This window comes from Myotis daubentonii, chromosome 9, assembly GCF_963259705.1.
Source record: "Myotis daubentonii chromosome 9, mMyoDau2.1, whole genome shotgun sequence".
NCBI classification, from domain to species: Eukaryota; Metazoa; Chordata; class Mammalia; order Chiroptera; family Vespertilionidae; genus Myotis; species Myotis daubentonii.
Window position 1 is genome coordinate 41,319,613 of NC_081848.1, and position 144,179 is coordinate 41,463,791.

At 42.8% G+C, this 144,179-nt stretch overlaps 3 protein-coding genes across 11 annotated transcripts; 2 read left to right on the forward strand and 1 right to left on the reverse strand.

The window, feature by feature from the left end:
* Positions 1-15,999: 15,999 nt before the first annotated feature.
* POLD3 (DNA polymerase delta 3, accessory subunit) lies at positions 16,000-75,062 on the reverse strand. 5 transcript variants are annotated; one of them, XM_059708444.1, is made up of 12 exons: positions 74,890-75,060; positions 73,258-73,313; positions 61,810-61,912; positions 56,318-56,357; positions 54,642-54,774; positions 49,517-49,772; positions 48,838-48,910; positions 43,992-44,157; positions 41,522-41,628; positions 23,787-23,899; positions 22,582-22,660; positions 16,000-17,282 (listed from the first exon to the last, which is right to left on the reverse strand). In XM_059708444.1, the coding sequence occupies exons 1-12, from the start codon at positions 74,947-74,949 to the stop codon at positions 17,080-17,082; spliced, it is 1,389 nt and encodes a 462-aa protein (XP_059564427.1). In that variant the 5' UTR covers positions 74,950-75,060; the 3' UTR covers positions 16,000-17,079. The 5 variants fall into 5 exon arrangements, with proteins under 5 accessions (XP_059564427.1, XP_059564425.1, XP_059564428.1 ...); XM_059708442.1 differs by having other exon boundaries at positions 49,508-49,772; positions 74,890-75,059; XM_059708447.1 differs by lacking the exon at positions 22,582-22,660 and having other exon boundaries at positions 17,155-17,282; positions 49,508-49,772; positions 74,890-75,062.
* Positions 75,063-102,473: 27,411 nt separating this feature from the next.
* On the forward strand, positions 102,474-104,125 carry LIPT2 (lipoyl(octanoyl) transferase 2). The gene is made up of 2 exons (XM_059708448.1): positions 102,474-102,962; positions 103,442-104,125. Exons 1-2 carry the CDS (start codon positions 102,497-102,499, stop codon positions 103,669-103,671), a joined length of 696 nt encoding a protein of 231 aa, XP_059564431.1. The 5' UTR covers positions 102,474-102,496; the 3' UTR covers positions 103,672-104,125.
* Positions 104,126-116,417: 12,292 nt separating this feature from the next.
* KCNE3 (potassium voltage-gated channel subfamily E regulatory subunit 3) lies at positions 116,418-127,042 on the forward strand. 5 transcript variants are annotated; one of them, XM_059708468.1, is made up of 4 exons: positions 116,418-116,557; positions 116,588-116,603; positions 122,751-122,900; positions 126,347-127,042. In XM_059708468.1, the coding sequence occupies exon 4, from the start codon at positions 126,386-126,388 to the stop codon at positions 126,683-126,685; it is 300 nt and encodes a 99-aa protein (XP_059564451.1). In that variant the 5' UTR covers positions 116,418-116,557; positions 116,588-116,603; positions 122,751-122,900; positions 126,347-126,385; the 3' UTR covers positions 126,686-127,042. The 5 variants fall into 5 exon arrangements, with proteins under 5 accessions (XP_059564451.1, XP_059564456.1, XP_059564453.1 ...); XM_059708470.1 differs by adding an exon at positions 117,978-118,138 and having other exon boundaries at positions 116,455-116,603; XM_059708469.1 differs by adding an exon at positions 117,999-118,138 and having other exon boundaries at positions 116,455-116,603.
* The last annotated feature ends 17,137 nt before the right edge of the window (positions 127,043-144,179 follow it).

The window sequence follows — 144,179 nt, forward strand, 5'->3', positions numbered from 1 at the left end:
TCCGTTTTGCTTAGGTTACATTACCTTGGCCTCTGTTCCCTGGAGCAGTAAGAACGTCATTCGCATGCACTGATGATAAGCGTCAAAATTGGTGCAACCTGAGGGAGGGCGATTTGGCAATATGTGTCAAGAGTGTCTGAAAATGTATTTCCTTTGACAAAGCAATTCTCTTCCTAGGACTCTATCCTAAGGATAAATTCAAAATACATCGACGATTTGGTGGTAGTTACCCAGAATGCAAGCATCCTGTTCCGGAGAAATGTGTCTTTCTCAGATTTGCCTAAAAGTTGCTCACAAGACATTCAGGTTTCAGATGGGCGTTATTACTACAAGGTGTTCAGCTCCCAAATGTAGGCATTTGGAGCTTTTGAGGGGGAAACTCTCTCAGCTCTGCAGCGAGGTGTTGAGAGGCGTGGACCAACCTTTCAAAGACCAAGCTCCACCCTGTGCGGCGGTGGTAAGTCCTCTGACCTCGCTGGGCCTGTCTTCTCACCTGAAAAGGAGGTAAAATCTGGGCGACTTGCCTCGAACAGGCCCGTGAGGAGGGGCTCCCGCTTCCCCTCCTGTCTGAGCTGGTGAGCTCTCTGTAACAATAGGAGCTGCCTTGGTTGGCTTCCCGTTGCCTTTAGAATGACAGAATCCTAAGGTTCCCGACATGGTTAGGTCCCCTTACTACACCCTCTCTCAGTGCCGTCTGCAGATCCCTGGTGAGGCCCATCGCAGTGGTCCTTACATACCTATTCACGCCATCATTTATTTGGTTGCCTCTCCCTTTCAAAGCCCCATAAGGGCAGGTTCTGTTTCTGACTTGTCCCTGACTGTATTTTTAGGGCTTGGCAGAGTGCCCAATACTCTGTTACATGAATGAAGGAGTATCAGAGATAAAGATAGAAAGCCTTCATTTCACAACTGACAAAACTAAGGCTCAGAGTAGAGAAATGACTTTTCCATGACCACATGGCCAGTTAGTAGAAGAAACTGTTTTAGAATTCATTCATTCATTCATTCACTCATTAAATATTTTCTAAGCATCTACTGTGCTCCAGGCACTGCCTGGAGATAGCTGCTGGAGCTCAAATGATGGCCAAGACAGCCCCTGACCTCCTAGAACTTACTCTGTGGTGGAGATGGCCAATGAGCACTTATCACCACCTCAGGTACTGTATATCTGTGAAGAAAGAGGTGCTCTGAAGACAAGATCACACAACCAGCGAGGACTCATACCCATGTTTTCTGCTTCAAAGTGCAAGGCTCTTTCCACTACACCACGCTCCTGCCCTGAGTAAACAAACAAAACCATAATTTATGAGGTTCCCTCAGCGGCCTGTGTGTGTGCCCGGTGGGGTGAAACCCTCATGCTGTTCATGAAAAGGGGCCAACATCAGCAGAAGCAGCAGCTGACTGGCTTCCCCGCGAAAGCAGGTGTCACAGTGTGCGCCAGCCTGGCCTCGGCTCTCTTGAAACTTCACATCTGGCGCCCAAAGAGAGAGGGAGTGTGTTTAAATAAGACGGCTATTGACCAAGCAAACCGAGGAGCGTTGGAGTTGGCCGGCCTCTGGGAATGATGCAAACCGCACGGGGACGGTACTCAGGAGGTGACCAGAGAAAACAGACGGGCTCCAACTGCAGGCGTGACTAGCGCCCGAGCACCCAGACATCACTGGGGGAGCGAGAGGAGGCCCTCCACCGCTGGAGATCTGTTTGTTTGTTTTTGCATTTATAAAGGCGCCCTCTGATGCCTGTGCTTGGGGAAACAGAATGTCCACTCAGACCACTGGCTTGCCTCTAAACTGTTTGAAGTAGGAACGTGGTTGAAACAAGAGTGCAGAACGTGTGCAAAATGACACAGCAGCCCGCCCCAAAGGGATGGTGCTGGTGGATCAAAGGGGGCAGCAGGAATTGGACAGGTGAGCAGAAGCACAGCGATGCCCACCGAGACGCTGGGTCGATCAGCACTCCCGCCTCACGTGGTCATGGCATCCGTTTGAATAGCCTCGTGTGTTGTCTGTAACATTAAGTGGACACTCTAATAAAGAATACTTGGAAAAAAATAAATGAAGGCTGACAACTCGTTCTTCTCACATGGGTAAGATTAAAGCCCAAGGAACTGCTTTGAAAATGATAATATTATTTACTGACCAATCACTCTGCACCGGGCACTTTGTATTTATTATCTCTAATCCTCACAGAAATCTTCAGGTAGATACTGCCTTCATCTTCCAGATGAGCAAACTGAGGCTGTTTCAAGTTAAGTGGCTTTTTACAAGTCACACAGGCTGTCCAACTCTAAAGTCCAAGTACTGTCTACAAAACCGAGAAGCGGCAACCCCTCGCCTAATAGCAAAAAGTGACTGCCGCTGGCTGCTCTCTGCTTCTAATGTTTTACAGGCCGGGAGGCCAGCCAACCCCCACTGAGAGCTACGCGCAGTTTTATGTAAGGGTTGGGGGCTTCATGCAGGAGGTTCGGGACAGCGGTTCCCTTATTTTAGGGGCGAGCTTTTTGCAGCAGAAAACTTACTGCTTGAGAAGCGTGTCATTATACAGTCCCAGGTATAATGGCTGTTTAGCGAGTGCACCCTGATGTGCACCCTGATGATGGCATGCAAGACTGTTTACTGCACTCCACACCAGTGGAAAAGAACCCACGTCAAGAACAGATGACGACAGGACACTCGCCATCTGCCCCTTGAATCTGAGCTCTACCATGTGCTCCTTAGCTGGGCAGCCTCTCTGCCAGCCAGCCTCCTAGTTCACAAAATTGGGCTGACAGCTACATCTCACGAAATTGTTAAGATTAAGTGACATAAAGCACATGAGAGTACCTGGCATGGACGAGGTGGACAATAAATATGACTTGGGGTGAATTCAGTTGGCCAGTCTGGGACTCTGGGTCATTTTAGCCCAGAGAATTCCAGGGAGATGCAGTCAGCTCCAGGTCTAAATCAGAGTGTGTTTGTGCGTCAGAGAGTGGCCTGTACGTATCCTTAGTGGAGCTGTGGAACCAATCCCATCTCCATGGTTTAACCAGGACCATGGCTCAGGCAAGAGCCAGAGGATTTCCAAGCATGAGATGACCCAGCAGACATCCTGAGTTTCCGGGGGGAATCAAAGGAATCGTTTGCCTCAAACTGAACTAAATCCAACTCCATATTATTTTCTTCTGCTTATTCTAGCTCAAGATGCAGGTACAATTGGACTCTTGGGGACTTATATCCTACGTCATATCCATCTCTCTTCAGGCTACAAAGGGTGATTATTCAAATGAACAAATCTGACATTACAGTTCTTCAGTGGCTTCCTAGCAAGCATGTCAAACTCGCGGCCAGTGGGCCACATGCCTTGTTTATTTAAATGAGGCATATGGCCCGCCGGCCGGCTGCGAGTTTGACATGCTTGCTAAGCTGCTTAGCTAAGACCTCTGTGATCTGGGCCCTTCCTACTTATTTGGCTCCATAACCCACTATGCTACCTCTCACCAAACGGCTTATAACTCTAAACACCCCATGATTTTTCTTGTGCCTCTTACGTTGTATGTCCCATTCCTTCCGCCTGGGATGACCTTCAGTTTGCCATTTGGCAGGCTCCTGTGCTCAAGGCCTGCATTTAAGCATGTCCTCCTCTGTGAATCCTCATCCCCAAGCAGTCGCAGACAACTCTTCCCTGGGCCCACACTGACTTGTGGGTCCATACCTCCTCTAACAGAGAAGGAAGGACATGGTACAATAGAGAAACACCAATATAGGCTTTAAGTCAGAAAGCCTAGCATTCAAATTCTGGCTCTTCCTCCCAGCCAGCAGGAACACCAGCCAGAGGAAAGTCTTATTCTCCAGCCTAATGTATAGCCACTGGCGTGGCTTCCTTTATGTCAGCGTTTCTCAACCTGTGGGTCGCGACCCCTTTGGGGGTCGAACGACCCTTTCACAGGGGTCGCCTAAGACCATCCTGCAGATCAGATAGTTACATTACGATTCATAACAATAGCAACATTACAGTTATGAAGTACCAACGAAAATAATTTTATGGTTGGGTCACAACATGAGGAACTGTATTTAAAGGGCCAGAAGGTTGAGAACCACTGCTTTATGTGAAGGTAGATGCGGGGGGGTCACAGCCAAAAGATTCAGGATCTGAACCACTGGCAAGATCATCCCGATCTGGGATTGGCAATTTTAAATGTGTAATTCATTTTACTCCTTTTGTTCCAACTTCCATGCTTGATTACAAACCCATCAGACAGGGAGTCAGCTTCCTATACAGGCTTGCTAATCCTAATCATTCCAGTATTCTAGTTCCTCCAATTTTTCATTATAAATGTATTATTAAAAATAAATACATCTCACCTCTGGAAAATCATTTAAACTCTCTGACCCTCCCTGTTTTCATTTGTAAATGAAAAATGTGATGTTTAGAGAAGATGCATTTAGATATCTAGCACACACTTTGGCCCATGGTAAGCACTCATCAATATTATATTACTACTATAGCACATTATAATGATTTGTCTATGTCTTCCCTCCACCAGACAGGAAATTCCTCAAGGACAAGAACTTCATCTCTGTATCCCCAGCATCTAACACAACAGTGCTGAGTACATCGTAAACTTATCCAAAAATATCTTTCGTACATGAACATGCACATGACCGTCAGTCCCTAGAAGGCGAGGACTTGTCATGTGCTTCTCTTATACCTTTCACAGCAGCCGCTGTGGTTCTTGGGCAAATCGGTAAGCATTCATTCAAAGCAGCTTATGAGTGGACCAACATCTCTCTTCCTTGGGAGTTGCTAATCGGTGGAAAAGTCACATGGTGTCAATGAAATCTGAAGACCTAGGAGCTAGGCCCTGGCTCACATCCTGACTGTGAGATGTTGGGTTAAACAACCTAGACTAGTGTTGTGCAAAATGGGTGACGGAAATTCTTATGGGATGAAATAAGATGAAGTAAAGCACCATGTAAGTAAAGGTAGGGCAGCCCTGGCCAGTGTGGCTCAGTTGGTTGGAGTGTCATCCCATACACCAAAAGGGAGTGGGTTCAATTCCTGATCAGGGTACATACCCAGGTTGCAGATTTGATCCCTGGTCAGGGTGCATGTGGGAGGCAACTGATCGACGTTTCTCTCCCATGTTGATGTTTTTCTCTCCCCCACCCCCCTTCCTCTCTCTAAAGTCAATTCAAAAGTAAAGTCAAAGCAAGGCATAACTACCTTGTGAATTATTCCTTACCTTGTGAGCCTGCAGCATGGCTTAAATAGGAAAAAGAAATGCCAAATTTCCTCTTGCTTTTCTTACAAAGGTTAAGTCAAAGACAAGAACAAGAGCTCGAGAAGTTTTTCCAAGGAAAAACATTGTTCTTGATTTAAATTAAAACCAATTAAATGGATTACGTAGGAAACTATGCTCTATTTAGAAGCGTTTCCTGGTGATATAAAATTAATCAGAAAACTTCATTTTATTCTAGCCTCTCTTTAAATTCTTCTTAACATTTATTAGTCTACTTACCTAACTTTGTGATTTACTAAGTATGGTATACTGAACATAATTGAATCTTTGTTTATAGATTTCAAGACCACTTGGCAGGGATACTGTAGAGAAGACAAGCAGATGAGTGGTTGAGTTAGATAAATATTAAGATTGCTTTAAAATCTGACAATCTGAGATCTGCACAGCTAGCTGTACTTGTGCTTATAAACACAGACATGAATCACCATTGAGCAATATGGAAGTGTGAAATAATACATGGCCAAGAGCACTAGGGCAGGCACTGAAGCCAAATTGTCAAGATTTATATCTTCCTGGCTCTGCTGCTTGCTAACCCTATGACCTTGAACAAGTTACTTCTTGGCCTCAGTTTCCTCATGTGTAAAATGGGAATAAAAGAACCTATCTTATAGGATTGTTTTGAGGATTAAGAGTTAATACATCTAACAGACTTGGAACAGTGCCGGGTACATAGTTGGTGAGCAAAAAATGTGAGCTATTCTGCTCTGTTTTAGCTTAACATATGTCAAAATACTAGGGGCTGCCCATGCCGTGTTTCATTAAAGCCTTAAAACAACCCTTTAAGGTGATGCTAGCTCGTTACAAAGGTGAAGAAACTGAGGTTCTCAGAGTACTTACAGGTTTGCATCCAGAGCTCCCTGAACCCCAAACCCTGTGTTGTTTCCATCCCCGCACCCTGCTTGCCCAGTATGCTATAGTTGTGGAGGGTGTACACATAGGAGTTGAATTTATGCTAATAAATCGTATAAGGTACCCTTTAGGATTTTCCTTGGTACCTGCTCGTTGTTTTGTTTTGTTTCTTGGTGTTTGGTCAATATTCTCATTCTTAAGGAAGGATGGACATTATTAAGGGTTCACTTAATCACGGTTTACTTACACCACAATTGTGTAAATGGTGAGTGACATTCAAACAGCTAATAAAACACACTCAAATGCTGGACCTTCCTCAGCCTGTGTCTTGCTTTAAATCCCTCGTTGCTCTTTGCACAGGACTATCAAGTGTTGCCCATTATTATTATCCCAGTTCTTCCCTGAAAAATTAAGTCCCTCGTCTACCCCTTACCTAAGCATCTTCTCAACTGCTCTTCAGTGTGTACGTCTTGTCGCTCCAAAACGGTAACCTCTGAGCTCTTGCAATCCCTCAAGTATCTTATCCGGGACTACGCATAGCTAGCTTTCAGCAACTGCTTGACACTTTGGATTTGGATGATCCAAAACAGATACTAAACGACGTGGTTTTTCCATTCTTCAAGAGCATTCCAGTGAAAGATATAAAATAAGAATCTTGAGAAAGAAAGCCTAAAAGGCCAAGAAGGAAGTTAAAGAAGGACTAGCCATGAAAAACTTTAGTAAAAAAAATAAATAAAAATAAAGGAGAAGGAGACTGAAGCAGAAGAAGAGAAGCGAAGGTGAGGCCTCAAGAAACAAGGAGTCTGGCAAGAGCAAACGAGAAAAGAGAGGGGAGAGGGGAGGGGAGCGAGGCAGTATTTAGCATTTGAAATGGAAGCGAAGTAGAGAGTTAATTTAAGGTGGGTTGGGGTCAGAAGCCTGACCAAGCTTCTCTGGCTGAAGTGCCTGGGTGGCCATCTGTGGGTGGCCCACACTTAGGAAAAACAACAACAAAAAACACCGACTGGACACCGACACAAGTGGCGAGAAGTGTCGTGCCGCAGGGAGTGGCAAGCGTCCATCCGCAGTGCAGTCATTTGGGGTACAATGTGCTCTTCAGAGAGGGCATGGTGACAGCGGGGGTAATTTACAGAGCTGCCAGGGCAATAACTCAGCGAGCAGCACTGCCTCCTCACAACAAAACGAGGCAGCCCCAGAGGTCTCCTGGTGGTAAACGCTGCGTTGCAGCACAGCGAGATCCCGGAACCCATGAAAGGAGACAAGTTTACCAAAACGAGTCGTGACACAGAGTACGTTTCTGGCAAATGCATTATGCACTCATTCTACTCAGGTCCTGGGGAAAGTATTTCGTTTCCTTATATGGCCCTTCTCTTCAGCTCTCTCCTGTATAATAACTAACGTCTTCTTAGAGAAACGAAGATAGAAAAGGAGTGGAGCTGTTCCACTCGCTCCCTCTCCCCCCGCCCCCACCGTTTATGCCAGGGAGGTGGGTAGGGGCTCCTATCACAGAGTGCAGAGAACGACTAGCTTTTAAAATCACTTTTTTAAAACAAATTATTTCTGCTGGAGAAATCTATGTTGATGGGGGGAAACAAAGCAAATACTGCAATTGTCTAAACTGGCTGCCAAGCAGCCTTATTTTAACCATGACATTTTGCTTTAATCCCATTTGAACTTTCATTTTAATACTACCAGAACTAAGATCCAGTGTGCATGTGTGGGTAAAACATTCACAATATAGCACACAAAGTCAAAACGCCAGCTGTCACTCTGTTAAAATATTTTTTTCCTGTTTACCCATTCTCCCACCCCCTCCCATTGGGCAACCATCAGCTTGTCCTCTGTATCTATGGGTTTCTTTCTGTTTTGTATGTTCATTTGTTTTGTGTTTTGCTTTAGATTCCACCTATAAGTGGTATGTGGTATTTGTCTTTCTTTGTCTGACTTATTTCACTTAGCATAATATCCTTTAGGGCCACCATGTTGCAAATGGCAAAATCTCATTCTTTTGTATTGTTGAGTAGTATTCCGTTGTAGATATGTACCACATCTATTTATTCATTCATCTATCAATAGACACTTAGGTTGCTTCCAGATCTCAGCTATTGTGAATGATGCTGCAATGACCATAGGGGTGCATATATCTTTTCGAATTAATGTTTTTGCTTTCTTCCAGCGAATACCCAGAAGTGGAATTGGTGGATCACATGACAGCTCTATTTTTAATTTTTTGAGGAATCTTTATATTGTTTCCCAAAGTGGCTGTACTAATTTACAATCCTTTTTCTCTATATCTTCACCAGTATTTGTTGATTTTTTTATTATAGCCATTCTGAATAGCCATCTTGATGTTGAACATTTTTTCATATGTCGGCCATCTGTATGTCCTGTTTGGAGAAATGTCTACTCAGGACCTCTACCCATTTTATAATTGGATTTTTTTGGTGTTAAATTGCACGAGTTCCTTATATACTTTGGATATTAACCCCTTATCGAATTTTCATTGGAAAATATCTTCCTCCATTCAGTAGGTTGTCTTTTGTTTTGTTGATGGTTTCCTTTGTTGTGCAAAATTTTTTAGTTTGATGTAATCCCATTTGCTTATTTGTGCTTTTGTTTCCTTTGGAGGGAAGGAGACATATCCAAAAAGATACTGCTAAGACCAACGTAAAAGAGTTACTGCCTATGTTTTCTTCTAGGAGTTTTATGGTTTCAGGTCTTATATTTAAGCCTTTAACCCATTTTGAGTTTATTTTTGTATATGGTGCAAGAAAATGGTCCACTTTTTTTTTTTTTACATGGATCTGTCCAGTTTCTCAACACCACTTATTGAAGAGCCTGTCTTTACCCCATTGTATATCTTTACCTCTTTTGCCTTAGATTAACTGACCATATGGATTTTTTTCTGAGCTCTTGTTCCATGAAAAGGTTGTATATACAACGTGGCCCCCAAATGCCAAAGGAGCCAAGAGACCAAAGAATGAGGCAGAGAAGTCCAGCTTGTTGGTTAATGAGTTTAATAGGAAATTTACTTATAGAAATGCAGTCCTGGGTAGCAGCAAGTCTTCCATATCTCCATGTCTTTTACCCCCTAGACCACCCATTTTTATTCCCACTCAGATATGAACCCATGAGCTAGGAAAGGAATATGTAGGTGATCAAGGGAAACAGAGAGTGGATAGCGGGAGGCTCCGGCACCAAGGTGAGCTAAGAGTTAGATAACTTCAGGGGCGTCTTGGCCCAGCGGAAGCATCAATGGAAATTCCATGATTAACCCAAAGCCTCTGTACACAATCCAGAGTCCACCCAGGGGATGTGGAGGGGTTCAAAGAAACTGGTTCATTCACTCAGAAATTAAGCTGGTGGATTAGCTTCAAGATGGCGTCAGTTCTGTCAGCATAGCTCTGTAGCCTATTCCATTGATCTATATGTCTGTTTTTATTCCAGTACCATACTGGATATGTTTTGATTATTGTAGCTTTATAATACAGTTTGGAATTGGGGAGCATGATACCTCCCAAGTTCTTTCTCAAGTTTTCTTTGCCTATACAGGGTCTTTTGTGGTTCTATGTACATTTTAATATTAGTTGTTCTAGCTATAAGAATGCCATTGGTATTTTAATAGGTATTGCATTGCATCTATACTTTGCTTTAGGTAATAAAAATATTTTAATATTAATCCTTCCTATCCATGAGCATGGTATATCCTTCCATTTATATGTATCCTCTTCCATTTCTTTTTCAATATCTTACGTCTTTCATCTCTTTGGTTAAATTTATTCCTAGGTATTTTATAATTTTTGATGATGCAGTTGTAAATGGGATTTTTAAAAATTTCTTCTGATCATTGGTATTGATGTATAAAAATGTAACTGATTTCTTTTTTTTTTTAATATATATTTTATTGATATTTTACAGAGAGGAAGGGGGAGAGATAGAGAGTCAGAAACATCGATGAGAGAGAAACATCGATCAGCTGCCTCCTGCACATCTCCTACTGGGGATGTGCCCGCAACCCAGGTACATGCCCTTGACCGGAATCGAACCTGGGACCCTTCAGTCCGCAAGCCGACGCTCTATCCACTGAGCCAAACCGGTTTCGGCGTAACTGATTTCTGAATATTAATTTTGTATCCTGCTGCTTTACTGAATTATTAGTCCTAATAGTTTATTGGTGAAGTCTATATAGAATCATCTTATCTGCAAATTATGAGTTTTACTTCTTCCTTTCCAATTTGGATACTATTTACTTACTTCCTTATTTATTGTCTGATTGCTGTGGTTAGTAACATCCAAAACTATGTTAAATAGAAGTGGTGGTAGTGGGTATGCCTGGTTTGTTCCTGGCCTTAGAGAAGCTTTCAATTTTTCACCATTGAATATATTAGCTGTGTTTGTCATTTATAGCCTTTATTCTGTTATGTTCCTTCTATAACTACCTTGTTAAGAGTTTTTATCATAAAAGGATTTTGAATTATGTCACAAGTTTTTTCTGCATCTGTTAAGATTATATAATTTCTATCCTTGATTTTGTTGATTTGATGTATCATGTTAATTGATTTATATCAGATGTTGAGCCATCCTGTGTCCCTGGAATAAATTCCACTTGGGCATGGTATATAACGCTTTTAATGTATTGTTAAATCCAGTTTGCTAATATTTAGTTGAGAATTATGCATCTATGTTCATTAAGAATTTTGGCCTGTAATTTTTTTTTTTATCATAATGCCTTCATCTGGTTTTGGAATCAGGGTAATAACTGGCCTCATAAAATGAGTTTGGTAGCCTTAGCACCCTTCAAGTTTTTGGAATAGTTTAGGAAGAATAGAAATTAAGTCTTCTTTGAATATCTGGTAAAATTTACCTGTGAAGCCATCTGGTCCAAGACACTTGTTTGTTGAGAGTTTTGTGTGTGCGTTTTATTTTCACTAATTCAATTCCATTAGTAGCTATTGGTCTTTTCAGATTCTGTTTCTTCATGAATCAGTCTTGGAAGATTGTATGTTTAGGAATTCATTCATGTCCATTTCTTGTTGTCCTATTTGTTGGCATAATATTGTTCAAAGTATTTTCTTATCCTTTGTATTTCTGTGGTGTCAGTTGTCATTTCTTCTCTTTCATTTCTGAGTTTATTTGGACCCTCCCTTTTTTTTCTTGTTGAGTGTGGCTAAAGGTTTATCAATTTTGTTTCTCTTTTCAAAGAAGCAGCTCTTGGTTTTATTGATCCTTTCTATTGTTGTTGTTTTTTAAGACTATTTATTTCCACTTTTATATTTATTATTTCCTTCCTTATACTCACTTTGGGCTTTGTTCTTCTACTTTTAGTTCCTTTAAGGTTAGATTGTTTGAGGTTTTTGTTGTTATTGTTATTTCTTGAGGTAGGCCTGCTATGACTTATCCTCTTAAACTGCTTTGGCCATGTCCCATAAATTTTGAGTCATTGTGTTTTTATTTTCATTTGTTTCAAGGTGTCTTTTGATTTCTTCCTTGATCTCATTGTTAACACATTCATTGTTTAGTAGCATGTTTTTTAGCTTCCACATTGTTTGTTTTCTAATTTTTCTAAAAAAATGATTTCTAGTTTTATACGATTATAATCCGAGAACATGCTTGATATCATTTCAATCTTCTTTACCAAGATTTGTTTTCTGTCCTAATATGTGGTCTACCCTGGAAAATGTTCCATGTGCACTTGAAAAGAATATATACTCTGCTGCTTTGTGTGAAATGCTCTAAAAATATCAATTAAATTCATCTGGTCTAGTGTGTCATTTAAGGCTGCTCTTTCCTTGTTGATTTTCTGTCTGGAAGATCTATCCGTTGATGTCAATGGGGTTTTGAAGTCCCCTACTATTGTTGTCAATCCCTTCCTTTATGTCTATCAATATATGCTTTATATATTTAGGTGCTCATACATTGTGTGCATAAATGTTTACAAGAGTTATAACCTCTTGTTGATGTCTTTATCATTATGAAATGCTCTTCGTTGTCTCTTGTTACAGCTTGGTCTCCAGCAGCTCTCTATCTCACTCAGCCACAATCCCTGCTGGTTTCCACAGCCATTTCTGTGGGGACTTCTCTTCCTGGCATAGAGTTGTGGTCTAGGAAGACAGGTCTGGGACCGGGAAGCCTTGCTCCTCTCGAGGGATCTCCACAGCTGAGATATACCTCCTGCTTCTTAGCCACCACACCACAGGTATGGGACCTGCCTGTTTCATGTCTCTGCCCCTCCCACGTCTCTACATAGCCTTTTCCTTATATTCTTTGTTACAGAAATTCTGTTCAGCTAGTATTTAGGTAGTTCTCAATGGTGTTCTATAATTTAGTTGTAATTTTGATGTGGTCATTGGAGGAGACAACACAGCATTTACCTACTCCACCACTGTCACCAGAAATTATCTATTTATCTTTAACTTTTACTATAATATGTCTTGGTGTAATTTTGGATTCATCTATTTGGACCTCTCATGCTTCCTGGACCTGGATGACCGTTTCCTTCCCCAGGTTAGAAAAGTTTCCAGCCATTATTTCTTCAAATCAACTTCCTGCTCCTTTATCTTTCTTCTCCTTCTGGGAACCCCTATAAATGCAAGTGTTTGTGTGCTTGATGTTGTCCCAGAGCTTCCTTAAATTATCATTTTTTTGAAAAGAAAAAAAAAAAGTACTTATATTTTGCTGACTTAATTGGTTGATTTCCATTAGTCTGTCTTCCAGGTCACTGATTCTTTTATCTGTATTAGCTAATCTGTTGTTTATTCTTTCTAGAGTATTTTTCATTTCAGTTACTGCATTCTTTAGGTCTGCTTGGTTCTTTATTAACTCTGTTGTTTTTCCTAAATTCCTCTATTCCACTCTCAAGTTTGGTGAGCATTCTCATAATCATTTAAGTCTTTGTCAGGCAAATTATTTCCATTTCATTAGGGTTTCCCTGCCCCCACTCCTCCTGCCCTGGGGATTTTTCCTCCTTTTTTTTACTTGAGAACTATTCTTCTATCTTCTCATTTTGTTTGACTTCCTATGTTAATTTCTGTCATTCAAACAAAATAGTTATCTTTCCCAGTCTTGAAAAACTGGCCTTGTGTAGAAGTGATCTCTATGTCAGTAGTTTTGACAGGCAGGTTGGAGCCAAGAGGGGGCCTATGAAACTGGTGCACCAGCCTATTGGGCTGCAGTTCCTCCAGGTGGGGAGACCGGGTGCATGTAATAATGTATTGATCCTGTTTGTTCCCTTTGTTCAGAGACAAAATGTGTTTGGGCAATGTGGCTGGGAATGCACTGTGGCAGTCTTACAGGGCTACTGTACCTGGAGAGAGCTCCTGCTCACTCTGTAAAAGTAGAAAGGAAGTAAGCAATGATGCTCACCAGCACTTCGGATAATGGAGATTTTCCACAGATCCTGGAGAACTACATCTCCCCAGTCTTCTCTATAAGACATCTCTCATTTGTTGTGAAGTGATCTTGTGTAGAAGCAACATCTGTGTGGACTGTGTGCCAGGTAGTTATGGCAGGCTGGTTGCAGCCAGGCAGATGCTTACTGTGCATGGGTGTTGGCTTGCCCAGCTGGAGCAGCTCTGGGCAGAGAGACCAGGTGCATGTGGTGACACCTGGTTGATCCTGCTTGTTCCCTGTATGGGCCAAATGGATTCTGAGCAGTGTGGTTGGGTACGTGCTACAGCTATCTTGCAGGTATGCCAGAGCACCTGGATAGAGTTCCTGCTCACTCTACCAAGGTGGAGGAGGATGTCAACAATGGCGCTCACCAGCTCCTCCAATCCTGTAGAGCTCCAGTGTTTACCCTGCCTTCTCTACTTGGTTTCTTAATTCATTTTTATGTGCAGAAGGTGTTCAATCAGTCTTCAGTTGTCTCTCAGGAGGAATTGCTCTCTATATAGGTGTACATTTCAGGTACTCGTGAAGAGGGAGCAAGTTCAGTGTCCTCCTATGCCACCACCATCTTGTACCTGTCCCAGTTGTCACTCTTAAATGAGAATCAACTTGTTACTCCTCTTCTTAAAATTAAAATTCTTCACTTGGAATCATATTTTTCAAACAAAATCCAGACTCCTTAGCAGGAACCCCAACTTCATTTCTCAATAGGTTTTCTCCCTATTCCTAAATTCAACAGTCCATTTCCCCCCAAAAGCCATACTCCTCTGCCTGAGAAATCCTTTGAGCCTTTGCTTGGTAAAATCCTACTCATCTTTCAAAAAACTGCTTGGCTTCTCTCCCCTAGGAAGACTTCCTCCACACCTCCTCTCCTATGAGCTCTCAGAGGACCCTAACTTGTCGCTGCACTCACCACATTATTTTATATTACTGGCTTATCTTTTCCACTAGTGAGGACAGGGGAAAATCTAGGATTCTATTATATCCTCTAGTAGCCAGGTCAGAGGCCTGACACAGAGTAGACACCCAATAAATGTTTTAATGAATAGTAAATACAGCCATCTATAAATCTCACTTTCTTTCAATTGGAAAATATCCAATCTCTCTAAAACCTTTCCAAAATCAGACCATTGTGTTCCCCCTTTGACCACATTTATAGCCAGAATGATGCCTCTGAAAGACTGTAACATCTGGGTCATATCCTTGATAACATTTCAGAGTTCGGAGCTAAATGCATCATTTATGACATCAGGAAGGAAGCCACCATTAGTAGAGCACCCATGTGCTGCCATTGTACACTAAGTGTATGCTATACATTATTTCAGTCTTGACAATTCATGGTAAGTCTTTTTAGCTTTTTCAGTAAAGAACCTGAGGCTTAGGAATTTGCCCAAAGTCACACAGCTAGCAAGTAAGGAAGCCAAACTAATACAATGTGCAAGATCAGGACTAAATTTTCTTCTAAATGAACTAAAAAAATGAGTTTGGCTGGAACTAAGATTTCCCACAGGGCTGAAAAAATGACGAAGGCAGCAAATAACTTGTCCATCTCAGACTATGGGTATGCAATTTTTAACAATATAAACTAAAAAACAGCCTTGTTCCTGTTCAGTTTAAATAACTGCACACTGTTGCCATCCTGTCAAATAACAGACTCATCAGACATTCAGTTTGAACTATTTTAAAACAACTTCTCAAATTTATTGAACTCATGGGATAATATGGTAGAGTTTTGCGTAAAGAAAAAAAAAAGCCACCACTTACTAAATCTTGCAGACAGCTCAGAGGTTAGGCAGCATATTGGGCACAGTAATCACAGGATCACTATCACAGAATCTGCATTTTCCTTTTAACCAGCACCAGAGGTTTCCAATTCTAAGTTTAGTTTACTACAGATCTCAGCATAACAAACAAAAAAAAAGACTGAGTTGATTTTTTCTTTACTTCAATTTAGAAAAATGACCAAAGGCAATGACAAAAATATCCATTTAAACGGGATCCCTCTCTAGAAATTTTTTGTAAAGGTCCAGGCTTTCCCTCTTTTTCTCCATCCTTCTGGATTTAAAAAAGGAGAGGTTGGAATATGCCATCCTTTGCTTGCTACACAAAGCCTCTGCCTTTACAAGTCCTAGATGTAATGCCAGGACTCATCCCCCAAACCTCTGGGCTTAATCAAGTCCATGGGTGCCTGGCTAGAGAGCCCTCGGTGACTCCTGCTCAAACTGCTCTTAATCCAAGGTCCCTCACAATACTGACTTTAAACAGTAGATGGCTGACTGCTCACTTAGGACACACACCAGGCCAAGATGGAAAGAAGTCAGACATCCCTTGTCTCTTCGCAATGAATCACACCAGCAGCCAAGCCTGTGCTTCCTCCCCAGAGCCCACTGCGGCCACTGCCACACCACCTCCATCCACTGAGCTCACTGCGCAGCCAGAACGGAAGCTGTTAGAAGTTATCACTGCAACAGATGATTTTCTTGAAGTAACAAATGAAAATATTTTATTTAATAGCAGTTTAGTCCTACTAACAATTCAGTCTCTCCATCTCTTTTGGGGGAACCTGGACTTTTAGGCAAACGGGAGGGTTAAACATACAGAGGAGCAACATCTGTATAATGTGTGCTTTTCTCTCTTCCTCATGACCTTAGGAAATTCTTGTTTCTGAACATTGTTTCCTCAAGAAGAAATTTTCCTTAACTGTTACATACTGCATGTGGGAAGGGACAGCGGGGAGGAGACAAAAATCCTAAGAACAGTGTAAAGTGCGCGCTGTGTCAGCAACAGGACCCGTCCTCTAATGCTGTCAATGCTGACTCTAGGTAATTTCTGGTGGAGTTGAATACATCGTTACGTTTCTATTTGCGCTCCGCCTGAGCCTTTGCCCTAACCACTAATTGCGAATGAAGGTCTAGAGAGCTTTTGTTAAAGTGGTAAAACACTAGTGAGCTGGTATGCAGCCAGGTGTCAGTGTACTTTATAATGGAGGAAAAGAGGATTACAGGGAGATTTCTGTTTCAGCCTCAGTCCAACCACGATTTAAAAGACTTACAGAACACGGCTTCACACAGAACTGTGTTAGAGGGGAAGGGATGATAAGGGGAGTGGTAAACACATCCAGTAAAATTCAGGGATTAAAAGTATACCCACACAAGTCCATGGAATACAAAGGAGCACAGAGGAATACTCCCTGAGCCGTAAGTGCATCAGGGCACAAGGTAGGTCGGGTGCAGTGATTAGCCACTAAATGGCTTCAGTGATAATGATAATTCTGAAACCTGTCCCATTTTTTTTTTTTTTTGAGAAATTCTTCTCCTGGACAGGTCAAAGATTGTGCTTTAAAAATGTCATTAGAAGGTAACAGCTTTTTAAATAGTCTTTTGCCTCTTGCTTCCAGGTGATTTCTTTTTGGTTAAAAGCCAGTAGTATAAACCTTTCAAGATGGAAGAACAGTCTTCTGACATAGGTGAGGTGAGGCGCTGGATGAACTTACACAGTAAGTGAGAGTCTGTATGTCTTGGTCGTCTCCCTGACCATCCACATCTCTGACCCACAGAGACAGCAGTTCATTTCCTCTGGAAGAAGCCAGTAATGGACACTTGTCTATTGGCTTTGCCCAGAGCAGCAGTCCCTTTCTTGGGGCCCTTTCGTTCCTCTTTGGGCTCTTTTTTCACAGTCATTGCTGGGGGTCTGTGTATGGAAGATGTCTTCATCTTAAGTTCTTCTTCACTATCTGTGCAGGATTCACTTTCGAAGACTTTTTCAGTCACTGGTAAAATAAGGGGGAAAAAAATGAAACATGAGTGGGCTGAGTCATTTAGAATACTATTCTATCAAAAGAATGAGAAGTCTTGTTCACCCAGATCCCCCCGGACACTCTGATCAAGGAAGGTGTGCTCATCTACCACCAAAGTTTCCTCCCACTGGGAGATCAGATCCAGCCTCAGGTAGCAAGTATGTGGCATCTTGAGATCACAGTCTCTAGTTGGGGTTCAGAATCAATACTCACCCTTATTCCCTCACTGCTATGTCCCATATCTTAATTTATTTAAATATATTTTTATTGATTTTAGAGAGGAAGGGAGAGAGAGAGAAACATCAATGAGAGAGATCATTGATTGCCTGCCTCCTGCACATCCCCCACTGGGGATCAAGCCCACAACCCAGGCATGTGCCCTGACCAGGAATCAAATGGCAGCCTCCCGGTTCATAGGCCTACTTTCAACACTGCGCCAGGCGGGGCTGTCCGAGGCCTTCATCATTTGACTGCCCCAGTCCTGCTTTTGGGTCTTGCTTGATTTCCTGAGCTTTCAGTGGTGCTTGCCTCTTTCCACTGATCATTTTCCTGGTCTTAATCTCTGCTCTATTTGCCAGTTTTGATCCTGTCTAGTCTCTGACTAGCTCTATCCTGATGTCACTCATTCTCTGCACATCCTAAGTACAGAGAATTGGAGATTAGTTCAACTGTTCAGTTCTTGGTTTTGAATGACTACTAATTAACCCAAGATTTATGTGGTCTAAGTTTACATCATAAAGAGAACTGTCCCAAGCAAATTCTATCAGATGACAAACTTGATAGTTTATTTTTAATATATTTTTTATTGGTTTTTTTACAGAGAGGAAGGGAGAGGGATAGAGAGTTAGAAACATCGATGAGAGAGAAACATCGATCAGCTGCCTCCTGCACACCTCCTACTGGGGATGTGCCCGCAACCAAGGTACATGCCCTTGACCGGAATCGAACCTGGGACCTTTCAGTCCACAGGCCGATGCTCTAGCCACTGAGCCAAACCGGTTAGGGCAAAACTTGATAGTTTTACGGAAGGACCATGATACAATGAGAACCAAAGTTACCAATTCTCTTACTCCCTATCAACCAAAGGCATATTTTACTTTTCCCTCTGCCAATAAAACTCAATGAAACCTGCCTAATGAAAAGCATTATACTAGTGAACAGACATTATAAGAAAGCCCCAAAGGGCACAGACCATGTCGCAGAACTGATGAGGTGTCTCTCTAATATTATTGCAATGTATATACCAATACAAGAAACAGAACAATGCCACCTTCCTGTGACTTTAGAGAGCTGAAGCAGCTGTATAACCAATGTCATCTAAATTCTTCCTCAGCCTTCCTGGTTGCAGCAAATGATGGTAGCAAAACATCTTTTCTTAGCTGAACAGAATAACCCAATATACATAATAAAAGCTCAGGTGATTAAAGTGAAAGGTATTTTTTCCCATTTAAGAACAATGATAGTTTTAAGCTTGTAATTACTGATCATTTCTAATAAAATATATTAGTCACATTGTTCTACAGGCATAAGCATTGGAATCAACATATCTATGTTCTAATTCCTAGTCTGCCATTTATACAATTTCAAACTTCAACGTGCATCAGAATCACCGGGAGGGCTGTTAAAACACAAGCTGCTGGACTCTGTTTCCAGAGTTTCACATTCAGCAGGTCTGGGGACCTCGTCTTGAGAGTCACTTCCCTTTCCTTCCATTAAGTGGGACTAACACTGCCTCAGAACATACAGATGCAGGTAGTAATCTTTGGTAAGCATCCTTCAATGCTATTTTCTCCCTCGCAGTGGGCTATGCTGGTGGTCAACTGGCTACTCCTTCACTTTATTCCCTCTGATGTCATTAAGGTTGCATAATTAACAGTCCCTTCCCCCAGAGTTGCCAGGATTTGTCATTACTTTCAAAAGCCCAGAATTTACTTTGCTGACTCCTGCCAACTTAGAGGCTAAAAACACTGATAAGCATTAAATATGTATTAAGTGTTCTCAAAGGCCTTCCTACTCAACTTTGTTCCACAGACAAGAGGGCATTAGAAACTCCCATGAGCTCATTAGAAATGCAGAATCTCAGGTTCTACTGAATCAGACTCTGAATTTTAGCAAGGTTTCAAGTCATGCATCTACTCAAAGTTTGAGAAATGTTGCTCTAAAATACTTATGGAATTTCCTTGATATACCTATTAGTTCAGCAATTACAATCCCATAACACCATCCCCATCTTGTACGCAACTTCAAAAGCATTATGTAACTAGGTTACTGGAACAAAATTAAAAGCTGTTATGTATTTACTCAGTGTCTCAAAGTCTGAAGAGCATCTATACAGAGAGAAGAAACAACTTACTAATTGCTCCTTCATAAGCTATATTCTGTATTCAAATGGCAGCATGTCTACAATATTAAGCTCCAGCATAATTAGCTCATTATTTCATTACTTATTAATGAAACCACTGGTTGTCTCATTGCCAATTTTGCACAAGAGATTGCTTGGGGGTGGGGGTTAAAAACCAGTCAGGGCAACACAGAGTATACCTTATGAGCTAAAAGGAACATTTTCTATACTCAAAGCTGTAGCTACTTCAAACTACAGGACAAAAGGGATTTTAAGTTAAAAATACAGGATCTTTATTTTAGCTGAATAACAGGCCATTTTTCTCAGATACCATTTAAAAAGCCCCGGTTTGAAAAAAATAAAAAGGCCCATTTTGCATGGGTTAAACATCAGAATTCTTTTCCATCAACTGTTTTGCTTTAGAAATTCACCTTGTCCAGAAGTCCACCACAAACTTATCAGCCCCTGCAGCAAACCCACAGACCAACCCTGATCAAGCACAGGACAGGGCAGGCCACTGTGCCGATACATCTGAAACAGTCTGAGCAGAGAGAGGAAAGCAGAACTCCTTTGTTGGTAACAGAAGCCAAGATTCATTAGGTTGAACTTGGACTAAAAACCTTAAAAAAAAAACACACCAAAAACAAACAAAAAACACCAAACTGCTATGTGAGCATAGTTTTCATTGTTGCATCCAAGGCTCTTAAAAGTCTTGTCTGGAGACAAGACTGCAAAAAGGTCCACATCCCATACCTGGCCAAAACTTGAGTACAGTTTTTGAACAAAACACAATAGGTAATTAGCCACAAATTCCCAATGAACACTCACAAAGATTTGACATTTTTATTTTGGAGTAGAAGGAGAAAGAAACTAGCATTGATGCTTTTGTCCTCTTATAGTTAAAAGAAATTTAAAAGAAAATACATATATTACCACCAACAGTCAAACTAAGAAGCTTGAAAATGCACTATTAGAAGACTCAAAACAAAAAAGACTACTACTCAAAGTCCAGAATTCATAGGCTCACAATAAATCTGGCATTGCAAAGACGGAATTTGCACATGTAAGGAATTTTATTCCCCAATCACATGCTACAATTAAAATGTCAGAGGTCTTTTCAAAGGAATGGGAGGTGGGACATAATGAAACCTGGTTCACAATTTATGTCCTCACTAGTTTTAACAACCACAATGCCTAGGAAAAACTGATTCTTCAGCCAATCAATATTTTTGAGACAAAAATTTGAACAAGAAAAAAAGTAAAAAAAAAAAAAAAAAAAAAGGAAAAAATACTTCTCTAGGAGAACCAACCTGTGGCAGGTGCCACAGGAGAGAAGAAACAACAATTATGGGCTAATCCAACTAACAACAGGTTTAAGAGGCTCACCCATAACTCTTCCAAGTATAGAAATATAGTATTAGGATCTGAGCATCCCATCAGGCCAAATCCTAAAAGCCCCACAGAAGTCTGGTTCAATTGTGGAAAAGGTACAACAAGCTGAAACATGGCCGAAGGATAAGCCAATGACTCAAAGCCTGAATTCTTTTCTTAAAATTGAAGTACACCACTGTATACTGTAAAATGATAACCACTGTAGGTTTAGTTAGTAGGTAGCATCCATTATCTCATATAGGTAAACAAAAAGAGAAAGCAAAAGTTTTTTCTTTGTGAAGAAAACTCTTCAGGTACATTCTTAACTTTCATACACATCGTACAACAGTGTTGACAGTATCATCACACTGTACATACATCCCTAGTACTTACTTATCCTGTAAGTAGAAGTCTGTGCCTTTGACCACCTTTTTCCTATTCCCCCTGCCTCTGGTAACCACAAATCTGATTGCTTTGTCTGAGCTGTTTCTTTAGGTTCCACATGTAAAAGAGATCATACAGTACTTGTCTTTCTCTGTCTGATTTATGGTTAGCACAATACCCTCAAGGTCCATCCATGTTGTCACACATGGCAGGATTTCTTCATGTTTTTTTTAATACACATATTTTTAATGATTTCAGAGAGGAAGGGAGAGACAGAAACATCAATGATGAATCATTGATCAGCTCCCTCCTACACATCCTGTGCTGGGGATCGAGCCCACAACCCTTGACTGTTCAGTCCACAGGCTGACGCTCTATCCACTGAGCCAAACAAGCTAGGGCTTCATGTTTTTCATATGGCTGAATAATATTCTGTACACACACACACACACACACACACACACACACACACACACACACACACCAACTTCTTTCTTCATTCATTCATTCATCTGTCAATGGATACTTAGGTTGTTTCAAAGCCTAAATTCTGTTCCCCTCTAGGCCTCCATAAAAAGCACATTCTTTTACCCAGCATGGCTTACAAATAGGAAATATTAAGGAAGTGAATTGGAAGAGTCAAACCTCTATGAAAAACAAATGTAACAAAATACCAAAGACTCATGACACTCTCTTTAGTCTAATCATCTGTACAAGCTTCTTTTCCACTGTTCAAATGTATAAAACGACCATTCTAAAAAAACCAATGTTTCTCAACATCAATGATAACATCTTAGGCTGGTATTGTAATTTCCATCTCGAAAGTGTTTTTAGATATATTACCTCACCTGAATCTTCACAATAACCCACATGTAGGCAAAATGGAAAATTTACCTCCATTCCATAGATCAAGAAATTCCCCACCAGAGGTGACAACTTTCATCCAAGATCTCAAAGCTTATTTTTATAGTGTATGGTCCAGACAAGACCAGGTGTTCTACCTTCACTTGTAGTGGTCTCATACCATGCTATTCCAAGTGTGGGCCACAGACAGGCAGCACCACCGGGGGTGAGTCACATGCACACTCAAGTTTGAGGCACGCTGCTCTATGAAGGATCATGGTGCCTATCCGTGGTAATAACTACCTGTGAATTTAAACCCAAAATGTTTCTTACCTATGCAGCCTTCCTCATCCACAAAGGTTTTAGATTTCATCACCCGCTTTCGTTTTCTTTTGTTTTCTCCACTTAAGCTCTGAAAGACCAGAGGTTATAATATTAAGGTGACCAATAAAACTACAAAGAAAAATAGAAGTTTAATTTATAACAAGCAACCTCCAATACTCCATGATGGTAAGCTGAACGAGGAATTCTACACATTTCCTGTTAGAGGACCAGCCCTACCACACAGACAAGTTACGGTAATTTTATGTGCAGGCTTGATGTTTCATTGTTCATGAGAAGTAAAGTAACATATTGAGCAAAAATCTGAGTTCATTCAGCAACATACTTTTGTTCAGCAGTGCAGGCACCATGGGTTAAAAAGACCAATAAGACAAGAACCTTAATGGAGAAGACAGACGGGAAAATAGACGATTTTTATAAAGGCATTACTGGAGGGCCGAGGCAGGTATTATGGGAGCACACAGGGAAGGCCCCTAAACAGACCAGAGATTTCCACGACATCTGCCCCTGCTGTAGATACTTGCTATTTCAGCCTTGACACTGTAACATAGGCCTGTCTAATTTAGTCTCAAACTGGTATTTTACTTTCCTTTATCTCCACTGGTCTTTAATCCCATATGCTCTTCAGCTAATGAAGAAATCAATGCAAAATTTAAATGACAGTCTTAATACAATGAATTCAGGAAAAATGATAGACATAAAGGAAAAAGAAACTTGTCAGCACCCATCTTCTCAACTCTTCATTATTTACACTAACAGATACAGACAAGATGCGGCTAGAGATCACTATAAACTACATTTCCCCATTTGTTGCCGGCTTTTCTCATCCAGCCCTTTTCCAGAAGAGTAACCAACATGCATAAGCTGTTTGTTCTATCTTTCACACACTTTGCTCTGATGCAGGCAAGACCTCATTTTGCACAATTCCAACGGGAGTTGGGTAGCACAGCAGCCCTGATGCTGGAGGTCATGGAAAACAAAGAGCTCCCTCTGAAACTTTGACCTACAGCTGAAATCTCATGTCAAGTGAGAAGACATATTACCCTGTCTTCTTACAACCTATAGGAGAGAATGAGACAAGAGCCATCTACTGGCACTTGTGAAGTATACAGCAGAGAACAGATTTAACACAGCAGTTTTAGGCCCTTGGGTGAAAAAGAACACATGGAAAGGTAGCCATCCCAGTAAAGCTGTACCTTGACAGGAGGAGGCTCTGGCTCAGTCTTCGTCGCTGGTTCAGGAGGTGGAGATGCAGGAGGTGGTGGGGATGGTGACTCAGCTTCATAAACCCCAGGAGAATCTGGTAGGACTGAAATTATGAAACAGGCTTAGGTAAGAGAACTACAGGCACTATCTGGTACATCGCCTTCTCCACTGGCTCAGTTTCCATATCCAGCAAAGGACATTTTGCAGGCAGCAATTCATGACAACCAAGGACTCTGCAGTTACATATCTCTACACAAATATATCCTTAAAAAATACATATTTTATACAAAGAAAATTAGAGAATCAAGAATCATTAGAGCTGGAATGTACCTTAGAGATGATCTTAGCTAAATCTTATTTTACAGATATGTCAGGTATGAAGTTGTTTTATAAATATCCGCTGATCACCTCCTATGAGTCATGTATATCACATTGTTTCACTTTATCCTCACAACAATCCTGAGACAAATATTATTATTCACACATTAGAACTGAGTAAACAGAGGTTCAGAGAGGTTAGTTAGACAAGGTCACGAGCTTATAACTGAGGCAGAAGGTTTTAAAGCAAGTCCATCTGATTTCTCAACCTTACTACTCCAACTATCCCATGCTGCCTCACCATTCAGGACCAGACATTTCCTCTTAAGATCAAGTAAGTGGAGATCATCTCAGATCATACCCAATGTCCCATGCCAGAGTCTTTGTGACTGTGGTCTGAGGATTCTTTGCAATCACTTGAGATGTTTGTTAGACTGAAACTTTCCAGCTGATGTTAAGAGCATAAACTTGGGGGGCGGGGGAGGGGGGTCATCTTTGAAATGATTACAATTAGAGCTCTAACAACTAAGACCTGCTTATTATGCTGTATGGCAAGTGTGGGGAACATCTGACCCATGGGCTATATAAGGCCTACGAAATTATTTGGTCTGGCCCCGCCAAGGTAATAGGGGTGAGTTAATTAAATGTTTGACCCAATATAGCAGGCTAATTTTTAAGTTGATAATTTTATATGGCCCACAAATTATGTTATAAATATCCAACTGGTCCTTGGCAAAAAAAAAAAAAAAAGTGCCCCACCCCTGCTGTATAGGAACTATTTCTAGTGATGGCCCCACTGATGAGGCCAGTTTTGCTATACTAAGAACACTTTTCTGAAAGAAACACTGCTAAAGAAGTGATATCACCGAGAGGAGAGCGCCACCAGGAGGATCCCATCATTTCCAAATAGTTCCAGAAATAGTGGTCTTAGAAGGCCCATGAGAGGGGAAGTGAAAATCCTCAGCTGACCTATTGCTTAATCACCACAAAGAAACTGCTGGTCAAGGGACTGGGTAGCTGCTTAGCCACACCTGCTCTCTGAATCTCCTGGCTGTATTCAAATTCTTAGCACAAGTCTTGGATCTGAAATCCTCCAAACTGATTAGCTCAGTGTTAAAAATTATGACTGGAGGGTTCAAGGCCAAATGACCTAAAGAGGTGAAGCAGAACGAGAGCCAAAACAAAACAATAAATATACACTTCAAGTATGAAATGGGCCCCCAAACTTTATAGGCTCTGGGACACAAGAGAGAGACATAAAAAGAAAGTGGTCCAGTTATCAACCCGGCTCTGGGAGGCTAGAACCTGATGGGTGCTCAAGCAAGCAAAAGGCAAGTTAAACCACAGAACCAAGCACTCATTTTTTCTGACCTATAACTATTAAGAAAGCTGTGTCCCAATGTGTTAGAGTGGTAGGAGAAAAGTTTATGCAGTAAGGAAGCCAAAGAAAAGGAATTCTGAGTACCCACAGTAATAAACTCAGGAGTACTTACTCAATTTACAATTCTGTTAAGTACCTGACTTAAGCAAGGAAAACACTTAATGCTAGTGGCACCTTCTAAGACCCCTTTTTCACTTCAATGTATGAAACTGTTAATCTAGATTCCCCCTCCAGACTCTAAGCTCCATAGAGGTATAGGTACCATGATTTCACTGGCACTGAACACACAGTAACAATAACTTCTTATTTTTAAATAAAAACAATTATTTTCTGAACTAAATCTGAGATGAGGGGCTTCTCTGTCAAGAAGATTCAGCATATACCTCCCTCTTCACTCACCCCAGAGAAAAACATCATCAACACTAATAAAAGAGAAAAATGGTAATTGGCATACAACAATACCCTTTTCATTGGCTAATCAGGGCTATATGCAAATTAACTGCCAACTATGATTGGCAGTTAACTGCCAACTAAGATTGGCAGTTAACTGCCAACTAAGATTGGCAGTTAACTGCCAACAAGATGGCGGTTAATTTGCCTATGTAGGCACAATGCAGGGAGGCAAAAGGGAAAGCAGGAAGAAGCCCCCAGCCACTGACAGTGATCGGAAACCCAGGGGGGAGCTAAGAGCTGGGGAGCAGGGCAAAGGCGGCCCTGGGGCCGCCTTTGCCCTGCCCCCCAGCCATGATCGGAGAATCAGGTGCCTTTGCCGCCCTGGCCAGTGATAGCAGGAAGTAGGGGTGGAGCCAGCGATGGGATCTGGACACGGTTGAAGTTGGCAGTCCCGGGAGCTAGGGGTCCCTTGCCTGGGCCTAAAGCGGAGCCCACGATCGCGGGGCCGCTGCAGCTGTGGGTCCCCGCTGCCCGGGCCGGATGCCTCAGCCAGAGGCGTTAGGCCTGGGCAGGGGTGGAGCCTGCAACCGCGGGGAGCTGGGGGTCCCCTGCCCAGGCCTGACACCTCTGCCGGAGGCCTCAGGCCTGGTCAAGGGGCCGATCCGGTGATTGGTGATTGGAGGGTGATGAGGGTCAACTCCTCTGGCCGAGGCATCAGGCCTGGGCGGGGGGCGGAGCCGGGGATTGGGGGGATATGATGGTCCCCTTGCCCAGGCCTGAAGCCTGGGTCAGAGGCCTCAGGCCTGGGCGGGGGCCAGAGCCAGTGATCAAAGGGAGATGGGGGTCCCCTGTCCAAGCCTGACACCTCTGGCGGAGGTGTCAGGCCTGGGCAAGGGGCCGATCAGGTGATCGGAGGGTGATGGGGGTCTACGCCTCTGGCTGAGGCATCAGGCCTGGGCAAGGGGCAGAGCCAGCAATCGGAGGGATCTGGGGGTCCCCTGCCCAGGCCTGATGCCTGGGCCAGAGGCATCAGGCCTGGGCTGGGGGCAGAACCAGTGATGGGGGGAAATGAGGGTCCCCTGCCCAGGCCTGACGCCTCTGTCAGAGGCGTCAGGCCTGGGCAAGGGGCTGATCCTGTGATTGGAGGGTGATGGGGGTCAGCGCCTGAGGGCTCCCAGTATGTGAGCGGGGGCAGGCTGGGCTGAGGGACACTCCCCCCCCCACACACCCAGTGCACGAATTTCGTGCACCGGGCCCCTAGTTATAATGATAAAGGGATGAAATGTAAATACCCCACCCCACGCTAGGGAAGAGAACAAAAGAGAAGTCAAGCACTCTTAATGAGTAAGAAATTTCAACAAATCCCTGGAAGACAGAAGGCAGATGGCTGACAGAAGGTTAATAGAAGCACCAACCAGTTAGATGAGGCAGATGGAAGATGTTTCTATCTATTATAAAACTTCCATTTTATCTGATTTTTGAAATTGTATTAAGGTATTTTAAAAAAAATTTTAATGAAAATATTTTAAAGAAGAAATTATAGGGAAAACAACTAAAATTTTCTGGACTTTACAATCATTCATTCTCATAATAACCCATTATTACTGGGTTAACTCAAAGTCATTATTATTTTAAACTGAGGTTTCATCCAAAGACATTAAATCAAAACAAAACAGAAACAACAAACAAACATGCCCTAGCTGGTTTGGCTCAGTAGATAGAGCGTCAATTGTGAATTTGGTTAACACTTCTATTATAGAGAAAGGGCGAATAGCAATATTAAAATATTTTTTCTAATTAATTTCCTTTCAGTGTGCACGAATTCGTGCACCAGGCCACTAGTCAATGATGAGAGAGAATCACGGATCGGTAACCTCCTGCACACCCCACACTGAGTATCAAGCCCGCAGCCCAGGCATATAGCCTGACTGGGAATCCAACCATGACCTCCTGGCTCCTAGGTCGACACTCAACCATTGAGCCACACAGGCCAGGCTGAGTTTATTCTTGTATTATTCATTAATTATTGTATTATTTTCTATACAAACAATTGTAAACCTACTTTTGTCCCACCCTGTATAACTGTAAAAAATATGCAGTTTTTCAGTAGCGAGACATCACTTACAGTGCTCTCAACAAAAGAAAGCATCCTTTACTGAAAGCAGAACAAGACTGTAGCAAAACAAATTTTAGGGATCCAGCAAGGTAACCACTGTTGATCAGAATTTTCTGGCAGAGAATGGTAATTAGAATTCCTGGAAATCATAGCTTCCTAGGAAATTTTTTTTACTACCGATCTTAGCCTTCCAAAGGGGGTCATTTGCTTAACATTCTCCATAATCAATCTGGAAGGACTGAAAATGTTTAGCAAAGACAACATATTGGTTAAAACTATTTCTTCCTAACAATGTAGTTCTTAATGTTACTTCTTTCTGGGTTCAGCCTTCTCTTACTTTATGAAGAGAGTAATTGTTAAAAGTGCTAACTGCCAGGGAGAGAAGAAAGGAATAGCCTCTTAAGTAGAAAGTTAAGGAAATGAAGGTGGGAACTTTCTGAGAGAAGGCAGGATGACTATATTACTTATTACTACTGTTAATTACTGAGCACCTCAACAGGAAAAGTGGAGGGAGAAGAAAACCTCGTCTGTGTCAAGCACTCTCCTGGCACTTTTTTTTTTTCTAAATATGTTTTTTGATTTTTTAGAGAGGAAGGGAGAGATTTAGAGATAAAAACATCAATGAGAAACATCATTGATCAGCTGCCTTCTGCATGCTCCCTACTGGGAATCTAGTCCCGCAACCCGGGCACGTGCCCTGACAGGGAATCGACCAGGGGATCTCTTGGTTCCTGAGTCAACGCTCAACTGCTGAGCCACACCTGTCAGGCTCTCCTGGCACTTTTGACACATTATCTTATTTGATGTTCATAAAAAGCCTACAGTTTCTAATAATATCTCCATTGTAGAGCTGAGAAAACAAGGAATTGAAGTTGATAATCTGTCTAAAGCAGTGGTTCTCAACCTTCCTAATGCTGTGACCCTTTAATATAGTTCCTCATGTTATGGTGACCCCCAACCATAAAATTATTTTCGTTGCTACTTCATAACTATAATTTTGCTACCGTAAACAATATGTAATTATATATGTGTTTTTCGATGGTCTTAGGCGACCCTTGTGAAAGTGTCATTGGACCCCCAAAGGGGTCGCGACCCACAGGTTGAGAAACCGCTGGTCTAAAGTGTCACACAGTTAGTGGTGGAGGTAAGATTTAAATGCAGACTGTCTGACTCCCAAGTCCCTGCCAGCAAGTCCACTCCTGCTGCTTATGTGCTAACTTTGAGCTCAAATCAGCATACTAAATGGCACATATTCAGTGTAACAGAAATAAAACAAGAATAGGTTAGAGACTGTGGAAAGGTTTAAAATAAAATCCCACTGGCTTTGAGACAAAGAAATTTAGAAGTAAATTGGCCATGGTTTATAAATTTAGTCAGATGCCAAAAATTATTTTTGCCAGAGTAAAAATCTGAGAGCCTCTGCTTTACATCATCTGTTACTATAGGTTGTCCATTTCTATCACATTTCTTCTCACTCATTTCCAAACTAAATAACCCCACTCGTATTTCAAATCACCCATGGGTATAATTGTTGTGGGCTAAGGGTCAGAATCACAGAGATTATTTCAAAAGTATGTAATGAGTGCTCAATCAACCACAGTAATTCTTTGACTTAGAAGCTGACTCCTTTACTAATACTAGAGTATCTAGTTTCCCTTCTAATATACATTAGGCTCATGGCTTCAAAGACTTTTCCAGAATCTTCCCCAAGTTCTTTTCCTGGTTGAAAATAGGGAAGACTTCCAATTAACATATATCCCTAAGTTACTTCCAAATTATTTTCCCATGTGTCTGCAGAGAGTTGCCTCTATTTTCTCAATTCTTAACTGGTCAGAATGTTCCTTGATGGTTGTTTCATCAACACACTTGGGAGTGTTCCTTTAAGTAGTCGTGGTCAAAGCATTTTGATAAATGTCACAGAATGAGTATCTAGCAACTGCCCCTCTGGGATGCCCATAGTGCATTCTCCCTACTCATTCCAAGGATTCATTAAAAACCATGGCTCTGTTGGGCACTGTACCTCTCACTTACATAAACTTGAACATGTAAGCATGACTTGGGAGGATCTAAATCCATGGAAGAGTCAAAAGATGTACCTCCTGTCATAGCCAGATTCAACCTTTTGTACAGTTTCTTAGATCTATTTCTTTCTTTTGCATTACTGTCATCTATATATACTTCTTTTTTCCCACTCAAGAACAGGAGTTATGCTTGAGCTCATACCCCCTTTTGGAGAACTTCTGTTATCATTTTCAGTTCTTATAGTAGTTTCTAAAAGTAGAATTAACAAGTTTAGTTTTGTCCTTCAACAGCATAGCAGGTTCTTTTTTTTATTTCCCCACTCATTTTTCTTCTTTAATATCGCTCAGCATCGATTTTTGTCTATGTACCTTTACATGATACTGAATTCCTTTGGACTAGCATTCCTCTCTCCCCTCCCATTACCTAAAATGTTTTATACCCATTATGGCAAGAACTCATGGAGAATCCTAGCTAATAAGAGGGAATATGCAAATTGACCATCACACTGTAACACGATGGCAGCACCCAAAGCAGAGGCGGGGGATCCCGTAACACAAGGTGGCGGCACCCACAGCGGAGGCTGGGGATCCTGTAACACAAGATGGCAGCGCCCAAATCACACCAAAGAGAAGGTGCCTGTGTAAACTGTGAAATGCATGTCCTTAACGAAATTCAAGAGGCATTCACGTTGCATGGAATGAAATGTTCACATTTCAAACTTCCAGACTATCCTTCATTAATGAATACAAATACATGTGATGAATTGTACGAGCGACAACAGGCACAGGTTTTGATAAATTCTCTGCATGATGAACAGTTGGCAGCCTTTCAGCCATCGAATATCAAACTCTACACCCCAAATGCTTTTTCTTGGATAGTCCAGGTGGTAGTGGAAAAACATATCTGTATAAAGTTTTAATACATTATATTAGAGGTCATGATGGTACTGTTTTACCCACAGCGTCTACAGGAATTGCTGCACATTTACTTCTCGATGGAAGAACCTTTCATTCCCAATATAAATTACCAATTCCATTAAATGAAACTTCAATTTCTAGACTCGATATAAACAGTGAAGTTGCTCAAACCACGAAAAAGGCCAAATTCTCGTTATTGATGAATGCACCATGGCATCCAGTCATGCTATAAATGCCAGAGACAGATTACTAAGAGAAATTATGAATTTGAATGTTACATTTGGTGGGAAAGTTCTCCTTCTCAGAGGGGATTTTCGACAATGTCTCAGTGTTGGGCCACATGCTATGCGATCGGCCACAGTACAAACGAGTTTAAAGTACTGTAATGTTTGGGGATGTTTCAGAAAGTTGTCTCTTACAACAAATATGAGATCAGAGGATTCTGCTTATAGTGAATGGTTAGTAAAACTTGGAGATGGCAAACTGGATAGCATTTTCATTTAGGAATGGTTATTATTGAAATCCCCCGTGAAATGATTTGTAATGGATCTATTATTGAAGCTACCTTTGGAAATACTATATCTATAGATAATATTAAAAATATATCTAAATGTGCAATTCTTTGTCCAAAAAGTGAGCACATTCAAAAATTAAGTGAAGAAATTTTGGATATACTCAATGGAGATTTTCACACATATTTGAGTGATGATTCCATTGACTCAACAGATGATGCTGAAAAGGAAAATTTTCCCATCAAATTTCTTAATAGTATTATTCCTTCAGGAATGCTGTGTCATAAACTAAAATTGAAAGTGGGTGCAATCATCACGCTACTGAGAAATCTTAATAATAAATGGGGTCTTTGTAATGATACTAGATTTATTATCAAAAGATTACGACCTAACATTATCGAAGCTGAATTATTAACAGGATCTGTGGAAGGAGAGATTCTTCTGATTCCAAGAATTGATTTGTCCCCATTTGGGCCTCCCATTTAAATTGATTAGAAGACTGTTTCCTGTGATGCCAGCATTTGCGACAACTATTAATAAATCACAAGGACAAACTCTACACAGAGTAGGAATATTCCTACCTGAACCTATTTTTGGACATGGTCAGTTACATGTTGCTTTCTCTCGAGTTCGAAGAGTGTGTGATGTTAAAGTTGTAAATACTTCATCACAAGGGAAATTAGTCAAGCACTCTGAAAGTGTTTTCACTCTAAATGTGGTGTACAGGGAGATATTAGAATAAGTTTAATCACTTTATAAGTCATTGTTTGCATCAATGTTATTTTTATATCATGTTTTTGTTTTCATATCATATGTTTGTTGTTTTATACCATGTTTTTGTTAAATCATTTTGTTATTGTTTATTAATAAATTCATATATTATTTTCATATACATTTTACTCATTTCCTCTCATCTTTGACACTTCTATTATAGAGAAAGGGCAAATAGCAATATTAAAATATTTCCTCTAATTAATTCCCTTTTAATGTGCACGAATTTTGTGCACCAGGCCAATAGTATAAATATATTATAGCAACTCAAGCTTTTCACCATTGGTTCTCAAAGCAGGCTTTTGAGGGTAGAAGTCATCTGGCATATCAATTCAAACCAAGGGTCCTTCTCTTAAGCCTCTTTCTCTGCCTATACACTTTCATTAACACAACTTGGAAAGAGATTTTGGCTCTTAGACTACTTAATACAGTCAAACCTCCATTCTCGAATGTCTCCCATCTCAAACAATTTGGTTCTCAACCGAATTGTTCATGGAAAAAAATATCTTAGTTGTCCAACAAAACTTCAGTTCTCAACCTGACAACCCTTTCATGCTGGTACATCAGCATGACAAAAAGCATCTCAGACCACAAACAAAAGAAAGAATGCACCAGTATTAGTCAGTTTACAGCTAAACCTTGCCTTGTTAACATCTCAGGAAACTGTGCTGTGAATATATTTATGGTGAGGTTTTTTTGCTTTTGTTGTTGGCCAAATGGATGATTAGCACAATTTTAAATCATAAAGAGGCCATCAAGAGTGCTAATGCTGCTAGGGTGTGACAGAAACAATGATCAAAGGCAATTGAAGAGGTAGAAAAACTACTGATTTGGATAAATGAAAAGCAATTAGCCAGTAACAACATTTTTTAGTCCATGATATATGAAAAAGTGAAGATGCTGCATAATGACCTCCTGAAAGACACCCCTGGAACAAGTGCTGAAAGTAATTCACTTAAGGCTAGTAGGGGTGGTTCAATCAATTTAAGAAAAGCAGTGTTTATAGAGTAAACAGTACATTAGACATACCCTATATCAGGGGTCCTCAAACTACGGCCCACGGGCCACATGCAAATACAAATATTGTATTTGTTCCCGTTTTGATTTTTTTACTTCAAAATAAGATATGTGCAGTGTGCATAGGAATTTGTTCATAGTTTTTTTTTAAACTATAGTCCAGCCCTCCAACGGTCTGAGTGACAGAGAACTGGCCCCCTGTTTAAAAAGTTTGAGGACCCTTGCCCTATATAATAAAAGGCTAATATGTAAATAGACCGAATGGCAGAACAACCAAACAACCGGTTGCTATGACGTGCACTGACCACCAGGGGGTGCATGCAGAACATGGCAGATGTTGGCCACAGCGGGATGGTAGAGCAGGTGAGCGGGGCGCCAGACCAAGGTGGGACGCTGGTCACTGTCATTGGGGTGAGCCTCTGGTGGTTACTGAAAATTCTTTGCTCCTGGATGCCACGGTCCCACTGGGCGCTCACACCCGCTGCTGGTGCTGGAGCCGCCGCTCACACCTGCTGCCGGCACCTGGCGCCAGCCCCAATCACTCGGCGCCATCAGTAGGTGTGAGCAGCAGCTGCCAACCCAGACTGCCCCTCAGGGCTTCTCCACCTCCCCTGCTTCTGAGGGGTGATGAGGGCCAGCAGCCGCCTCTCGCACCTACTGCCAGTGACGGCCCCACTCGCACCCACTGCTGGTGCCAGCCTCAATTGCTCCACGCCGTCAGCAGGTGTGAGCAGGGCCAGTGCCATCACCATGTGGGAGTGGCAGTGGCAGGAGCAGGGCTGCCAGCAGACAGGGGGCTGGGGGCCGCAGCGGGAGGGGCCAGACGGGGGCATGGAGGATGGGCCAAGACCCGCCCCTGTGCCAACCGCAGCCTCGCAGCACACAGTTCCTTTCAAGGTGCATGAATTCGTGCACTGGGCCCCTAGTACTGTATACAAGATTAAAACGGAATCATTTGGGGGGTCTGGAATGAATTAATTCAATTTACACTAATTTTCTAGGTGAGAATCTCACCTTTATTCTGTTTATTATACAAGAGTGTCCATGGAAGGGCCCATGACATCATTCTCTTTCAATGATGACACTATAGATTCTTCATCTTAGCATGGTTTTACTTATATGGTGTGGAACACCACCAACACCCTTGATGCCTACAATATAACCTGTTTTTAAAGATTCACATGAATGGAACATCTCCAGTTTATTTTTTGAAAAAGGAAAGGTCTTCAGCTGGTCTTGGTGTACCCTGAGACTTCTGCTGAGTGGCCTCAGACCCACTGGTGTCAAGTCTGAATGTTTATATCATCCTGGTGTGAACACTATGTGCCCCTACCTGGTGTGACTCACTGAGAACCTGCTTTAAGTAATTCATGTACCACTAGGCCGGGTCTCAACCTTCCTAATGCCGCGACCCTTTGATATAGTTCCTCATGTTGTGGTGACCCCCAACCATAAAATTATTTTCGTTGCTACTTCATAACTGTAATTTTGCTACTATCATGAATCGTAATGTAAATATCTGATATGCAGGATGTATTTTCAGAGGTCGCAACCCACAGGTTGAGAACAGCTGCACTAGGGGCTCTTTTAGTGACTAAACCTGATAGCCAGCATGTGGAGCTGGACCCAGGAGTACCTTGAGCCTCTTGATGACCTACCCCAGGCTGGGTACTGGTGGAAGCAGGCCTCAGTATGAAGCGTGGCCCTTCCCACATGCAGCTTGGCCCAGCAGAGGTAGCCACCAACTGTGGATCACTTTGTAGCTCCTAACAGGTAGCTCAGAGTCAGTCACAGGCAGTGTCTGACACTGACCTGCACCAGAGTCCTCTCCGTGGGGTCAATGCTTCAGTGAGTGATAACTGCTGTTTTGGCATATGTAAAGATTTAAATTTCGAGATAAAGTGATCCAAAAAAGGTCTGACTTTGTAGAGATGGTCTGTTACATCCTGTTTGTGAATTGTCATTCAGATGGAAGAATATAAGTATATGCTCAAACCTCTAATAGGTTTTGGAAATATGGGTGATTCAAATAAAGGATAAGTTGACCAGTAATCTTTCCATTCTGGCTTCTTCATTAGTCCCATCAATAAAATTAAACCAAGAAACTTCTTTATATCCACATAAGTAATGTCCATCCATGGTGAATTTTTAGTCGAGGTTTTGTAGTATATTTCCATTTGGTGATGGTATAAATTGGTTTGAGGAGTAAGGAGATTGAAAAAATCCTTATCAAAAATAAACTGGTTGCCCTAACTGGTTTGGCTCAGTGGATAGAGCGTTGGCCTGTGGACTGAAGGGTCCCAGGTTCGATTCCGGTCAAGGGCATGTACCTTGGTTGCGGGCACATCCCCAGTAGGGGGTGTGCTGGAGGCAGCTGATTGATGTTTCTCTCTCATTGATGTTTCTAGTTCTCTATCCCTCACCCTTCCTCTCTGTAAAAAATCAATAAAATATATATTTTTAAGTAAATAAATAAATTGGTTACTTCACTTATACTTCATGGGTCTTCAAATTGAACAGTTATGCCTAAAATCCTATCTAATAATAGACAAACATGGTAATTGACCATACCTTCACTACACTTCCCATTGGCTAATCAGGGTGATATGCAAATTAACTGCCAACCAAGATGGCGGCCAGCAGCCAGGCAGCTGAAGCGAACATGAGGCTTGGTTGCCCCGGCGATGGAGGAAGCCAAGGTTCCGCCTGCTGTGGCCCGGCTCTGAGCTCCAGATGCAACAAAGTTTCAATTATAGAAGCTAAACAAACCCCAGGTACCTGCCTTCAGCCAGCTGGCCTTGGAGCTGGAGCCGCAACAAAGTTTCAATTACAGGAGGTAAATAAATCCCAGAATAAAAAAAAGAAAAAGGAGAGACTGGGAGCTTCAGTTGCAGACCTGGTCTGTCTGAAAACAGCCCTCAGCCCCTCATCCAGACTGGCCAGGCACCCCAGTGGGGACGTCCACCCTAAACGGGGTGTGGCCAGCCTGAAAATAGCCCTCAGCCCCTCATCCAGACTGGCCAGGCACCCCAGTGGGGACCCCAACCCTAAAGGGGGTGTGGCCAGCCTCAAAACAGCCATCAGCCCCCCATCCAGACTGGCCAGGCACCCACTGGGGACCCCCACCCTAAAGGGAGTGCAGGCAGCCTGAAAACAGCCATCAGCCCCTTACCCAGGCTTGCCAGGCACCCAAGCGGGAACCCCACCCTGATCCAGGAGACCATTCAGGGCAAACCAGCCAGCCCCCAATGGTGCACCAGGCCTCTATCCTATATAGTAAAAGGGTAATATGCAAACTGACCCTAACAGCAGAAAGACTGGGAATGACTGGTCACTATGACACACACTGACCACCAGGGGGAAGACGCTCAATGCAGGAGCTGCCCCCTGGTGGTCAGTGAGCTCCCACAGGGAGAGCTCTGCTCAGCCACAAGCCAGGCTGATGGCTGCCAGTACAACAGTGGTGGTGGGAGCCTCTCCTGCCTCCTCTGCAGCGCCAAGGATGTCTGACTGCAGCTTAGGTCTGCTCCCCGCTGGCAAGTGGACATCCCCCAAGGGCTGCCGGGCTGCCAGAGGAATGTCTGATTGCCAGCTTAGGCCCAATCCCCTGGGAGCAGGCCTCAGTCAGCAGATGATCATCCCCCGGGGGGTCCCAGACTGCGAGAGGGCACAGGCCAGGCTGAGGGACCACCCCCCCGCCCCCGAGTGCACAAATTTTCATGCACCGGGCCTCTAGTATTTATATAAACCTCTAAGGCTGGTAAATGTCTTTTTCTGCCCATACTTCTTCAGAATCACTTTTGCTGTCAGGTATTATCACATTTCTCTTTTGTCTTTGTGACGGTCTAATGTCAGACTCATTACTATCTTCCAACAAAATACTACTATCTTCCAGCACATAATTCACTCAAAAGTTCTTCTCTGCCACAACATGTCTTTTTTAAAACTTTTGCCATAATAAAAAATGGATAGAAAGAATTAGATGTATTGCTTGTCACATCTCTTGAAATACTGACTCACGAGTTGAGAAAAAGACACACATAATGAAGAGGAAAACTAGGGACGGCCAAAAGTGGTGAAGTGGCTCATATCTTGCACCTCTTATAATCTGAGCCTAAACAAAGATAACTAAGAAAACAGTCTAGAGCTCTCTTTTAAAACTCTATATTGGTTTCAGATCTTAAAATTACTTAAATTAATGTAAGTGCAGACACGAGTTATCTGTGACCAGTCAATGCAATTTGGGAATGGAAACACAAGTTAACCCGTGACTGGTCAGCAACGTTCAGACGCAGAAACATGAGTGTACTCATGATGGATCAGCAAGGTGCTGGGATGCTCAAGGAACTTAGGGGATGAATGGAGGAACTCAGTAAAACTGTAACAAAGAGATAGTAAGCATAAACAAATGATATAGAAACCATAAAAAAGAGCCAGTCAGAAATGAAGAATACAATACCTGAAATGAATAATACACTAGAAGGAATGAACAGCAGATTAGATGAAGTAGTGAGTCAAATCGGCCATTTGTAAGACAACATAACAGAAGAAACACATTCAGAACAGCAAACAAAATAGACTTTAAAACAAAAGCTATAGTAAGAGACAAAGAGAAGGACATTACATAATGATAAAGGGAGCAATCCAACAAGAGTACATAACCCTTGTAAACATTTATGCACCCAACATAAGAGCGCCTAATATATAAACAAAGCAAATACTGGACATAAAGGGAGAGATTGATAGCAATACAGTAATACTAGGACTTGAATACTCCATTGACATCAATGGATAGATCTTCCAGACAGAAAATCAACAAGAAAACATCAGCCTAAAATGACACAGTAGACCAGATGGACTTAATTTATACTTTCAGAGCATTTCATACCAAAGCAGCAGAGTATACATTCTTTTCAAGTGCACACAGCATTTTCCAGTATAGACCACATATCAGGATACAAAACAAGTCTCAATAAATTTAAGAAGATTGAAATCATATCAAGTATCTTCTCCATTACAATGGTATGAAACTAGAAAGCAAGTATAAGAAAAAAACAACAACTGAAAAACACAAACACGTAAAGGCTAAATAACATGCTACTAACCAATGAATGGATTCATAATGAAATCAAGGAAGAAATCAAAGGATACCCTGAGGCAAATAAAAATGAAAACACAACAACCCTAAATCTATGAGACACAGTGAAAGCAGTCCTAAGAGGGAAATTCATAGAATTACAGTCCTACTTCAAGAAACATGAAAAATCTTGCCTACCCGATTTGGCTCAGTGAATAGAGCGTCAGCCTGTGAACTGAAGGGTCCTGGGTTCAATTCAGGTCAAGGGCACACACCTCAGTTTTAGGCTCAATCCCTGGCCCTGGTCGGGGTGTGGAAGGCAACCAATCGATGTTTCTCTCTCTGTCTCTCCCCCTCTCTTCCACACTCTCTAAAATTCAATGGAAAAATATCCTTGGGTGAGGATTAACAATAAAAGAAACATGAAAAATCTCAAATAAACAATCTTACCTTACACCTAGAAGAACCAGAAAAAGAACAAAGTCCAAAGTGAGTGGAAGGAAGGAAATAATAAAGATCAAGTGGAAATAAACAAAATAGAGTCTAAAAAAAAAAAGAAGAAAGATTAATAAAACCAAGAGCTGCTTCTTTGTAAAGATAAACAAGACTGATAAATCTTTAACCAGACTCATTAAGAAAAAGAGAGGACCCAAATAAATAAAATCAGAAATGAAAGAAGTAACAACTGACACCACAAATAGACAAAGGATTATGAGAAATTATGAGTAACTATATGCCAACAAATTGGACAATATGGAAATGAATAAATTCCTAGAAAAATATAATCTTCCAAAAGTGAATCAAAAAGAAACAGAAAATCTGAACAGATTAATTATAACTAATGAAATCAACACAGTATTCAAAAAAATTCTCAGCAAACAAAAGTTCTGGACCAGTTGGCTTCACAGGTGAATTTTACCAAACATTTCAAGACCAACTAACACCTGTTCTTCTCAAATTATTCCAAAAAATTCAAGAGGAGGGAAAACTCCCAATCTCATTTTACAAGGCCAGCATTATCCTAATTCCAAAATCAGATAAAGACACTACAAAGAAAAAAAATTATAGGCCAATATCCCTGATGAACATAGATGCAAAAAATCATCTATAAAATATTATCAAACTGAATTAAGTAAAACATTAAAAAGATCATACACCATGGTACAGTGAGATTTCATCCTAGGATGCAAGGTTGGCACAATATCCACAAATAAATGTGATACACCACATAAACTAACTGAAAAATAAAAAATATAATATCAATAATGCAGAAAAGGATGGGGGGGATGAGGACACATTTGTAATACCTTAACTAATAATAAAAAAATAAATAAATAAAATCCAAATTCCTCTTACCAAAAAAAAAAAAATAATAATGCAGAAAAGGCTTTTGTCAAAATCCAGCATCCATTTATGATAAAAACTCTTAGCAAAGTGGGAATAGAGGAAACATACTTCAACATAATAAAGGTCATATATACGATAAACCCACAACTAACATTGTACTCAGTGGGGAAAAACTAAAAGTGTTTCCCTTAAGATTAGGAACAAGACGAGGATATCCACTTTCACCACTCTTATTTAGCATAGTACTGGAAGTCCTAGCCATAGCAATCAGGCAAGAAGAAGAAATAAAAGGCATCCAAATTGGAAAGGAAGAAATAAAACTGTCATTATTTGCAGACAACATGATACTGTATATAGAGAACCCTAAAGATTCCACCATAAAACTAGAACTGACAAATGAACTCATTAAAGCAGCAGGACACAAAATAAATATTTAGAAATTGGTAGCATTTTTATATACCAACTAGAGGCCCGGTAAATGAAATTCATGCATGGGTAGGGTCCCTAGGCCTGGCTGGCAGTCAGGGCCGATCGGGGCCTTCCTTTCAGCTGTCAACCAGGGCCTTCCTTCGTTCCGTGCCACCCCCTGGTGGTCAGCACACGTCATAACGAGCAATCGAACTCCTGGTCTCCTGGTCGAACTCCCGAGGGGACAATTTGCATATTAGGCTTTTATATAGAGAGATAATTAACTATCACAGCACTTTCAACCAGTATGCTGCAAGGATTTTTAAAACATGCAATACCTGACTACTCAGGGGCAATGACCTCTTTTCCCTTAGATTGTCAAATAAAAAAATGACAACAGCCAACACAACAACAGCCCTCCAATTTGAATAAATCAAAATTAGATTTATTTTTTTGTTCAGATCAGCAAAAAAATGCTTTTGGGGTGCCGCAGAAATTTAGTAATTAGTTATGTGTGCCATGAGATGATAAAGACTGAAAATCCCTGAACTATCAGAAAGAGAAATTAAGAAAACAATCCCACTTACTATTGCATCAAAATAAAATAAAATACCTAGGAATAAATTTAACCAAGGTGGTAAAATACCAGTAATTTGGAAAATTTTAAGACACTGAAGAAAGAAATTGAAGAAGATATAAACAAATGGAAACATATACTGTGCTTACGGATAGGAAGAATTAACATAATTAAAATGCCCATAATACCTAAAGCAATCTGTAGATTCCATGCAATCCCTATCAAAATACAAATGGAATTTTTACAGAACTAGAATAATTCAAAAATTTATATGAAACCACAAAAGACCCCGAATAGCCAGAGTAATCTTGAGAAAGAACAAGTTAGAGGTATCACACTCCTAATTTCAAACTATAAGACTATAATAAAATTGCATGGTTCTGGCATAAAAACAGACACACAGATCAATGGAACAGAGTAGAGAGGCCAGAAATAAACCCACACCTATACGGCCAATTAATATAGCAAGAACATTCAATAGGGTAAAGACAGTCTAGTCAAGAAATGGTGCTGGAAAAAATAGATATATGCAATGAATGAAACTAGACCCTGGAAGTGGGGATTTGGGGAAGTAACTGAATCAAGAGAACGGGGCCTAATGAATGAGATTAGTGCCTTTACTAGCGACATAAGAGGATTTCTCTTCCTGCCATGCGAGGACAGAGCGAAAAAGATGTTCTTCTGCTAACCAGGAAGAGCTCTCTCATTAGGAACTGAATCAGCCAATATCCTCATTTTGGACTTCTCAGCCTACAAAATTGTGAGGAATAAATTTCCGTTGTGTAAGCCACCCAGCCTATGGTATTTTTGTTATAACAGCCTGAACTGACAGACAATCCTACTAGCCAAAAATTAATAGCAATACCCACCTTCATCCTCACTGCTATCAGACTCAGGAAGTTTAAGTCTTCTCCTCTTTTTCTTCATGTTTACAGTTTCTTTTGTCTCATCATCAGAGAACTCCACTCGCTTCCCCCTGTGGCCATCCAGGAAAAATTGAAGCATGTTACACAAAATAAAATTCTAAGTATTCATATGCTACTATGGGTCTTGCATCATAACTCATGGTCTTAATTCCAGAGGACAGAAAAATCAATAAGAATTCTTTTTAAGGCTAACTGACCAGAACTAGATTACTTCATGGGATGACCAGAATAAAAATTTTCTCTAGCTCTCTCTAGACCACTGGAAATTACTATCAGATTATTGAGCATGTTCCTAAATTCTTACTGCCCCTATTGGCCTTTTAATTAAACAATCATTCAATAAGCAGCTACTAACTACATATATGAGGCTCTTTGCTAAACAATGAGGATGTAAGGATCAAGAAAATACTGTTCTCAAGGAGCTTTAACTGGAAAAACAGGTATAAGCACTACTGTAATACAATGTGATCATTTTACTGGACAAATGTTATAGGACATGAGTCTTACTTGAAAACTTTAAAAGCTAAGTATAAGTTCATCAGATAAAAAAGGGGTACATATTTTATAGAGAAAAAAACAATATGAGCAAAAGCATTATACCTCAAGGTGTTTCTAATGATGTAATAAAAAACCTATCCTCCATCCCAGCCTGACGTTATTTCGCTCCTCTGGATATTCCATCACATTACTCATTCATTAAAGGGCCCACTGTATGTTAGAGACGTAATTTATATCTACAAGAATTTTATTTCTTATATAAGTATCAACTTATTTTTCTATCTTAAGGTATGAAAAGACAAATTAAACCCAAAATAGATAGAAGGAAATAATAAATATAAGAGCAGAAATCAATGAAGTAAAGAAAATTAACACAGCTAAAAGGCATTACTTTTGGGGGAAAAGATTAATAAAATTAAAAAGCCTTTTACAAGACTGATAAAAAAGACAAAAAATATAAAGAATGAAAGAATCTGCAGTGGTAACTACAGATACTCAAAGAATAAGGATATATTATGGACAACTTTACCCAATAAGCTCAACAACTTAGATGGAATAAATTCCTTTAAAAACACAACCTAACTGACTCAAAAAGAACAAAAGAATTTGAAGAGCTCTATTTAAAGATATAAAATTAATTTCTTTAAAAAAAACTTCCCCCCAAAAAAACTCCAGACCCAGATTCACTTGTGAATTTTATCAAACTTTGAAGAGAGAAATACATATCATATACAAATAGAAAACAGAGAAGTACTAAACTCCTCCCAATTTTAATAAGTCGGCATAACACTAATACTAAAATATGATTAATGTTACTAGAAAAGAAAAGATCCATAGACCTTGTAAATGTAGGGGCAAAAAATCCTTATAGTATTAAGTAGAATCCAGCAATATGTAAAAAGGCTAATAGACCACGACCAAGTTGGGGTTTATCCCAAGAATGCAAGGTTGGTTTAACATTTGAAAACCAATCAATGTAATTCACTATATTAACAGAAACACTGTATGAACATTTCAATAAATGCAGAAAAACCATCTGTCAAAATGCAACACCCATTCATAATAAAACCTCCCAGCAAACTAGGAACAGAATTTCTTCCATCTAATAAAGGGCACCTATTAAAAATATATAGTTAATGTTATACTTAGTGCTGAAATACTGAATGCAATCCTGTCGATAACCAGCAAAAACAAATGTACCCATGCTGGGACATTTTAATCCACCCATATCACATGTTCCTAGGAGGTGAGGCCAGCTGGACAGAGCCTTGACCCTGAAACTTCAGCATTTTGTTGATGTTTTCTATCAGAGTGTCCCCAACCTTGCCACAAAAGTAAAGCATTTCTGGGCCTATCAGTGCTGACAGTGTCCTTTAGAATTTCTTTCAACAGACTAATTCCTACCAACTATGAGGTAGTGTCTCAAATTCCTGGATCCATTTTTAACAGCTTGTGTGCTTTTTATTTTCTTTTCTAATTACATTTTACCACTTGAAAAATAAACTCATTGATATAAAAAGAAAACAAAGAACTTTTTCTCTTAAATTTGACTGGAAAGAGTAACCTTTCATTTGCAATTTGAAGTGAAAAACAGACACACCATCAGGCACACTTATGCCATGTCCACAAATTCAAAATAAAGGAGAAAAAACAATTGATTTAGGTCAATGGAGTCCAAAAAATAGACTTTGGGCTTTAAATGTCCTAAAATGCAGATTCTAGGTCTACTTCACTAGACAACTAGACAAGATATTGATTGAACTTCTCCCCTCACTTTGGTTATGTAGCCGTATCCTGACGGCATCAAGTAGGATTTAGTGCTCAACTGAAAACTGCCTGCTGTCAATAAGCCCAGACAGACCTTCTCAACCCCAGAAGAAACACACTTTCCCCATAAGTGACAAAATTTTCCTACCTTTTCCTCTCCTTCTGCTGCATCTTAATAGGCTCTGCTTTTTTGCTGGGTTTCTTCAGACCTGCAGGGGCTGCCAGCTTTGGTTCAGTGACAGACAGTAGAGGTTGTTCCACTACTTTTTCTTCTTTCACTTCTTGTTCTGAATCCAAGGTGACTTTAAGTTTATCTACAAATCAAGTATAAAAGACAATGTACAATCCCATCAGGCAATATTAATCTATCATTCCTTTGACAGCCTACTAAGTGCCAGGTAATATGTTAAAAGCAGGGGCTAAGGGGGAAAAAATACATTCCCTGTCCTAACAGAGCTCATGGTCTAGTCAGAGAACATTTCTCCTTTCCAACTACCACTCTCGCTATTACTGTTTTCTTTTCTGCCTCCAGCTAATCCCTCTTAATATCACAGCCCCCACGGCAAGTGATAGTAAAAGCAAGGCTTAGGAAAGAAATATCACTGTTCTCATTAGCTAGATGAGGAAACTAGCTCAGAGGAATTGAAGAGTCAGAAGACTTAAAATGCTTCCCAAGAGTACACAGCTTACAAAGTGACAAGAGAAATTTGTGCTAAAATCTTATTTTCTACTAGTAGCCCTGCGCACAAATCTGTGCGCCAGTAGCTCTCCGCCTGCTGCCCCGCCCTCCTGTAGCCCCCCCAGCCCCCACTCTCCCCCACCCCCCTCATAGCTTGCTGCCCTGCCCCCTCCTGTAGCTCTCCGATGCCAGCTTGTGGCTCGCTACCCCGCCCTCCTGCTGATCCATGATCCAGTGGTTACGCGGTCGGTCGTTATGCTTCACGGTGTAACGACCATTTGCATATACATCTTTATTATATGGGATTAGTCTATCCTTTTAAGCCTGCATACTTTTATATCCTACTACCTTAATGATATAATTGAAAGACTACTTTGGAATCAGAAAAGTTTGGTTCAAATCCTACTTCATTCTGGGCAAGTTAATTTAAAAGTCAGTCTTCTCTGTAAAAACTGGAGTAATATTTAGAAGATTATCATAAGGATTAAAAGAGATCAACATATGAGGTTAAGTGATTTACTTTAAGGTAACATTGATGGGAAAGGAAGAGCCAGTTTAACTGCTCAAAGTCTTTACCCCTTTTCCTACACCAAGCTGAAAAACACAAAAACAACTATGGTGTAGTGCAGAACACTAAGAAATTTAAGCAGGATGGGCCTTCCATCTGAGAAATTATAGAAGAAATATACAGAAACTATATGCTATATTCAGTAGTAGTTTTGTTTTTTTTAAAGAAAATTCACACAATACTCTCAGAAAGTTGTAAACAGCCTCTTCAATAAGTAGTTTTGGTTATAAGTCATAAAATAGCTTAAACCATCCAAAGTTCAGGAAAAAATTATTGCTATCTTAGTTTTTGGCTGTTACACACAGCTTAGTATAATAGTTTATAAATAAAGTATATTATTTGAAAAAATAGATGATGGATAAAAGTGTAACATGTAATCTGTTTATGCTTTCTTTTTTGAAAACTTAAATGGGGAATCTGTATGGTTGAATCCACCATGGTGTCATTCTCTATTGCATTTTTACTACTGCTGTTATAAAGTATCAGTACTTCTCAAACTTTCCCACCTAACTATATAGAAGAGTAAACATGACCCGAAAAATGTTCGCTTAAGTTGCATGTGCATCTTTAAAGTTTATGCAAATTCTGCATTCTATCATATAATTGACATTATTTTGTTAGTATCTATTTCAAAATTACATCATGAGGAGGAAAAACCTCCAAATATTTCCTACCTACCCCATGGGTTGAAGAAAAAGAGGCTATTAATTTCAGAAAACTGATCTAAACTAAAATACCTTTGATCAAATAGATTTAGCATCCAGAGTTTTATTCTCTGTTTTGATTTCACCTCATTTTGGGAACTCCAATTTATACATATATAAAACTATAATTGGCCAATTAGCTGGTAAAGAGGCAGTTTATTTGTAACAATTTCAGGCAACTGTTAAGAAAAATTTAATCACATTTTCTCATTACCTGAATGGTCAAGTTACTTGTATCATCTGACTAAAAGCATCTCATTTTTATATTCAAGAAAATATAAAACCACTTTTCAAGCAAAGAAAAGTAACACAATGACTTTAATTGTCATCAAAGCTGCAATTGTTTTAACATAAAAGGCGTTAATTTTTTTGGTTATTGAGATATAATTCACACATCATAAAATTTACCCTTTATGTGTAAATTGTACAATTCAGTGTTTTTCATTTGTGCAACCATCACCAGTATCCAATTTTACAACATTTTCATCACTCCCAGACCTTGACAAGCACTAAACTACTTTCTCTATAGATTTGCCTATTCTGGACATTTTGTATAAATGGAATCAAACAATACATGGCCTTTTATTTTTGGCTCCTTTCATTTCTCATGTTTCAAGGTTCATCCATGTTGTAGCAAGTATCAATACTTCATTCTTTTTTGACTGAATAATATTCCATCGTGTGGATATGCCACTGTAGTATATCCATTCATCAAAATATGGACCTTTGGGTTGTTTCCACTTTTTAGCTATTATGAATGCTTCTGCTATGAACATCTGTGTACAAGTTTTGTGTGGCCATACAGTTTTAATTCTTGAGTAGATACCTGGCAGTGGAACTGCAGGATACCTCTGGATTTAACTTTTTTTTTTTAGTATTGCCATACTTTTTTTTAAAGTGAGCACATCATTTTACATTCCCCACAGCAATGTATGAGAGTTCAACTTCTCCACATCTTTGTCAATGCTTGTCCAGCATTAAGTTGTAAATGTTCAAGTTCCCACAGTCACCTCTCTTCATCTAGCTCTCAAGCTTCATTTTCATTGCAATGACCTTGTTATGTGTAAAATATAATAAAAATATTCATCAATTTAACTGTAAACATTCAGCCTTGAAAAAAATGTTAATCAACTTTATAAGCCATTCTTTTTATTAGGTAAATATTGAATTATTTTATATTATTTAGGTTTTACTCCTCTATTACATTCCATCATAACACCTTTTACTCTCTGCCTAACAATTACAATCATTAACTATTTTATTGTTTTTATATTTATTTGTGTCTCTGCCATGAGAATGAATATAAGGGCCACGAGGGCAGGAATCTTGTTTGCACATGTTTTGATCCATTGTAGCACCAATGCATAATGGTGCCAAGCACACAGTAGGTGTCAGTAAATACTTGCTAAATAACACATGAATAAATAAATGTATACTTCTGTATAGTTTGATTTCCCCCACTTTCAGGCCCTTCCAAAGCAGCAGCGACATCTGCCATTTGGTATTTTCTCGGAGAAGAAGCTGATTTTATTTTATTTTTTTACAATTAGCAAATATTCACATCTTACGTATTTTAAAACTAATTTAAAAATTCACCCAGCCAGTGTGGCTCAGTGGATGAGCGTCAACCTATGAACCAGGAGGTCAGGGTTCAATTCCTGGTCAGGGCACAGGCCTGGGTTTCAGGCTCAATCCCCAGAGGAGGGCGTGCAGGAGGCAGCCAATCAATGATTCTCTCTCATCATTGATGTTTCTCTCTTTCCCTCTCCCTTCCTCTCTAAAATAAATAAAAATAGCTATTTTTAAAATTCACTGGTTATTAAAGTTAAAACGCATAATAAGTAAGCAAACAACATTACATGTGAACCTCATTGAGGCTGCCAAGAAACCACACAATCTAATTAGGTACAGTGGGCAGAGCCGTACCAGCCGCACCGGCTAGTGACATTAGCATGATGTGTCTTCATAGACGTAGGGAGCCTTTTGTTCACTGTACTTGCAAGAATACAATTGTGCTTCCCAATATTCTGAAAGTATCAAATTTTCCATATGCTTTCAGAACACAAAAATGTTCTTGGATAGCTTTTATGACAAATAAAAAACTATCACTCCAACCCCTCTCCCAACCACCAATTGGACCATCACGGAAAAGCAGAATTCTGACTAATTTTGCTTGCATACGCCCTTAATAAAATGCTTCCCCACAAAATCTTTATAAAACTGATGCTCCAAAAAAATGCTATAATTATCCTGCGGCTCCTACATTCTTCCTGATATTCTGCCACATACCCTCAGGGGATGTTTACTTGATATAAGAAGTATGAAAATATGTGACTATTGGTTCCTTCCATATGAAAGAAATCGTATTTTTAGAAATATTTTTAATAAAGGAGATATTTTTAAAAAGCCAGTTTAGATCCCTATCTGAGCATTTCTAATTCACACTGAGGTCTAATCTGCAAAAATAACTAAAGAAAGGCTAAAGCTTTGTTTTTGCAGCCCCTTGGGAGATAGGGATAGTAATGGTGACACCAGGCAAACTGTACCCAGCATCCAAGATATTAACCTCAACACTGTACTGCTTAACCAGGCAGCCTCCCTTTTGTTTTAATTCCCATTTTCAAGAGTTCTATAAAACAAATATTTTTTTTAATTTTCAAGGCAGGAGGTAAAAATAGGAATAGTACACTACACTCCAAAGCAGCGGTCGCCAACCGGTGGACCGTGAGGTCCAAAAGGTTGGCAACCGCTGGTTTAAGGAAACCTTTGGAGCAGTGGTCGCCAACCACTGGTGGTCCGCGAGGTCCGAAAGGTTGGCGGCCACTGCTCCAAAGGATCTAAACTGAACCAAACTCACCCATAAAATCCACGATTCCAGTTGGGTTAATTTCATCAATATACTGAAAACTAATGTTAAGATTCCGGAAAGCTACATGGTAGTGGTCCCAGATGGGTAAAACAGGCTTTCCCCTCAGATAGGTAATAAGTTGTTATAATGATATTCATATATTAGTATTCAAAAAGAAGGTAAGAACATGCTTACTCATAGCAGCTTTCCCAAAAAAATTGCTCATCACATTCCCTTTCCCTGGTGCCTTGTTGCCTACTGAAGATGCCTAAAAGTACAGAAAGAGAAAACACAATTTTTTTCTTAGTGTTTAGGCTGCTCTTCAAATATCAGTCTCAAAAACACTTTCTTCAACAGCAGAGCACACTGTCATGATGGTTCAGTCTTTATATAATCATGCCAAACGTGTATGCATTAGATATAAAAACAAATCCAGACCCACCCGTACCACTATTAATCTCCAAAGCTTAGGTCCTCACAATTCTTATAAAATTATTATCCATGAATGTGTCTAAAATTTTCGTGAGTGAATTTAAAAACTACTTAGTTTGACAAAATTATAATAGATGAGAGGCAGTATGGTATGCGATGGGGAAAACCCTGCAAAACATTACATTTGTAATCATTAGAAGTGGACTTGATGCTGGTTCCACCACTTAGTAGCTCAAGGCTTAGTGAGAAGCATTATCAAAAGAAAAAGACTGTTTCATATGAAAATATCAAGAATTAAAGGATTCAAACCAAAGTATAAAAAATAGAACTAAATATCAGAACCTTATATAATCAAACTACCACCACTGGAACTATTTGTGCTTTGCTAGTTACCCATTCTGAGCTGAAAGGTATACCTTTAAAGAAGACTTACATTTGTTACCTCTTTAGCTTCCGTTTTGGTTTCTTTGTTGGTATCTTGGTTTTTAGAAGCAGCTTTAGAGGCAAACATTCCCATAATTCCTTTAGGTTGGTGGGAAATCTGTTTGGAAGTAGGTGGGCCATGACCATTGGTGGTCAACTCACTATTGGCTTGTGTCTCACTGGATATCTGAAGATTTGACTGGTCAAATTTTTCAGAAGATGAGGTTTCAGCAGAAGCTCTAGGAATTGCAGCTGCACACTGTATGGCACTAAACCTGAGACAGAATGTTAAATTAATGTCAATATCGAACCTTACTTTCAAACTCTTGCTTCTTCAATGTAATAGTTTTTAAGCCTAACACTATTAAAGGAGAAAATTTCAGAACTAGAATGAATTTTAGAAATTATTTTCTGCAAAGCACTCATTCGGATAAGTATTAGAGAGAAGCCAGTGACTTGTCTTAGATTATATATCTAGCTAGTAACAAGACTAGGCTTGGAATCAAAAGTAGGATAGGGGAGGATTTCAGATCTTGCTCCTCAGCATGTTGTCAATTTGGTTCAAATAAATTCTTATAAAAATCCAAACAAAACAAAAACCCTAGGATATGGAATCTATTATACCACATTAAATATTCTTGTTTTGAAAAAAGCATCCTAATTCTAAATAGTAAGAATATACCAACCAATAATAAAATATTAGTAATTTCACCATACTTGGGAAACCAAATAATCCTTTTTTTTTAATATTTTAATATTTACTCCATGTCATCCTAAAGGGCTAGACATGCAATCAATACTAATTAAAAATTAAGAACTCTAAATATTAACACATTTCCTGGCAACTCTCCTGGCCAGAGTGGATCATGATTAAAACATGTAAGAAGGCCCTAGTCGGTTTGGTTCAGTAGATAGAGCATCAGCCTGCAGACTGAAGGGTCCCAGATTTGATTCCTGTCAAAGGCACATGCCAGAGTTGCGGGCTCGATCCCCAGTAGGGGGCGTGCAGGAAGCAGCCAATCAATGATTCTCTCATCATTGATGTTTCTATCTCTCTCCATCTCCCTTCCTCTCTGAAACCAATCTATACTAATAATAGAGAGATATGCAAATTGTCTGGGACGCCGTCACAGTAACAGTAATAACCAAACAACAGGCTGCATGGGGCAAGGCCAGCAGGAGGGTTAGTGAGGGATGACCAAATGACTGAACAGTAGGCTAAGTGTTGTGACCAGGCCAGCAGGGGGGCATTTGGGGGCGGCCAGCTGGCAGAGGGGGCAGTTAACACATTGTTTGCGGGTAGTTTTTATCGCGCGCTAACAGATGGCGCGGGCCATTTTTGCTAATTTTTTGCGCAAATGGCAACGTTCAGTAAAATTACAATAACTTTAGTTTATGTATTTATACGTTACCCACATTCTACTGCTAGTCTATAAAAAACGTATTAATACGCGTCCCGCGCTCTACTACCAGTCAACGTAAAACGTATAAGTAAAACGTATAAATACGTTTTCCCGCATACAATGTGTTAAGAGCTTAAATAAGAGGTGGTTAGGGGCGATTAGGCTGGCGGGGGGGCGGGGAGGGGCACAGTTAGAGGCTATCAGGCAGGCAGACAGGTGAGCAGTTAGGAGCTAGCAATCCCAGATTGTGAGAGGGATCCCAGATTGGAGACGGTGCAGGCTGGGCTGAGGGGATTCCCCCCCACCCCACCCCGCACGAATTTCATGCACCGGGCTTCTAGTAAAAATATATTAAGAAACAAACAAAACAAAAAACATGGAAGAAGCACCCTGCCCACATCATTCAGTTGGTTGGAACATCATCCCGATTCACTAACGTGGGGGTTTGATCTCTGGTCAGGGCACATATAAGAAGCAACCACAACCAATGAATGCATCAATAGATGGAATAACAAATACCCCCTTCCTCTCTCTCTCTAAAATTAATCAATAAAATTTTTAAAAAATAAAACATGGAAGAAGCTGGGAAAACAGCCATTGCTTCCTATAACCTGTGGTCCGTAACAATCATTTGTTAATAATTTCTAATAATACCAACTAACAGCACCAGAAAAGTATGTCCAAAACCAAGTGAAGAAATTTGGAACTGTTTGAATAGGTATTAAAGGGAACATTCATTGTAGACATGCCTGTTTCACACAAATCCATAATGTAATATTCCACATTGTGAATGGATAACTGACCTAGCCTTCTCAAATGGCTATCCTTGAAAAGCAAAGTTCCCCAACTTTTCCTAACAAAGAACATTTTATTTCCCAGTCTTTTGCTTATTGCGGGTATGTAAGAGCTCCTTGAAGTTAGGGAAATGTACCATTCATCATCTGTATTTCAGGTACTCAGAATAAGACCTGGCATATAAAAGTGTCAGGAAATATATACTGAAAGAAAGATTATTTAAGCCACTGAAAGTGAGGCTTCTGGCTTCTCTCCCGTCTTCACCTCAACTTGGGGTGGGAGAAGATGGAGGTTAAACTATGTGGTGAAAGCAATTATCTTAGAGATCAACCAGGCACAAATTCAAGATTAACTGCTAGAATAACTGGCCTAAGGAAAAAAAAAAAAAAACAACCCCTGATAAATCATTTAATTTCAAAAGTAACTTCAGATTGAACAGCCCCAAAGCTAGAATTTACAGTTCCAAAAATCTTCCACTGATTTATTGTGGTCCACATTAGAAAACCCTACATTAACACAAATATTTTGTGCATCAGAATTATGAACAGACGGAAATCATTTCCTTTCACCCACAACTCTACATCTCTGGCCTTGCAGTGCTTCCATGTACAAGGAAAAGAGCAATGTTTTATTTCACCGTCAACATCTAAAGTTGGCCCCAAGACAACTCTTTCTCCATTTGGTCTACATTCCACACCTTAGGGTCAGGACCAGGAATTGGCAATGAGGAAGAGACCAAACTAAGCTGGGAACTTGTCCGAAGAGAGAAGAATCTGCTCAATCCTAAAATTTCAACTTTCTTCCTGTCACAGCACTTCTTAAAAACACATGAAACAATGAGTCAGATCTCAGTTGGCCCATAATTCTCAGGACCAAATACTAAACTTCTTTATTGGAGAGAAATTCTTCACATTTTTACCAAAGCTACTTCAAGTATTTAAGTAAAGTTTCATTAAAGTGCTTGCTATTACCACATTTCTACTTGCCATATTTATTTTAGAGGTCCCTGTGCAATTTTTTTGAACCTTTGAGTCACCTTTATTCTTGTTTGCTTACTTGCTAGATACAACAGAAGAAATAATTTTTAGAGCTTGACATACCATGGCTGGATTTTAATAGACTATTTTTGAAATCTAGTATAATTTACATAAATGTATCAGGTATTATTTCCTATAATCTTTCCCTAGAAGACAAAGACTTATAAATTATTACTCTTCGGTTATATAATTATATTTAACACATATATGTATGCCTATTACACTGAAGGTTCTAAACTAAAGGAAAAAAACTAATGTTTAGCATTAGTTCATTCAACAATTATTTATTGAACGCTTATCATCTGCCAGGCACCATTATGGGTAGAGAGTGGTTAACAAAATAGACACGATCCTTATTTTCATAGACCTTACAGAAATTGTGTTTGGCAATTCTATATCTATTTGACCTCTATCAGTTATCTCATCTCCCTAGTATTTTCAACCATTTCCTCTTTTATGGCTCTTTCCTAACAATACAAGTTCAAGGAACTCTCAACTTTAAAACTGTGTATGTCTTCCCTTAGTCTCAGTTCCTCCTTAGCTACCTCCCTCTTTCTCCCCCATTTTATAGTCATATTTTCTAGAAAGAGTTATCTATATTAACTCAGCTGACCAAAATCTGGTCACTCCACTGAAAATGCTATTTCCAAGACTATCACTATATCCAATGGACATTTTTCAGTTCCTATTTTACTTAGCTTCTCATCAGGGTTTGAAATTATCAACCAGTTCCTCCTTGAAACTCTTTCAGAATTCTACATTCTCTTGTAATTTTCCTCTTGTCTCTAGCTGCTCCCTCTCAGGCCCCCTTTTTTCTGAGAATCCTTTAAAAATGGCTATCACTTAAACAATGCTTACCATGTGCCAGGCACAGTACTAAGCATTGCACACACATTAATTCATTTAATGCTCTACAGCCCTGACAGCTTGGTTAGCTTCATTTTGCTGATGAGGAAACTGAAGCACAGAGAGGTTAATTTGCCCAAGGACCTAGAGTTTTATGATCTAGAGTTTTACTTTCTGTCTTTCTTCCATTCTATACATTCTCTCTGTATGACTATGTCTACCCAATTAATTACCTATTTTCTTTGATTCCAAAATCTGTATCTTCATCCCAGATAATCAGAATATTAAATTAAGCAGGCACTGGGCCATATTCACTCTATAGAGTGTAGCATGTTGTAGGTACACATCCGATCTTTGTTGTATGAATTTAAGTTATCCTTCTTAGCATCTATCAAAGTAGTAGGCATTCAACATCTATCTGGGGAACTGACCTGAACCCTCAATATAACCCCACAAAGTAGGCGTTACATATCTAATTTAAAGATGAAGAAACCAAATCTCAAAGTGTTTAAATAATTTGTCCAAAGCCATGGAGGAGTACTAAGCAGCAAAGCCACGACCAACGCTCAGGACCACCAATTCTCAAAACCCACGTGCATTATAGTCCATCACTTCCCTGTGCTATCAAGGATATCAAAGATGAACAAGATCAATACTGACTATGGAGGATCAAATGCTCTTGGATGGAAGGTGGGGGGATATCAAATTAGGAATAGTTTTTTGAAGGAAAACATTTGAACTGGTTCTTAAGAGATGGGCAGAATTTAGACCAGTAGAGACTAGGGTAAAGGAGTAATGAGGGGGCACAACAAACATTTCTGGTGACAGTGACAGGATAAATACATGAGAAATAGATTTATGGGGAGTCCACTGGGGTTTTCAATATGGGTTGTGGCTGCTATTTTTCACCTTATGATGTACTAATAAAACCAGGCATGTGTCTTACTGCAAGATAAATGGAGTTTTACTAGACCTGGCATTCACTCTTAAGAGGCAGCCACTGTGTAAACATCTTACAAAATCAATTCGTAAAGAAGCCCACAAGGAACATTAAGGAGCTCACTTGCTGCAGTTCTGCAAGTTGCTTTTAAGGATGTCATAGTCGGTATTGAACAGAGGCCCACTGTCCTTTAGCATGGCTTTCTGGATGCTGTACACATGGACGCTGGCAGTCACAGCTAGCTTGGACTTCACTGCTACAAGTCAACAGGAAAAGCAGTCTGTTAACACACAACCTTCATAGCATGTGGGGACTTTAACAAGAAACCCTTCTGCATTAAAACCATTTACAACCTGTGGTGGTCCAAAAAGCTCTAAAAGGCCAAATAGCCACATACTGGTATACAGTATAACATCACCTCTTCTGCTCCAACAGGGACGTTATGTATGACAAGGTAGGTGGTGGTGAGTCAGTTCTAAGCACAGCACCTGTGAGGGTATCACTCATCCAGTGGACACTTAGTAAATACTAGTGAATGATTGATGATGACTGTGATTCTTTTTTTTCCAGTCAGGCAAGATTCTTACACTCTAGCATATAATGAGAAAGCAACTCTATAACAAATACTACTAACCAGGTGAGTATGCAAAGGAAAACACAAATGAACATCAGAGGAACAAACTTTAGGTTCCATAAAGGAAAGGACTATGCCTAACTTGTTCCAAGTCTCTAGTGACTAGCCCAGAGCTTGACAGAGAGTATGCACTCACTATGTATTGGTTATCAACTGAATGAATCTTGCTTTGCCTACCAATGTGGGAACTCAGAAAGAAAAAAGTAGACAACTCCACCCTCCTGAATACATCATATTAATTTGTAATAAAACAACCCCACCAGCAGGAGTCTTTCTTTATAAAGTATAATTCTGTAGCCCTGGCTGGTTTGGCTCAGTGGTTGGAGGATCAGCCCGTGGACCCAAGGGTTCAATTCCAGATCAAGGGCATGTACCTCTGTTGTGGGTTCCCTCTCCACCCCCCCCCCCCCCCGATCTGGGTTCATGCGGGAGGCAACCAATCAATGTGTCTCTCTCACATCAATGTTTCTTTTTCTCTCTCTTTTTCCCTCCTTCCCTACCTTCCTCCACCCTCCTTTCCTCCCTCCCTCCTCCTTCACCCTCCCTTTCACTCTCTCTAAAAATCAACTGAAAAAATATTCTTGAGTAAAGATTTTTAAAAAAATAATTTTTTTAAAAAGGACAATAATGCAGGTTTTGTCTTGAGGCATAAGTCCAAGATCATGTGGAGCCCACTGCCTGTTATACAATTCTTCTGAATTGAGTTTTTAAAAAATAGAACAATAGCAGTTTGAAACCAATAGACAAATTTAATTTAGAAATTATATTGTCTTTCTGACTTTAGAAAAGATTCTTTTTTTTTATCTCTTTTTCTATCTAAAAAAAACTGTTACAGAACACAACACATTTAGAGAATACTATCTTTTTACAGTTGATTAGATGCTCCATATGGTATTCATGATAGGTTTTTGTATGTCTGTCACGAGTTTTGAAATCCTGTGATTAAAGTGCTTTATAAATGTTAGCAGCTATTGACTTTAAAAATGGGAAGTTAGGCAGACGTAGTATATTTCAATGTTTCAGAAACTACTTATAAAAAGCATATACAGATTTTCAGTTAAATAGCTAACTATGTTGTATGTAAATGTTAGGGGCAGATTTTTTTTTTTTTTAGTGTACCTACATTGATGCCATAAAAGTAAAATCTGCTGAATTGCTAACTTACCTTCCAATTTATCTTCTCTCACTACTGCAACCTTGTGGCACTGTAAGGAAATAACACTTCATTAATGTTAAGTGCAACTTGCGATTTTAAAGTTTCCTAGCCAATAATTCAATTGCGTTTGGATGTAAAATTAGGAACATTAAGTACCCCTGAAAATATGTTACAGTTTAATAGTTATACTCATTTTTAACTTGCTTATATTAAAACTTCTCAGTGAGGTTAAGTGATAGAATATAAATATCAATACAATTTTTTAAAAACCCACAGCATCTCAAATCAGTGCAAAGAAAAGAGGACTTTTTAATAGATAATGTAATGAGAATTACTGTTTAGTCACATGGAACTCAATAAAAATTGGACATGTTTCTCAAACCATAGAACAATAAATTCTTAATGAATCTGAGATCTAAATATAAAGAATGAAACCAGCCCTAGCCGGTTTGGCTCAGTGGATAGAGCGATGGCTTGCAGACTAAAGGGTCCCAGGTTTGATTCCGTTCAGGGCATGTACTTCAGTTGCAGGCTCCTCCCCGGCCCGGGCCCTGGTCGGGGCACGTTCCAGAGGCAACTAATCGATGTGTTTCTCTCACATCAATATTTCTCTGTGTCTTTCCCTCTCTTCCACTCTCTCTAAAAACAATCAACGGAAAATATCGTTGGGTGAGGATTAAAAACAACAAACAAACAAAAAAAAGAATGAAACCATATAAGCACTAAAAGAAAATGTGGGTGAATTCTTCGATAAACTAATATGATCTGAAAATGGAGAAGTTTCCTAACTGTAATTCAAAAATAATAAAAATAATCCATAAAAATTGACAACCAACTTTGAGATGACAAAAAATAAAAAATAAAAACTTTAACCAAAGTACAAAGACAAATGATAAAGTAGAAAAAAAAATCCGCAAGTTACATCACAAAGGGAATAGAGAGCTTCTAAAATAGAGAAAACAAAGACTAGCAATCCTTTAAAAAATGAGCAAGATGTATGAACAGACAGTTCACAGAAAAAGAAATGCAAATAACCCTGAAACATATGACAAGTGCTGTGTGGAAACAGGCATTCACGTAACATTGCTGCTGGGAATGGAGAGGTATTTGGCAATACCCAACGAAGTACATAAACATCCTACTTCTAGGAATGTAACCTTTAAACACACTGGCAAAAATATAGAGAACACATATATGCTGAACTATTCACTGCGGCACTATTTGTAATAGCCAAAGATTATAAATAACTCAAATAACTGTCAATAAGTGACAGCTGAATAAACTAAGGAATATCTACTAGAGGCCCAGTGCACGAAATTCATGCACGGGTAGGGTCCCTAGTGGCCGCCTGCCGCCACTGCCACCAGCCCTGCTCCTTGGTTGAACTCCCGGTTGAGGGGACAATTTGCATATTGGTCTTTTATTATATAGGATGTAGGATCATGTGGCTGTAAAAACAATGCAGAATATTTCTGTAACTACTATGGAGTAATGCTCAGGATCTACTATTAAGTAGAAGTAAAAAAAGCAAAGTGCAAAAATAGAATGTAATGTATAAAAATTATCTAAAAAGGGGGGTTATATGAATATAACTAGTTGGTGGTTTAACTACAGAGGAATTATTTCAAGACTGATTATCTCTAGTAGGATACAGCCTACAGACAAAAACAACTGCAAAGAAGTGAAACCATTTTCAGTAATTGTATTGTTTCTAAAAATATTGGTTTTGCTTTTCTAAATCTTATATATTTGGCTAAAGCAGACACATATTTATGTTAATGTAGGAACCACCAAAATTCACATCATAAAAGAGCAATATAAAATCAAATAGCCTTTTTTTAAAAAATGTAATTGTAAATCTGAACAAAACAGGCATTCTTAAAAATGTCGTATTCTGCAAAGCTGTATAATAAAAATTACAGAGCTTAAGAGAAAAAGAGCATTAGGAACTAACCACTCAAACCTATGCAACTTTGTATTAAGAGCCCTAAAAGTAATAATTTCTACCCTCAGGAAAAAACTTGGACAACCCAGAGAGCTCAGTGTGGCTATATGCTGCTTCATGGGATATTGAAAATGCATAAAAACAACTCAGTGGAAATGCCAGCTTGCAGGTGCTAAAACAACGCACACCACAGTAGAGCTCCAATTCAGTTGGTTCCTATTAAAAGGAGGGCACAGGAGTAAGTTGAGTATTCACAAACCCAGAGTCTGGCTGAGGCTAAGCCCCCTTGCTTTTTAGCACTTAAAGAAAAAGGGAAAACATGGCTAGTTATTGAGAGCAAGTTCTTCTTTATAGAAAAATTCCAGCCAATAGCATGCAGAAAGAATGACAGAAGTAGAGCACCACCATTTTGTGAATTAATGATCTAGGCCAGTGGTCGGCAAACTTATTAGTCAACAGAACCAAATATCAACAGTACAATGATTGAAATTTCTTTTGAGAGCCAAATTTTTTAAACTTAAACTATATAGGTAGGTACATTGCTATTAACTTAATTAGGGTACTCCTAAGCTGGCCTTTGCTAAAAACATCCTCAATCTGATTGAGGTACGTTCGCTGAGGTCGACCCCTCCCAACTCCCCCATTCACACTCGTCTTATATACTTGTTTCGTCTATCTCCTTTCCAAAAACCGACTTCTGCGCATGGGCCACGAAGTTTCAATTGCACTGTACGCACCCGCCCGCACGTGATATTTTGTGAAAGAGCCACACTCAAGGGGCCAAAGAGCCGCATGTGGCTCGCGAGCCGCGGTTTGCCAACCACTGATCTAGGCAACAATAAAAATCAATCTCAGCTAAAATCATTAGATGAAAAAAGCTAGTAGGGAATTTCATAAAGGATGGACCAAGCTGACAACCTCTAACAACACAAAAAGAACCAACCAAATGTCCCATTGAAATGTGCAAATAGTTCTTTAGGAGACTCTCTGGGGTGAGATTAGAGGGAGGCTTTTACTTTCTATGTATTGTTAAACATTTCTTACAAGAATTACGATCACTGGAAAAATAAAAAGTCTAGTATTGTTAAAAGTCCATACAAAGTCTCTAATGTATCTTTTCTTTCTAGAAACACTTAAAACTTAAAGAAGAAATTAAAGAGAACAAAACTTGAAATTATGCTTAATAGTCTGCCTTCCCATAAGAGGCCTCTCTTTAAGGAAAAAAACACGGGTAACATCATCCAGACTTGGTCAGTCATCCTAAGGGTCCCCAGAGCTGCCCTGTGGGGCTGTGAGGAGGGTGAGTATAGGGCTTCAAAATCCTCACAATCACTTCAACTGTGGCAATTCTACTCTCAGTATGTTTTTTATATTAGGATTCTAAAGACTTCATTTGAAAGCATTCTACTGCTTAAAAACATATTGGCAGAACTTAAATTTAAAAATAAAAGGCCTTTATAAGCAAGCCACAGCATAGAAGTTTTTAACTGATATCAGTTACACATCACTTTGAAAAATGGTCTCAAAAAAATGCACTGAGGAACACAATCTAAATGCACTTTAAGGGTTTTCCCAGGCATCTCCTGAATCCCAAAGACCATGCAAAGTTCCCAATTTAAGAACCTCTGCTTAAGTGGCTTAGAATAAAAATCTACAACTTGATCTTAAAACATAAATTCTTAACCTTAAGTCCTGCTCCAGAAGATATATAAGCACTTACAATTTTATGAATTCTTTCAGATTCTCAAAAATAAATAAATAAATAAATAATCAATGGCCAAAAAAATAAAACCCACTGCTTTAAAGAAACACAATGATTCCCAGGTAAAGAACTGACTATTACTAGACTGAAGGCTGCCTTAAGAAAGACAGGAGAGAGCTAGATAACCCTGGAAAGAAAGGGAAAGGAGACAGCCAAATGCAAACTCTGGCAATCCTATCTAATAAAAGACAAAAAGGGTAATTGACCGTACCTTGGCTACGCTTCCCACTGGCTAATCAGGATGATATGCAAATTAACCACAAGCAAAGATGGTGGTTAATTTGCACACATAGGCTCCAAGCAGTGGAGCGAAGCCAAACGTACCCGAAGCCACTGAGCAGCGAGGCCTCACGCCCCCGGGATCAGCGGAGCCACGAGGCCTCAAGCCCCGGGATCAGCGGAGCCACGAGGCCTCATGGCCCCGGGATCAGAGGAGCCATGAAGCCTGACGGCTGGGGGGCGGGGGGCGGGGGGCGGCTCTGGCCGGAGCCCAGCCAGAGCAAAGGCCTGGGTCCCGGGTACCAGAGGAAAACTGGTGCCAGCAGCCAAGGGAAGGGAAGGCCTATTGCACGAATCTCTTCGTGCAACAGGCCTCTAGTATCTATATAAGAGCCATACAAAGAGAGAACTCTGGTGCCAGTTTTATTTCTGAGAGTAAATGAACCAGGTCTGCTTAATTTTGTGTTCAGGCCTATAATGACATCTGATTCTCCACTTGCAAATATCTTGATTATCACCTGGCTTGCCAACTAACTTACCAACAAGGAAAGAAATTTGCTGGTCAGAGAATATAAGGATTTGATCCCCCAACAATTTTGTTTCTCCTTGTAAATCACTAAATTGCCATTCTAGTCTTATAGCTCATGTGCTTGGGACTCAGTCAGTATTTTGAGAAATCAAGCTTCTTAACGTACGAGTCTGAAGGAAAGTCAAAGGGAAGAGGAACACATATATTAGTGGATCTCTGAGGAGCCCTGGTCCTTGGGCTACGTTCTGTAGGGCTGATGGTAGTGGAAAAAGCAAAAAGAACCTTCAGTTAGGAGGTTAGGGGAAGTGAGAACAGAAACAATGTGCCTTAGAGGAAGCCAGAGAGGAGGAATTATCAAATTTCCCAAGGATCAGTCTGGTGCAGAAGGAACAAGTTATTGCAGCAGAGCTTCCAAGTCATGGGTGTAGCAGAATGATCCCTTTGCCCCTCGGAGGGACATGGAAGTAGCTAAGAGAAAGTCAGTAGACCTGAGAAAGTTTTGTGGTCAGGATGATGAAAATGCAGCAGTGACCTGAGCTGATGGGTGACCAGGCCAGAAGACATGAATGAGAATAAAGATGTTCCCAACCCACCCCTCTGCGTTCTTAGCCCCATCCTTCAGCCACTTAGACATAAGCCTACTGAAATGAATGATCAAATTAATATCAATTTCATTTAAAAAATAATAAAATTATACTTTCTGAACACCTGCGTGTGACTTGATATTTGAACAGGATGGAAACTAACCATCATTTTCCCTAATACATCTTCAAGAGGAAGACAGAGAAGTAGCAGTAGCAGTCTCCTAATGTCTTGCTGCCGAGGAAAATTGCTAATAATGTTATAGTCTCTGCATCACAGCCAAGATATTACCAAAACTTCTCAGAGTTTTAAGTTTAGTCTAAAATTCAAAACAATCACCTACAGGTAGCTTTCTAAAACTTCTATAATACTAAATCTTGTGTTCCCCTTCCCCCAACTCCATGTTATTTGACAGTTGATAGCTCAAACATATTTAAGCTCATTGTAAGATTCTGAGAACTTACCAAATGTCCATTCTGAACAAGACTGCCAGACACTAAGTAGGTGACATGCAGTTGGGCTCCTGAATTTTCCTTTCGCTTCCTTTCAACATAATCATACAGCATCCTGTTCCAAACAAAAGGCACAATAAAGCCATTAGCAAGAGTTTTTTACCTCATCAACTTTTAATTTGTGACTTGCAAGTTAGGTATATTAAATCTGACAGTTCATCAAATTTTCTAGAGAATTTTCGCTCAGTTTATGGACCCAGAGTTAGACTGGGGTCACTTACTGAATTGGCACAGTGACCCAGTTCATAACTGAAATAAAAGAAATCTAGTATTAGGCCCAGAGAGAGTGAACCTGCAATAAAACAGTAACATATAATGAATAGAACACTCAACCAAGAATAAGTTCAGTCACTATGTGATTCTGGATAAGTTAATTTTTCTAGGCCTCTTAATATCCTGAGGTATAAACAGGAGGGTACTAGATAGATTAGTGACTCTTTTCCCTGGGACTCATTGGCCATCTATAACCCTCCACCCCTCAAATTGGGAGGTAAAATGTGTTTTTATGCAGGGAGACAGTTCAGGGTTCTCAAAAGTTTCTCAAAAGGGTTCCAAAACATCAAGAACCACTAAGTAAATGATCACAAATGTCCAGCTTTGAAATCCCAGTGTTATAATCACTCAGATTCAATGCTGTTTCAGAGCTGCAGAATGAACAGCCTACTCCCACCGCCCAGTGCTCTGAGTATCCATTAAACCGAGGCTGTCAAACACCTGATATAGAAATAATGTTGCTTTCGGTAACATCCCTAAATTCATTTTATCCTTATGATCCAGCAAGTTTCAGAGGTTGGCTCCCCTCAATAACTCACAGATTAACAAAAACAACAAAAGAGATATATCATTTCTATCTTTTATTTCAAGAAATATATACAGAGTCTCTATGATATGTCAGACTTCTGCCAAGAACAGCTAGAAACTCAAACTCAAAAATTCCAAGGGAAACTCAACCCTACACAGTTGACCACTCTCTTCTTGAAGCATCTGCTCTCTTAGCTTCCATGATCCTGTGCCCCAATGAGTCCCCTGCTACCCAACCCTCTAATTGCCCTGCTCCATTTCCTGCACAGACTTGATTACCTCCTCCTTGTCCATAATAGTCAGAGCTCTGTCTTTAACTATCTTTTCACTCTGCATATTAGTGACCAAGCATCTGGGTTTGCCTGGATTTGAGAGGTTTCCTGAGGCATGGACTTCTGGTGCTAAAATCAACAGTCCTGGGCCAACCAGGATGGTTGGTCTATTTCATTCATCCCCATGGCTTCACTAATTCCTGACAACAACATCTGCCTAAGCCACCCAAGCCAGAAATCTGGGAGTCATTATCCTTCACTTCTCCCTTCCAGTGAGTTGCCAAATCTAGTCAGTTCTCCTTCCCAAGTAATACTTGATTCCATGCCCTTTAAATCTCTTGACTGGACTATTTCAATTCCAAGTGTCAATTCTGCACCCCCACCCCTTCATTATCCACAAGGCTGCCACAGGAAAATGCAAATCAAGTTATTAGGTCAACAAAACTTTACTGAGTGGCCAGTTCCTGTTCTATGCCTTAGGGCAGGGGTCCTCAAACTTTTTAAACAGGGGGCCAGTTCACTGTCCCTCAGACCGTTGGAGGACTGGACTATAGTTAAAAAAAAAACACACACAAAAAAAACTATGAACAAATTCCTATGCACACTGCACATATCTTATTTTGAAGTAAAAAAACAAAACGGGAACAAATACAATATATGTATTTGCATGTGGCCCGTGGGCCGTAGTTTGAGGACCCCTGCCTTAGGGAGAGAGCAATAACAAAGCAAAGTTCCTTTTAGACCTTACACTGCAGAAAAGAGAGACAAACGAGTAAGTGAATGTATGTTGAACGGTAGCAAATCTATAGAGGGGAAAGTAAGAATAAGAGTGCCTGAGAAGAACTTTTGCTGTTTTATGTAAGGTGATTAGGAAAGGCCTCATGAGCAGAGCCCTGCAGGAAGGGAGGAAGCCACCCCTGTGGATATCTTGGGGAACAATGTCCCAGGCAGAGAGAGCAGCGTATGCAAAGGTTCTGAGGCAAGAATGTAGGCAAGGTCGGAAGAACAGAAAGGAGGCAAGTGTGCTGACACAGAATAAGGAAGAATAGTGGTGGCAGAGACAGCCCAGTGCCAGGGCTTTGTGGCCCTGTGTAGAACTGGAAGCAAGGAAGTCGTCAGAAGGCTTAGAGCAGAAATACTATGACCTCACTTTTAAGAAGGGTCCACTCTGACTAGGTGTGTAAAATACACTGCTGATGGGTAAGAAGGAAGCAGGGAGACTAGTCAGGAGGCTACTGCAGTAACCCAGGCTAGAGATGACGGTGGCTCAGATGAGGGTGGTCACAATGGAAATAGTAAATTAGTGGAAAAATTCTGGGAGAACATAAAGGGAAAAACAACAGTATTTCCTGATGGGTATAAGAGAAAAAGGAGTTATGAATGATTGAACTAACCAGCTCAAAGAATAAAGTTATCATTCACAGGGATAGAGAAAAGCAGAAGTAGGCGTTGGAGGCAGAAATCAGGAGTTAGCTTTTGGGGCTTGGTAAGTCTGAGACGCCAGTTAGTCATTAAGTGATGTTGAAAAGTAGTTGGTATTCTTGTCTTTAGTATTATACTTTCGTCAAAATTTTTCAGTAGCTCTCCATCCCCTAAGGATCAACTCCAACTCCCCAGTAATGACATGTAAGACGCTTCTTGTTCTGGACCCCCGTATCTCTCACATTCACACTATTTTCAGTCTTACTGAGGCAGGATAAGGAGCTAGGTAGATTCCTTGGCAAGTGGAGTGGGTAAACTGAGGCAGATAGCTGAACAAACTGGCCAAGCAATTTATAGCCAGATACAGAAGGTCACCTCCCTAGGGATAACATTTAGGCCTCAGTTGTGTTTCAGCTCCCAGCCCAGAAAAGCAGCAAAACCAGGTGGACGACACCAGGACCAACTGTAATGACTAACAACTGCCTGCCCTGGCACTGACCAGTCAGGAGGACCGTGACCCTGGTAAAGCACACCTGGAAAACTAGTGAATGTTCTACTAAAACCCTCCCCTGAGACCTCTCCTAAGATTCCTGCCTACAAGAGAGAGAGAAAAACCCCCAAGACAACGGACCCAGCTCATGCTTTCCCTTTAGGGAGCACCCCCTCCCCTTCCCCTTCCTCCTCTTCCTCCCCAAGAGGCACGCATCTCCTAAACTCTAAGGGTCCCCAAGAGACTTGCAACCAGGGGAGCAATGGGAAACGGCAGTTTGTCCTGGGCTAACCCCCTGAACCTGTCTCCAAAGCCCCCTTTTCTCTGACTTCCCAGTGAGCTAAAGCAGCCCAGCCTGGGCTCTCGGGTCGCGTTCCCTATGCTAAGATCTTCCTTAATTCACTGTTGTCAGCTTTAATAAATGTACCCTCATAGTCACCTGGACTCATGTTGTGAAATTTTTATCGCACAAAGTCAAGAACCCACACACTACGGGCTGGCCCTAGGCAGGCAGACATGTTCAGGGCCAGTCCCCTGTCCCGTAACATCATGAAACATTCTGCAGTTCCCTTTGCTCCTTTGTATTCCCTTTCTTCTGCCTGGAATGCTCTGCCCAGACCTCATCTACCTAACTCCTTACACAGACAGCAGATCAGTTATCACCTCCTATGTGAAGCCTTCCCTAAAACCACAGGCCAGCAGGACACCTGCCACCTAAGCTCTAGCAGAGTCCATCCCATATCTGTTATTAGAGCACGCACCACGCTGTTTTCTAACTGCTTATATATCTGCCATCCCTAGTAGGCTATAAGCTCACTAAGGACAAAACTGTACCATATTTAGCATTTTTATTGATCGCTCTGTCTTGTTCTCTTTAGTGTTTCCTTCCATGAATTAGGGAAAATAAGGTAACACAAATTCATGAACATTTTCGTTTACTTATGCTAGTTAGGACCATGCTAATAGAAGAAATAATAGGCAGGTACCATGCCCAAGATGCTCTCAAGCTTGCTGACTAAATCTTTTATCTACAAGTCTATCATCACAGACATCCTCTAAGTATTTATCTCTCCAAAAAAACTCCGGATCTTTTATATTAACAGGGAGGTCAAAACTGCACAAACTCTTTTTGAAAAATGTCATTCTGCATGCCTTCTCTAAAACATGTTTATCTCATTTGATCACACAAAACATTTTACCAATAAAATATGCAAAATATTCTTAAATATGAATGAAAATATATATGAATTCTTATAAGATGCCCTTCCTACAGATATGATTAACTATATCGTCTCATTTTAATTTATTAATTTTCCCTCCAGATCAGATCCACCCATAATTTTTACCAGGACAAATACAGTGTATAGGGATACTGCCTTCCCTAACCCAATTTAATTCCTTCACAGTATTTTTACAACTTGAAATTATCTTGTATAAATCAATGATGGGAAAGGCCTTGTCTATCAGGTTTGCTGTTTTATGACAGAGCCTAAAATAATACTAAATATATAGTAAGAACTGAAAAAAATACTTCTTTAATAAATCAAGCAAATCAATACCAATCAGGCCCAATTACTGCCCTCAGTGCCAGCAATGATACTTTACATGCTTCCACTATAGAAAAAGCCAATAGTAGAAAGACAAATATTGTATGATTTCACTCATATGTGGAATCTAATGAACCAAATAAAATAACAAGCAAAACAGAAACAGACTTATAGATACAAAGAATAGACTGACAGCTCAGAGAGGAGGGGAGTTGAGGGTTAGGTGAAAAAACTGAAGGGATTAAGCAAAAAACAAAACACAAAAACCACAAAAAAATTAAAGACACAGACAACAGTATGATGATTACCAGGGGGAAAGGGGGAGGTAGTAGAGGATAAAGGGGGTGGATAATGGTGATCGGAGACTTGACTTTGGGTGGGGAACACACAAAACAATGTACACCTGAAACCTATATAATTTTATTAATCGATGTAACTCCAATAAATTCAATAAAAATTTTAAAAATAAAATGAGAATATTTCAAATGTTAAAAATAAATAAGTGAATAAATACTTATACCATCTCTTGTATAAAAGGCCCATGGCCATCACGCCATCATGACCAAATGAGCAGCGGCTCTCGCCGCGGGGCAGAGCGCGAGCTACTAGCAGCGGAGGGCTACTAGTGGTGGAGGCCGGGGCAGCCAGCTGAGGCAAGCAGAAACGAGCTATTCGCACACGATTTTGTGCACTGGGCCTCTAGTAGGTAAAATAAGAAAAGGTGACAGGACACTCAAGTCTCAATTTTCTCAACTGTTCAGAGATTGATAACACCCATTACATTGGATTGCTAACAAGATTATGTGAGATAAATGTTTGTGAAAATATCTACCATAGTACTTAGTATTCAACAAATATTCATTAGTACCTATTATGTGCCAAGCACTAAAGGTACAATGTGACATACTGTTTTTTCCGAAAATGTCTGCAACAATGTCACCCATCCCACATGCTCTTCTATGTCCACCCAGAAAGAGGTGGACTCCATCCCCTCCTCTTGAATCTGGGAGGACTAGTGACTCATTTAAACCAAAAGAATAAAGTAGACATGAAACTGCATAACTTTTGAGGCAGACAGCGTCTGCCTTGTGCTGGAACACTAGCTTTTAAAGTCCCAGGTTGCTGTGTAAGAAGTCCGACTACCCAGAGACACCATACTCTGATGAAAGCCTGGACCATCCTAAACAGACCACATGCGATGTCTGGTCAACAGCCTCAGCCAAAGGCCAGCATCAACCGTAGGCATAAAGAAGCCTACAGATGACAGGGCTCCAGACACTGGGGATTCTCAGCTGAGGCACCAGACACCATGGAGCAGAGATAAGTTATTCTCACTGTACACCACCTAACTTGAAAATGATAGTCTTATTGTGAGGACTGAGGGACTTTTAACATATTAACAAGCACCTGGTACACAGATACCTTAAATATAGTGATAATTATTGGTGTAAGAACTAAAACTACAAAACTCTTTGAATAAAACAGAAGTAAATCTTCTTGACCTTGTGTTAGGTAAAGCTTTCTTAGACACTATAGAAAAGCACAAGCAACAGAAAGAAAATAATATATTGGACTTCTTCAACAATAAAAACTTTTGTGATTCAAAGGACACCATCAACAAAGTACAAAGACAAGAATGGAAGAAATTTTTTGCAAATCATGTATCTGATCAGGGTCTAGTGTCCAGAAAATATAAAAAACTCTTATAATTCAACAATAAAAAAGACAAATAACCCAATGAAAAAACGGGCAAAGGATCAGAATAAATATTTCTCCAAAGAGATACAAATGGCTAAGAACATGAAAAGATGATCAGCACCATTTGTCATTAGGGAATTGCAAATCAAAACCATGATACCACTTCACACCCATTAGGATAGCTAAGATTAAAAAAAGACAGATAATCAAGAGTTGAAAAGAATATGGAGAAATTGGAACCCTCAAACATTGTTGGTGGGATTATTAAATAGCATAACCACTTTGAAAACAATTAGTTCTTCAAAATGTTAAATATAAATTTGTCATCTGATCCAGGAATTCCAATCCTCAGTATATACCCAAGAGAACTGAGAATGCATGTCTCCACAAAAACTTGTACTCAAATGTTTATGGTAGCATTATTTGTAACACCCAAATGTGGAAACAGCCTAAATGCACATCATCTGATGAATGGATAAACAAAATATGGTTCATCCATATGTTCTGGGTTGAATTGTGTTCCCCCAAAAAGATATGTTGACCTCCTATTCACCAGTACCTCAAAATGTGACCTTACTTGGAAAAGGGATCTTCCCACATATAATCAATTAAGATGAGGTCATACTAGAGGAGGGTGGTATCCTTATAAATTGGCCATGTGAATATACAAACACACAGGGACAACAAATGCCATGTGACAATAAAGGCAGAGATGGGGTCATGCAGCCGAGAATGCTAAAGATTGCTGGCAGGCGACCAAAAGCTAGAAAGAGACAAGGAAGGATCTTCTCTACAGGTTTCAGAGGGAGTGTGGCCCTGCTGACATCTTAATTTTGGAATTCTAGCCTCCAGGACTGTGGGACAACATAATTCTGTGATTTTAAACCACCAAGTTTGTAGTACTTTTGTTATAGCAGCCCTAAGAAACCAGTAACACCATATAATAGAATAATTCAGCCATAAAAAGGAATGAAGTACAGCAGGTCTTCAACTAAGGTCATTTAATTATCATACTGATGACATACTGTAGGAACTTAACTCTTGTTTATTATATCATTTAGCCTATGGTGAATCTGGTTTCATTAGAAGCCATTTCAGATGATGTTAAGTGAGGACTTATTGTCCTGATATGCTACATCATGGTCAAACCTTGAAAGCATTATGCTATGTGAAAGAAACCAAGCATAAAGTTTATATACTACATGATTTCATTTATATGAAATGCAAATAAGCAAATCTACAGGCAGAAATATATATCAGTAGTTGCCTAAGGCTGGGGGAAGAGGAGGCAGGCAAAATTGCAGGGAAATGGTGAGTGAATGCTAAATGGATACAGGATTCCTCTTGGAGCTGATGAAAATGTTTTAAAATTAATTGTACAACTCTTTGGATATACTAAAAGCCACTAAATTATACATTTTCAGTGGGTGAATTGTATAGCATGTGAATTCTCAATAACGTTTGTGTGTGCTTTTTAAAAAAAATACAAAATAGGGAAAAACCAAGATGGCGGCATAGGTAAACACCGGAAATTGCTGCCTCCCACAACAAATTCAAAAATACAACTGAAAGACAAAACGGACATCATCCAGAACCACAGGAAAGCTGGCTGAGTGGAAATTCTACAACTAGAAGGAAAGAGAAAAGCACACTGAGACTCAGAGAAGGTGTGGAAGTGCAGAGGTACGGAGGCGTACGTGGCAAGGGCTGGCAACTGAGGACGCGACTGTCTTTTTGAATCAGGAGGGAGTCACAAGCCCCAAACTGCTCTGAACTCCAGTTCCGGGTGAGTCTCTGGGGACCCAGACTCATACAGGGAGAAACTGGACTGTCTGACAGTGGGCAGAACTCGGAACTCGCGGGCGGCTTTCTCTCAGAGGTGTTTGCAGCGATTACCAGGACACTGAGACGTGGGGCCCCTTAGGGCATGGCTGTAAATCAGCCATAGCTGCTTGCTCCGCCCTGTTGATTCCCTGAGACCCCTCCCCACCCAAGCTGCAGCAGAGCTTTTGCATATGAATGCCCTGGCCTTTGCAATCTGAAAATTACCTAACAAACTGCAGTTGGGCCAGACAGACCCAGAACTTCCAAGAGAAGGCCCAAGGCCCCACAGCAGCTTGCATTGCTTCACAGCTGGGCCTCATTTGGGCACCTCCAAACCCCAAACAAGGAAGGGGAATCTGCAGATTTCCTCGTAGCTCCTGCTGGGTAGCCTCAGGCAGAGGCTAAATTAGCACCTCCTTAGATCCAAGAGCCAGTGTACCCAGTGGTCAGAGTGGGGCCATCCAGATTACAACTCCTCAGATCCATAAGGGACACACTCAGGGGGCAGACTCAGTGAGCACCAAAGCTCCACTGAAGCAAGTCTTGCCTCATAAGGGTGTCTTCAGCACAGAAGTTCTCCCACCATAGACACAGCTGATTCTCACAGCCAATTGGCCTGGAGGTCAATTCCTCCCAGTGATAACTACAACAATCAAGGCTTAACTACAAGACTGTGCACAAAGCCCACAAAGGGGTGCACCAAGAGTGTCCTCCTCAGGTAAGTGAGGAGGCTGAGCCACTGGGCCCTATAGGACACCTAGCACACAAAGCCACTCTACCAACACAGGGAAGCATAAAAAATGCAGAGACAAAGAAACAGGTCACAAATGACAGAAATGGAGGAAAGCAAACGACTAGATATAGAGTTCAAAACCACACTTTGAAGATTTTTCAAGAACTTTCTAGAAACCGCCGATAAATTTAGTAAGGTCCTCAAAAAGACTGGTGAGACCGCCGATAAATGTAGTGAGACACTCAAGAAATCTAGTGAGACCCTCAAGGTTATGAAAAAGGACCAACTAGAAATTAAGCATACACTGACTGAAAGAAAGAATATTATACAGACTCCCAACAGCAGACTAGAGGATCCCAAGAAGCAAGTCAAAGATTTGAAATACGAAGAAGCAAAAAACACCCAACCGGAAAAGCAAAATGAAAAAAGAATCAAAAAATATGAAGATAGTGTAAGAGCCTCTGGGACAGCTTCAAGCCTACCAACATCCGAATTATGGGGGTGCCAGAAGAAGAGAGAGAGCAAGATATTGAAAACCTATTTGAAGAAATAATGACAGAAAACTTCCCCTACCTGGTCAAAGAAATAGACTTAAAAGTCCAGGAAGCGCAGAGAACCCCAAACAAAAGGAATCCAAAGAGGACCACACCAAGACACATCATAATTAAAATGCCAAGAGCAAAAGACAAAGAGAGAATCTTAAAAGCAGCAAGAGAAAGACAGTCAGTTACCTACAAGGGAATACCCATATGACTGTCAGCTGATTTCTCAACAGAAACTTTGCAGGCCAGAAGGGATTGGCAAGAAATATTCAAAGTGATGAATGCCAAGAATCTACAACCAAGATTACTTTATCCAGCAAAGCTATCATTCAGAATTGAATGTCAGATAAAGAGCTTCACAGATAAGGAAAAGCTAAAGGAGTTCATCACCACCAAACCAGTATTATATGAAATGCTGAAAGGTATCCTTTAAGAAGAGGAAGAAGAAGAAAAAGGTAAAGATACAAATTATTAACAACAAATACACATCTATCAACAAGTGAATCTAAAAATCAAGTGAATAAATAATCTGATGAACAGAATAAACTGGTGATTATAATAGAATCAGGGGCATAGAAAGGGAGTGGACTGACTATTCTTGGGGGGGAAAGGGGTGTGGGGGATGTGGGAAGAGACTGGACAAAAATTGTGCACCTATGGATGGGGGGGGTGAGGGCGGAGGGTGGGGGCGGGGAACCGGGTGGAGGGGAGCTATGGGGGGAAAAAAGAAACAACTGTAATAATCTGAACAATAAAGATTTAATTTAAAAAATACAAAATAAATATATATGACAGAGAGTTGGGGCGGGGGGGAATACCTGAAATACAGCATCAGGGGAGAGCTGTTCCAAGAAGTAATATGTGAAATGTGACCTGAAACCTGAAGGATGATGGCAACTGGGAGAAGAGCATTCCAGACAGAGGGAACGGTGTCCATGTCCTAGGGCAAGGATGGTGAATCTATGACACGCATGTCATAGGTGACACGCGAACTCATTTTTTTGGTTGATTTTTCGTTGTTAAATGCCATTTAAATATATAAAATAAATATCAAAAATATAAATCTTTGTTTTACTATGGTTGCAAATATCAAAAAATTTCTATATGTGGCACGGCACCAGAGTTAAGTTAGGGTTTTTCAAAATGCTGACACGCCAAGCTCAAAAGGTTCGCCATCACTGTCCTAGGGTGAGAATGGGCTTGGCATTTTTGAGCAGAAAGGCAAATATGGCTAGAGTATGAGATGTAGAGAGTGGTGTGGAATGAAGTGGGTCATAGACAACATCTGCACATTTGCAGGTCAAAAAATTTTGAAGTTAATTCAAAAGCTTGCTTTCTTCCTTTTCAGCAAGGAAAGGTGATACAGCAAAATTCAAGAAGGGCAATGCTCTGTGCCACTCTAAACATTTCTGTTCTAGTTTCCCTTACAAGGTTCTCCCCCGTCTTAAACTGTCATACAGCTTGTGTCAAACACCTGTTGACCTCATTCTGGAGGTATTTCAATAACACCTAAGAAGCATGTGTGAAATTGTAATGAAGATGTAAGATAACAGATATAAATCTGAGATGTAAACAGAATTCGCTAGCCCATTTAATAAATCTAAAATAATGAAGTGACATTAACCAGAGAGCAAGACTACAAATAAATTCAGTAAATTTATTACTACACATTTGTATACAAGTATACCTATCTCCTAAATAGACAAAAGTAGTAAAAACAGTATTCTTTCCCATTTTCCAGGGAAAAAAATAGTTTTGACCTAGACTCTAGGTCAGTGGTCGGCAAACTCATTAGTCAACAGAGCCAAATATCAACAGTACTACGATTGAAATTTCTTTTGAAAGCCAAATTTTTTAAACTTAAACTATATAGGTAGGTACATTGTTATTAACTTAATTAGGGTACTCCTAAGGCTTTGGAAGAGCCACACTCAAGGGGCCAAAGAGCCGCATGTGGCTCTCGAGCCGCAGTTTGCCGACCACGGACCTAGAGGCTATCAACAAAGCAAAGTAACAAACAAACAAACAAAAAACTCCAACATGATGAAAATTAGTAGTTAACTGGACTTACTGTTTGGCCTGGTTAACATGAACTCCTAGTGTATAGCTCAGCCATTTGTATGTCACCTGCAAAAAGAAAAAATTTTTCAGAGCGCTAAAGGCTCTTAAAGATTCCTAGTCTTAGATGATTATGCCTTATCAATTGTAATTAATGCCACCCCAGTTTGGCCCAGAACCATCCATCTGGGCAGGAAGGACTGAGATGTTTATCTTACCAATACTAGGAAGTTTGTTTCACAGACCAATTAACGCAAAGGATATAAAAAGAAAGGCTATACATCAAGGAAAAAGCTCTCATTTTCCTCGTGCTCCTTGCTTTATGAAGGCCTTTTCCATCTTCTGTCCTTTCTGAGGACCACCGCCGAAAACTCTACTAAAACTCACCCAGAAGCTAGATTACTTTGAAGTGCATGGCTCGGAAAAACTCCTAAGGACAGCTGCAGCCTTACAAACATACATTAAAGGGCACAGGTGGTGCAGGGGTCAGGGAGTGAAGGAGGCAGATGAATACTGTGTCAGAGGTTCGATTGGAAACTCCTGGCTGCAGGACTAGCTCTTCCCTCCACCCTTCCTTGATCCCTCCTGTTACTCTGCTCTCAAGGTCTCCCAAGTTCTAAATGCTGAGTTCCCAATAATGGCAAGTGTCACGCAGGTGAGGCAAAGGCAGTGTAAGGCATGAGAAAGCATTAGCCCAGTGGTTCTCAACCTTCCTAAAGCCGCCACCCTTTAATACAGTTCCTCATGTTGTGGTGACCCCCAGCCATAAAATTATTTCCGTTGCTACTTCATAACTGTAATGTTGCTACTGTTATGAATCGTAATGTAAATATCTGATATGCAGGATGTATTTTCATTGTTACAAACTGAACATAATTAAAGCATAGTGATTAATCACAAAAACCATATATAATTATATACGTGTTTTCCGATGGTCTTAGGCGACCCCTGTGAATGGGTCGTTCGACCCGCCAAAGGGGTCGCGACCCACAGGTTGAGAACCGCTGCATTAGCCAAAGACAGACCTGGATTGGGAAGCTGCCCATTCTTTCTGAACCACGAAGAAAGGAGTTATGGGGCCCCTCTGTCTGCTTCAGCTGCCTTTCCTACCGACCTCCGGGTGGGCCACTGCAAGTAAGTGCAATGACGCGCCTCCACAGGTGATGATCTGCAGGGCATTCACATACACTGTCTCCCTGGCTCTCTACGCCTCCCTGGGAGGCAGGTCACGCCGGTATCAACACCGAATTTCCAGTAAGAGGAAGCCGACTGTCCGAAGGTTACACGGCTTACCACCCAGACCGGTTACAGCTTCCTCAGCTGTAGACGTGGGGCTTCACGCGCCCACCCCTTCTCAGGCAGGTGTGGGGACGCCTTAGGGATGGTACCTGCCAGTGCCCCTCCCGCCGCGGCCCCTCGGCGGTGCCCGGGGCGCAGCACGACCCCGAGGGGCGAGGACTCGCGGGCGCGCCACCGCACCTCTCCCGCGAGCTCTCGCTCGCCTCGGGGCACCACCAGGCAGGGGGACTCGTCTCCCCCGTTCCGCCCCCACGAGGCCACACGCACAGGGGCCAGGGACCCCGCCACCCTCGCTGGGCCCAGGACCCCAGGCGCACGCCCGCGTCCCCCAGGCCTAGCTGCTCACGATCTTGTTCTGGTCCGTGACGAACTCGTCTATATTTTCCAGGTAAAGCTGGTCCGCCATGGTCTGAGCTCCGCAAGCCGCCACAACCGCAGCTCCCGCCGGCGGGAAACGTCTTTCCTCCCACCCGGATCCCGGGTCGTTTCCCACGGCAACCGCGGCGACGCGCTACGGCGGCCGGCCGAGGGTCAAACTAGTCTAGGGGGCGGTGCAGGCGACGTAGGCGCGGCCCGTGGGAGCGGGCGGGGGAGAGGAGCTCAGAAAACGGGCGTGGTCCGCTGGGTCGGTGTGTGGAGCCCGGATTTCCAGTCTCACCTCGGCCGCTTCGTGACGGAGCCAGGGCAAAACACCTGACCTCTAGGAGCCACAGCCTCTCTACCTACAAATTGGCAAAATAATCCTTGACCTTTCATATCTTTATTAAACAAGTATTTGTCGAGTTACCTATTCTATTCCAGGCACTTCTTAGGCACTGGGTTTCAGAGCGGCGAACAATAAAGAAATAAACAAGTAATTTTAGTAGAGTGATGCCAGCTGGGATAAAGCGCTGCTTGTTATACTCCCTAAGCATTGAGAGATTAGGGAAGGTTTTTCCAGAGGGGGTGGGAGGGGCAGTGGTTCCTAGAGGCGGGAGCATTTGTTGGGAAGAGAAATGAGATCATTATGATTGAAATGTCGGCAGAAGAGACCAATGAGGAGAGATGAGACTTGGGAGACGCCTGCGAGGCTGTGTGAAGGGGCACAGGAACTTTGTGCTAAGGAAGAGTCTTCAGGTTGAGGGGTTTCAACTAAAATTTCTCTGAACGTCAGCCAAATGTCCCTTAATAATTGACTTCAAAATAAGCCACTGTAGCTCCATAGGGCCGCATAGTGGATAATCAGGCAGGCTCCAGAATTAGTCCCTGGAATTGAAACTGATTTTGATATTTGTTGTGACCTTACCGTAAGCTATTTAACCACTGCACGCCTATTTCCCTGTCTATGCGATGGAAATAATAATAGTACCCACTTCAGAAGTTTGTTGCATTCAAGACACACCAAAAGCCTAAGAGCCAGGCACTGTTTTGGGTACTGGGGTGCTGGGCATACAGCTGTGATCAATAATACAGGAAGCCTGGTCACGTGTAGCTTACATTCTTGTGAAGATACTTAACTGAGGTATGATAGTAGCTTAAATAGGAAAATGGTGGTAAAAACTAAGAGAATCTAATGATTTGGGTTTTCTTTTTAGAAACCTGCTGATGAATTAGTTGAGTGGAATATAGGAATGACAGGAATTAAGGAAAATACCTAGATTTGGAACCTAAATTTTTAGGTAAATGATGATGCCTTCGGCTGCTAAAATGAGGAAGACTGAGAGAAAGAGCAGATGAGAAAAATAAGTCTATTTGACCAGAGTTATAAACAAGGTAATATACATAAAACCTTCACATCATGACTGCACACAATAAAAATAGATAACCGTTGGCTGTACATTGCTATAGCCATGCACACTGCACCAGGTGCTTTGAGGGTGAGATTTCATTTAATCCTCATAGCTACTCTGCAAATGGATTGTGTTTGCCCATATTTCATAAACTAGGTTGCCAAGACTTAAGAGAGGAGATGTGGATGTTTTAGGTCACAGCCTAATGTGGTAATTAATGCTGGGACTGAAACTCATTTCTTGTCATTGCTTCACAGGAGTGGGCTATAAGTCAAGTTAACTGACCAGAGTCTCGATACTGTCCCCCACATCAACAGAAACAGGTAATACAGTGTAGAGTACCTAGCCCAACTTGGTCCTAAATCGCCACTATTAAAAGATTGCATGATTTCTAGAGGCCAGATTAGTGGTTACCCTTGGGAGAGTAAACTGAAAGCCTTCAGAGAAAAGGGTAACATTCTGGTTCTAGATCTGGGTGCTGGTCTCATGGTATGTTGAGTTTGTGAAAATGATTTTAGTTGTACAGTCTGACACCTATAGTTTTCTGTATGTATGTTCACACCAATAAGAAGTTTAAGAAAAGTTTAAGTAGTTAAATATCTTAACTACTATGCCAAGCCTTCTTAAACCAAGAAAATAGAAAATTGGTACATGTGTTAGAAAGTATGTGTTTAGACCGGCTAGTGTGGCCCAGTGAGTGGTTCAGCGTCAACCCATGAACCAGGAGGTCACAGTTTGATTCCTGGTCAGGGCACATGCCCAGGTTATGGGCTCAATCCCCAGTAGGAGTGATGCAGGAGGCGGCCGATTAATGATTCTCTCTCATCATTGATGTTTCTATCCCTCTCTCTACCTCTTCCTTCCTCTCTCTGAAATCAATAAAAACTTAAAAAAAAAAAAAAAAAAGAAATAGAAGGCTGACATCCCAGAAGTAATTGACATGGGAGAGTCTAATCATTCTGACAGGGCATGGGGTGGAAAATATGGATGGAACTCAATATTGGGGAAAGAGTGAGGTCAACCTCTATGTAGGCAGGATCTCCAAACTTCGAGTCAGGGAGGAGAGCCAGGCCTCTGACCAGGAAAGGAGGCGTGCAGGAGCAGCTCAGGAGCTCCACAGGTCTCTGGGGATAATATTCCAGGCAGGGAGCAGGTCAGAGCTAAGGAGTACTAGATTAAGAATTATGACTTGGGAGCCACATAACTGCCCAAGGGTCATTACAGAGTTTCAGGGTCCCCAGACTTGTTAAGTGGTGTTTAGCACTATATCATTCAGACATTCATTCATCAAACATTATTCAAGGCCTCTTGTCTACCAGACCCTACATGGCCGACTGTTGGGAGCACAGCATAGTTTTCATGCCTGGGAATTCTGTCTGTGTGGAGTAAACAGCAATACAGTGTGAGGGAAGCACAGAGTACATGGGAACCCAACAGAGGCAACCAGCCTGGGGATCAGAGGAAATGTGGGGGGAACTGGACTCAGGGTCTCCAGAATTAGGTTCCATGTATTCCCTTCTTTCGCTTTATGCAAAATATACAACAAAGTAAACAACACATGTGTCACTATTTCCTCTTTTAAAAAAATATTTCTTTTATTGATTTCAGAGAGGAAGGGAGAGGGAGAGAAAGATAGAAACATCAATGATGAGAGAGAAACATTGATTGGCTGCCTCCTGCACGCCCACCCTGGGGATCAAGCCCGCAACCCGGGCATGTGCCCTTGGCTGAAATCGAACCCAGGACCCTTCAGTCCGCAGGCCAACACTCTATCCACTGAGCCAAACCAGCTAGGGCTCCTCTTTTTTTTATTATTATTATTTTTTTTTATTATTTAAGCTGTTGTATGAGAACACGTGTACCTTGTACAGACCTTGCAGACACAAGGTACATTGTCTTGTAGAATGTACAGCCACCAAGGCCAGGACATGTCAACCTTCCTGACAGCGGGAGAGGCAGGAGTCCAAGCAAAGTTGAGATAAGCCTCCAGGCACTGTTCTAAAACACCTCATCAATCCTATAAAAATCAGTATAAAACAGTTACCGAAACAGAGCGGGTGGGCCAAGAGAGCACTCAGACACCGCTTCCCCTGTTTCATACCCACTGCCACCCACTGCAACCCACGCGCACACTCACACCCCAGCTGGTATATTCCTCCGCGCAGTCACCAGAGGTTCACACTGCTACCTCCATTGCCTTGGACACTCAGAAAAAGAGCAGTGACCTCCCCCATCTTGCAGTTGCTTTGTATATTGTTCTCCTTCCTCCATTCCCTTGAGGGCTGGAAGGATGTTTTGGAGGGGTGAGGGAAAAAGTGAAGATAATTGGAAATTGGTCACGAGAAGTTTTATCTGAAGCAAGCACACAACCTCTGAATTATTAAAATTGAGGGTTCGGGCCCTAACCAGTTTGGCTCAGTGGATGGAGTGTCGGCCTGCGGACTGAAGGGTCCCAGGTTTGATTCCGGTCAAGGGCATGTACCTTGGTTGTGGGCACATCCCCAGTGGGGAATGTGCAGGAGGCAGCTGATCGATGTTTCTCTCTCATCGATGTTTCTAACTCTCTATCCCTCTCCCTTCCTCTCTGTAAAAAATCAATAAAAAATATTTTTTTAAAAATTGAGGGTTCGGGTTTGGGGTGCTGGCATTTGGAGCTGGAAAGCAGCATCTGGTCCTTTACTCAGAGACCGTTGCTCTCTGGCTGCCAGAACTGCTGGTCGGGAAGACTCCCGAGAAAATGCCATGTGGCCTCAGCCTTAGCATCCTGTAAGGAAGGGGCAGAGGCCCTTCCAGACACAGTCTTGATGGAGCGGGCTGCTCTTTTTGCCTCGTTGTCTCTCTCCTGGCATCACTGCAGCTCTAGGACTGCTCTGTTTTCTTCTGTCTGAATCCGAGTTCCAGCTTCTTCATAATTTTAGTTTAAAAACAGTCGTAGGCTGCCTTGGCTCGTCTCTACCACCACCTGTCTTTTGCCCTGTCACTGCAGATTTTCTCAGTAATTCCTCATTTTGACATTCCTAAATGGTTTGTTTGGCTTATGTCAGGTTTGGGTTTTTTAAATCTCAGACTATCAATACCTATCTATTTCAGCATACTGAGCAGCCAGTGGACAGGTTTCTCATAGATAGGTGCTCCTTCATTCGTTCTTTAGTTGTTCATGGAGTTCTTCTACTAACTCACTATATATGTGAGACACAGGAAAATAGAAGATACACATGGTGCTGATTAGAAACAGGTAAGTTCACAGTTACAAGATCATGTTATAACAGGGTGCACCCACTAGAGACGTCCAGTAGGCTGTGGGAAATGCCTGTGCTCAGATGCAGAGTGTGATTGGGTATCCACAACATACAGACGGTAACTGAGGCCATCGGAGGGGAAGACTAGCTCACTCAGGGACAGAGTTGAAGGCAGAACCCCAGGGAACATCACAAGTTAAGGGACAAGCACAAAAGGAAAGGCCTGTGCAGGGAACTGAGAGGAAGCAGCAGCACTGGGAGGGGCTGGTGTGGAAACCAAAGGAGCAGCGAGTTTCAAGGAGGGAGTATGGAGAGTGCAAAATGCTTCCCCAAAATGGTGTTGGGTAGGGACTGGGAGAGATGCACTGAATTTGGCAATTGGGAGGCCTCTGGTGACACTGGCCTGAGGAGTGAGAGGCACAGAAACCAGACTGCAGTGAGTTACGGAGTAAGGAAGAGTGAGAAGAGGAACTGAAAATAGAGGGTAGAGCCCACGCTGGCGGATTAAGTATGTGGAAATGGAGAAGTGGGTGGAGAGAGGGTGTTCATGAACTTCACAACATGTCTGCGTGAGTGATAGGGGTGGGAGGTGATGATGGGCGTTTGTGTTAGAAAACAGTATGACAGCCATTCTGGGGTCTTTTCTATCTAGAATGTCCTCGATCGGGGATGCCTCAGACACTGCAGGCCAGAATCTGCAGGAGGACGGCATGTAGCAGACCCTCAGTCCCCAGGGGATGGAAGGTCTTCAAAGACCTTTTCATCCTGGGTTCCCAGCTCCCATTGTGGCCACAGCTGGCATGGATGGGTAGGCCCTTGGCAAATACTTGTTGACTGAATAACTGAATGGCTGAATAAACTGAATGAATGGATGGATGAAATTGAATTAAATTTTGTTCTGCTCTATAATCCCTCTTGTTGATCTACAGCATAGTGTTTGTGGAAGGTGTTGTCTACCTTTCATTCCACCCCTGAACTTGTTACATAGTCTGTTATCAGCGTGAGCATTAATGATAAGCTAACCCGGGGAAATACAGCTTCCTTCAGAGGCCCAGTGATTAATGAGGGGGCGGGGGGACCTTTTATAGATAAAAGTTCAGACCAAGCCCAGGTCCTAAACAGCCTTGAGAGAGGCAAAGAACACTGTTGCTGGAGACTCCAAAGGGGGGCTTCAGACACCCCTACATGTATAACCTTCATACTCAGTGTTTTAGCTGTAAACACTCCATGCATTTGGGGTGGACTAATTTGAATTATCTTAACTTTGAATATTTTCTTCCAAGACTTTAGAGTAAAAGACAAAATCAGATGGTAGACTTCCCCTAAACTAGTTCTTTTCACTTCCCCTTTATCAGTCCCACAAAGAGATGCCTTCATCACACCACTGATCACTCTCTGCTTGCCCTATTTCAGATGCTTCGTATTAGCAGTCTTTAAAAAAAAACAACAAAAACATTTTTCTTCTTATAAGAAGATTCATGCTCACCCTTGTCTTCTCTGTTCCAATCCGCTGCCGCCCCTCCCCCTTTCCCCCGCCCCATTCATCCGTAACACCAGTTCCAGGATGGTGTTTCTAAAAGGTATGATGATGTTACCCTCCACTCCAACCACAGTCCAGCAGCTGCACTGAATAAAGACCTCTTACCCTGGTGCCAGCCAATCCATCACTAGGAACCACAACCCCGAATGGACACACCTGGAAAACTGCTGAATATTCTATTAAGATATTTCCCTGGGACCTCTCCTAAGATTTCCGCCCTTAAAACCCTTAGGATGGAGGGCCCAGTGCTCTCTCCCCCCAGGGAGCACACCCATGCCTTTCCCTTCCCTCTCCATTTTCCTCTCCCTTCTCCCTCTTTCTCTCCCTCCCCGGGCACATTACCATTAGCTTCCTCACTCCCAAGCTCCCAGGGCCCTTCCTTTACGCTAGAACTTGTTCACTAAGCCCATTTCTTCTCGGAATTACGTCTTCTACCTCTGTAATTTACCCAATAGATGTTCTCATAAATAAATAAATCAAGTAGGTAGGTGTCTTTTCTGACTCCAAGGACAGCTGAGGACTTTTTCTCTTCGCTCCCATAACCTTAAAGCTTCTCTCTATCAGATGAGATTGTAATGTCAGTTTGACTGTTTCCTTTACTAAGTGAAGTGTTCTTAAGGGAAGGGATGGTGTGTTACTTACAACATAGCTGGTGTTCAGCAAATGTGTTGAGCGCATAACTGAATGAATGGCTCAGTCATTTAATAAGTCTGAACTGAGTGCCCACCATGTGTTTGGTATAATGCTACCCACTACGGGGGCCACAAAAGAAATACAAGATATGTACGAAGTGTTCAAGGAATTGTTAGTTAAGTTGGAGAAACAAGATCTACTCAGGAAAACTGATTAGAGGACAAAGTAACAAAGGATTAAGCTGCTGAAGAACACGGGACACGCGGATCTCTGTTCTGATTCTGGCTGTATGTCCTTGGGAAAGGTACCTGACCCTTCTGACTTTAGTTTCCACATCTGTAAAATGGAGATAACAATCAGACATATGAAGTCCTAGTGGAAAATAGTGCTAATAACTAAACAACACCGCTCATCTGGACAGAAGTTTGTAAAGCTGATTTTCCATCCTTTTCTCCTTTGATCAACTCTGTGAGATACACAGACAGGGACTGTAGTTCAGCAGCTATGGCAGCTTGTGAAAACGACTAGAAATGATTCCCTTCCTTCTGTCTACACCTTTTGAAAGTGTCCTTCCAAACTGACTCTGGCTTGGCTTGGACTAGAAGAAACATGCCCGAGGGTGGGGCTTGCCTTCTCTTGTTGCACCTGGAATCCTGAGACCACTGAGTGAATAAGCCTTAGCGAGGCTGCTGGAGGGCAAGAGGCCACACGGAGGGAACCAAGGTGCCCAGACAACAGTTAGCCAGTGCCTGCCCATCACTAAATACCGGAGGAAGGCCATGCTCGGTCATCCAGCCACTACATGACTTGATAGCTGTCCATAGACCCATGATGGACCCCAGAGTAGATCAGCTGAGCTGGCCAAGATTGGACAACCTATAGAATTATAAGCTAAATAAAATGATCACTGTTTTAAGATACTATGTTTAAGGGTGAGTCATTTTACAGCAAAAGCTTACTGATACAGAGTCAGAGTAGTAAAGCTTTGTAGCTGAGCAGACTGGGTTTTAATTCCAGCTCTGCCAATTACTAGCTGTGTGGCTTTGGGCAAACTATTCCATCTTTCTGAACTTCAGTGTCCTCATCTCAATAACGAGGTTAACGGCAGTGCCCATCTCCCGGGGAGATGTTAGAAATTAGCTCATGTGCTGTTTGTCTCAGCAGAACTGCCTCATACGGGGAGCCATTGTTCCGATGAGTAAACTAAACTCCCATAAGTTTAGTGACCCTCCGTCTCCCTGACCTCCCCCCCACACCACAATACTACACATGTCAAGAAAAGGACTGAACCTGAGACTCTCACTGGGACTTCTTGACCCCTACTCAGTCTAAGATTCCTAGTAGAATAGTAGGGGAGACTGGCTATGGGTGGGGAAGGGCATTCAATGCCCGCCTGGTGACAGATTGCCTCATGTCGAGTCTCAGTATGAAGCCAACATAGGCTGGAGTTAATAAATGATCAAACTGAAGTTTTATCAAGATTAATCTGGCAGCACAAAGTACAACTCATTGGCAGGCATTGGAAGTTCCACTCCTTCAATCTCTGGATCCCAGGTCTCCCCAATTCTGTTGTCTTTCTCTACTGTTTCCCACAACTTAGCTCACAATTCTGTAGGTTGTCTAATCTTGGCCAGTTCAGCTGACGTACTCTGGGTCCCTCATGAGTCTACGGGTCAGCTACCAAGTTGAGTCATGGCTGGATGACCTAGCATGGCCTCACTCCCGTATTTAGTGATGGACAGCCTCTGGCTGACTCCTTTCTCTGCATTTTCTTACCTTAGCACTTGCCACACTCCTGGAGCTCTGCAACAGCCTCCAACCTCCTTTGGTGTCTCCCACGCCAATCCTTTCTCCTCTCCCCACACCCTTTTCCAGATACATTTTGGGCTTTGTGCCAGCACATTTCTGATGCTCACCAGAGGACAGATTTGCTCGTGGGCTCTACCCAGCAGCTGGCTAGATGGCTTCTGGGTATTGGGATGAAAGATTTCCATGTGTCCGACACCTCATCCATAAAATGAGGGGCCCACAACAAGGCCTTCCAAACATGGCCCTTTCAGACAGAGGGTGGCGCCTGAACCCTAAGAAAGGATTGGCAGGTATATACCGTCAACGAGCAGCAGAGGGCAGCGTCACCTCTCCTTTTGTCATCTCCCATTAGCTGCTGGTGCTCCTTCTCACAGGAAGAATAGCAATGAACGTAGGACCTCAACAACGGATAGAAAACACTTTGTGGACCAACATTAATTGAGTTGATTGTCTGGATTTAAAGAATAGGGGGTTTCACATTAAAATCATGTTTCAGGCTTTATTTACTAACCCAACATCTAGCTGCTATCTTTTGCCAGGGCATGTGCTGTACTGTGGACTTTAGTCCTTATCATTCCCTATGGTCTCCCCAATACTTAGGCCACGATTCTTTTGCCACTGGTCAAAGTACTGATACTGTTATTTTTCTTAAACCTTTTTCTTATAGGTGAAATATTTCTTGACCTTGTCTTCAAAACAAAGGTTGGGGGGGGGGGCCTAGATTGAGAGGACCACAAGTTTTTTAAAAAGGGAGGGAAGAAGAACCCATCTTTTGCAAAAATGAAGTACGTACAGTGTGACTGTTGAAAGAACACAACCTAATAAGCCATTATGAAAATTAAGCACCGTAAGAACTAAGAAGACGACTATGGAAAAGATGTGAGATGAAAGAAAGGATTAAAATCTCAACAGAAGGTATTCTTTTGAACACAAATGCTTCTGTTATAAACTATAATTAAATGGAATAAATTATAAGTGAATAGAATAGAATAGAATGGGTGAAATGGTGACACCCTACATAGTAGGTGTTACTGTCTCACGTATATCCTCTGCTTATCCATACACCCAGAGGCCATGGAGCTTGACAAGCATTAGTTCAGTTGATGAAAGGAAGTGTAGTGCAGGGGAAAGAATATAAAATTGTGATGGAGAGTTGTAGATGCTGGTCCCAGCTATACCACTGACTGGCTGTGTGACCTTGGGCAAGTCACTTATCCTCTCTGGATCTCATTCTGAACATCAAAGTAGGGAGAAAGCAAAACTCAAGATTTTGAAAGTTAACTGGGAAGTTTCTCACATTAGCCAATTATAGCCCTTTTGTTCTGGGGTGAAGAACTTGGCCCCAAGGGAAAGGTGAAAAGACCTCATGGTTATAAAGAACAGAAATCAATTTTGGCTGATTTGAATAAGAAATAAATTTGTTATCTTCTGTATCTCATTAAGTCACCAGGAAGCCCATTTTAAAATGGGCAGAAAATGAAAGCATATACCCACACACTTATACACAAATGTTATAACAGTATTATTCATAATAGCAAAAATGTGGAAGACACCCAAATATCCACCAACAGACAAATGGAGAAACAGAATTTGGTATACAAAGGACAATGTTACCTGGCCATAAAAAGGAATGAAGCGCTGACACAAGCTACAATATAGATGAACCTTGAAAACATTATACGAAATGTAATAAATAATCCAGTTACTAATGATTACATACTATATGATTCTAGTCAAATGTAAGTCCAGAACAGATAAACTTATAGCCAGAAGTGAAAGGGCCAGATATTTGCTTTCCCAGCCCTCCCTTGCAGCTAGGGTATGCACATAGGATCTACGCTCTATCAGTCAGGTACATTCTCCCAGAACTTAGAATATGACACTTGTGTTGCAAAGAAACAGGGACAATGAGAGAGTTTACCTTGGCAGTGGTAGGGCAGTGGCAGTAACACCTAGATTTCTTGGCAGCAATGCCAGCAAAGTGAGTGGTGTCCTCTGGGTCCGGTGTTCAGGGCAGGGGTAGAGGTGGCAGGGGTGCAATTATTGAATTGGTTCTGTAGCATGATGTGGGCGGAGGTTGTCCCTGCCTTGCCTCCCTTTGTTTCTGCCAATTTTTAAAACCGCTTTACACATTGAGATGTAATTCACATACCATACAATGCACCCACTTAAAATAGACAATTCACTCTTTAGTATATTCATCAGTATGTGCAATCATCACCAGAGTCCATTTTAGAACATTTTTGTTATCTTAAAAAGAAACCCTATACCTTTATTATTCCCCCACCTCCTTACCCCTCCCTAGTCCTGGGGAACAGCTAATCTTCTTTCTGGCTATAAATTTATCTGAGTGTATGTGTTTTTGAGAACCACCTACATGCACATTCACAGTCACACACACTTACACTCACACACACATACTTTCAGATAGTCACATCCACTCACACACTCCACTTAGCCCAGAGGCTGCCCTCAGAACCAGTTCAATTGCGTGTGTCATTACAGGGTTCTAGATAAGAGAGCCAACCCCACAAGCACCCCTAGGGGAGCACCTCATCTGATCATCTGATTCCTTCGTTGGACAAATGAGAAAACTGAGGCTCAGAGAGGAAAGAGACTTGTCTAGGTCACGCCTTCATTAGTTGCATCCTTTCCCAGAGAGTCAGTCTTCATTCCTTTTACCCCTTTTACGTCACCCAAGTCCTTCTGGCTTCCCTGGAAAGGAACTGAGTGCCTGGGGCCCGATGACAAGGAAGGAGCTGCTGAGGGAGGTCACTGTCCACTGGGCAGAAGGAATCCTCCAGACCAGAGTATTGCTGAACACTTGGGAGCTGGGAAGTCAGCCAGCGTTTCATCTTTTGTTTTTTCCTCCTGGGGCTTCCTGTCCCAGAGGTGGATGGAGAGAGGTCATGGGGGACTTCCTGACCTCAACAAATAAACCTTCCCGTTGTCGTTGGGGAGGCAGTACTTTCAGGCCTGGCAGACCAGGTTACTGGGCAGTAACAGAGAGAGACAGCAATATTGCCTGCAGAGGTGGCTCATCCCTAGTTCCATCAAAGGTCCCAGCAAGAACAGGCTATGCACAGGGCTGGGGTCAAAAAGATGGTCATGTGGGAGGCCAGAACTGACTGTCTATTGTAGGGGTGGGTGAGGTGAATGGTAACTGTGTGGAGGAGAAAACATCAGAGAATGTGAAGTTGGAAGGTACCTCAGAGTTCTTCTAGTTTGTTCTCTGCAGATTCCCAGTGCTCAGAACAGTTCCCGACACATAATAGAGGCTCAATAAACATTTACTCAATAAATGAATCTACTCCAGCACTTGCATTTAACCGAGCCAGGGAAGAAAGGCCCAGAATGGAAAAGAAAGTGTCCCAAGGACACACTGAGTTAGTATCAGAGCCCAGACTAGAGCTGAATTCCACACCAATGTTCTTTCTACTGGGTGACAATCAGTGCGAAGGAGATTAGGGGACTTCTAGAAAATGCTCAGAGAGCTTGACATGTCCCCTCGAAGTTTGGGGATCATAGACACAGAGTTTGACATATGCTGGAAGAACTTCAGGATGAGAGACTCATAAAACTTTGTAGGACAAAGAGAGAGATGATTGTGCTGAGAGCCAGCTGGTCTCCCACTGGCCTTAGAGCAAATATAAATGTGGCCGAGGGACTGATGTGGACCTACACGAAGGGAGGTGACCTGAGGTTTTAAGTCTGGGCATGGCATTACTCAACTCTCTGTCAGGGTCTCTCTAGGCTGGTCTGGGGCTCGGGTCTTCTTTCAAGCTCACTGGTTATTGGCAGAATTCAGTTCCTTGTGGCTGTGGGATGGAGGACCCTATTTTCCAACTGGCTATTAGCTGAAGACCCCTCTCGGCTCCCACAGACCACTCACAATACTTGGCCATGTGGCCTCTTGTTACAGACTGAATATTTGTGTCCCACCCTCTCCAAATTTATATGTTGAAGCCCTAACCCCCAATGTGAATGGCATTTGGAAATGGGTCCTTTGGAAGTTAAAATTAAGGTTAAGTGAGGTCATAAAGGTGGGGACCCTGGTCCCACAGGAGTAGTCTATAGATATAAAAGCCTAAGCAACCATTCGACTGTTCAACCAGTACCTATGACGTGCACTGACCACCAAGGGGCAGATGCTCAAAGCACAGGCATGGAAACATGGAACAGACTGATGAGTCTCAGAGGGAAGGGTGGAGCAGGGAGGGAGGGAAGAGAATAACCAAAGATCTTATATGCATACTAGAGGCCCGGTGCACAGATACGTGCACTGGTGGGGTCCCTCAGCCTGGCCTGCAGGGACCGGGCCTCTAGTATCCTTATAAGAAGAGACATCTTAGCATGCTCTGTGGGCCATGAGCATACAGAGAGAAAGTAGTCATCAAAAAGCCACGAAGAGAGCTCTTACCCAAAATTGACCATGCTGACACCCTGATCTCAGACTTCCAGCCTCCCAATCCATAAGAAAATAAATTTCTGTGTGTAAGCCCCTCAGCCTGTGGCATTTTTCTATGACAGCCTGAGCTAAGGGCCTCCCCATTCAGCCCCTAACACAAATGTTTGCTTTCTTCCAGACCAGACAGAGTCCATCTCTGTGACTTTGCCTTCTTATTAATACTTCACAGGAATTGGAGAAACTTCATTAACTGGACAACAAAACAAACAAAATAAACAGACCAAAAACTTAGGGAATTTGCCCAAGGCTTCATCTAGGGGCAAGGAAAGTCCTATTTAGTAACTTGAATTTTAGAAACTGGTAGGAAAAATAAGGTATCTACCTGCAACAGTATGAGCCCAGGTCATTCAACAAACTAGTCACGCTTAGATTGTAACAGAGGAGGTACAAATACAATAACATAAGTCCACAGCATAGTGACAAAAACATAATAGTTTAGGAATTAGCCCTAGGAGAGGAATTCCCAGACTGGAAGTTGGGAGATGGGATTGTAGTCCTGATTCTTCACTGACCACTTCAGTTGCAGTGTGGAATGTATACAAGACAAACTACCTACAGACAAAAATGGGCAAATGCTAATAATGTAAACAGGCAATTCATAGAAGAGGAAATGCAAATAAACAATAAATATATGAAAAAGTGATCGAACAATTATTTGTCAGGAAAATGCAAATTTTAAAAAATTGGATAGTTTGTCAACAATATGTCTGACAATAAAATAAATGTTTGACAATATCCAGCCCTTGTTAACAAATAAGGAAATGGATATCATTACACATTGCTGGTAGAGGTATATCATTATACTTAAAGTGTCCAGTTTCAACAAAAAAATTATGAGACCTGCAAAGAAACAGGAAAGTATAGTTTATACACTGTTTTATTTTTAAAGCAGCCAACAGAAATTGCCTCTGAGAATGTCTACATGTCAGATATAACAAGACTTCAAAGCAGCTATTATGTTTCATGGACTCAATGTTCAGCATTCAAAATTCAAAGAACTCAAAAGAAACATGCTTAAAGAAGCAAAGGAGGAGTGATGACAAAGTTTCATCATATTGAAAATGATAACAAAGAGACAGAAATTATAAAAAATAACCAAATGGGCCCTGGCTGGTTTGGCTCAGTGGATGGAGCGCCGACCTATGGACTGAAGGGTCCCGGGTTTGATTCCAGTCAAGGGCACATGCCCAGGTTGTGGGCTCGATCCCCAGTGGGGGGCGTGCAGGAGACAGCCAATCAATGACTCTCTCTCATCATTGATGCTTCTCTCTCTCTCTCCCTCTTCCTTCCTCTCTGAAATCAATAAAAATATATTTAAAAAATAAAAAAATAACCAAATGGAAATTCCTGGGTGGAAAAGTACAATAAATGAAATGAAAAATTCATGAGAGTGGCTCAACAGTAGATTTGACTGAACTTGAAGACAGATTTATAGGGATTATGCAATTTGAAGGACAGAGAGAAAGAAGAATAAGGAAAAGTGAACAGATCTTCAGAGAAATGTGGGACACTATTACATACACCAACGTTGATGGAGTACCAGAAGGAGAGAAAAGAGTAAAAAAAAAAATATATTTGAAGAAATAATGGCTGAAAATATCACATATTAGATCAAAAACATTCATCTACACATCCAAATAGCCCAAGTGAATCCTAAGAAGAGCAAATAGAAAGAGATCCACACTCAGGTTTATCATAGGAAAAAAAAAATGCTGAAAGACAGAAAGATCCTGGGAAGATTAACAGTTGACTCTTCGTAAGATTTAATGGAAGCCAGAAGTCAGTGGGATGGCATATTCAAAGAGCTAAAAGTAAAAAACTGTCAACCAAGAGCTTATATCCAGAAAAACTATCTTTTATAAATGAAGGTGAATAGAAACATTCCTAGAGAAATAAAAGCTGAGAGAAATTTTAGCTAGCAGAGCCACCTTACAAGAAATTCTCAAGTAAGTTCTTTAGCTTGAAAGCAACTCTCACCCAGATGGTAATTCAAATCCACATTTAAAAAAAAAAAGCACTAGTAAAGGTTATTGTTACCTCTTATAACTGATTTTAAAAGCAATTGTATCAAGCAATACTCATATTTCTTAGATAAGACATGAAAGCTAAAGCAACAAAAGAAAAAATAAACTGGCCATCATCAAAATTAAAAATGCCTGTGCTTCAAAGGACATCCTCAAGGAAGTGAAAACCGAACACACAGAATAGAGGCATCAAATAGTTCCTTCCACTCCTATGATTTTCTAATGTGAGTACTATTCTCATTTATTATTGTTTTGCTTTTTCTTTATATACTAGAGGCCCGGTGCATGAATTCGTGCACCAGTGGGGTTCCTCAGCCTGGCCTGCAGGATCGGGCTGAAACTGGCTCTCCGACATCCCCCTAGGGGTTCCGGATTGCGAGATGGTGCAGGCCAGGCCACAGGACCCCACTGGTGCACGATCGGGGGGGCGGGGAGGGACATCGGCTGTTGGCCAGCCAGGGAGGGACTGCGGGAGGCTCCAGGGCGTGTCCAGCCTGTCTTGCTCGGCCCCAATCTGCTGGACCCCAGCAGCAGGCTAACTTACCAGTCAGAGCATCTGCCCCCTGGTGATCAGTGCACGTCATAGTGAGCAGTTGAGTGGCCTTAGCATATCATTAGCATATTATGCTTTGATTGGTTGAATGGCCGACCGGACACTTAGCATATTAGGGTTTTATTATATAGGATTTATGAGCAGGTTCTGACTCTCCTCAAGGGCAGGAAATGGGTCTCAGTCATTTTAGCATGGTTCAGTGAGGACTTTGATAAATAATTGTTGATCGTGAAGATAGTCTGAACACACCACTGCAGGGAAAGAAAACTTTTAATAGGGGGATGGTTATACATGGACTTACTAGAGGACTTGGGAAACTTTGCCAGCATCTATTGTAATTTCCTGTGGGAGTCAGACAGGAGTTACCCTGGAGCCAGCTATGACTCCATCGATGTTAATAAATTATTATTATTTTAAAAACAATCTCACAGGCTAAGGAATCTTTCTTTCCTGATAACAATCTGCCTACTTTAGTTCCTAATAAAATGCTCTGCACAGTCCAGACAAGAAAAAGGGCATTGGCCGTGGACTCCTGGGAGTAGCTGAAAGCAGATGCAATGATTTTTTGGTGGTGTCATATCTAAATAACTCAGCACAAGGGTGGCACCGTATAGACAGGTTTGTGAAACGAATGGATGCATGACACTTCGAGGGAAAATAATTCACGGCCTGAAACAGAATATGTAAGAGAAACCTTTAAAATAGAAAGTCTTCAGCCTCCATGAGAGAACATCAGGAAAAGATATAATAGTCGTCTTCAGGTCTTTCTATCCTGGGACCAGTGGTTAAAGTTTAACTGATCTAAGAAAAAAAGCCCTCGTTTGTAGTTTAGCTGATTTCAATGGTACACGTACTCCTTCAACGGCCAGTTTCAAACTACTAGCACGCACACAGTCAGCTTTGAGAGTCAGTTCACTACTGCCTGCTTCATGAAGTATTTCAACACTGGGGCACATGTGTGTGGCCACATGATGTTTACTTTCTTAGTTTATACCTCCCCTGGCTTTCTCAGTACTTTGCATTTTAAGCTCCATGATCTTATTAGCCTCCAGCCTTTTCCCAATGCTTAACTCTCCATGCCTTTAAAGACTCAGTTCAAGAATCACCTCCTTTGGCCCAGCCAGTGTGGCTCCGTGGTCACGGTTCGATTCCCAGTCAGGGCACATGCCCGGATTGTGGGATTGATCCTCAGTGGGGGGCGTGCAGGAAGCAGCTGATTGATGATTCTCTCTCTCCCTCTCCCTTTCTCTCTCTGAAATCAATAAAGCCATTTTTTTTTTTTTTAAAGAATCACCTCCTTTGAAAGAAGTCATGTTTTGACTATCCCAACTGGATTAGGTATCTCCTTTACACTCCCACAGTCCCCAGATGTTCCCTATGTCACAGCACTGATCACCCTATATTGCTTTATTTGGTTGCCTCTCTTTTCTGCCCACCATGTAGTTCCGGTGGGAGCTGCCCATTACAATATACCTTCCCCTTAGTCCTGCCATAGGAGTGAAAGAAGCCATACAAAAATCATACATACTGCATGAATCCGTCTATATACAATTCTTGAAAATGCAAACTAATCTATAGAAAGCTGATTAGTGTCTGCTTGGGAATGATTGAAGGGGTCAGAGGAAGGGATTCCCAAGGGGCATAAGGACACTTTTTGGGGTAACAGAAATGTTCATTATCTGATTGCAATGATAGTTTCACAGGTGTATTCACAGTTTATTGTATGTCAATTATTCCTCAACAAAGCATTAAAGAATAAAAAGCTCAATTCTGAGCCCTCCCCAATATCTCTAAGGGTTAGAAGGTATTTTACCTACTTTGAGCCAATGCAGGTTGCACTGAATTGTTGCAGCAGCTCTGCTGTGTCCCGTTTCTGACCATTGCCTTGGCCCTGCTGTACTTACTCTGTTTCTGGCCCACTTTGCTCCTCACTGGACATCACACCCAGCTCCCCACTGCCCACCGCCCACCGCCCACCACCCATCACCCATCTCTAGCCTCCTTTTTCCCAAAGTGGCACTAACACAGGCTATAACTGAAGAGTTGCAGGTGAGGGAGAGTGATTACATCACAGACAAGAAAGAAATTGAACGTCAAATATTACTTTCCTAAAGATTTATTAGCCATCTCCTGTCAGAAAGATCTCCCCACTGGCTACATCTTTCTCCCTCTTTAAAATGTATACAACTCTCCCCTCTCTGTTCTTAAGCTTCTTACCTTCGAGTCGCTCGAGCTCCCGTGAAGGGTACCTAGACTCTCATTATCCTCTTATACAATGTGTACCTTTCTTTGTTTTGCCCTCCCCTTCCAGATCATGCCCATTCAAGGGGTAAGAAAGAAAAGTTCATCTTTCACATCCAAAAAGGCTGATCGTGGTATTTGTCTAGACAACTAAAATCTTGTCTCTAATGATGAATATAGCAGTCACTAGAAGGCAAACATGACTATGGTAAGGTTTGTCTTCAATGTCCATATTTTCCCTTCTTGCTTTAATTCATGAAGAGATACTACAATAAACGTTATCTCAGGAAATGCCTTGCTCCGAGAAGCTTAATCCAGCCACAGGTCTCATGTCAATATTCTGGCTACAACTATAGACGCACAGAATGTGAAAGATAGGTAGGAGTTCACCAAGCACCGTTCCACACATCTCCACCCCATTTTACAGAGTGTGAGGCCCATATAGCTCAAATGACTTGTCCAAATAGGACTCTGTCGTGGTAGGACAGGGGCTGGAGCCCAGCTCTCCTGACTCCATTCAATTCCATTCAATGGACAAACACTTCAGTGAGGCCCTGGGAACCCGGCCAAGGAAAAGGAGTGGTGGGGTTTTCTAGGAAGGGGCTCTGGATGGAGGTGACTTCACTGGGTGTGAGCTGAGAGCCAGAGAACATGTGATTGTTCCCCGACCCCAGATAATCTGTCCCCATCACCCACCCCCAGCGGGTGTGTCCTGGTTAAACTGACCCTGTATGATACAAAGCTAGATTAAATTCCTGCAATCCACGAGGCCAAGCAAAGGTGGCCAAACACTCAGGAGGAGAGTTTAATTCTGGTAAGAATTGTTAAAAGGCAGGCAGGATTTCCATAGGTGGAGCTGTCAGGGTGTGAGTATTTGGGGTAATGGTCACAAGCAAAGGCCATTTACATGGTTGAGAGTTAGGTTTGAATCCCAGCTTAGTCATCTGAGTAAATTCCATTCACCTCTCTGAGCTTCTTTTTCTTTCTTTTCTTTCTTTCTTTCTTTCTTTCTTTCTTTCTTTCTTTCTTTCTTTCTTTCTTTCTTTCTTTCTTTCTTTCTTCCAACAAGCATTTCTCCCAGCTTTACTGAGGTATAATTGATATATAACATTGTAAGTTTAAGGTGCACACATGACTTGATATATGTATGGATTGCAAAATGATTACCACAATAAGTTTAGTTAACACCTCCATCATTACCTTTTATTTCTAATTGTGGTGAGAACATTTAAGATTTACTCTCTTAGAAACTTTCAAGTATATAATGCAATGTTGTTAAGTATAGTCACTGTACTGTGTCAATTATCTCAATAAAGCACTAAAGAATAACACTTACTCATCTTATAGTTAAAGAATAACTTACTCATCTTATAACTAGAAGTTTGTACCCTTTGACCAACATTTTCCCATTTCCTCAACCCCCTAGCCTCTGGAACCACAATCCTTCTCTGTTTCTATGAATTCAGCCTTTTTAGATTCCACATATAAATGATTCTTGAGCTATAAAATTGAGGTAAACTATCTTCATGCAGGCTTGTTGGGAAGACTGAGATAAAACAGGAAATGTGTTTAGCATTAATGGTGGCTATTAGAACTATTATTATTGTATTCCAGGCCCTTGTCCAATTAATCTTCACAATAGCCCTGAGATGTAAAGTTTTATTAGCATGAATGTATTTCAGATCAGGGACCTTAAGCTTGGAGAAACTAAGGTCTTTACCCAAATTACTTAGTAAATACTACTAGGTTGTCAACCTCTGTGGCATCGCTACAGCAGAAGGTACACATTGGGGGACAGCAGAAAATAGTCAAGTAAATGTTATATGTACCTCATAGAACCCTGTGCACCTTTTTCTGAACTAAATAACAATAGATTATGGTTCATCTTTTTGGAGGTCATTTTGATCTCAGGTGGCCAGACTCCCCTTAGACCCAAAGAAAAAATTCTTTTTTGGGGGGGAGGGTTGAGTTTTTAATTTTATTGCAAATAACTTGCAGAACTGTAAATAATTAAACTGTCACACATTTCAACGTTAATAAACACCATGCAGAAGGTTTAGTTACAACATAGTAATTTACTAAGATTATAAAGAGTATATCATTTTTAAGAGCTCATGTTTTATTTTTTTAATGGGATCATCCTGAATTTTTTTTATTTTTCTTTATTGATTAAGGTATTACATATGTGTCCTTATTGCCCCATTACCCCCCTACCCTCAAAGGAGAAATTCTTAGTGAGAATGGTTCCAAGTAGCTAACAGAATGTTTCTCAAACTCAAGTAATAGATGGGCCCCTGTTTAAAATTCCCACAGACCCACACCAAAGTTGACTTGAATTATTTTAATTTTTAATACCATTTACATATTTATAAGCGCAAAACTGAGCATATATATTCCTGTGCTTACAGCTCTTCTACAACTCTAAGCCAAGACAAACAGAAAATAAGCAAAACCACTAAACCTATAAATTCCAATAAAACTTCAATTTAATGTGACAAAAGGTCACATTTGAAACCTGACCAGGGCACAGTTCTTTCGAGTCTGGCATGCCCACAGCACTGTGCACAGCAGGCAGTCCCATCATGCTTCTCTGGTCACACTCCTGGAAAATCATGTTGACAGAGCATCGAGGCTCCATTTGACTCCCACTTGGCACAGGAACATCATCTCCTTGGATTGGAATGACTGGGTCACACATTTGTGCATATGCTGCTCTTCTGTTTCCCCCTCCATCTGCCTGGTGGCTTTCTACTTGTCCTTTGAGTGAATGCTTCCTCTGAAAGCCCTTACTGGCCTCCACAAGCTAAGCATGTCTCATCTACTCTGCACCCCTACTATGCCCTATGCACTCAGTCCCAGCCCTGTAGCCCCTGGAGAGTAAAATCACTCATTTACTCTCTTGTCTCACTCCAGATTATCCCCTCTGTCCCTTAGACTGCAAGCTCAGGGAAGGTAGGAACTGAGTCTGATCCATTTCTGGTCCTCACTTCCCAACACAAGGCCAGGCACAAGGTATTTGCTCAAAGAAGAAGAATGAATGAATGAATGAATGAATGAATGAATGAATGAATGAAGTTAGGTAGCCTCTCTTCTAGGTCTGGGATATTCAGCTCCACCGTCCAGATCAGCATTTTCTTTCCTCTCTCAAACTAACACTGTTGTTCTCTACAAGGGCTTGAAAAAGGTGTAGCCTAGACTCGTAAAATATTAGCGATAGAAGAGCCCTATGTGATGACTACAATTAACAGGCAGAGATGGGAACTGACTTGCCCCGGGGTACCCAGCTAGGATGTGAAAACACCAGACCGGAGGCCAGGTGCTCTGATTCCCATTTCAGGGTTTCTTCCAAGACATTATTGGTCATTTCTTCATTTTTGGCTAGGGCTGCCTTGGGGGAAAGCAAGTTCCCCGTGACCTCCCCTCCCCATGGCAGTGTTTTGGGAACAAGCTGGATTCTCACGGTTCTCCCAATGGTGGCAGAGTGCCCATGTCAGGCAAGATATTTTTGATAATGAAAAAGAAACAGAGATAGCATCAGACCTCATTTGTAATTTCCCCATAGCAGCCGGAATCTAAGATCTCTTTGTCTCCCTTCTCAGCTTATTATGCTGCCCTTGTCCTTAGTAAAGTGGACCAAGAAAGTGGACCTGAGGGCTTTAAAAAAAATGGTACTCGCCGAAACCGGTTTGGCTCAGTGGATAGAGCGTCGGCCTGCGGACTGAAAGGTCCCGGGTTCGATTCCAGTCAAGGGCATGTACCTGGGTTGCGGGCACATCCCCAGTAGGGGATGTGCAGGAGGCAGCTGATCGATGTTTCTCTCTCATCGATGTTTCTAACTCTCTATCTCTCTCCCTTCTTCTCTGTAAAAAATCAATAAAATATATATTAAAATAAATAAATAAATAAATAAATAAATAAATAAATAAATAAATAAATAAATAAAATGGTACTTATTTATTTACGTATGTATTTACTTCCAGAAGCATTTATTTTTGCAACATAGGCCAATGTGGGCACCCTGCAACTCCCACCCGCCTTTCCTCACTTCTTTCCCGTGGCCACGGCCACTACTGTCATCCCTGACCCCGGACATCCTTCCTTCCAGGCAGGCAGGCAGGCAGGCCGCCTCCTCATGCCTGGCCTTCCCCGCCGGCTGGCCTGGCTTTGACCCCACAACCGCCAGATCATCGTTCAACATTTAATCACTTCCCCTTTCGACACCCATCCTGCTCTCCCTCATCCTGCCTCTTGGCCAAGGCCCTGGACCTCAGGTAAAGAGAAATCTAGAAGGAAGAAACTCAGACCTGTGGCTCATCAACTGTGTACCTGGGACCAGGCTTTTTTGTGTGGGGGGAGAGGGGCCTGATTTTTTTTTTTTACTCCGAATATTTATTTATTTTTATTGTGGTAAATATATACATAACAAATTTTACCTTTTTGCCAATTTTTAAGTGTACAGTTCAGTGGCATTAAGGACATGTAAACTGTTGCACAAACATCACCAGTACCCAAGGTTACCTAACGGATATGTACCAAACAACAGAGCTGCAAAATATGCGAAGCAAAAACTGATAGAACTTAAAGGAGAAACAGCTAAATCCACATTTATGGTTAGAGACCTCGACACCCTCCCTTCTCTGAACAATTGGTAGAACAACTAGAGAGAAAGTCAGCAAATGTGCAGACCTCACCAACACCATCAACCGACATATTCTAATGAACATTTCTTGAACACTGCGCCCAACAGCAGCAGAATACACATTCTTTTAAAGTGTTCACAGCTCGGCCAGTATGGCTCAGTGGTTGAGCACTGACCCATGAACCAAGAGGTCCTCCGTTTGAGTCCCAGTCAGGGCACATGCCCAGGTTGGGGGCTCGATCCCCACCGGGGGCGTGCAGGAGGCAGCTGATCAATGTTTCTCTCTCATCCATGTTTCTAGCTCTCTATCCCTCTCCCTTCTCTCTGAAATCAATAAAAAAAAATTTAAAAAATAAATAAAGTATTCACAGTACATATACCAAGATGAACCATATACTGAGCCATTAAAAAAATTTTTAAGAGAACTGAAATCAAACAGAGTGCATTTTCAAACTAGAAATCAGTTTGAAATAAAAAATATAACATACTTAAAAAAATAACCCAAGGGTCAAAGAGGAAATCTTGAGGGAAATAAAAAATACATTAATTAAATGTAAACTCAGAACATATCAAACTTTGTGGTATATAGATAAAGTCATACTGAGCGGGAAATTTTTATGGCACTAAATACATACACTAGCAAAGAGGAAATATTGTAAATCAACTATCTAAGCTCCCACCTAGAAAACATAGATAAAGAAAAACAAAAGAAACTCAAAGCAAGCAGAAGGAAAGAAATAATAAAGATAGGGGCAGAAATCAATGAAATTGAAAACATTAAAACAAGAGGAACAATGAAACAAAGAACTGATTCTTTAAAGAAAATTAATAAAATTGACAAACCTCTAGCAAGACTGACAGAGAGAGAAAAATTAGCAACATCAGGAATAACGCTACAGACCATGTAAACATCAAGAGAATAATAAGTGAATACTACAAACAGCTCTATTTTTTTTTTTTTTTTTAGTTTGGTGATGACTTTTTAAAAATTTCTTTAAATGTATCTTTATTGTTCTTGACTAGAGACCCGGTGCATGAAAATTCATGCACTCGGTGTAGGGGTCCCTCAGCTCGGCCTGCGCTCTCTCACAGTTCGGGACCCCTCGGGGGATGTCCACCTGCTAGTTTAGGCCCGCTCTCCAGAGGATCAGACCTAAGCTGGAGTCAGACATCCCTCTGGCAGCCCGGGAGCCCTTGGGGCATGTCCCACTGACAGTGGGCCTAAGCCACAGTCGGACATCCTTAGCGCTGCAGAGGAAGCTGGAGAGGCTCCCACCATGGCCACTGCACTTGTAGCCCTCAGCCTGGCTTGTGGCTGAGCAGAGCTCCCCGTATGGGGTTGCAGTGACCACCAGGGGGCAGCTCCTGCATTGAGCATCTGACCCCTGGTGGTCAGTGTGCGTCATAGCGACCAGTCTTTCCCGGTCATTCCACCATTACAGTCAATTTGCATATTATCCTTTTATTACATAGGACTAGAGGCCCAGTGCACAAAATTTGTGCACTCGGGGGGGGAGGGGTGTTCCTCAGCCCGGCCTGTGCCCTCTCGCAGTCTGGAACTCCTCAGGGGATGACCACCTCCTGGCTTAGGCCCGCTCCCTGGGGGATTGGGCCTAAGATGGCAATTAGACATCCCTCTGGCAGCCCAGCAGCCCTCGGGGGATGTCCACTTGCCAGCGGGGAGCAGGCCTAAACTGCAGTTGGACATCCTTAGTGCTGCTGAGGAGGCAGGAGAGGCTCCCACCACCACCACCGCTGTACTAGCAGCCATCAGCCTGGCTTGTGGCTGAGCAGAGACCCTCCCATGTGAGAGTGCCCTGACCACCAGAGGGCAGCTCCTGCATTGAGCGTCTGCCCCCTGGTGGTCAGTGTGTGCCATAGTGACCAGTCATTCCCAGTCCTTCTGCTGTTAGGGTCAGTTTGCATATTACCCTTTTACTATATAGGATAGAGGCCTAGTTCACAGATGGGGGCCGGCTGGTTTGCCCTGAAGGGTGTCCCAGATCAGGGTGGGGGGTCCCGCTTGGGTGCTTGGCCAGCCTGGATGAGGGGATGATGGCTGTTTGCAGCTGGTCACACCCCCTTCAGTGTGGGGGTCCCACTGGGGTGCCTGGCCAGCCTGTATGACGGGCTGATGGCTGTTTGCAGCTGGTCACACCCCCTTCAGGGTGGGGGTCCCCACTGGGGTGCCTGGCCAGTCTAGGTGAGGGGCTGAGGGCCATTTTCAGGCTGGCAGGTGACTGAAACTCCCAACCTCTCCTTTTTTTCTTTTTCTTTTTTTATTCTGGGATTTATTTATCTTCTATGGCTGTCACTGGAGCTGAGAGCCGGCTTTAGCTCTGAGGCTCAGCTCCAGCTCTGAGACCTCGGTTTGTTTGGCTTCTATAATTGAAACACTGTTGCAACTCCAGCTCTGAGGCCTGGCTGGCTGAAAGCAGGTATCTGGGGTTTGTTTCGTTTCTATAATTGCAACATTGTTTCTTAGACTGCAGCTCAGAGGCCGGCAGTGGCAGGTGGGGAACCTTGGCTTCCTCCATCACTGGAGCAAGCAAGCCTCCTGTTCGCTTCAGCTGCCTGGCTGCTGGCCACCATCTTGGTTGGCATTTAATTTGCATATCGCCCTGATTAGCCAATGGGAAGCGTGTCGGAGGTATGGTTAATTACCATGTTTGTCTATTATTAGATAGGATAGTATTATAGATGTCACCTCTGTTTTTGTTTTTTCCCCATTGATACCTTCCACCCTGTACCCGCCCCTCCCAGACCTTCGCCAGACAGTTGTCTGTGTCCCTGGGCTATGCATATCTATATATATGAAAGGCTAAGTGACCGACTGTACAGCCATCTGACTGACTGATTGGCTGGTACATACGATGTGCACTGGCAATTTAAAAATAAACACTGACTCGTGCATGCGTGATACATATAGGCTATGTGACCAACCATATATACGTCCAACCATCCAACCAACTGATTGGCCGGTACATATGATGCACACTGGCAATTTAAAAATAAACGTTGACTCGTGCATGTGCAATACATATAAAGCTCTTACTGGTGCCAATTGCACATATACAGAGAAATATTAGAATAAGTTTAATCAATTTATCAGTCATTGTTTTTATCAATGTTTTTATATCATGTTTTTGTTTTTATATCATGTATTCGTTGTTGTTATATCATGTTGTTATTGTTTATTTATTAATCAATTTATATATTATTTTCATATACATTTTACTAATTTTCTTTCATCTCTGACACTGCTATTATAGAGAAAGGGTGAATAGCGATATTAAAATATTTCTTCTAATTAATTTCCTTTCAATGTGCACGAATCCATGCACCGGGCCACTAGTATGCCTATAAATTCCCCAGTAAATCTCTCCCTCCCATCTCCCCACCCCGCTTTTCCTCTGAAATTCATCAGTCTGTTTCATACTTTATACACATAAACTTGACAATTTAGACATAATGAACCAATTCCTTGAAAAACGCAAACTACTACAACTCATCCAATATGAAATGATTTGGATAGCCCTATAATTGTTAAGAAAATTAAATATATAATTTTAAAACTCCAGAGAAAGAAATCTCTAGGCCCAGATGATTTCACGAAGAATTCTACCAAATGTTTTAAAGAAGAATGAAAACAATCAACACAATCTCTTCCAGAAAATAGAAGACAAATACTTCCTAATTCAATTTATGAAGGTAGTATTACCCTATACCAGAACTAAAGAACCACACAAAAAGAAAACTACAAAACAATATCTCTCATAAACAAAATTTAGCAAATCAAATACAACAGTGTATAAAAAGAATTATATACCATAACCAAGTGGGATTTATCCAATTCTACTATGCAAGGCTAGTCAACATTTAAAAATTAATTAATGTAATCTACCACATTAACAGGCTAAAGAAGAAAAATCACATGATCGTATCAACGACTGCAAAAAAACAACAGCCCACGTTTTTGACAAGATTCAATACCCTTCATGATAAAAACTCTCAGGAAAACAGGAATAGAGGGAAACTTCCTCAACTTGATAAAACTCATCTACAAAAACCTACAACTAACATTACACTTAACAGTGAAAGACTGAAAGCTTTCCTCCTAAGATTGGAAAAAGACAAGGATGTCTGCTCTTACTGTTATTCCACATAGCTTTGGAAGTTCTATTCAGTGTAATAAGGCAAAACAAGGGAATTAAATGCATACCTATCAGAAAGGAAGAAAATAGAATTATCTCTCTTTGCAGAAGACAAGATGGCCTGTGTAGAAAATTCTAAGGAATCAGCAAAAACACTCCCAGAACTAGGAAATGAATTTAACAAGGTACATTATAGGATGCAAGATGAATACGCAAATATCAGTTCCATTTCTATATATTTGCAATGAACATATGGAACAGAAATTAAAAATGCAATACCATTTACAATCACTCAAAAAGAACCCCGACCTCTTGGTTCCTGGGTCGAGGCTCAACCACTGAGAACACCCGCTGGGCCCCTGCTGAGATTGTTTAGCGTCTCCCTCGGCCTAATTCTGCTTCTATGCCGCTCTTCACAGGCGTGGTCTTGAAAGTATCTCTCCCCCGCCACACACACACCCCACACCCAAAAACACCTCCTGTACATTAACCTCCTTTTGAGACTCTTTCTCGGGAATGACACATTACCCTACTTTGTTTTTCTTTCATGCTTAATGCTTGCTTATTGTCTGCTGCAAGAGTGTAAGCTTTCCAAGACGATCTTTTCTTTTCTCCGCGTACACTGTGCACCACTGTATCCAGCGCCTATTGCACACGCGGGCCCTAAATATGGGTTTCTGGAATGAATGAATGAATGAATGAATGAATGAATGAATGAATGAATGAAAGAGACACACTTCATTGGGTCTTGGGATCACAGCCTCCCAAGAGCCTGTTACAAGCACTTTGGAGCTGCAGCTCGACTTGCTCCCTAGGCCCCGCCCCTCCCGGCACGCCCCCCCAACCCAGGCAGGAGGCGGGGCCGCGCGGGCGCGGCGGGCACCATGCTACTCCCCGCAGTGAGGCTGGTGCGCCTGGGTCGGGTCCCGTATTCCGAGCTCCTGGCGCTGCAGGAGCGCTGGCTGCGGCGGCTGCAGGCGGAGCCAGGCACCGAGGACCCGCCGAGGACGGAGGCGGGTGCGCTCTTGCTCTGCGAGCCCGCGGGGCCCGTGTACACGGCCGGGCTGCGCGGCGGCCTGACGCCCGAGGAGGCGGCGCGCCTGCGAGCCTTGGGCGCCGAGGTGCACACTACAGGCCGCGGCGGCCTGGCCACCTTCCACGGCCCGGGCCAGCTGCTCTGCCACCCGGTGCTCGACCTGCGGCGCCTGCGCCTGCGCCTGCGCACCCACGTGGCGGCGCTGGAGGCGTGCGCCGTGCGCCTGTGCGGGCTCCAGGGCCTGCGGGGCGCCCGCGCGCGGCCGCCGCCCTACACCGGCGTCTGGCTCGGGGAGCGCAAGATCTGCGCGATCGGTGAGCGTCGCGGGGCCGGGCCTGGCGGGGCCAGTGGAGGCGTATGTGGCGCGGGCTTTGAATCAGAACGGCCCGCTTCGCTGAAGAGTTTTTCAGCCTTTTCACTGATGTATTATATTCCGAGCCAGAAGGGCCCTTAGACGTCACCTAGTACAGCTTTCCAAATGGAGAGACACGGGCAGTGAATTGCCAGGTTACTTCACTGTGTCAGGACAATAAGGGCATTTAAGTAGTTCTCACGCCTTTTTTTTTAAGCAACAATCTCTGTGTTGAAGACAGTTCCTGTAATCGCCATAATAAGTGCAGCATACACTTCCCGCTCTTCGTACCCCTCTCCGATCTGTGCGCAACCCCTTGGGTGCTCCAGGCACAGTTGGAAAATCAGTGATCCGGCCCAGCTCCCTAAACACAGAGTGGGATCCTGACGCCCGGGGAGGGAGTGTGTCTGTCGCCTCTAACACCCTTGGGCTTTCTTGCAGGAGTGCGCTGTGGAAGGCACATCACATCCCACGGCCTGGCCCTGAACTGTTGCACAGATCTCACGTGGTTTGAGCACATTGTGCCCTGCGGGCTGGTTGGGACAGGCGTCACTTCGCTGAGTCAGGAGCTCCAGAGGCACCTCACCGTGGATGAAGTGACACCGCCTTTCCTGGAGGCCTTTAAGGAGACCTACAAGTGCACCTTGATCTCAGAGGACAGTTCTAACTGAAAGGCAGTCATGTCATCAGCCAGGAGGTCCTACCTTGGGAAGCACCGCGCCTCACTTGGAGTCACTGAAACCCAGATTCTGGATTTGGTCCTGTCATTCACTCACCAGGAGACTGTGGGCACATCAGGAGCTCTGAGCCATTGTTTCCATATGTAACCTGGTTTATTTATATCTTCCCCACCTACCTCAGATATAGAAGTGAAAACTTGAAAAGTAACACATGCTTGTTCAATACAATGTATTAGCCCAGCCTGCATGGCTCAGTGGTTGAGGGTCGACCTATGAACCAGGAGGTGATGGTTCGATTCCTGGCCAGGGCATATGCCCAGGTTGCCGGCTCCATCCCCAGTGTGGGGCAAGCGGGAGACAGCTGATCAATGATTCTCATCATTGATGTTTCTATCTCTCTCCCTCTTCATTCCTCTCTGAAATAAAAATATATTAAAAAAATAAATACAGTGCATTAGCACTACTATTAATACCACTTTCTAAGCTTATAGCGTCATTTCTCAATTATTACTTCCTCAATACTGTATTTAATTGGGCAATTTGGGGCTTCCAGTTCCTTTGATTTTGTAGGAGTCATGTCTCTGGTTGACCCAGGAGAAGGTGATGTGATGTGGTGTTTTCTGCAATAAAGGGCAATCTCTAAAGCAGCGGTTCTCAACCTGTGGGTCGTGACCCCTTTGGGGGTCGAACGACCTTTTCACAGTGGTCGCCTAAATACATTCTGCATATCAGATATTTACATTACGATTCATAACAGTAGCAACATTACAGTTATGAAGTAGCAACGATAATAATTTTATGGTTGGGGGTCACCACAACATGAGGAACTGTATTAAAGGATCGTGGCATTAGGAAGGTTGAGAACCACTGCCCTAAAGAATAGGATCCTGTCTTCCTGGGTTAGACTCCCCAAGCCTGACAGCTACTTTTAATTAGGTAACCTAAACTAGGCCAAAGCCTGGTGGAAGGTAAGCGCATTTCCCAAAGATAGAAGATTGTCTATATGAGATCTCTTAAGAATACAGAGCTGTGTATTATTTATTGCTGCATAACAGATCACTCCAAAACATAAACTTAAATCCTTAAGCATTTATTATCTCATATATAGTCTATGGGTCAGGAATTTGGGGGAAACTTAGCTGGGTCATTCTGGATCAAGGTCTCTCATGAGTTGTAGTCAAGATGTCATCTGGGGCCGCTGTCATCTGAAGGCTTGATGGGCTGAGGATCAGCTTCCAAGATGGTTCACTCACATGCCTGGTTGTTGATAGGAAGCCTCAGTTATTCACCATGTGGGCCACTCCATACGGCCACTTAAATATCCTCATGACCCAACAACTGGCTTCTCCCAGGAATTGCAGGGTAGCTACTAAGGTAATTCACCAAATACTTCAGGTACGCGGCAGGATTGTGCTTTGTGGCCCCCTTGTGGCCAGGTAACTTGTTCTGGTCAATGAGTTAGGAATGGAGGTGACACTGGAACAGTGAATTGCTGGTATCAGACCCCTCACAGTTTCTCTCTGAAACAGTGACCAGCAACATTCAAGATGGTGGCTACTTTCTGAGGGACTGCAATGAGCAGAGCCACATGCAGCTGATGGATATGCAGTGGAATTAAGCCACCGAAATGTGGGGGTGGTTCATCACCACAGCATAACCTATTCTGATTGACAATGTTTATATTAGTTAGGACTCTCGCATTTGCACGTGTAGAAACCCAACTCCAACTAACTTAAGCAAAGACTGAAGAACAGAATTAGAGCATGTAGCCTTTTATGAACCCTGATCATCTTTTCTCTCCTAACCGCTGCCAGGCTTCTTGGTGTGTTTGCTTCATTTTTTCTTGCTTCCATTGGTTTGCTGTTTCCCAGGCCACCTGGTGGAAGATGGGTGCTGCTGCTGTTACCCATTGAGTGCTGGCGTAGAGACAAGGAATATCCCTAGGTTGCTGGCTTGAGCAATTGGGTGGATGCTAGAAGCATTGCTGGGATGGAGAACGCTGGATGAGGACCAAGTTTGGAGAGGAAGAGAGTTCAAGTTGAGATAAGTTTGAGATGCTTGTGGGAGTTACCAGTGGAGAGGGTCAGTTGGGTGTGTGGATCTGGAGCATGGATGTGTGCGATGATGGGTTAGGTCTGGGAGCCCAAGGAGAGAGGAGGGCAGAGGACTGATACATGTGATGCGCAGGCTGAGGAGGAGCAGGCCAAGGAGACTGAGAAGCAGTAGGCAGAAAAATAATGTGGGGCCTAGAAGGACACAACATGACAATCTCAGTTACTCTCTGGCAGCATGGTGAGATAGGTAGGATTATCTTATGGATGAGAAAACTGGGGCTCAGGGAGGCTAAGTGACTTGTGTGAGGTCATACACTTAGGGGCAGAGTCAATCCCTGACCCCAATCTGGGTCTCTCCACTCTCCCACAGCTGCCTCTGAAGGGTGAGCGGGGCAGGCATCCTGGAAGAGACATGCCTCCAAGGACAGGTGGACCCTGGGTTGGCAGGGCTGGGAGGATGCAGAGCAGAAGGCCGGAGTTTGGCTGACTCTTCTTCCTGCCTGGATAGAGCCCCCTCCGGTTTCCCACGGGGGCCCTTGCTCAAGGAAGGAAGCTGAGCGGATGAAGGAGGATATTTAACACTCTGGCTTTCCCGCCTCCAGAAAGCCTCTTGTTTGTGCAGAGCCTTGTCTCCATAAATAGACAGATTGTCCAGGGTCAGGTGAACCAGGGCTGAGTGTGAGGACGTAACCAACCGCAGTGACTGATCCAGTATCTTGTTCCTCTGGCGAGGCTAGCAGGAAACCAAACAGAACCAGCTCTGGCAGTGTGACCAGGTGCACCTCGCTTCGTGGGAAAAGCCTCTCTCTGAAAACCCTAAGGAAATTAGACTTTTGTGATCTAAATCTGGTTTTCCTTTTTACTGCATTGTAATTTACCATATGTACTAACATACCCTATTATAACATCTATAAAGTTTTTTTACAAAACAGCATTTGCACTCCCAACTAACAATATATCCCTTTCATTTGTGTGTGTTTCTAGTTGTTGATCATGAACAGACATATTGTATGTATATTTAATTATCATATGGGTAAAATTTTGTATACTCTTTAAAGCATACATATCTTCCCATATAGCCTTTATATTTTTAATATGTTAATTTTTTATTCCTTTTAAAATTTAGATTGTGTGTTTTTTAATATAGGTAATGCATGTACATGGAATAAAATTAAGAAGATCCAAAATGGTAGCATTGAAATATAAGTCCTATTCCTATCCCTTTCCCCTGTAAACCTACTTCCCTTTCCTGGAGGCCTAAATGATAGTAAATGTCTTTTCCATATACTTTAGAGATAGTTTATGCATAAATAAGCATACATGAATATATATCATGAATATATATATATAAATCCTCACTGAGGATATTTTTTTCATTGGTTTCTAGAGAAAGTGGAAGGGAGGCAAGAGGGGAAGAGAAAGATGGAAGGGAGGGAGGAAGGGGAGAGAGAAACATCAACGTGAGAGAGATACATCCATTGGTTGCCTCCCGCATGTGCCCCTACTGGGGCTGGGGAGCCTTCAACCCAGGAATGTGCCCTTGACCAGGACTTGAACCCATGATCCTTCAGTCCATGCTCTAACCAGCCAGGGCTATATATTCTTTTTCATATAGCAGCATACACTACACACAGCACTGCACTTTGCAGATTGTTTCCGATCAGTATGTAAAGAGCATCCTCATTTTATAAAATGACTATGGAGTATTCCATTCAGTGGATTTACCCCGACTTATTTAGCTAGTACCCTATTGAGGACATTTAGGTTACTACTACTCTTTTCCTTTTACAAACAAGGCTGCAATGAGGATTCATATATGGATATATGTGTATGTGCATGTGTGTGTATTCTATGACACACGGTGAGTACAGAGATTGCATTTCTAGAAGTGATTTTCTGAGTTAAAGGATATGTGCATTTTTATTTAGATAGTGTCACATTGCCTACCATAAAAGTTATACCAATTTATACACCCATCAGCAGTCTACAGGGAAGATGCCTGGGTTTTAATATTCCCACATCTTGGTGGTGTTGTTGTTTTTTCATTTTAAAAGTTATTTTTATTATAAATGTTTTTAACTTTAATGAAACTTTATTTTTTTATTAAATTTATTGGAGTGACATTGGTCAACATGAATATATAGAGTTCAGGTGTGGGTTTCTATGTTATAAGTCTGTATATTGCACCCTGTGCCCACCACTCAAAGTCAAATCTTCTCCTGTCATCATATATTAGGACCCCCTCTCCCCCCACCCCCTTCTGTCTGGCAACCACCACACTGCTGTTTGTGTTCACGAGTTTCAGGTTTATATGCCACTTATGAGTGAAATCATATAGTTCTTAGCTTTTTCTGACTTATTTCACTTAGCATAATGTTCTCAAGGTAAAATCTTTTAACCGTATAACAATGAACCCCTGTGTATAATCATGTGGCTAAAACAATCATCAACTCACGATCAATCTTCATTTATCTAAACTGGTACCCACTTCCTACTTCCTCTCTGGACTATTGTGAAGCAAATCACAGATACCACATTATTTCATTGATAAGTATTTCAATATGTATTCCCAAAAGATAAGGACTATTTATTTTATTTTATTATTTTTGTTAATCTTCCCCAGAGGATATTTTTTCCCATTGCTTTTCAGAGAGAGTGGAAGGAAGGGAGGAGAGAGAGAGAGAGAGAGAGAGAGAGAGAGAGAGAGAGAGAGAGACACTTTGATAGGTTGCCTCCTGCATGCCCCCTGACCAGGCATCAAACCTGCAACCCAGATGCATGCCCTTGACCTGGAATCAAACCCACCAGCCTTCAGTGCACGGGCCAATACTCTAACCACTGTACACACTGGCCAGGGCTAGTTGTTTTTTAAAATAGTCCTTATCTTGCCCAAGTCATGTGGCTCAGTTGGTTAAAGCATCCTCCCATACACCAAAAGATTGTGAATCCAATTCCCAGTCAGAGCACATACCTCAGTGTGGGTGCTTATGGGAGACAACCGGTCGATGCTTCTCTCTCACATCAATACTTCTCTCTCTCTCCTTTCTCTCTCTCTCTCTCTTTCTGTCTTTTTCTGTCTCTCTCTCTCTCTGTCTTTCTCTGTCTCTCTCTCTCTTTCTTTTTCTATCTCTCTCTGTCTCTCTCTCTTCTTAACCTCCCTCCCTCTCTTACACTCTCTCTTAAAAAAATCAATGGGAAAAATATCCTTTGGGTAAAAATTAATAAAAAATAAAAAAGCATAACCATAATCATAATATCATTATCACACAGAAAAAATGTTTATTTGCTATCAACAAATACTCAGTTAATATTCATAGTCCTCCATTTTTTTTTTTTACAGTTGGTTTACTTAAATCAGGATTCAAACCAGGTCCACACATTGCATTTGGCTCATGTGTCTTAGAAATGTCTCATAGTCTCTTTCATCTATAGGTTCCCTCTCCATCTTTTTAAAGATCGTCTTCTCCTATATTTCCTGTAGATTGAAAGGTAGATTCCAACGCTTGGTCTGACCCAGCAATGATTTATTGGAGGTTGGAGAGGGTGGAGATGAAGAGGGGAATAGGACTAAAAACTCTAACCTTCTAACCACATGGTTGGCTCCCCCGGCAACCAAATCTCAGGTGGGTATTTCCAAAAGTCACCTCTCTAAGATAGTAAAAGACACCTTTGTCACTTAGGAAATTCCAAAGGTTTCAGGAGCTCTGTGCCAGGAACAGGTCAAGAAAAAAAAAATACACACACACACACACACACACACACACACACACACACACTAGAGGCCCGGTGCACAAAAATTTGTGCACTGGCAGGGAAGGGGGGTGTGGGGGGTTGTCCCTCAGCCCCACTTGTGCCCTCTCACAGTCTGGGGCCCCTCGGGAGATAACCACCTGCTGGCTTAGGCCCACTCCCTGGGTGGCAGATGGCAGGCCCAATCACTCGGTGCCTGCCCTGCCTCCCTGGGTCGCGCACATGGCAGGGCCGATCCAGGGGTTGGGGTGCTGCCCCGGGTCGGGTCGCACACGGACACCCACCACCTCGGGTCGCAAATAGCAGGCCCAAATGGCAGCGGGGCAGGCAGGATGGCGCTGTTCCGCCCTACCTGTAGTATGCAAATTAGCTGCCATCTTTGTGCTTAAGTTGCATATCGCGCTGATTAGCCCATGGGAGGTGTAGCAAAGGTACGGTAAATTACCATGTTTGTCTATTATTAGATAGGAGATATATATATATATATATATATATATATATATATATATATTTCTTATTATAAATTGCAACATCACACCACTTCAGTGCTAGAAACCTACTTCCAGCTACCAGCATCTGTACCTTTTAACCGAGGACTTTATGTGGGGGTAAGGGGTGGGAACTGTTCACCCATTTATCAGGCTGGTTGTGCTGGGGGAGTAATGTCGCTGGGGAACAGCCTTGACCAATGACTGACTCTACTAGGGTCCTTGCCTCTCCTGGGTTCCAGAATAACTGCTTCGCCCCTCGCCCTCCCAGCCTCGCAGTACTTTCCCTCCCCACTGATGCCAGCCTGGCATACCTGCACTTTTCCTTGTTGGTTTCCCAAACCCTCCTCCACACTTTCTCCAAATTACCCAGTTTCAAGGTGCCACCTGCTCCAGTCAGAACATGACTGACACAAGGCCCTAATCTTCAGGCAGAGGCTGGACTGGGGTGTGCTATGCCCTGTGAAATCTACGCCCTGTGAAATGCAGGGTGCTTGCTGGGAGCTATTCCTTTTTTCTTTTCTTTTTTTAATTGATTTTTTAGAGAGGAGGGGAGAGGGATAGAGAGTTAGAAACATCGATGAGAGAGAAACATTGATCAGCTGCCTCCAGCACACCCCCTACTGGGGATGTGCCCGGAACCAAGGTACATGCCCTTGACTGGAATCGAACCGGGGACCCTTCAGTCCACAGGCCAACGCTCTATCCATTGAGCCAAACCGGTTAGGGTGCTGGGAGCTATTCTTATTCAGCTTAGCTCAACTCCACCACACTCACCCCTCTCCAGCCCAGTTCACGAGGGTGCACGGCGGTTCTAAGTGCTTTGCATATGTTATTTAATCTTCACAGCTAATAACAAACCTGCAAGGTTGAATTACTGACTATATTTTCAGAAGAGGAAAGCAGCTCAGGTGAAGATCTGCCGAAGTCCATGTAGTTAGAGGCAGGTCCATGGCTTTGAACTCGAGCCTGGACTCAAACCTTGTGCCTCAAACAGCACCCCCCAAAGCTGTGCATTAAACAGACTCCCACTCTGCTTTCCTCACGGGGCAGGCGAAAGGCTCAGATGAGGCAGCAGGCGTGAAGGTGCTTTGGAGACCGTGAAGAGCCAACACACCTGGGTGGCCTGAGGACTTTGGTGAGCCCTATCCCTCCCCGGGAGTCTTTGGCAGCGCTGGCAGGGGCCCCAGAGAGGATAAGCGGTTCCCCTAAGGTCCCACATTTGCTGTAGGAGCCAGGATTACAACCCAGACGGTCTCAGACACCCACAAACATATCAGTGAGAAAGATGTGGCATCCCCCTTAGAGAAGAGTTTGAGAGAGAGAAGGGGTGGGGACCAGGATGGGGATGGGGAGAGCTGATTTCCTGGCTATAGAATTTCAGATTTGGGAAATGCAAAGGGTCCCATCTAGACTGCTTCTCTGATAGTCACTCGGACAAAGAAGCTGTGCTCCCACCTCCAGCGGTAAGAAGCCCATTCCCGCCAGAGACAGCCTGTGAGCGGAGATCTGGATCCTGTGACTCCCCCATCCCCAACCCACTTGGTCCCAGGTCTTCTCTCCAGGACTCCACAGAACAAGCCTGCTCCCTCCACCTCCAAGGTGTGAGTCCTGCTCACAGCACATTATTCCCCTCTCCTCCCTTTTGCTTGGCAGGGAATCTCCGCGGGGTCTCCCTCCCTCCTCTCTGTCTGCCCAAATCATATCTGTTTTCCAAGGCACTCTTAGAGGATACTTGTTTCAGCCTGTACAGCTATTCACCCTATTTCTACAATAGCATCCAAAGTTTCCTTAGGGGATCTTGTCCCCCACCACCCATTTCAAGTTTGTGCGTTCGTTTGTTTTTAATTGAGGTGTAATTGATATATAACATTATATTAATTTCAGGTGTATAACATAATGATTCGATATTTGTATATATTGCAAAGTGGTTCCCACAATAAGTCCAGTTAACATCAGTCACCATACATACACACAAAGGTTTTTTTTCCTTATGATGAGAACTTTTAAGATCTCTCTTAGCAACTTGCAAATTTGCAATACAGTATCATTAACTATAGTCGCCTAGTCACTATGTTGTACATTATCTCCCCATGACTTTTTTTTTAAAACTGGAAGTTTGACCACCTTCACCCATTTCTCTGACCCAAGTCTATGTGGTTTGAATAGAGACAGTGTCCTGCCATCTTTTCCCCCTGACTTCTGTGCAGGAACAGGCACTGGGCCTATTTCAGGACAACAAGAGTCCGACCAGGACTTCTGTTGGGAGGGTTGTGGGGAAAGAAGTTCTTTCTATTGGTTTTACTAACAGAAGAGTGTATACCTAGAACTCAGCCGTCTTGTCACCACAAAGTGGAATCCTGCCTGAGAACGGAGCATCAGTCTGAAAAGCAAAGCCCAGAGATGAAAAAAAAACACACACCCTCTGAAGACACCCTCTGAGCTCCTGGACCCAGCCATGCCAGAAGCCAATACCTCTGGATTTTGTAATTACATGAGCCAATAAATTCTTTTTTCTACTTAAGTCAGTTTGAGTTGGGTTTTCTTCTGTTGCAACAAAGATTCCTGACTGATGGAATCTAAGTGCACCCACCTCTTCTGCAAACCCTGGTCTTCTCTGACCCCACTTTTTTCTGCATTCCCATAGCCCTTATTGTTCAAACCATAAGATTCAAAAGTCCATATTTACACAACCGTGAACGCACATGCCCTCATTAATAGTTACTCTTTATGGAGCACCACCTATGTGCCAGTCACCAAGTGAAGCACTTTACATATATCTTACTGTAATCCACACAACCAGAAAATGTAGGTATTTTTATCCCTATTCTACACATAAAGAAACTAAGACTCAGAGAGGTTAAGCTCTCACAGCCAATAAGTGGCAGGGCCAGGATTCAAGCACAGCTCTGTGGGACCCAAGAGGCCGTGTTCTGGACCACTGTGCCACCTTGCCTCCCAGGACACAACATGTGTGATTGTGAAGTGAGGAGAAGAGGCCACCAAGATCTTGTCCCCTGACACCACATCGTCCCACCCTTGGTCCACCTCCTCCAGTGCTCTTTGCACTGTTCTGTGCTGCCTGCAGGGCAGGAGGAGGGTGAAGCACAGAATGAAATGCTAAGACAAAGCGTCCTGAGGGTCACAACTGACAGACCAACAGGAGACAAGATCACGGAAGCACAAACTCGATCTCCTGATGAGTAATGGGATAAAATAACTTGATGTGATCGTTAAACTTCCTCTGTGATTCACGCTGTATTTCCCCTAGTGGCCCACGCTTCTGAGACTCTTGACAGACACCATCCATGCTCACCCTACCTCCCAATCCTCTCCCCCACCTAGACAGACATTGGGTTATTCTATGGTGAAAAGACACACCTGGTTCTCATAGTGCTTACAGTGTAACGGGAAAGGCAGACCCTAAGTCCGTACACAGAGAAGTAGATGACTGGGTTGAGTTCTATGAAGAAATCAGAACTGGGCGGATGATGGTTCCATTTACTGAGAGAAGGCTGAGGGGAGCCAGGGAAGGAAGTCAAGAGTTTCAGCCCCAATACATTATCCCAACAGAGATGGAAAGTATGTAATTAGATATGGGAGTCCAGTGCTCACAGGAGAGGTCTGGTCTAAAGCCTAAAAAAGCATCCTATTATCCTTTCAGGCTTTTTCAGATCTATCTCTTCTTGGAAGCTTTCCCAAGTGATCTTTTCATTCATTCATTCATTCATTCATTCATTCATTCATTCATTCAACAAGTTCTCAGTAAGATTTACTCTATGTTGGATTAGTGTTGGCTTAATGCCCTCAAGAAGCTTATGTTTTAGGTATGGTGTCAACAAATAGAGTAGACAATTATAGAACAGAATGGTAAGTGTGGTTGTCAAGGGAACAGCAAGGGGCTATAGGAGAATGGGCCTCTTATCAGCCAGGTCAGGAAGCAGATGGCCATCTCATGTCAACGTGTTTTGAGGAGGCTCTATTCAAAAAGGTGGGCAGGGAATAGGGCAACCAGAAGGGGTGGTGAAGTACCCTGGGGCTTGAAACATTTGGGCTTTATTACCTCCCTCATCCTCAAAGGGAGAAAAAAGAAGGTGGCTTCAGGAATCCAGAGTTGGGGAATAGCAGAGAGCACTGAGCTTGGGCTGACAGCCTGGACTCGTGAGCTTCAGCTGAGGGGTGCGGCAAGAGCAACAACAGCAAAGGATTTTTAAAGAATAAGTGAAATATATAAAATGATGTTAGGTGTTAAGGAATAACATGGCAGGGAAGGTGGTTAGGGAGGACAGGAAAGGGAGGGATTAGCATTTGTAAATAGGATGGTCAGGGAGGGCTGCACAGAGAAGGTGGCACTAGAGCAAAGACTTAAACAAGTTCTATCTCTAGGTGACTCTTCCACTGACCCCTTCAGTTAGTCCCCACCTCTCCTCCTCCTCCTTGTCCTAAGGTCAGGCCCTGAATTAGAGAGTTCCCTGGAGGTTCTTCTCTCACTATGGTCTCCCCAGGACAGGAGGTGTTCCATCCTTCCTTTTGTCATCCAATAACAACAGAAGCTGCCACTTTCTAATGACCTCGTGGCCAGCTGCCTTCCCTAACAGGGTTCCTGCCCCATCCGCACTCCAGAGAAGGGGAAGTAGAGGAAATCTTAAGTTTCTGAATAACTGAAAAGGGGAACAAAGTTTAAGCATATACTTGGTCTCCAAAAGGCACAGGAACCAAAAGGTAGAAGTCAATAGGAGGCAGTTGTTGTCACAATGTGAGAGTATCCTAACAATCAGAACCTTAGCTGCCTCAGAGGCAATGAGATTCTTGTCACTAGAATCTCATTGTCATTAAAAGAAACTGCACAATTTCATGTCAAAATGGAATATAGGGGATTCTGAAGGAAAAGATTTAACTAGATAACTCCAAGTTCTTCCAACGTAGGTTCTACCACTAAATAATTCTAGAACTCTTAAGATGTGTGAGTCTAAGACTATGATTCTAAAATTTTATTAGAACAAGAGATAATCCCTATATTAAAAGAATTCACAACCTAGTAGATGAGGTGGGTAAATAGTTACTTTTGATAAACTGTAATAAATATTCCTACAGAGTAAACTGAAGGCCTGAGCAGGATGTGGGAAGGAACCCTAACTGAGCCAGGGCTGTTTCCTCAAGGCTGTTCTCAAGAACCACTTTGCATCAGAATCATCAGAATCGTTTGGGCATCTTTAAAAAAAAAAAAAAAAAAAGTTAATTTCTGGGCTACATTCCAAATCTCCTGAATCAGAGCCTCTGGAGTTGAACCCAAAAGTCTATTTTCCTAAAATGAGCTCCAAGGTGAGTTTCAGGCAGAAGGAAATTTGAGACCCGGCTCAGGATGACGTCCCCACGCGGTGATTTCCAGACTGAGAAAACGTTGTAGCTGGGTCAAAATACACACCCGCAGAGAGAAAACGGAAGTAACATGTTTTTGATGAAGATTCATACTTTTGTACAACACTCCCTCCGTGTGGTAGGTCTTTCTAAAGTGATAGCACTTCCTAGATGGAATCTGTGATTCTGTGATTGAGGGTATGTGCCTTAGATGTCCTGGAACAGGTCTTTGTTTGCAAGGGAGCAAGAGCTGGCCTGTTTGTTATTCATTATTCCAAGGCCAACGGCTGATAAAGAGGAATCTGATAAGGACTCCCACAGCGTCCCTGAGAGGCTGTTCCCAGCCGCTGTCCACTCCCCTGCCCTTAGCCCCCTGGCCATTTTCCAGGGGTCCCTACCTGCTTCTCTCTTCTGGAGCCTGCAGCGTCACCAGACAGTAGTTTGAGTGAGCCTGGTGGCCAGAAAGTGAAGGGTGTTCTGAGTCAGGGACCAGTGAGGTGTGTGGCTGGACACCAGTTGTCTGGACGGTGAAGAGCCACTGAGTCTTGGAGGAAGGCGACATCAGTTGGGGTGAAGGAGAGGGAGTGGTGTCCTGGCTTCTAAGTGCTACCACAACTTCCTTGGTGAACCTGGACCATTGTCCCCCGAGCTGGGCCTCCATGTTAGAATCAGATTTCTGCAGTGACCGCTCGGCTTTAATACTTTGGATTCTAAGATCTCTTCTGACCCTAACCATCACCCTGTGAAGGATGCATGCAGGATCGTAGCTATTTTATGGCGAGGAAGCCGGGCCCCGTGAGAAACAGTGCCTTGCCCACCCCCACGCAGCCACTAGGAGCAAAGCCTGCTAGCCCCAGCACCCGATGTTCAGCTTCGTTTTCTGGAGACTGGCCTCGGGCTGGGCAAGCTCAGCACAGCGAGAGGCTTTCCGCCGCGGGTCCAGGAAGCAGGCGCTGCAGGGGACGGAAGGGTAGGCGCCCACAGTGGGGTGAGGCCGTGCAGCTGGGCGGAGGCGCGAGAAGCCAGCGCACAGAGAAGGGGGTGTGCTGGGGGGCGGGCGGGGCCGGAGGTGGGGACGCCCTAAGGAAGGAAAAAGGGAGCCAAGTGCGGGTCGGTAAGCAAAGCTGAGGGGGCTCGGGGCGGTGTTGGGCAGGGGCTGCACACGCAAGGGCCATCGGAACGAAGGGTGCAGGGCGGCGCACCCTCCAGCACAGGGCAGGGCGCGGGGTCCCACAAGCCGACCCACGCCCCTCGGAGCCTTCGGGAGAGACAGGTAAAGCGCACCCGCAGGGCTGGGAAGGCTGAACGGGCGCGGGGAATAGAAGTGAGGTATCTTCTCCTCTCTTGAGACCACGGAGCCGGAGGAGGGGTCGGCTCAGAAACGAGGCTGATCCGCCCCAGGACGGCGCAGCGGGGTTCCCGGGCGCATGTGGGAGTGCGGAGCTGGGCTCCTGGCCCTCCCCGCCGAGAAACCGTGGGGACCTGTGGAGGGCGGCGCTTCTTCCACATCCACGGATGTGCAGGCGAACACCTGCGGGTCAGCCCCGAGTGCCCACGCGGAAATGGCACTCCGGGACCCAGAGTGGCCTTCTTGTTTGGCCGGAGCCGCTTGCTCTGCAAGAGGTGACGTGCCTAATGGCTACTCCCTATATGCACCCCAGTCCTGGGAAATGCCTGGGGACTCCCCAGAGCTCTTCTGCTGCTAATAACATCGGTCTAGGCTGGGAGTCGGGAGCCGAGTTGTAGTTCTGTGCCAGTCGCCCACCTGCTCTTGTGCTTTCTTTTCCTGGACCCCCACCCATAAAACGGACCTCTGGGTCAGGCTGCCCGCACGCTCCCTGTGACATGAGGGGATAGGGGTCTAGACCTAGGAGTCTCTTTTCTAGAAGGTAGATGATGAGTTCAGACCCTGTGTGATGGCCCATGGAGCGTATCTCCTTCTCACAACCCGTTCTCCACCAATTTTTTAAAAAATATATGCTATTGATTTTTTACAGAGAGGAAGGGAGAGGGATAGAGAGTTAAAAACATCGATGAGAGAGATACATCGATCAGCCGCCTCCTGCACACTCCTTACTGGGGATGTGCCTGCAACCAAGGTCCATGCCCTTGACTGGAATCGAACCCGGGACCCTTGAGTCCGCAGGCTGACGCTCTACCCACTGAGCCAAACTGGCTAGGGCCCACACCAATGTGGAAACTGAGGCCCAGGGGGTGATGACTTGCCCAGGGTCACACCAGGGAAGAGAAAGAACCCAAGTCTCCTCACTCCCAGGCCAGGGCTTTCTCCACTTCACCTACACAGGTGCCTTGTAAATGTGTAAGCTCCTCCCGGCACCCAGCTGCTCTGTCTCCAAATGGAAGAGACCTGATGCTGGCACCATGGAAACTGCTTGTGCATTTGCTTGACTCCTTGAGATAATAACCAGCAGCTTTCTTCATCCTCACTCACTCCACACTTCTCAGGACACATTTCTATCCACACTGAATGGGTAGATGCTCACAATACCTCCTAAGAGGTAGGCAACACAAGAAACCCCATCTTACCGATGGGGAAAATGAGGCCCAGAGTGGAGACGTGACCTAACCAGGACACATGGCTAGACACATTGGCAAATAGGAGCAGGTCTTTTGATTCCCACTCTAGTGTGTTCTCCATCAATGACAGGACTATAGAATGGTGCCCCTAAATGGAAAGAGACTACAGGACTGCTCAGAGAGGATGAAAAACAAGCAAAGCTTCTGAAGAGTCAAGAGGAATAACATGAACCTCTGGGCTCATAGAGGACATAGGGATGGCTGTTCTTGGTAATATTGGGGTAGCTGGGTGGGTAAAGAAACAATGTGACCAACTGCCCAATAATTATCTCTCATGTTTAAATAACACTTTGCAATTTCTAAAACACTTTCCCCATTAATGCCTCCCCGAGTTCCCATGTGAGGTAATCAGGGGTAATTATCCCCATCTCTTAGATGAGTTTCAGAGAACATAAGTGCAGTGATCAAGGTCACTTAGCCGAGCATGAAGCCAAGATTAGGACCATGAAAGGAACACTTGAAAGGCAAGATCACCGGCTGAGTGACTGGGAGTTGCGTGAGTGCAGTGGGTGTGTGTGTATGGCTACGCCCTGGGTAGGTACACAGGAAAGAGGGTTACAAAGCCACACCGGTGTTTTGGGGCCAAGAATGTTTGCCCTTTGGATTGAACGGGGTTCAGGTCAGGGAATGTCTGGGTTTCAAAGCCCTGACTCACTTCCCCACTGGACTGAGATGGTTTCTTTCCTTTGAGTTTCCCCTTTTCCAGACCAAAAGGAGCCTGTTTTGGCCTGCCCTTGAAGTTGTTTCTTAAGTAATGTAAGCTGTTGGGTGTACTGGAGAGGGATGGTCTAATAAGAAAAGGCATTGATTAATTTATTCTTCAATGCCTGCTATGTGCCCAGGCCCAGGGAATAAAGAAATGTATAACAGCCCTGGCCCCTGTGGCTTAGTTGGTTGGAGCATCCACCGAAAGGTGGCAGTTTGATTCTCTGTCAGGCACATACCCGGGTTGTGGGTTTGATCCCTGGGCGGGATGCATGTAGGAAGCAGCTGGTCTATGTTTCTCTCTCACCTCTCTCTCTCTCTCTCTCTCTCTCTCTCTCTCTCTCTCTCTCTCCCCCTTCCTCTCTCTAAAGTCAATAAAAATTTAAAATTAAAAAAAAGAAGAAATTTATGACAGGCACCTGTCCTCATACCACACAATGAATAGATAGATAGATTCTATTTAGATACTCAGACATATAATTTCAGTAGAGCATAATGCTCTAATAGGGTTTTATGCACAACACTTTAGGAATGAACAAGACGGAGTGAATAACCAGCTGAGAGCAGGAAGGGATGTCTCAGCAGAGAGTCTACAGGGATGACATTGGAGCTGTGTCTTAAAGGATATCGGAGTTCACCGTGCAGATAAAAAGAGGAAGGGCATTCCTGCCTACGAAAACGGCATGAGCACAGGAGACAGGTGTGCAAGTGCAAGCCATGTTTTGAGAATGGCCCGTAGCTCAGTACCATGGGCTACAGGACACTGGGGAAAGCTGTGGTCAGATGGGACTAGAGGCAGGGTCACCTCCAAAGGAGCTTAAATGATAATTAGAGAAGATTAGACTGTTCTATAGGCAACAGAGAACTTAGAGTGGAAAGATTTGTGGACTGGATACCTGTTTCTGGTCCCAGCTCTACCCCTCCTAGGTTATGAGACATTAAGCAAGTGATTTCCTCTCTGGGGAGCCCTCTTCACTCTGTTTGAATGAGGGGGTTGCACCAATGACATGATTTTTAAGATCCCTTCCTGTTCAGATTTTATTCCTGCTTCTCCTTCCAACTATATGAAAAGATCCATTCCTGCAACTCTTCTCTCGTCCTTTGGCTCCCTAATCCATGGTGGTGACAAGATCTCCAGAAGGACCAGTAGCAAAACTGTGCATCCCAGGAGTCGTCTCTGTATTCCCTACATGCTTTATGTGACTCCCCCCACTCTGCCTCTACCACATTTTCAGGCACTTAAGACACTCATTTTTAAGAGTAGCTGAAACAGAGCAATGGGTAAACCTAAAAAACCAATGGTGGTGGTTCACTTTCCCCCAGAAAAATCTGAAAGAAAATGTCACTAAGATGCCCACTTAATCCTTTAGATCACAGCTGTATGCCTCTACCTCCAAGTTAGAGGTCAGGTGAGTTCAAGCACAGAACATTTAGGGAGAAACTGTTAATGTGCAGGAAATAGTAGCAATAGTCTGTGTAGGAAGAGAGTGTGTCTGGCTTGTTCAGGGACCTGGAGTAGGACTGGAGCAGAAAGGGCCATGAGAGAGGAGACTCTAAAGGAAGGTTAACTCCTCCAAACCTTACCACCTTGCCCCCTTACTGGATCCTCAATTAAGATGGGCGGGAATCTGTAGTGCAGGAGAAAGCAGTAGTCGTGGAGCTAGAGGAGATGATGCCCAGAACACAAGGAGGCTGTGTTTGGTGTGATATGCAGCCGAGATTTCAAGGAATGCTGCCATTAGTAGTAAAAAGAGCACCAAACAGCATTCCATGGGTCACTTTACCTACTGAGCTTCAGTTTCCCCATCTACAAAATGCAGGGGTTGGCCTAGAACAGCCGTGGGCAAACTACGGCCCGCGGGCCGGATCCGGCCCGTTCGGCTGTTCTATCCGGCCCGTGGAACCGAAAAGAGCAGAGGGTTCTCTTGCTCTCCCCTCCGCTCCTTCACCAGCAGCAGTGTTAACATGTATTAGTTCACACAAACACTCCATCCATGCTTTTGTTCCGGCCCTCCGGTCCAGTTTAAGAACCCATTGTGGCCCTCCAGTCAAAAAGTTTGCCCACCCCTGATCTAGAATCATGCTGAGTGATGTTTTGGTTGTTGTTGTTAATCCTCACCTAAGGATTTTCCCCCCTTTGATTTTTTTATTTTATTTATTTATTTTATATGTTTATTGATTTCATAGATGAAGGGAGAGGGAGAGAGAGACAGAAATATCAATGATGAGAGAGAATCATTGATTGGCTGCCTCCTGCACACCCCCTACTGGGGATCAAGCCCACAACCGGAGCATATGCCCTTGACTGGATCGATGCTCTATCCATTGAGCCAAACTAGCTAGGGTCCCTCCCCTCTTTGGTTATTTTAGAGAGAATGGAAGGGAAGGAGGGAGGGAGAAATGGGGGAAGAAAGGAACATTGATGTGAGAGAGACACATTGATTGGTTGCCCCCTGCATGTGCCCCGGGGATCAAACCTGCAACCCAGGTACATGCTCTTGATTGGAAATTGGACCCATGCTCCTTGGATGTGTGGGCTGATGCTCTAACCACTGAGCAACACCAGCCAGGGCTAACTGATCTTTAAAATCTCTTTCAGCTTGGTCAGTTCCTTCCTAATTGGCCTATCTCCTATTTTAAGTTAAAGACTTTGCAGGGCAATAGCTTTATCTCCCTTGTCATTATGAACTTCATAATCAGTGACTATCTTGGAGCCAAGGAGCTCGGAAAGAGGAACAAAACTGCAAAAGTCCCCAACTGCCAGATCCCCAACTTGGGACCCAGAGGCAGGTCAAAAAGAACCAACCTGTTCCTTTATCAGCTCTCTGCCTCTCCTGACCCAAAAGGACAGGATGTCCTTACACCTAGACCCTCTCCCCCACCCCAATCCAGCACATAAAAATCAGTAACTGTGGCTTCTTTTCTTTTCCCATCAGACTACAAGCATCCAGGTCCACACAGAGAAGTCCTCTCACTGAATCTCACCTCAAAGCCTACCCTAATCCCCTATCCCCACTTTCTGCATAGACTCTGTCTCCTCCTCAGACTATATTACCCCGGCAGGTGAACTATTAAGAGGAAAAATGAATAAATCGAGCAATTTGGTTCTCAGTTTCTCTAGGCTGGAATAGTAAGTGTAACTCAGTCCCAGGGCTCAGAATTTTAACTTGGGAGGAGCGAGTCTGCAGCCTTCTCTATCTTGTGATTGGAGAGGCTCTAGAAAGCCCCCAAAGTGCTTTTCCCACCAGCCTACCTGATCTCCCATAATTTCACAGCGTGGTTTTGTGGTTTGTAACCTCTTTGGATATTAGTGCTGGCCGGAACCTATAATAAAACCCCTTCAATTTATAGATGCAGACAGAAGCCGGGGGCCCAGAAAAGGGAAGTCACATGCCCAAAGTCACACACACAATAGCTGAGCCAAGACAGCTCCTTGGGTTTCCATTTCCTTCCCTGTAAAAGGACGGACGTTAGACTGGAGGGACTCTGACGGCCCTGCCAACCTCTGTCCCACAGAAATAAAACCACCACCATGTCTGTGGAGTGTCTGGTGCCATTCACTAAGTAATTTTCTTTAATTTTCACAATGAGCTCTGCTACAGGTAGTGCTGATGCTGTTACCATGTGTATACCCAGTATATCCAAATAGGCTGTTGTGAATATCCTTTGTTCCTATGTAAAATATCAACCCAACTGCCAACTGCCATTCTACCACTTATATCATTCCCTTGGCTCTCCGGCCCTTCCAGTCTTTCAGAGGCTTCTGCTAAGACACCAGTACCCTTGAAAAAGGGAATGTTTTAGACTGGTCCCTGAGCAGGAGTTCACATGTTAAACTGAGGTTCCTCAGGAAGTCACCCAGCTGAAACATTGTGGGCCTGGAGTTGGGGGACAGCAATCAGAGGTCCCTGGGCCACTGTACAGTTCCTGTAACTGTAACCCCAGGCTGGCCTGGCCCAGCTGCTGCAGGAAAGGGAGGAGAAGATGGAGGGGGGTCAAAGCCCACAGCAAGGCTATTGCACAACCCTTGGGGCCCAGCCTGGGGCGAGCCACCCTGGTTCTGAAGGTTTTTCTTTGTTCGCTTCCTTCCTTTTCTGCCCCCTCTCTCGCTTTCCAGTTCTGGGCCTCCCAACTCCCGAGGTGAATACTGAGACCGCAAATGTGTCCAGAGATAGCCTAAAGAGGCTGAGGAGCTGAGGAGCCCTAGGGCACCCAGAAGGAGATTCCTGAAGCCAACGCGGACCCAGAGGAATTTGCCGGGTATTTGGTGAGTCTTCCAAAGGACCCTTGTCACTGGGTTTTCTGCCTTAAATCTTGCCCTCAATTCAGTCCACAGAGCAGCCAGAGTGTCCTCTCCAAGCACAGATCTGGTCCTTTTAAATACTGTTTCATGACTATTCCCCAACTACAGATAAAGTTCTAGTTCTGCAGATCCGGGTTTCCCTCCCTCTGTCCTGTCAGTTAAAAGCCCCCTGTAAGAATATCTAAGAAAGCTGGTAACAGTGACTGCCCTGGGCCACTAGAAATAGGGAGATTTCCCCTTCCATTTTATGTCCTGTGAGTCCATATTTACTTCTCAAAAATGAAAAATCAACTTTCATTTAAATGGAAAATCAGCCGAAACCGGTTTGGCTCAGTGGATAGAGCGTCGGCCTGTGGACTGAAGGGTCCCGGGTTCGATTCCGGTCAGGGGCATGTGCCTGGGTTGTGGGCACATCCCCGGTGGGAGGTGTGCGGGAGGCGGCTGGTTGATGTTTCTCTCTCATCGATGTTTCTAGCTCTCTATCTCTCTCCCTTCTTCTCTGTAAAAAATCAATAAAATATATAAAAAAATAAAAAAAAAGAAAAAAAAATTAAATGGAAAATCATGTTTACATCAAAATATATTTTTACAATTTTCTTCACCATAATAAAAGTGTATGCTCAAACAAGCCTGGAAGGAGGCAAGGCAGGGATGACAATCTTTTTTAAAAATTGTGGTTATAAAAAACCGCATAACATAAAACTGACCATGCTAACTATCTTTTAAGAGTACAGCTCAGTAGTGTTAACTATATCACATTGTTGTGCAGTAGTTTTCTATAACTTTTTCATCTTGCAAAACTGAAACTCTATACCCCCTGACCATCTCCTTATGTTAATCTTTTTGATAGATGAGAAAACTAAAGCCCAAATGGGGTGAGAAATTTATTTCTCTCAAAGTGGGCTCCTCCGGGCCCTTATACCGCCTGTCTGTTGTCTCCCTGTAAAACTGGCTGAGGCCCCCTCCTCCCTCAACCCTTGCATTAGCCATTTCCTCCCCAAATGCCTCTCACATCCACATCAGACCCTGCCCCCACCTTGCCATTCCTTAAGTCCCAGCTCAGGACTGAGTGTCTTCCAGCTGAACTATTTCAAGACCCTTCTTGTCACTGGGTTTTCTGTCTTAAATCTCGCCCTCAATTCAGTCCACATAGCAGCCAGAGTGTCCTCTCCAAGCACAGATCTGGTCCTTGTATCCCCTTTTTAGAATACTGTTTCATGGCTCTCCTCCAACTACACATAAAGTTCTAGATCTGCAGTCTGGCACTCAAGACCCTCCATGATCTGGTTCAACCAGCATCTCCATCCCACATCCTATCGTAGCCCTCCATACATCTCACACTCTAACCGCCTAATGCTCCTTTCCATTCTTTTAAACATTTTATGTGCTTTCTGGTTGTCATGCTTTTGTTCATCTGTTTCCTTTTCTTGCCTTTTCTGCTTCCTAGAAACCTTTCGAGATCCACTGGAATGCCTCCATCACTGTGAACACTTTCCGAGTCCTGATCAAAATTCATCTCTTCTTCCTTAAGCCCCAGTAGACCCTGGCTTGTCCCCTGTATTATAAAGAGTTGGCAATGTGCCCACAGTACAGGGACTGGATCTGAGCTTACCCAAGAGTGAGCCTTCATAAATGATGACTGGTTGAATCATTAGTTGAGCCATTAATTTCATTGTGCTGTTCCTGATTTCCATGGGCCTATATGAGGGGAAAAGGCACAGATTTGTTGCCTGACAAGGGGGGTAGATGAGAACTTATGTCTCCTGGGTCTTAACTCAGCGAGCCCTTGTTCTTTCCCCTTCTCCATCCAGATAAGGTAGCCCAAGTGCTATATAGCATGGGGCTCCGGAGGCCTGGTAGGAAATGTGGGCCGGTCCTGGACTGAATTATTCAGATTCCTCTCCCCCCGACCACTCACACAGCTTCTGCATTCTTAGAGTTGTTCATGAATTTTATCATAGTTCATGAATTTTACCATCATCTTTTCTGGGAAAGAGACCTTATGGTTAATAATCAAGTTTGTTAACTTTTGGTTGGTTGACAGCTCTACCTAGATAAAGGAGGGCTTCAGAACCAGTCAGTAACTCTTGAGTGCTTGGACTATGGAGAAGTCCCTGACCTGGCCATCTTTACTCAAGACTATTGAGGAAAGGAGAACACCCAGCCAGTCTCAGGTTAGAGCGCCAGGGAAGGAGAATCCCCAGGAAATCTCAGGAGAGCCCCATAGATGTAGGGGAGACACAGCTCTGCTGACCAGGAGCATGTGGTTTGCTGATACCTTTATCAATAACCAGAGAACAGCCACACAACGCCTTATATGTAAGTGCTGGGCAAAGGGAAGGCTGTTCTGATAAAGCTTGTGGAGTATGGTTAAGGGGTGGGGAATACTCAGTGAAGGTTTCCAGAAGGAAGTGGGTGTAGAGCCTTGTTTAAAGGGAATGACATAGTTTTTTAGAGACTAGGACAAAAGGCTGTCTTCGAATGGTTTTCTATATTATAGACTAAGGGTCTCCCGAAGAAGGAAAAGGAACATTTACCATCACCTATCAGATGCCGGGTATGCAGTGACTATGTCAGAAGGCAGGATAGTTGAGGTGCTGTGTCTTCTCTCTCTTGGGGGCAGGTAAAACCCCAAACCAGTGCCTGCAGGGGTTATCAGCCTCTCCCTGCTTCCCCAGCCATTCCTTTCCAATAGAATTTCCTACAGAATCCTTCTCAGCAAAATCCTAAATAGGTAGGAATACCCAAAGTGCTTGGGACATAGGATGCTTGAGAGATCAAATGACCCAGCTTCTGGTTCTAGGTAAGGTGAAATCTAAGCCATCTCCAAACATCTCAGTGGGACCTGTGGAGTATAAAAAAGAACTGTGCTGAAGGAGAGTCCTGAGGAAAACTTCCAGTAATGCCACACAGTCCTGCCAAGAGCTGGCATGAGAGTCGAGAAACTCCAACTAGCCATCAAAAAGCAGGACTCGGTCTAAACTCTACCTCTGAATATTCTCTGGGATCATGGTCAAGCCACTTATTCTCTCTGTTCCTATGTCTGTCTGTCTGTATGTATGTATAACGGAGTTAGATCAAATAATCCCTTAATTTCTTCTAGCCTAAAGCTCAGTGACTTACAGAATAAAGATAAAAACAAAAAAAGACAGATGGGTTGCAATGGCCAAGGAAGGCTTTATTCCACAGGTACTTATTGAGCATCTATTGAGTGCTGTCATGAGGGCTTGTATATAGCAGTGAGTAAAACATAGTCCCTGCCTTCATGGAGCTTGCAGTCTAGTGGCGAAACAGACAACTAAACAAGTAGAATAAACTGTGATGTTGGGATTTTAGCTGGGATCTGAAGGAGTGAGATCGGTCAAGCTGCAGGTAATGGAAACCATCCTTCCTTTTTCTGTTGCCACCAGAGTGTCCTCCAATTCTTCCCCACCTGAATCCCTGTTGCGATGGAGACCACCAATGGGACTGAGACCTGGTATCACAGTCTGCATGCTGTTCTGAAGGCTCTAAATGCCACTCTTCACAGCAACTTGCTCTGCCGGCCAGGGCCAGACAACCTGACTGAGGAGCGGCGGGCTAACCTTCCTGGCCGCGACGACAACTCCTACATGTACATTCTCTTCGTCATGTTCCTATTTGCTGCCACTGTGGGCAGTCTCATCCTGGGATATACCCGCTCCCGCAAAGTGGACAAGCGCAGTGACCCCTACCACGTGTACATCAAGAACCGTGTGACTGTGATCTGATGTGAGGAACCGGGGTGGCTGAAGATCAAGACAGCTGGGGATTGTCTTCTGGGGCCTCCAGAACTCAGCCACGGATCACATCAGGCCTCTGTTCCTTTCTGTAAGATCAACAAGAAACGGTGCTAGAGGATGCCATCACTGGGCTGGGAGGAGAGGGGCCTTGTGGAACAGGACTTTTTTCCATCAAAGATAGACTTGATAGACAGTGGGAACTATGGGCAATCATATAGAAGTAGCAAAAGATAATAACCAATGACTGGTCCTGTGGCTGGAGTATTGGGGGCTGGAGGTTTTGGACTTGAGGAAGGGGAAAAGGAAGTTGTAGCAGAGGGTAATAAAACAAGAAGATGTACTGAGGACACATTTTTGTGTGTGTTATCTTCAGTGACCATGAGAAGCAGCAATTATTATCCCATATTACAGATAGCACAATGTTACTTACTTATTTTTGTTCACATTTTATGTTTTTCAACCCATTTAACATTTGTGATTTTACCCCCCTGTGAGGGAAGCATGCTGTCTTTCCATTTGGGCCAGAGCAGTGCCATGAGTGGAAGTCAGAAACTCTGATCTCCTTGCCCAGTGCTTCTCAAAGCACTGTGCTGCACAGGAGTGGTCAAAGCCTAAAAGTCAGTCACACAATTCTGGGGGCCCTCCTTAAAAAGAATTCAAAAATATCCTACTTATGCAATTATTACAAAGTATATTACCACTAGAGGCCCGGTGCATGAAATTCGTGCACTCAAGGGGCGAGGGGCGGGGCAGGGGAGGGAGGGTCCCTCAGCCTGGCCTGTGCTCTCTCACAGTCCGGGAGCCCTTGGGCGGGGGTGGGGGGGTGGGGGGTGGGGGGGGGGTGGTCCAACTGACATCTTTAGTGCTGCCACAGAGGCAGGAGAGGCTCCCGCCACTGCTGCTGCACTCGCCAGCCACAAGTCTGGCTTCTGGCTGAGCAGCGCTCCCCCTGTGGGAGGGCACTGACCACCAGGGGGCAGCTCCTGCATTGAGCATCTGCCCCCTGGTGATCAGTGCTCATCATAGTGACCGGTTCCACAGTTCGGTCGATATTCATATTAGCCTTTTACTATATAGGATGTTAAAACATTCCTAGGACCCCTCCTGAGACCTAAGAAGGAGCCATGCGTGCACAGGGCTCTGAATGTTAAGCCTCATTAGCTCCATGGTTCATGTGCCTCTCCAGCCATGTCACGGTGGTGCCCTTCCCAGCCACAACTCCAGCATTGAGGTTTCACTACCTCTAACGCAGCCTCTTCCATTTTGATTGAGTTATGTGAGAGATTTTCTGATACCAAGTTGAAATCTGCTTCTACAAGATTATTATCACACCTGGAAAGTTATCCTATTAAAAGAAGCAGGGTGTGCAAGGCCGATGCCTGGTTCAGTGGAAAGAGAACCAGCCCTGATTCTACCGCTAATGTGATATATGACACTGGCTGGACACTTCTCTCTCTGATGCTTTTTCCTCTTCAGCACTGAAGTGAAACTGTTAGACTTGAAAGAGTCTAAGAGCTTTACCAGTTCTGACATTCTAGGCTTCATGTACAGTAGATTGAACCATATAAAATTGCTGTGGTTCTGAGCCCAAAACAGCCGAATATCAGCAGGTGAATACTTTACAAGCTACAAACACAGGCTAGACCCTTCTGCTGTTTGGTCTGATTTCTATTTAAGAAATCTCCATGGGGGTCTCCAAAAGGCCCTATTGAAACATACGTTTTCATGTATAGCAAAAACCTGAAAGACTATTTTGATATCAGTTTTCTTTGAGGAGAAGGATTATGGGTGATGCTCCCTTTAAAATTTTATGTACTATTTGTTTTATTTGACCATAAGTATGTTACTTCTATAATAAGGGGGAGGGGCTCCTTCTATTTTGAAAAAATAGAAATAAATGCCTATGTGTTTCTCTCTTTTATTGCTGACACTATTACAGATGTCCCCATTTTGCCCCCTTCCTCCCTCTCCACCCTTCACCACATTGTTGTCTGTTTCCATGGGCTATGCATATGTGCATTTATGTTAATGCCTATGTGTTTCTTGCATGGAGGATCACAGAACATGTTTGCTCCCACGAGCAATTATGTTCACTCCCTGAAAATATGTGCTAAACCCATATGTGCTCAAGCCTTCCCTTACCTCTTCTTGAGGGAGAAGGTGGAGACCTGCTGAAGAAGATGTGGCATATGGGAAAATAACAGACTCAAAGTCTATAGCTGGATGGGACTTTAAAGACCACCCAGCCCCAAATCCCAATAAAATATGAATGGCAGTCAAGTGGAAGAATGAATGGGCCTAACCGGTTTGGCTCAGTGGATATAGCATCGGCCTGCGGACTGAAAGGTCCCAGGTTCGATTCCGGTCAAGGGCATGTACCTGGGTTGTGGGCACATCCCCAGTAGGTGTGCAGGAGGCAGCTGATTGATGTTTCTCTCTCATCAATGTTTCTAACTCTCTATCCCTCTCCCTTCCTCTCTGTAAAAAAATCAATAAAATACATTTTTAAAAAAAGAATGAATGAGCAGGTGATAGATGCTTATAGAGTTTTGAGAAATGAGATTGAGTAGATCTAGGGGTCAGAGAAAGGTAGAATTTGAACTAGGCTTTGAAAGATAGGGCAGAGTGAGTGAAGGGAACAAGACAAGGGAAGCTTAGAGACAGAAATGAGGCAAGGCCACCCCTGAAGAGGGAAGGCAGGCCCAGTGCGGCTGCTCTGAATTTCAGTCCCCATCCAGGGAGGAGACTCCCCTTCACACAGCCTTTATCCTTACAGGGCTTAATTAATAAAATAATACAAAGTCTTTTGCGTGCAAGTTGCAGAAACCCAATATATATTAGCATAATCACAAAGGAGGATTTATTAAGAGGAGTAGGGGGTCGTCACAAGTTCAAAGAGAGGCTGCAGACAGTAAGGCAATTCCAGGGATCTCCTGGCCTAAAACTACTTACTTGTCTGAATTCACAAAGTAGGGGCTCAGTATATCTCACACTCCCAGGGTGGGACTAAATAAAATTCTAGGAGTTTAAGGTGGTATAATGTGAACACTCTAATAGTCTATGATATAGTTAGTCCCCTCGGCCCTCCCACCCTCTATCCTACCCCAATTGTCTGGGAGTGCTATCCCACTCTTCCCTCAGCCCACAGGCTCTTTTGTCTGCACTGAGTCTGCCCTCTGCTGGCCAGATCCAGCATATCACTTTGAGCCCTCAAAGCCAAATTTCAGTAATTACTCATTCAACAGATACTTATTGAATGCCTACTATGTGCCAAGCTCTCATTTAGGCACACACGGGATACATAAGAAAAAAGATCAAAGAAACCTCCACCCAACAGATAAGAGCATTTTCTACATGTGAGGCAGTGGTCTTAACATTTTACACACATTAACTCGCTTACCTTTTAAAACCTTCATAACAACCCTATTTAGTAGATGCCTTACAATTACTTCAATAAAACCCACTCGTTCTTCATCTAGCCCCTTCAGTACCTCCAACCCAGTATCCGCATGTTGGCACACCCAGCCCAGAGCGTGGATCTGAACAGTCCCCAGAAATGAATGGGAAAGTGATTTGGGGAAATGATGGCAGCGTATTGGCACCAGTAGACTGAAGTTGGAAGAAGAGATTGAGATAGGCATCTATTGAGGGAGCACTTTTCAGGGAGAGCCTGCAAGGGAGAGAGTGAGGTAGAAAGGAAAGGGGAAAAGCCAAATAAGGTGTTGTCTCAGGTCATGACTAGCCCTGGCCCGATCGACAGGGAGCTGTTAGACATGGCTGGGGCATAAACCACATGACAGGATTATACCCCCTTGAGTTAAGGGGGCAGGCCTTTGATGCCCCCATATCAGTCAGTCATCGGTTGAGGCCCATCCATGTAGGGAGCAAAGACAAGTGGAGGGTTGTGAGGAGGTTCCATCAGCGGAGGGCAGTTTTCTGGAGAAGGGTGGAACCTGTGAGCTGGTGCAGGCTAGAGCTGTGGGAGAAAGCTAAGCAAGGAAGTTGTCTTGACTGGAGATTAACAACAGCCTGGTTCCTCAGGAAGATTATAAAGCTCAATTTCCATCACAGAATTGGCTCCATCTTTTGTGACTATCTTCTTCTACCCCGTGGCAGTCAACATTGGCTGCTGGCCGCCAGGGGAAGCAATTAACCTCCTAGGAGGCTCACATTTGGCTGAGGCCAAGTCTTTGGAGAAGGGGCATCTCTGGGCTGATGGCAACCAAAACAGCAGCTGGGGAAATGGGTCTGCGTGGGGCTCTGTCAGCATGTACCACAGCTGTGATTTGGGGGAAGTGAGCAGAAGCAAGAGTGTCACATCTTGAGAGATCCTCCTAGTTTAAGAGACAAGAGCACACACCAAAAAAAAGAACAAAACAAGGTAACACCTAAGCAATAAAAACATAGTTAAAAAAAAGAACTGGTAGGATTTGATTAGAATGCTCTATTCAGTCATTCAGGGACTCAGAATAATTATTACTGTCCTCAACATGTAGCTTCCAAGTTTACTATGGTGTAAACCAGTGATGGCGAACCTTTTGAGCTCAGCGTGTCAGCATTTTGAAAAACCTAACTTAACTCTGGTGCCGTGTCACATATAGAAATTTTTTGATATTTGCAACCATAGTAAAACAAAGACTTATATTTTTGATATTTATATTATATATGTAAATTCCATTTAACAAAGAAAAATCAACCAAAAAAAGGAGTTCGCGTGTCACCTCTGACACGCGTGTCATAGGTTCGCCATCACTGGTGTAAACATTTCTTTCTCTTTTTTTTTCTTATATTTTTATTGATTTCAGAGAGGAAGGGAGAGGGAGAGGGAGAGAAAGATAGAAACATCAATGATGAGAGAGAATTATTGATCGGCCGCCTCCTGCACTCCCCCCACTGGTGATCAAGCCTGCAACCTGGGCATGTGCCCTTGATCGGAATCGAACCCGGAACCCTTCAGTCCACAGGACGACGCTCTCCAGTGGTCGGCAAACTGCGGCCCGCGAGCCACATGCGCTCTTTGGCTCCTTGAGTGTGGCTCTTCCACAAAATACCGACTTCTGCGCATGGGCCACGAAGTTTCAATCGCACTGTACGTGCGCGCCCGCACGTGGTATTTTGTGGAAGAGCCACACTCAAGGGGCCAAAAGCCGCATGTGGCTCGCGAGCCGCAGTTTGCCAACCACTGCTCTATCCACTAAGCCAAACCAGCCAGAGCGGTGTAAGCTTTTCTAATTAGTGAAGAGAGATAAAGAACAGAAGTCCAGTGCCAGGGATCTACTCTTAAACAAGCAAGGCAAAAGCTGCATAAAGCCTCCTGCCCACACCCATTGATAAGGGCTTAGTAACATGGCTAACAACTGGCCGCGAGGGGCGCTGGCAAATGAGGCTCCAATCTGGGCAGTCACGTTCCAGCCAAATCTCTATTACTATGGAAGGAACTAGTGGATTTTCAGACAGCTAGTAGGCTTCACCCCATCCCTCTCACCCTTCCCCCAAGATTGGTCATGATAAAAAAATGTACAGCCCTGCCAGGAAGGAAGAAGTGCTCTGATTCGACCTTTTGGTTTGTTTTTGGTTTGTTTGTTTGTTGTGTTTGTTTTTTGGGGGGGTAGGGGGGAGGGGGATCTTGTGGATATAACTAAACCTGTTCTGGGAGTGTGACTTTTACTCATTTTTTTCTGGCACTGGTTTCTCCTCTCGTTGGTAATGTCTAAGACACTGGTCTAGGCATGGGAGAAATAGACGAGGCAAGGCTTTCAGCCAACCTTGTATAGGAAAAAGACTCCTCCTTGCAGGTGCCACTGAGAAACCAAGAACGTGATCTGCCTGCATGAAATCAGAGAACTCCTCTGTGGCCGTGGTTAACTGACAGAGAATGAGCTCCTGGGAGCAGGAGAGTCAGAAGTTAGTGAGCAGGAAAGAAAAGGGGAAGAAAAAGTAATATTTGATGAGCAATCAACCTCTGCCAGGCACTGTGCTGGGAATTTGCATGTTACCTTATTTCATACTTTTAAAAACTCTTGAGGTAATTATTTTTTATCCCCATTTTATAGATGAAGAAACAGAAGCTCAGAAGCGAAATAGCTTAACATTCACTTAGTACGTGAAGCTCTCTAGATTTTTAACACAAACTTGCCTGAATTCAAAGCCCATGATCTTCCCACTAGAGCTTTGGGAGTCACATTTGATCCTCTCTCCCAGCAGTCTTTGTGGCTGGCCGCTCTGTTCCCCTTCAGGGATCGAGTAGAGTAGTCAGAATCTCATCCTTGCCTAGCTCCTTCAACCCCCAGCCAACTGCCATTTAAAAAAAGAAAAAAGAGCCCTGACCGGTTTGGCTCGGTGGATAGAGCGTCAGCCTGCGGACTCAACGGTCCCGGGTTCGATTCCGGTCAAGGGCATGTACCTTGGTTGCGGGCACATCCCCAGTGGGGAGTGTGCAGGAGGCAGCTGATCGATGTTTCTCTCTCATCGATGTTTCTAACTCTCTATCCCTCTCCCTTCCTCTCTGTAAAAAATCAGTAAAATATATTTAAAAATAAAATAAAAATGAAGAATAAAAAAAGAAAAGATGGCATTGTCACAGTGCTTATGGGAATAGTAAACTAATTGGCACGCCTCTTGTGGGAGGGTCCCCAAGTCCCTACAGCACCAACTCTCAACATTGGGAACCAAAGGAACGAAGAGGCCAGCCACAAAATTTGCTGGGAGATTGGGAAGGTTTACTCTCTAGAAAGGATCTAATATGAATCATTGGTTCATCTCCCTCAACTGGGGAAAGATTATTTAAATTCATCTCAAAAAATCTCTGTGGGATAGTTGCAGGCTTATAGTTCTGTTCTTGATTTACTATTCATTCATTCATTCATTCATTCAATTGATATTTATTAAGTACCTAGATGTCAGGCAATTGGTTTGGCTCTAAGAACATGGAAGAAAACAAGATAGGCACAGCCCCTGCCTTCGTAGGGCAAGGATTGCCTCACCAACTTTGATTTTTCTACTTATAAAAATTTCAACTTCTATAAAGCTTGACATTGCTGTGGCCCCCCCCCCCGCCCCAGCCCCTCTCTAAGTGAAAGGGGCTTCCTTTACTCAACTTACTACCCTGTTTATAATTTCATGATAATTTATATCACATTGTACTCTTTTGGCAGATCTTGACTCCTTCCTAGAAACAGTGTAAGGGTGCAGGCAGGGACCATGTCTAATGCATCTCTATGCCCCCATCCAGTAAGATAAGACTTGGCACAAAGTGGATTAATAACAGTAGAATGAATCAGTGTCATCATAAGTATTGTGCTTCCAACCCTTCAAAGTATTTCCATCTCCATTATCTCATTTGATTTAGAGAGTTTGGTCCTGTGGATTCAAGTAAAAGTGGATGTGAGCCTGGCTGGTGTGGCTCAATAGTTGAGCATTGACCTATGAACCAGGAGGTCGAGGTTCGATTCCCGGTTGGGGCACATGCCCGGGCTGCGGGCTCAATCCCCAGTGTGGGGCATGCAGGAGGCAGCTGGTCAATAATTCTCTCTCATCACTGATGTTTCTATCTCTCTCTCTCCCTCTCCCTCCCTCTCTGAAATCAATAAAAATATATTTTAAAATAATAATAAAATAAAAAAGCATTCTGGGAGCCCACTAAGTGATTGCAAACTCCCAGGAGTGAAGACAGTGGGGCTGTGCTCAGATACTTGGGGTCATTGCATCCATTACCCAGCTGCTGGGAACATGAGCTGCTGACAGCTCACAGCTGCATCCCTCACTGCGCATTGCCCTGGGCCACAGAGAACTGTTTTACCCGAGGTTACACCCCCTCCAGAGGACAGCTCACAATGACAGGCTGGTGCAGAATTAAAAGGTCTGTTTTTATGGCCTCAATTTGGGACAACTCTGAGTGGCCACCTCAGCTCCTGAACTCCCCATAGGATCAGCTGAGGCTTCAGTTACAACCACATTGTGAGTTAGCTTCTCCCTCTGCCCAATTCTACTTCCCCACTTTCCTACTGGTGTATCTCCTAAGAGCACTCCACAAAAAAACCTGCATGCAACTCTCCATCTCAGTCTGTTTCCAAGGCAATCAATTTCTTCCTCAAGAACTGTGCCCTAGTACTAGGCCTGTCCCAAAGTTGGTGTCAGTAATAATACTAGTAAAAAAGTGGAATGATAGAATATGTTAGGAGTTCAAGCAAAACCAAAAAGAAGACGAGGCAGAGACTGGCCAGGCAGAAAACAGCCAGTTATGGTCATTGAATAAGAAGTAGCCACTAGAGGGCCCAGCACTACAGATCCACAGCTCAGCTGTTACTTCAGAGCAGAATTCTATCTAATTTTGCCTTTGACCTGGCAGACACCAGAATAGCTGTCTGCACTTGGGGGGAATATTGTTGGCCCAACACTTTCTTCTCTTTTACCTATGCCATGGACATCAGTGTCCTATCCTGTCCCAACACCCTGTCACCAAGCCCTCGGTGTCATTACACATCAATGTATTTTCAAAAATCAGGGCTTCCAAAGACTGCCGGCTTTCATCGTCGACTGCTCTCTTTGTTCCCAGTGGGTTCTGAAGATGAGAAATGTGAAATTACAAACGGTTGTGATGATTCTCACCCAAAATGGAGAGAGTCAGCAATACAATCTGTCCAGTCCTATCACTTTCCCCATACCCCTTTGCTTCCCTAGTTTGTAGTAAAGATAAGACACGCAGGCTTAGATGGGAACTATAGTGGCCAAGGGAGAAAGAGGTCATGGGAGTCTTCACAGAATATGAAAAAGTTTTACAACATTGTATAACTGAGTGAATTAAATCAATTAAGTTTTTCTGCTATGTACTTGGTAAAAAGACAAAATTTGTTTTTCTCTGCACCCTTTTGGAAGGACAGTGTTTTGTAAGTTGGAAGTCTTTCTTTACCTCAAGAGGAAAGCATTTAGAGGTCTCTGTTTCCAACACATACACTCTTGATGGGACCGAGCTGGATTATTTGAGAGGATAAAGCTCTGAAGACTAAAGGGGAGAAGAGGTGAATTCTGAAAAACCCGGAGGATGGCAGGGTGGTGAGAACCTGCACTTGGCTCTCTCCCAGTATCTCTGGCAGTGATACTACAAGGACACCTAGGGAATCAACACCAAGCCGTGGCTTTGGGAGCCATCTAGGAATTGTTGGTGGCCAGATTTAGAATGGACGGAGTAAATGCCTTAAGCCACTGGGCCAGATACATCTGACTGGAGCACACTGGCTTGCACAATCAGCCACAACTACAATGGATTGAAGACAGTTCCTCAGATTTCTAGACTGAGGATCAGCATTCTGGGGTTTTTGCACCCCTACAAAAGCTCTGAAATTGGATAGCTCACCAACCTGGCAGGCCGGGGTAAAGTTAAATTAAATTTGATTTTATTTAAAAAAAAAAAACAGTAAAGAAATCTAATGTCCTTGTACTTGTTATTGAACAAATCAAATGGTTCCAATACCTGAAGCTCTCATATCATAATGGTAAATCTAACCTGGCCACGTTGATAAAATAACAGTAATAATGTTTTAAGGTATTATCACGTGTTAGGCAATGTATTATTTCATGTAATCCTCACACCTATGAGGTAGACCGAGATAGAGAAGTCAACTGGGTCACCCACGTCACATGGTTAGTAAATGTCAGAATCAGGTGTGTTGGACTCCATGTCCAACTTCTATAGCCATTCATTCACTGACATCAAGTCCATCACTCACTAACTCATTTAGCCAAATATTCACTCAGGCAGTGAATGGCATTAATACATTTATTGAACAGTGAGATAGATCTAGTAGTAGTTTGAAGAACAAAAGACACTTAGAATCATATAATGTTTGCACTGGCAGCTAGTCTAGTGGAGAAGAGCAAAAATATTAGAGCCAAATAGACTAGATTGGAATAATGGCTCTGTTGTTTGCTACAATGTGGGGCGTGGTTACGGTGTTTTGGCCAGGTTCAAACCTCAGACTAATGAAAGGACAGGGTCCTCTCATTGCCACGTGCAAGTCCCAGCTGCAGGGCAGGGCCCTCCCAGCACAATTATAGCCAACGGCTGTGGTTGTAAGCTTGAACCTATGGTCCAAACACGTGCCTTATGATAGAGTTCGGGTGCATGTAGTTGAGTGCGGTTGAAACTCACGAGAATGCTGTAAACAACGTGATCACGCCCCTACTTTGCCTCGTGGCATCTGCTATAACATAAAGACACGGCTTGTGGGCGCTGTCATTGTCTCCTCATCAGGGAGGCAGCGTCCCACCGAGACCCAGCTATTATTCTCTTATCTGTCTTTCCTTAATCCTTTCACCCCCCCACTCGGGATCACCCTTGGCCGTGCCGGCGTGGCACACTACCTATGGGACCTTGAGCAATTTATTTAACCTCTTTTATTCTCAGCTTCTATATTTTATATCGCAAAAAGTAATACATATACATTCTCATTAGACTGATGTGAAAATTATAGATAATATTAGAGATAGCATCTATCTATCTATCATATATCTATTTATCTAGCTATACAAAACCACTCTCATAATTTGGGTGCGGGGGTCTAGTACAAAATGAAAATGCAGGACTCCTTGTTTAAAAATTATTAAAAATTTCAAGATGGTGACAGCAGAGGATTAAACCAAGTACGGAGCCCTTTTAAATATGGGGCCCTGATGGGATATCAGTACCTGGCACAGAAGAAGTATGCAAAAAAGGTAGTCCCTTTTTCTCTCGAGGTCATTGATTTTAACCCTCTTTGCATATGAGAAAAATGAAGTCCCATGAAGAGAGAAAAATGCAAGTTGGTGGCAGAACCAGGACCACAACCCATACTCCTCCATTCCCAGCTAGTAGTCTTTACCTCAACATTTCCCAAGTGTGTTCTATTTGATAATAGTAGATATTCCATGTATAAAAGTTTCCACAAACAAATTTGCAAAACATTAGATTAAGATTAAATAGACATCTTTCGCAGAGCTCTTCAGAGACTTTCCTACGTGCAACATGAACCTCCAAGACAAGGATAGAACATGGAACATCGCCAAAGTATTGACATGGAATCCTTTCTCAGGAGCACATTAAGCATCTCTCAGAACTCGCTCAGAAATGCCGCTCTGTGCACTGCTGCAGGGCAATGGAAGTTTCCATGGGTTTTGATCTACGGGGTGTGGTTGTTCTTATTCTAAATTAGAAGCAAACATATTCCTTCCATTAGTCCTTTCTGTCGGAATCTCTGCCCCAGCTGACTTGCTAGCCTGAGGATAAAAAATAATAAAAACCAGACTACAGGAAAAACATTCTTGTTTAGAGGCATCCAGTTGCATCCAAAGGCGGACGCAGTCTCCCCTCTCCCAGGAATAGAAATATAGAGAAAAACACGACTATGACCCCCGAATTCTTTCCATTCTGAGTAACTTGCTTACTGCCACCACATTACAAAAGTAGCAGCTAAAGTCCCACACGTACAAAGGCACACAAGAAGCCAGGACATCGTGATTTTCATTTTAGCTCCTCCATGTATTAGCCATTTGGCCCCCACTGGTTCATTCATCTGCTCATCTCTTCACTTTTACTGGAAACCCTCTTGCATCAAATTAACCTCTCCTTTATTTGAACTGCAGACATTTCTATTTCATCTGCAGCACTCCTCCCCCAGGACCTGGCGAATCTCTATGGAACATAGTTTCAGAACCAGGAGACTAGATGATTCCTTTCAGCTCTGATAGTCTGTGATTCAAATTTGCATCTAGTCTGGCAAACTCTTGCCTCCACATTAATAAAGGACCCCAGCTCCTTGAGAAATGCTCCTCTTAACTTCTGGGCGTCCCAGAGAGTGACTCTCACACACTGTGCTGTTGAGATGCCAGGTGACACTGACCCTTCTGGAGTGCCCAGTACACAATGCCCATTATATGGATTGTGCAAAGGGGAGGACACCTTCTCCCCCTATCTCGCTTTATTGTGTCGCACGGGCTTTCAATAGGTATTATGTAAGTCCTTTGACTCAAGAGTTGTTAGTAAAGCAGCTCTTCTATATTTTTCTGATTCCTCCTCAGCCCCACTCCGCTCCAAAAATTGAGCCAATGGTGGGGGTTAGGGGTTGGGCTGCATCAAGGCCAGGAAACAAATCTGCATGATAAACCTAATATTGGACTTAGACTCACTCCTCTTTGATTTTGAAGATTCTTTTACTGGACCTACATTGACTCTCTTCTCACTTTCCTTAAGATGAGTTCCCTCCCAGGAGAGACCTAAAGCCCTTACAAAAAATGGACATTTGGTGAGTTGGGCCTACTAGGTTGGAAGCGCCTGTTTTGGATCCTCCAGGAAGCAAATGCCAAGACAGAGTAAAAAGGGCAAGAGATTTATTGGAGGAAACACCTGTGAAGGATAAAGAGGAGAGGGAACAGGAGAAGGTGGGAAAGCCTGGGACTGCAATGCAATCCTGACACCTGTGAAAGAAGAGGGGGGAGGAAGGAGGATTGAGCAGGAGGAGGCTCAGACTTCAGTGCAGTCTCTGAAAAAGTCTCAGATGGGCTAATGGGGAGCAGCAGAGCAAAGACTGCCCATTAGAAGAGCCCCATGTTGGGCAGGAATGACCTGGCTCTATGTCTACACTGCTCAGTCATTGACAGGGAGAAGGACAGGAAGAGCATGACTGTGACGTCAACACTGCAATAGATTCCGAAGGTGCTTGAGGTAGTCAGCGAGCTCCACTGCTCCCAGCAGGCTCTCCACGCGGGAGATCTGAGCAGCGCACTCCCCATGCCTGACACACTGGATAGGCCCACACCTGTGTAAATTCAAAGAGTGGGCAGAATTTAAGCTCAAGTTGAGTGCATATTTATTACAAATGCTTATGGAGCCTACAAAAGGGATTGTACTTGGCACTACAGCAGCCCCACCCTCTTCCGTGGAATGACTGAGTCTGAGAAGGTTTCAGGTAATCAATCGGGAGAGTTTTTATTACCACGACTGTCAACAATAGGCATGTTTTAATAGCCTCTGTTGTATATTAATACTGTGACAAGCTTAGTACAAAAGAGAACAATCCTTAGGGAGCTCAAGGTGAGGCTGTAATAAAATATTCTTCCCTATTTGGAGAGCTCAGAGGAGACTATTGAAGATTTTCTTCATGCCAATCACTGGACGTTACAAGGAGGAAGGATCCTTTTAGAAGACTTGGCCTTGGAGGTTACCAGAGAGACCTTGAAACTGATCTGCTAGCCGACTGGGTGGCACAAGGACATGCTCCACCCCCAGGACCCTGCCAGCCAAACTCCAGGATTTGCTGAGAAGCAGGCCTAACACCTGTTGTGGCTCTTGGATCAAAGTCAAAATTTGAGAGGGAGAAAGGAGGGAAGAGGAAAAAACTGGGAAAGAAGGAGTTGTAGTCAGAGAGATAAGACAGCAGGATTTTCAGAACCATGCCAAAATTCATCCCAACCTAATCACCTGGCAAAGGAGAGAATGTCAGTGGTAGAAAGAACACTGGGCATGATACCTAAGCTTGGCCTCTAACTCCCTGGCTGAGCTGGGTCACTCATTGCCCCTCTGGGCCTGCGCTCCTTGACTGTAGTCTGCAGAGATAGAACAGACACTCTTTAAAGTTCTTCCAATTGAACAGTCTAAGATTCTAGCAGCTCCCTTCAAATAATCTTTTAGAGCCTGCAGAGAGGCATGACAGAGAGTGAGTGTGGAATGAAAATATTTTCCAGTGAGCCGAGGAATAATATAACATAGTAATGCCATATAACATACATAGTATAACATAACGTAACGTAACGTAATGCAACGCAACGCAACACAATACAACCTAACACAGGCATTAGAGCAGGGGTGGGGAACACCCTCAAAATCATTTGGTCTGGCCCTGCCAAGGGATTAGGGGTGAGTTAATTAAATGTTTGACCAAATATAGCAGGCTAATTTTTAAGTTGATAATTATGATATTATAAATATCCAAATGACCCTTGGGAGAAAAAAAGTTTCCCCACCCCTGTACTAGAGTGTGGGAATATGGAGCTCCTTTCATGATCGAGACATCCAGGGCATCTAAATGTGACTCTGCTCTATCTTTATATAGAGGTGCAGATGATCTGGGAAGGAAAATAGTTCCACCTGTCAGCTGGCCCTGAAAGGTCTGAGATTCGTATATATTCCATCTACAATGAACCCTCAATGTTACCAGAGCAAAGAAGATGGAACTGTTCCTGTCCTTTTCTGAACCCTCCTCAAGTTTGCTCTGGTAAAGACAAGCCCTTTCTATTCCCCTTTAAGTCTGCATTTGCTGTTAATTTTCACCTAGATAAAAATGCTGGGAGGAGAAAGCGTATCATAGGATTTTTCCAGAGCTAACATTTTAGGGTTCTAAGAAAAAAAGGGTTCCATGCTCCCTTTTCATCTATATTTCCTATTTGAGTTAATAAAACACCACAGTTAACAAACGAACAAAAAACAAACAAACAAACAAACAAAAACTCAACAGTCCAAGGAATGGCATAATTAGCAGCCAATAGGAGAAGGGTCCACAATCCCCAGGCATTTGATATTGTACCTTCTAGGCTAGCCCCTCCCAGAAAGGATCAGGTTTTCTCCTGGGGTTTCTTCCTTTTTGAATACAGCACCACTAGGGGCTAAGGTCTGGAAACACAAGCCCTTATCTTAGTCTCTGGTAGACAAACAGGTCTAGGGAGATTAAATGACCTGCAGGGAAAGAGTGCTCTGAGCTTCCTGGGAGACCGGACTGAAGTGAAGGGGAAAGGATGTGGTGTCCCTGAAGACACAAGAGGAGCCGCAGGAGGGCTGTGCTGCCTAAATAATTTATGGCATACTGGGCAGCAGACCCAATTCTCAGACACGCCTGGGGCCTTCAGGTAGGGAATCTGCTAACTCACTACCACCCTTTGGATCTCAGCGTAAATATTATTTCTTCTGGGAAGCAGAGTGCCACACAGTTATGCAGGTCGCACACTGCGCACACTTAGGGTATGCCAATCGCAACATAGATATTAAAATTTACATATTCTTATGACAGTTTTTCAGCAGTTGGCAGTTAAGTGTTTTGAGGGGAAAGCAGCTTTAGTTATGTATTTATTTTTCTGATTCATAAAGTGGTGCTATATGAGCTGGCAATGGTCCTGCTGTAGAAGCCTTTGCCGACTCAATCAGGTTTGGTCCTGTCTTACCTGCTTCAGAAGGACCCTGTCCTCTTCCTACCATCACATTTACCACAATTTATTCTATTTGCCTACTTGCTTGTCTGTACACACTGGATTATCAGCTTTGTGAAGGCAGAGACGGTGTTTTGTCCAACACTGGGCCTGAGAATGGTACTTGGCCCTAGCACAGGCTCAGTGATATTTGTTGAACAAATAAGCAACATATCCTGAGGCAGTCCAATACCTTTCTGAGTTCCCTATAACCCAAGGAGGAGAGCAGAAGGGTGACAAGAGCAGAGAGAGGGACGGGCAACCAAATAAAAATCAGTCCACTTTCCTCTGCAAACCTATAATACATAATCAGAGAAGTGAACCACAAATCTAGAAAAGTAAGTTCCCTTTCTAGATCTGGTAACTACTGACTTCCCCTTTAGCATCAGATCCTAAAAGCCTCTGTGCATTGGCCAGGATGTGGCTCCAATAACAATGTTACTGATACGGAAAACTATGGGCTAGTCTGACCACTTTCACTTTCTATTCTATTGAGTTCATTTCTTGTTTCCTTTCAAATAGACTAACCCACAGTGTTTACAGATGGAGAAACCAGTGTCAGAGAGGGAATATTTCTTATCCAATATCACATACTAAGTTAATGGCCAGACCACGATCAGACTCCGTGTCATCCGACACTTGTTTTTCCCAATGTAGCACCCTTTACTTTTCTGCATATTTATGACCTGAAAGATGAGCTCTCTCTTAATCTCACCTACTTCCCTTCTTCTGTCTCTCTGGGTCACCTATTGAGATGACTTATTTAGGTCAGTTTTACTGTATTACTATTTAGTCACCTCTAGATCCCAGTCAACTACCTGTTGTCTTATCCTGGCTGTCAGGAACAAAATTCTGATACTGGAGACACACACACCCTAATTATGCAGTATTCTTTTCACTGCTCCTCAACTGAACTATACCCGCACGTGGTATTTTGTGGAAGAGCCACACTCAAGGGGCCAAAGAGCCGCATGTGGCTCGCGAGCTGCGGTTTGCCGACCACTGGACTAGAATGACCTATACATCTTGGTTCTTTTCCAGGGCAGTGGAGAAAACCCTCTAATTTAATCCAACTCTGGCTCTTAGTAACTCAGAGAGAAGTCTCTCATGGAAAGAGATGATAAACCTTAGGGAGGTTGTTAGCAATTTAGCATTTCCGAATCAGGTGGGAGTGTTTAATTTGCTCACTAAAGAGAGCAACACGATCTCCAGGGTATGGCAAGAACAAAGCTACTGCTCATAAAGAACCCTCACATTTGCTTAGCCCGTTATAGGTTACAAAGTGCCTTCATATCTCTCACCTCATTTGAGCTCCCAGCAAACTTGTCAGGCAGATATTATTCATTTTAATTTTACAGAAGCAGAAGCTAAGGCTTAGAAGGCTTGTATGACATGCCCAAAGTCACACAACTAGGAAATGGCAGAGCTAGGACTAGTGCCAAGATATTCCTAATTGTATTAACCAGGGCTTTTTCAAGATAAGAAAAAAAACAACTTAAAATACTGTAAGCAGGAAATAAACTTTAGGCTTATACAAAAGCTGGGAGGTATAGAAGATACTGTGATTATCTCCCCCATACCTGTTACTTTTCTCTTGGTATCTCTCCTATTTGTTGTTCATTATCCACTCCCGCCTCCTTCCCCACTGTGGAGCCCACAAGCTCTTGGAGAAACTGACCTACCCTGCTTCAAAGAGAAGGGCTTATGTTCATATTTACACTCATCAGCATAATCCCACCCCCAGCCACCGTTATTGGTTCAAAAATGGGCATGTGACACTAAATGGACCAATGAGAAGCAAGGAGAGGTTTTCAGGGAAAGAATTTCCTAAATTTTCTGGGAAAATATCTGAAGTCAACTGTCTCCCACCAGATGTGAGGAGAATGGCTACAACTGTCATTTTACAACTATGTAGAAAACCAGCTTTAGGATGAAGTTGGCACTTTGGATGGCAAACAGGGGTTTTGATAACATTGCTAAACTACTAAATCACCTACATCTGAAGCACAACCTATGTCTGGATTTGGCAGTTAACTAAGCTACGAGTTACCTTAGTAACGAGTTCCCTTCACGGCAAATAACAGAAAACTTAACTAGACACTAAAGGGTTTCCTGTTACTGGCCTGTTGGCCATGGAGCATACTAAGGTACTGAAGGAATGGAAGGAAGAGCTGCAGACCCGAGGGCTTCCGTGGCACCAGGACTTTCCTCTTAACCTTGTACTCTCGTCCTCATTCTCGTCAATGGCAGACGTGCCTTTTCCACTAGGTGGCAA

What these genes read in the sequence shown, in the direction of transcription:
- POLD3 (XM_059708442.1), bottom strand. Translation starts at nt 74,949, where the DNA reads ATGGCGGACCAGCTTTACCTGGAAAATATAGACGAGTTCGTCACGGAC. An exon ending in AAGCTAAAGAGGTAACAAAT is followed by an intron (nt 48,911 to 49,507) that starts GTAAGTCTTCTT and finishes CTGTACTTTTAG; the next exon opens with GCATCTTCAGTAGGCAACAA. An exon ending in TGATAGCAGTGAGGATGAAG is followed by an intron (nt 23,900 to 41,521) that starts GTGGGTATTGCT and finishes TCATAATTTCAG; the next exon opens with TCCTACCAGATTCTCCTGGG.
- KCNE3 (XM_059708468.1), top strand. Translation starts at nt 126,386, where the DNA reads ATGGAGACCACCAATGGGACTGAGACCTGGTATCACAGTCTGCATGCT.
- LIPT2 (XM_059708448.1), top strand. Translation starts at nt 102,497, where the DNA reads ATGCTACTCCCCGCAGTGAGGCTGGTGCGCCTGGGTCGGGTCCCGTAT. An exon ending in GCGCAAGATCTGCGCGATCG is followed by an intron (nt 102,963 to 103,441) that starts GTGAGCGTCGCG and finishes GCTTTCTTGCAG; the next exon opens with GAGTGCGCTGTGGAAGGCAC.